A 107,829-nucleotide genomic window follows, 5' to 3' on the forward strand; every position below is an offset into this window, starting at 1 on the left:
TCGAGGTTACACGCAAATTTGAAAAGGCGTTTCAGAGTGCTGGTAAAGTGCTTTTCAAACTTTAAACGCGTTTTTCTCAAAATGGTGTTTTCAAAGCCGGTGACCAACATTACACGAAAACGGCTAAACCGATTGGTCTCAAATTTTAACACGAACTTCTTAAATATATTTTCTAGTGATTAATCGAAGATTTTTTCTCATCGATAAATATTTTTTTTTATAAACAATTTAAGGCCGAAATTTTGGTCAAAAATCGATTTTTTTTTTGAGAAACCGCCGTATTGTCAACAAAATTTATTTTGCTTATTCCTTCGATTAATTACTACATTTAACATTACTTTAACGAAATCTGTTCGGTTTTTTAATTTCCGAGGATCCAGTTCAGAGATATAGTGGTCACCGCCAAACGCCGTTTTTGAGAGGAGCTCCCGGAGATCGGTTGTAGCTCTTTTCCAAATAAATATATTTACTAACACTAAGTCTTAAAATACAGTTAAAAGATAAAAGTGTACAAATTTTTAGATCAATAAATTTAGAAGTTTTCTCAGAAAAAATTCTAGAAAATTCACTTTTTTTCGGCCTTCTAACTGTATATAACCCCTTAACACCAGGTAGCTTGACTGCATACTTTTTCAATTTTTGTGGTTTATAACACCAACAACTTAGTTAGCTGTATGTAAAACTTGAAAATTCTTACTGGTTTGCATTCATGTACTTCTCTTGATATTTTTCTCTTTGGGGCGGCATTCTCGGAAATTAAGTTACTGGTTAATTTTTACATGAACATACCTAATTTCTGTACGCTGTATCTAAACAAAATTGTTTTTCTGGTTTATGACGAAAATTGAAAAAAATGGGCGATATGTACGTACATACGCATTATATTTGGTGATAAATAGAGTACAAGTACATTTCATATAGCAATGGAATTAAAGTATAGTAAAGTTTTGTTTTTGTTTTTGTATTTACTCTATTAGGCACATAAGCGTTTTTACAACAATTAGTTAAGACAATCGAAAATATACTTCTTATTTTTCAGAAATGATTGAAGGAAAGGGACAGCTATGATGGCTCGACTTGCAATAGCGTTATTTACTTATTACATACATATACATACATGTTATGTTCTATGTTTTACATAATTTTTACATATATTTTATTTATGCATAGTTAGAAATTAATATACAAAAACATGCAACTTAAATAGATTTAACATAAATAAAATATTTTCATTGCAGAAATTTCACTTAAACAAATATGTAGGTATACAAAATGCATTTTACCAGTGTTTTTGTTTTGTTATTGCATGCCAATGTATTTGTTTTCCTTTTTTTGCGCTTAACGAAAAAAATTAACACTTCATTTTCTATGCTTTTCATAAACATTAACTCGCATTAACAATACCAACATTGCAAATACTGCATTACAATGTAGCTTTACTCACCGTGCCATGCCATGCCATGCTATGCTTTTTGGTTACATCAGCAAAGCAATAACAAACTAGCACAATACGATGCAGTACAATTATTTAATTTATACCCTAGGACAGTCTTCTTTATATTCATTTACCATAGTTTAGTGTATTAGTAGTTTTAGCAGTGCTTGCGGTGAAGTTGTTGTGTGTGCGCAAGCTTTTTGTGTTTAGCTATCGACTTAAAAAATTATGTAAATTCAATATAAACGTCATATCTGGCAAAGGCGTACAAAAAGGTTTTTGAAATTTTGTAGTAGCTTAAAAAAATTATATACAATCTGTATTTAGAGCATTTAACTGCAGTAACTCACCGAACATACATACACACTTACATATGGTACATCTGTTAAATATGTACAAAACAGTTAGTTTTGTTTCTCTTCTGGAAGTGCTAAGTGCATTGTTATTGCTACATGAATTTGCATGCATGCATTTTGCTATACAATCTGGCTGTGGATGCAGAGTTGTTTTTTGTTTTAATTCATTATTATATATATGTATGTATATGTACCTATGTATGTACAAAGAGAAGCAGAGAATTAAAATTTCATAACCTTGCATAACGCAACTAATAGTTTATTATAAATACAAGAGTAGTAATTTTCAGCCAATTAGCACATGCTTCCAGATAGTATCGGGTGTTTTTTCACGAACATGAGAACTTAAAAGGATAATGCATAATAGATATTATTTGGATTTTTTTAATTATAATCTTGTAGATAATTTCATGGCATTTATTTTTTGAGTATGATATCCGGCAAATATCTGCCGCGGCTACGAGTTATTCGATTAGTCCAATGTTTGTCAACTTTTTCTAATAAATCTAGCCGTATGGCGTCAATGGGGGCTTGAATATTGTAATAAATCGATTGTTAAAGAACGTTCCCATATGCGGTGATTAGCAATAAATAAACAAGAATGAATGTACCCATTCACATATGGCAGATTAGCTGCAAAATTTACAATCAAGACTGTTTTGACAGCGTTCCCACGACAGTCGGTTCTACGTAACCGGAACGACCCGGATTTATATCCGGCCAAGGACTGTCACTTCAGCAGCATTCCTCGTATATGCACGGGGAATGTTTATGCTGCTACAACAACAACAACAACTGTTTTGACAAGATTTTCTTCATAGAAATTGGTTTGATAGAATAATTTAGCATTTTTGGCTCGTTTATTTATTATTCATGGCATGAAGTAAAGGCAAAGAAAACCAATAGTTCATTTAATTGCGCATTTCGCTGCTGGTAATAGACAGCTGTGGTGAATCCAAGGCGAATCTATTAAAGGCGGTGTTGGTAAATTAGCTGATTTGTTTTTGTTTTTTCTTTCGCTGTGTCCATGTCAGCACAGAATAAGACAAGGTGAATTAATTTTTTGTTTTCTATTTTTAGAATACTTTGCCGTGACAATGAAACGTACAAAACATTGTTGTTGGTCTAGTGCCACCACCTTTAATAATTGCGCCTTGCGTAAATCCTTAAGCGACGTCTACTGAGGTTGCAAAAAATTATGGCAGCAATACGCATGCGAAATTTGAATTATTTTATTTTATTTCTATCTATATTTCTTTCTTTCAACTCGTATTGGAGTAAAGGATGTCTAAACTCAATATTACATTTTATAATAAGCAATAACACATGTCTACAAATTGTTGTTGTTGGAATCAAAAGTTTTGATGTTTAGCTGATGAATTTTTGGCAACTATTTTTGCCATTCTCAGCTGCCAGACCACAGTTATGGATATCGATAGTTCTCACGTAGCTAAAAAAACAAACACCTGATAGTAAGAGCAAATTGGAACAATAGTTTAATAAAAGATTTTATTTCTTCCTAATAACAATTTTCTAAAGCATTTTTGGAAAGAAAAGTTACCACATAATGCTGACAGTACCAGTTTGGAAGAATAAAGTTACAGTTCAACACATTTCAGTTTTGTTTAGTAGTGGAATTCTAGCGAGTATTTTACCAATTAGGAAAAAAACGCTTTTATTGATGTCTTGTTTTCGGTAGCCCATGTTGAAATTTTTTGACAAACATTTTCATTAAACACTTTATTCTCAAATTGAACTTTTTTGCATTTTTTCTAAAAAAGTGTCTCCTGTAAATACAGAAGCTACTGGCTTAGAATGTTAAAAAAAAAATAATAATAAAACCGCGCGAAATTCTACTATAAAACATTGACAATAATATTTCAATTAGAAATCGTAAATATGTCCTTTTACAAAATGGGAATTGCAAACAATGACAGCTGGAGATTTTGCAATGAACTAGAAGTGAGGGAACTTCTTAAACACCTTCTATGTTCCTGCCTGGCATTAGCTAGAACCCGAATGAAATGTTTTGGAGCTCTACAATATGAGAAGTTAGAATGTCTCTCGAGTTAGAGCTTGATAGCTTACTTAGGCTCGCAAAAGACGCAGGCTTATTAAAAGAGGCCTACTACAAGGAAACGTAAGGGTCAAACTCCATCTAGTAACACTAAGGACCCATAGGTCTATGTGACGGCTTTCAGCCCGTCAGATCAACCTAACCTAACCTAGTTTTCTAACACTCTTGACACTTATTGCGAAAGCTCACACTGCTTCGTACTTTATAACAAGTGAAGTGCAATAAGATTGCTAACAACTTGCGTTGACGTTTACGGATTGAAATCTAAAGTTATTCAAAATTCACAATCAAATATTTCCCTTATGCGTTTAAGAATTTATATGGGCCTAGAAGAGATTATTTTATTGTATTTTAGTGCGCTTTAAAAAGTTGTACATTAAATTTCTATTTTATTTAAATAATTATTTTGATTAAATTATAACAAATTATTGATACAAAACTAAATCTGCTTTTAAAATATAATTTCAATTTGACATACAAGCAATACTGTTTGAATCTACATGAAGGAAAATATTAAGGGGGAACACCACTATGATTTTTCAAAAAAATCGATTTTTTTTTGGATTTTCTTAAAGTAGATATATTCAAAAATATGTAAAAAAAATTAACTTAAAATCATGAAAATCGACGAAGTTATACCCAATACAATAAGTGCAGGTAGTGAGTTACGAAGGCCAATGAAAATTTTAAACGCGTTTTTCTCAAAACGACTTTTCTGAACACGGGGCCCTCGATTTCTCGAAGACTTATGAACCGATTTTAATTTTTTTTTTAATTTTTCTACATGTATTGGCTGGCTACAGTCGTACATAGCCTTTTTTTAATTCCAAATATTAATATTTTTTCAAACCTTTCGAAAACAAAAAAAAGGGTAAAAATACAATCTCTTTTTTTTAAACCTGCACCATTTTCTAAAAAATAAAAAAAAAACCGCCACGTACGACGATAGCCATTGATGTATAGATAAAGAATTTTTTTCGTTTTTTGCTTTCAAACGATTTTTCACCGCTGTATCGTAGCCACCAGGGTGCATCAATTTTGTATGACGTCCTTGCATTAATATTAATAACAATTGTAATTTTTAATATTTTTTAATAAAAATTTGTGTCAGTATAGTTGAATATATGTTGAATAAATTATAATTTGTCTGATCCTCAAATAATCATCCCTACTTATAAAAAAAAATTCATGTAAATCACTTAATTTTCACGCGTTCACAGTGGTGTTTCTCCTTAAGCAAACAGTCAAGTCATAATTTCGATTCAAACCACATACATGACTTTGTTGCGTGTGAGATTTTTTAAATTTAGTTAGCACAAAAAAATTGTAGTTGAGTTGCTCACAAAACACCACTCTTTGATTTTAGATTGTTTGATATTTTTGTGAAGACTTTTGACATTTACTTCAATTTAAATGATAGCTTAAACTGTAATTCCGCAATCATTAGCTATGACTTTCATTAAAGGCTCATTAAAGCAGCAAAACCAATTGGCATTCAAATTAAATAGGTAGATAATTCTCAACAGTCATAGTTACAACTTTCATAAAACCTAAAGCTAACTTTTAAAGTTCTTTCGTTATGGGTCGCTAAGCGGTCGCCCTCACATTTTCTTAATAAAGTGTTTGACGGTTCAAATATTAATCGTTGATTTGTAGTTGCTTTACAATAATAAAAACATACACGTTGATTGCTTGTTTAGTTGAAGCACCATCGTCTTATAGATTGGCCATTGCAGTTAAGAGACAATTAAATATCTTCACATAAAACTGATTGGGTGTACAAAAACATGCATACATACATATAACTTCGTTGTGTTTGTGTCGGTGCATTTTGGTTTGGTTTTGGTTTCTTGCCTTGTTGTTGTTCCATCGATTGATTTAATATATGCATATATATATTTCCTAGTTTATTTTTTGCTGATTTAATTTTTCATTATGACTTTGCTAATATATTTAATGTTACCACTACTTTCAAACTGTTGTGCAAATTTTCAGTTTTCACAGTTTTTAAGTATTTTTTATTTTTTTTTTTGCTTTTTTTGATGCATTGAATTGTGTAGGTGCTTTCAATGAGTGCATGATGCTGATTATCACTATGTGATTATGATAGCAAGTGGTGTAATCTATAACTGTGCTTTGAAATATTTAATTACTATTTAATAGCTGTGAATATGGTTTCTTTTTTTGTTTATGTTTTTTATTTTGTTTTGTTTGCTCGTTTGCTGCTTTTTAAATGCTATGCTCCAGGCTCGAATGTGCACAGGTTCTTGATAAATATACCTCAAATATGTTTATGTGGGTTCTCTGCTGCTGATTCTTTACCGTCTCATTGAGTATTCTATCAGGATATGTGGATTTTGTGATTACACTCTGTGCACTTTAGGCTTGTACAGGCCGCCTGCCACGCGGCTTTATGCTTTCTGATATTTGCCACATCTCTTCCTCTCCCAATTCATACTCAAAGTTATCAAAGAAGCGTATAATGCGTTCGTTGCGCTTGAAATTGTACTCACTGTGGGCAAAGAAGGAGAGGGGTAAGTAAGATTAAAAATAATGTGCGTATAAAAACAAAATAAAATTTCACTACGAACCATTTTTTGAAACGCTTCATATTTTCTATTAGATGGTATTGCTGCCAACGTTTGGAGAAATTAACCACACCTTCTTTCAAATAGTCTGGGTTGCCAACATGTACAAATGTTAAGTCCTGCAGCACCAATCCACTAAAATTAATAAAAAAAAAATAATATGACAATATGTATGTACGTATAATATCAGGAATGATAGAAAAAAGATTGCGCTCATCAGCGAGTGCGTGCCGTCACACTAGCCTAGGTGCCCCTTTGCGCTTCGCAATAAATTTAGTGCTTTTTTATATCAAAATTGTAAGTTAAAAAAAAAAAAATTATAATTAAAATAAAAAAAGTCTAAAAAAGGTCTCTCTGAGGAGAGAGTAGCACACTGAAAATTTGTTGATTCTTATAAAATTTAATGTTTTGAAAGTGCAAATCTCATTTTATGCCCCTTTTGAGGTTATGCAAGAATATTCGATCTACTTCTCTGAACTCTGCTCAACTTTTAAGATATTTTTATAAGTTTTAAGAAGCTTTTGAATTTACTGAATACGAATTAAAGCCATAGAGGTTAGGTTAGGTAGTGATGGTTGCCCAGAGAGTGGACCCTTTTGGACGAAAGAAGTTTGGTTCATCCTTTGTGATACCATTGCAGGAGGGTGTAATTATAGTAAAAGAAACACAAAGAGGTGTAATTATAGTAAAAGAAACACAAAAAAAAACCAAATAATACTGAAGAAACCATAACGACCTTTTCGAAAAAGGAGTACCTTGTCGTGTTACATAACCTCAAATATTCCTAACCATAATAGCATAACCTCAAAAGTGTTTTTAGGCCTTTTTTAAAGAGATTTCCTTAAGTTTTAAATGCAAGAATGAATTTTTAAAACTTGTTTTTTTTTTTGTACATAACCGTAACACATTTATTTAAAAAAAAACGCACACCACCGTAAAGACAATTTGTCACTCATACAAATTTCTTTAAGTAGTTTAAAATAAAAATTTGGTATTTTCTTTTTTTTATGAGAATATTAGTTATTTTTTATATTCAAAACTAGGCAACGCTCCAGTTGCGACAGAGAGCTTTAACTGCTCGAAGGAGAAGACAAAATTTGGAAAACAACTGTTTTTGCGGAGGATAAGCAGCCCAAAAACTGGACGCTCTCTTGAGAATATTGTTGTTATAGCGCAAAGTGTTGCTGAACAACCCTTCAACATCAATATTTCGACGAGAGAGCTCAGGGATGAGCTGATTGCCATTCTGAGCGACAGTTAGGCTGCATTCAAGGCCTTGCCATTCTTTGAGGACAAGCCCTCTATAATCGTTCAGTCCATAATAATAATAATAATAATTTGCGCTTACACTCCTTGTTGGGTGTTTCCACAAAATGGAAGAACCTACAGTTTTACGCCGCCTCCGAACGGAAAATGTTTTTATGCGTTTTTTTATGGAAGAAATATACTAGGAGTTTCGTGATTGCCTGCCGAGGGGCGACCGCTGTTAGAAAGTACTTTTTCTACCAACTGGTGTCTCGTGCCCGAGCTTTATTAGCTAGAGAGGTTACGTCTTCGAAACTTATAGGCTTTGAGCCCTTCCTTGGCATGGAACAACATAAGATCAAGCAAGAGCTTAGGAGCGAAGAGCTAAGGTTACGAGATGTAAACTGGCATCAAACTGTGGGGCTACGTCAGGTTAACTTCTTACTTGAAGGGTATAATTAAAAGAAATTTAAAAATCGCATAAACCTCCTTAAGGGCACATGGAGAATGTTTACTAACATTCTTACAGGTTACTGTAAAGTCCAATGACTTCTACCGTTTCTGCGATCTATCCCCAGAAACACCAGCACACTTGTTTCGCGTAAGCGATGGCATAGCGAGAAGGAGTGGACATCTCGTCCTTGTACAGCCAGCTCAACCCAGCTTTATACTAGGTTTACTGAGAGAACTGGGTTTGGCGATGTATTGCGATGAGTAGGGAACACCTTAAAGATACCTTAAAACCGAAGTGCGGTCCTCCTGGCCGTCGTGGGCGAAGGGGTTTGTGTGTGGCTGCAATTTAATAGGGCGCAGGCGCGAAACCCACTGATAGAACAAGTTTTCTTTCTAATAAACGTCGCTGCTTGGCAACCCTCTAGAATTGGACAAAAAGCTAAGCTAAAAAAAATTAAATTTAAAAATTAAAAAAAAAAATAATAAAAATAATAATAATCAAATAATAAAAAAAAAATTAATAAAAAATAAAAAAATAATAATAAACAAAATCATAAAAAATAATAATAATAAAATACTAAAAAAATAGAATTAAACAAAAAAATAATAAAAAAAAAAAATTTTTTTTAAATAATAATAATAAAATAAAAAAAATTATAATAATAAAAATAATAATAATAAAATAATAAAAAAAAAAATTAATAAAAAAAAAATTAAAAAAAAAAACATTCTTCAAACATTTATAAATGTAAGCTATTTGTGAAATTGTGTTTTAGTACAATTCATTCAAACTAAAGCATTCTTAGAAATACATTTAAAAAAAAAAATAAATAAATAAATAAAATAAAGATTTCCAAAGCCAACTATGCTCGCATCAATTCACCCTTTATACGAGTACTTACATGTACGGAATGCACGGCGGACTTGTTGCAGCCAATGTTGTTCGATACGCGCGAAAACTGGAACTGGAGTCAATCAGCAAACAGTATTCTTTTATGTCTTGAGTGATAGTCTTATGCCACTCCAGTCTAACAAAAGAAAACAGCAGCCCATTAAATTCTCAAATATTTTTTAGCAGACAAATTTCTACTTCTTTTCACCAACTCACCTTCGAATGGGCGCTGAATCGAGCGCTGACAACAATGCCAAATATGAATTGTAATTATTCATTTTACGCAAATGCTTCATAATTTTTATGAATTTAATAACATGCTTTTCACGTTCTTTGGCATCACATAAAGTAAGAATTTTCGAACGTGCCCAAAAGGACATATTATTGAAGTGCTCGGTAAACTTGTTCAAATTGGGCGACTTCTCTTCGCTCTGCTCTTTGGCAAAGAGCAATACCTCAGGTATTTCGATTTTCTGAAATAGATCAGCATCCAGCAGCGTCATTTGCTCGGCAATTTCCACTGATTTGAGATCGAGTAGACTGGGTTGATTGGTGACTGTGATGTGCATATCTGCTTTGGGTGGTGGCAAACGTTGTTCTCGGAACAAAGTCACCTGCAATTGAGTGAAATAAGTGGTAATTAGAGGTAAATAAGTGGTAACTATGGGCGAGGGTGATGCAGTGGCTTACCTTCTCCACAAATATGCTGCGCAATGTTTTTGCTAAATATAATTGGCCTGCGCATACCAATTGGTAATTGAATTCCACGATGAGCGACAGTAGCTGATCTGTCAGGTCCATGGACCTGATAATAAATAAAGAAAAAATTAATAAACTGACTTTTATTTTTTTTGCAATTTAATTCTTACGTCAAACCATCCACTACTCTCATTAGGAGCGAGAATGTCTCTCTGGCCACTCGTTGCTTTTGGTCATTTTGGCAACAAAAGAATATCGTATAGCGATGTGTTAGCTTCTCGATCACATCGATTGGCTGTATGAAGGTGCGGAACGTCGTGATGAAGGCATCAATGAAAGCTGTAAATATGTAAAATGAAATTTTATTGTTTAATTTCGTATAATATTTTAATCTTAATATGAAGTAGAGGATGTTTCAACTTGGCAACGAAACAGTAAAAAGATGCATTAAAATAAATGAGTTCAATAGGACTTGGACTCCCATAACAGAAGCTGTGGGGATTCGGGTGCATCTATTAACAACATCTCATTAGACATAAATGTGCCCTTTTTCTACATATTTAAAAACGCATAGTGCATTGAAAATTTTATATTCTGTTTCCTCGATTTTTTCTTGCACCCCTACGATTTCTTCTCATACACACTCCGTTAAAAATATATGAACACGCCACTATTTTTTTTATAAGCAAATAGTTCATACTGGAACAGAAACCATTTAACGCAAAGTTTCAAACTTTGCACACAATGTTTCAAAATTTCATAAAAACTCTCACATTTTAATTAGTTTTCATAATTTTTATGGGTATGCAGTTTTATATGGGCGGCCGCCATAACTGAATGGGATGGTGCGTGACTACCATTCGAGTGTACATAGGTCCGTGCATGCACACATTCTCCGTACAAGAAACACAAAACGATAGAAAAAAAGTTTTTCCTAAAAGCGGTCGCCACTCGGCAGGAACTGACAAATTTCCGAGTGCATTTTTGCCATGAAAAAGCTCCTCATAAAAACCAACTGCTGTTCGGAGGCGACAGTAAATTGTAAGTCTCTCCATTTGTGGCACAGCATCAAGACGCATGCCACAGGCACCTAACAGAAGTGTACGCGCCAATTATTTAATTTTTTTAACCAGGACCATTGAATTTTAAGTTTTAAGTGACTACAAAATACGGTTGATTTTTCACATTTTTTTTTTTTTGTCTGAGTTGTCACGTCTTGCCTTCCATACAAAGTATGCATGTTCATTTTATTTATATTGCCAAAATTTGCCCAATCGTAGGAGTACCAGTTAAAAATTTGACGTTTGACAAACATTGAGCAACATTTTTCTAACAAGAAACACTAATGTGATTTAAAGTAAAAAAAAAAAAATAATAATAATTGGCGCGTACACGAACCCATTCGGCTAGGGCGGCCGATTTTGAAAGCTCTCTCTCTCGGTCTCTCTCTTAGCTTCACAGTCTGTGGTGGACCATAGCTTCATCAACAATCCTTCTCCAATTCTGTCACTCTCTCTCTCTCTCTCTCAACAATTGGAGGAAGAAAGAGAGGCCGACCAAGAAAGAGATGGCTTGATGCCGTAGAAGCAGACTTAAAAGCGATGAACGTTTGTAATTGGAGAAATGAGACAAGAGAGAAACTGATTTTTTAAGTTATTAAACATTTATACCATTTTTTTTTAAATACTGACGCACCATTGTCATTCTGCACACGACTCGCATGCACGATCAATGCATCAACGTAACCGCCCTTCACTTCCGGCCCATCTTCGTCTTTTCTCTTCAGCACCAAATATTTGGTCACATCAATTTCCTCCAGCATTTTTGGCAGCTCCTCCTGTGAAACCGTTTGCAATTCACCACACTATAAGCAACAAATAAAATGATGTTGAAAATTGTTTGCCTTTTTTCACAAGCAACATTACATTTACCTTATCATCACCAAAGTTACTATGCTCTAGCAGCTGATCTTCTCCAGCGCTCTCAGATCTACAGCCGTGCGTACCTTCGTGTGTGTCTGCTCGACGCAGTGGTGAATGTCGACGACTCATATGGCTACCACAATTCTCGTTGGGCAACTGATGCGAGTGGCGCAGTGACGCCTGCTCTTCTTCGGTAAGATCACTAAGCTCTTCACAGACGGTTGACATCATTTCACTGCCTTGTGTGGCGGACAGCACACGCGCTGGCCGCCCATTCTCAGCATCTGCACTGGCGCTCAAATGTGCGGGTTTCGGACTAGGCGGTGGCGTAGTGATTATGGTGGGCGGTGTGGCGCTCGACTTGCGTTGCTGTTTGTAGTTCTTTGGTGGGAGTGCGGGCGGCATTTCCTGCTCCGACGGTGGCGATAAGTCCTTTGGTAGTGGCACAATGCTGTGAAATTTGGATGAACGAGAAGCGAGTAAGATTATCTCTAGCTGGCTGATGTATTAAATAAATGCAATACTAACTTCATTGTTTGGCTGTGTGAGATGTTCCCCGTCAAATCGTACATATGCATTGTATGGCGTCCAAGTGGCCGGTTGGGACCCTGACATAGCTCCATATACGCCCAAACTGCGGAAATGAAATAATTACAAATCAAGTCATATTGAAAGTAAATGCGTAATGAGAAATCGGAGGCAGTAATGGCGGATATGTAAACAGCTAACACTTAGTAGACAAATTGGATATTTATCAAGCGGGCAAATGGGTTTGGTGAATATGAAGAGAGACAGTGTGGTAAGCGACTAGGACACGCAGAATGGACTACAAATGAAATGAAAAGGGAAAATTAGTTTTTTTTTCATAGTCGCAAAACTGCTTTAATCGCTTTCGACAATTGGAGAAACGAACACAAAAAAAAAACACACAGTAAATTTTGGAAGCTTAAATATGGCTATTTAAATGCAACTTGCCAAGCGATCGGATTTCACTTTAAACTATTAATTAACAACTTAACGAATGAGTTAACATCAATTCCATGCGTTACGGCAGCCACTACAAATTGCACGCAGCGCTGCTTAACAATAAATGCAATAAATAGTAAAATCAAATATATAATACGAAATGCGAAAAGTTACCCAGAAATGACGAAATAGACTAAAATAATTAGAAGAAAATCAAGAATTGAAATTAATTAGAAAGGATGCATTTGCAACGATAAACGAGAGACGCCTGGTAAGTTCGCGGCCTAAGATTCTTCGCAATGACTTATCAGCTCATTATTGGTAACACTATTTAGGGCAATTGAGTAGTAAGTCCTCGCTCGACGAACAAAACTAACACATTACAAGGCTCTCATCATACCCGCCCTAACGCACGACGCTGCATCTTGGACGATGGCAATATCCCATGAGGAGTCTCTTACAGTGTTTGAGAGAAAGATTCTGTGCAAGATTTTTGGATCTTTGCACGTTGGCGACGGCGAATATGGCAGGCGACTTTACTACGAAATAGACATAGCACAGCGGATAAAGATCCTGCGGCTACGTTGGCTAGGTCATGTCGTCCGAATGGATAAAAACGCTCTGGCTCTGAAAATATTTGATGCGGTACCAGCTGGTGGTAGCAGAGGAAGAGGAAGGCCTTTTCTGCGTTGGAAAGTTTAGATGGAGAAGGACCTGGCTACACTTTCTGGCGCCGGTTGGCACGAGAAAGAAATGACTTACGCGCTTTGTTAAACTCAGCAAAATCGCGTAAGGGGTTATCGCACCAGTCAAGAAGAAGAAGAAGTTCCGATATGCAGGCGTTGGGCAAATATGTTTTTAAAACGTTCAACAAATTGAGAAATATATACTGCAATGCTGTAGAATTAAATTATTACAGATTTGTGGAGGACGAACTGATAAAAATTTACAACTGAAAAAAAAAAATGGTTTAATTGATCTATGGAAAGTTAGCGGACTTGTTCACACCTCTCGGACTTCATGGCAGGTGGGATTTTCAGAAATCGATCAGTCATCTTAAGCTTTTTATTTTTGAAAATTAAAATGAAAAAAAAAAAATCCAAAAATTTACCACCGCTGATGGGACGGAGCAGTCATAGATTCCCATTTTAAACCGCAAAATAAACGATATTTTTCCAATGATTTAATAGCATTTAGATACCAGAAAAACCACCCACAGCATCACAAGAATGACCTTAGATTGCCAGCCATAGTACATCTGGAAAAAATCCTTCCTGCATTGCTTATTCTCCATAAACACAAGCTGGGACAATGCTAAGATGATAGACATCTAATCGCCTACGTGGGAAAAACCTTATATATCCTATTCTGCTCAACGGAGTAATCAGGAGAAAAAAATAGCAGATATACAAAATTTTATCCCAATCGAGGGAGACTACATTGGAAAATAAAAAATATATATATATAACTGGTATTTTCTCTCCATAAATATCTTAGGCTGCGAACATATTATACACTCCTCGTATACACATACATATGTACTTTCATTAAAGGAATATAAACGCAAATGGAAATGTTGATTCAGGTTAATAAAATACAATAAATGGGTGCGAAAATTTGCAATCACGAAATATTTTTTCTACAAAGTTACAAAAAAAGGAGGAAAAAAAGTGAAAATCTCTCCTTTTTTTATGTTATCGCTTGCTCATTCACCATTTTAACCAAAAATAAAGAGTCTTTCAAAGCTGACGCCTAGAATTCAGTATTGAGTAATTTCTAGACGGTACCTTTTTTACGTCATCCTTGACAGTTTTCAAGTAGACAGATGTACAATTTTACCTGATAGACAACGCGTTAGAATTATTGGAACTTTTTATGAAAATGGTTGGTGGTCTTTAAGAACAACATAACGAAAAATTCGTAATTTTTTTTGTGGAAATAATCGCCCGAATGAGTTGACAATTCAAAGGTTCTGACTTATGGGCAGGGTGCCAAGAAAGCAGATGCAATAATAATGTCTTAACATTTAATTTTCAAAAGGCCTCCAGCAAATCGGACCGCTGTAGGCGCGCATGGAAATGGCGCGGTAAAATTGAAATTGATTGGTCAAACTAAGAAATAAAAGCTGTTGTTGAGACAGTGATGGCAAAAAATTTAGTAAGACATATATGTTTTAACAGTGAAATTCACGGTATCCAACTGAAATTTCTTTTTTAATAGAGCTTTTTTTAACATAATCTATAAAGACGACTGCCGTAACCGAATGGGTTGGAGCGTGACTATCATTCGGGAGTGCGTACGTTCGATTCTCCGTGCATCAAACGCTAAATAATGGAGAAAGTTTTTTCTAATAGCGGTCGCCTCTCGGCACGCAATGCCAAACCTCCGAGTGTATTTCTGCCATGAAAAAAGCTCCTCATATAAAAAAAACCTGTTGATGAAAGCCGGCTTAAAACTGTAGATCCCTCCATTTGTGGAACAACATTAAGACGCACGCCACAAATAAGAGGAGGGGCTCGGCCAAATACCTAACAGAAGTGTACGCGTCAATTATTTATATATTTTGCATAAAAGGTTATATTTGTGATCAAACGGAAAATCGCCAACAGGTGTTACTTTGAGCTCAGTAGGTCTCTCCCGAAGAACTAAATAGGCACTCTACAAAACGCTCATCATTCCCCTCCTAATATTATATAATATATGGTGCAGAAGCATGGACGATGTCAACAGCCTTCGAGAGAAAAATTCTACGTAAGATCTTTGGCCCCTTCCGCGTTAGTGAGGAGTACCGCGTACGGTGGAACAGGGAGTTGTATGAACTATATAGGGGCATGGACATAGTTAAGCGTGTAAAAATACAGCGGCTACGCTGGCTTGGCCATGTCACCCGTATGAAAGAAGACGCTCCAGCAAGGCGAATTTACGACACGGTACACCAAAAAGGAAGGTGTGGAAGAGGAAGACCACATCTCCGTAGGAAAGACCAAGTGCTGCAGGACCTGTCTTTAGTCGGGACTTCCAACTGGCACCAACGAGCGCAGGACAGAAACAGCTCGTGCGCCATTTTGCACCGGCACACGGTTGTAGCGCCACATAAGTAAGTAAGTAAGGTTATACAATACTTGCGCTTTATATATACATATATATAATTGGCGCGTACACCCTTTTTGGGTGTTTGGCCGAGCTCCTCCTCCTATTTGTGATGTGCGTCTTGATGTTGTTCCACAAATGGAGGGACCTACAGTTTCAAGCCGACTCTGAACGGCAGATATTTTTATGAGGAGCTTTTTCATGGCAGAAATACACTCGGAGGTTTGCCATTGCCTGCCGAGGGGTGACCGCTTTTAGAAAAATGTTTTTCTTAATTTTGATGTTTCGCCGAGATTTGAACCAACGTTCTCTCTGTGAATTCCGAGTGGTGGTCACGCACCAACCCATTCGGCTAGGCGGCCGAATATACTAAAATTTAATGGGCTATAAAGTTGCGTACCCAATTTTTTTATTCTAAAAAGTTTGAAATTTGCTATAGAAATATGCCAGAAATATTTTTTTATAAAAGTAATTCAAATTAAAACGGCGTATCGGTAATCAAAAACATTCAATACGCTTGAAACCCACATGAGCACCCATTATTTTAAACTGCTACAATGAAGAAAAGCAGATGCTGTGAGGAAGCAAATCGAAAGCGAACACACAAAATTAAACTGTTTTGAACTTGAAATCAAGCAATGAAAATGAATCAACACAAACACAAGTCCATTACTTAAAAATATCTTCAACTTGAACTGCAATCTTCAACATTCTTGATATGTAAAGCAATAATAAAAACAAACATTGCAAGCAATTGCCAACTGACAATTGCACTAAATGCAAAACAACAACTTGTTCGGTACTCTAAGAGTGGTGGAGTAGACAGGCAGACTTACCCGAGAAGGCCACACTTTGAAACACTAAATCGTTAGAACAATTCATTAGAGTTAGCGTTTTTCGCAAGACAATATTACATTTACTATTATCACTAGAATTATCATTTTCGTGAAAGTGTTTATTGGTTTCTGCTGTTGGTGTTGATGTACATGTTTTTGTTTTTGTTGTTGTCGTTTCGTCGGTTTCGGCAGTAGGTTGTGTATGTATTTGTTTGCTACTACCAAACAAGTCAATGTGGGAATTATTGTGGATTTTGTTGTACCGGTTGCGGCAGCTTTGTGCTTGAAACCCGTTACTATGTAGCGGAAGTGTAGTGGGAAATGCGGAAATAATGGGTGTAGTTGAACTGGTAAGCGTTTTCTGGTTTTCGTTTTGGTTTGTGCAAGTCGTAGTTGTTGTTGTTGTGGTTGTAGTTGTGGCTGTTGTTTTACGTATTTGTGTTCTGCGTCTGATATTAAATGCAAGAGACTTATGACGAAAACTATTTGCGAACAATTTCACAAAAACGAAATTTCAATTTACAACAAAAGTAAATGAAATCGTTAATTAAATGATTTAAATAAATAAATAAAAAAATTTCATTCAAATAATCAGTGTATTGCAATTAAATTGTTGTTTGTTGTTTTTTTTTTGTGTGAGTTCATTGCAGGGGACAGACATACAAACATTAACGTTTACAAATGAAGCAGAAATAAAAATATAATACATTTTATGCGAAGGTGAAAGTGAATGGACCGGCGCCATCGTAGCCAACCACAATCAAAAAATCAGTGAATCCGTTGACAAAAATACGAGTACGAGTACGTATTTGTTTATGTGGGGGCGTATGCAGAGGATAGGTAGATATGTTGACGTGTGTGTGTGTGTGTGTGTAAGTGTATGTTGTGTTTTCACAAAAGGTACACAAACAAATTGCACAAAACAATAAAAAACCAAACCCAATGGTGTATGACGTAAATATCAAATAAGTGAAAAAATAGAAAAAGAAAACAGAAGAGAAAAAAAAGAACGAAAATATAAATTAACTGTGTATGCCGTGTGATTGAACTTACTGTGCTTTTTCTTGATGGGTAGCGGCGGCGGTTGTTCCGCAGTGCCACCGCCACCGCCACTGCTACTGATATCGACACCAATACTTCCCATGGTCGTGCAACTGCTGACAAAACCGCCGCCCAGACGTCGTGAATCGATGAGACTTTGATGTTTCGTTTGCTGCCACTGCGACACGTGATGCTGATATTGATGATGATGATTATGATGTTGTTGCAGCGTGTGTTGATTATGCTGGCTATAGCTATTGCTGTTATAGTGATGGTGGGGACGAAGCTCGGCTAATTCGCTAAAATATAAATAAGAAAATTATTATCAATTGGATTTTTTTAAGAACTCGCCCATAGCTTTTTTTATTTTATTTATTTAACATAGTAACTAGGAATACATGTTTTAACTAACAAGCAATGTACAAGGGGGGTTCAATAAGTACGCGTGTTAGAAATTAAGACACCATTTTTTAATTTTTGTTTTTTATTTTTCAACATAGTCCCATTTTTGAAATATACACTTCTGCCAACGCTCCGGCCATTTTTTAACCCCTCCAAAAAATAGGATTTGTCGAACTCCCCAAAATACGCCTCTGCCTCTGCGATGATTTCCTCGTTTGAGCCATTTCTTCATGTTACAGAACAAGAAAAAGTAGCGGGGAGCGAGATTGGGTGAATATGGGGCGTGCGGCAGCAATTCATTACGCAATCCATGCATTTTGGCGGCGACAACTCTGGATGAATGTGCTGGTGCGTTATCTTGGTAAAACAGCACCGCCTTCTTCGCCAAATGCGGCCGTGTCTCCTTGAATTTTTTGTGAAAGCAGTCCACACAGTCTGTATGTTGTCCACTGATCGTTTTTTTTTTCTTTTTCTAAGAAATCCATTAGGACGACATCGTTCGCATGCCAAAAAATCGTCGCCATAACCTTTCCAGGCGATGAGACTGTCCTCGCCTTATTTGGAGCAAATTCACCGGGAGAAGTCCATTGTTTTGATTGTTGCTTAGTTTCTGGTGTGTAATGATTAATCCAGGCTTCATCAACGGTGACAACTCGACGCAAAATTCTAACACTAAACAAATTATTTTGGTGTTTTTTGTTTGTTCCTTTCAGTTGTGAGTTACAGGAGTTACAATAGAAGCCAAAAAAGAGAAAATTCGGTACATTTTACAGTTTTTTTCTTTGATAAAGGCGAAAATGCAAGCCAGGCGTCTTAAATTATGAATGGTGTTTATAGTGCCGATATTGTAACAGCAAATTACGTGCAATTTTGGTTTCGTCGATTCTGTTCAGGCATTTTTGATGTTGAAGATGCACCTCGCACAGGCAGGCCCGTCGTCGAAAATATCGATGACATCACAGATATAATCAAAGTTGAACGGCATGTTAGTCGTCATAGCATCGCCCAGGAGCTAAAGTTCGACCATAATAGTTTTAAACCATTTGCGCAAAAATTTTACGCTAAAATAATGGACTTATTTTTCCACAAACTAATATTTTATTGAATATATTGCGCATATTAAATATTATAGGCCGTTACAATCCAGTTTGTTAAAATGTAGTTGGTCAAAAATGTATGATGGTCTCGCTTCTATTAGGCTGACTGTATATATGTATGTAAATTCGTGTACAATTTTAAGGTTTCGTTTACATTTTACAATCAACGTCTCACAAAATTTTACCAGGGCGTCTTTTATAATTACATTTCACTTACCTATTGTTATCTTCGATTTCATCGAAATTGTCATATTGAGAAAATATGCGTGCATCCTTGCTACGACTCGTTTTGGGCGGCAATGCTGGCGGCACTAGATCACTATGCGAACCCATGCCACCATCCGAAGATGAAGTAGTGTCCAAGCTATTAGCCTTCACCAGCGACGAAAACGACGATTGCACATGACTAGCGCTGCTGGTGGTGTGAACTGAACGTTCCGTTACAAGTCCGCCGCTCTCATAGTGATCGGGACTCACGCTGCTCGTATTGCTAATTGAGCGCGCATCGTGCGCCAATGTGGACATATTATTCATGATGCTGTTCGACGTAGTCATCATTGTAGACGATATCGTGTTCGTCATGGATAAGCACGTCGTTTGCTGGTGGAACTCTTGTGTTTGCGTGTGAAATTCCCCACTACTCGACGATTCAATGGCATCAAAAGCGATTTCTGAGTTAGAACTAGACTTGGTAGATGACTGAAAACCACAATCTGATGAACGTTTCGAAACGCTCTGCGCTGAGGTGCGCACCGACGTCATGGAGACGAAGCCTACAAAGGATGATGAGAGGAGAATAAGAGTTAATTAATTGTCACTCCCTACACAAGTTGTGATATATTTGCAATGCAAACCATTACAATAGGAAACTGCAACAAATCTAAATATGTTCATAAATACTTTCTATAAAAAAAGAAGAAAAAAAAAATACACTAAATACGAACGTAGTTGGGCAGACAAATAAAACTCAAATTATAACGATAATCAAACAATAACAATTAACAAAACAGTTGTTATGAAGGGGAATCATGCAATTTACATTAAAAACAAAAACAATACAGAATACAAAATCGCATCGCATTTTAGTGACAACGGATATGATGGCAAATTATGAATGCAGCTAAAGCAACGGCGTAATTGATTTTGTTTAAGTACCCGATTCATTGGAATGACGATTGTTAATATTTTTGCGCATTTCCAGTTTATCCATAGCGCCTCCAGCGCCGCTATTGACATTGCCGGCTTGTGTGAAATCGCATTCATCTACGTCATCGCCAGTGCCGGCAGCACGTTTGGAATCTTCGAGGACAACGCTTTGTGCTTGTGTGTTGGTGGGCTCGCTACTAACGCCGCCACCACCAATAGTGCCAACTGTTTTGTTGCCAGCTACTTTATTGTTCAACGCAGCACGTTTGCCACCGCTTATAAGTGGTTCTGAATATAAGATTTTTTTTATTTTGTTTTTATTATTATAATTATTCGGTTAGTAATTTCTTATTCGTATAAGAGTTAAATATTGATCAAACTTACTGAACTCGTTCAGACGATTGGCTAACACCAATGACTTCAGCTCCTCCTCCTCGCGTGAATGATTCAATTCCGAATCGAGCGAACATTGACTAGAATTTTCGTCCGGTGAATGTGAACGCACCGAAAGATTGCTGTTAGTTGAAATGAGAATTTTGGTAACATTAATGAAGGATTGCTTTAAATGTTTGCAACTTACTAATCAACACCATAGTTTCCAAGCGAAATGTCAGAACTCCAATCCAAGTCCGAGTTGATGCTCTTATTATGTGAATTCTGTTGTTGTTGCTGTTGACTACGACGTTTGGGCGGCAGCGGTGGTGGTCTGAGATGAAAATAAATATGAGACATTGATTTTATGTAGGCACCGATATTAAAATGATATATTATCACAGTGAAATTGAATGCTTGAATCGTCTATATACATTAGGGTGGATCACTTTTGATGAAAAAAAAAATTAAATAACAAATAAATTAAATTAAAAAAAATTAAATAAAAAAAAATTAAATAAAAAAAAACCTTAAATAAAAAATAAATTAAATAAAAAAATAAATTAAATAAAAAATGAACTAAATAAAAAAAAAAAATTAAATAACAAATAAAAAAATAAATGAAATAAAAATATAAATTAAATAAAAAATAAACTAAATAAAAAAAATTAAATAAAAAAAAATTTAAATAACAAATAAATTAAATAAAAAATCAATTAAATAACAAATAAATTAAACAAAAAACCAATTAAATAACATATAAACTAAATAAAAAATCAATTAAATTAAAAAAAAAAAATTAAATAAAAATATAAGTTAAATAAAAAAGAAATTAAATAAAAAAAAATAAATTAAATAAAAAACAAATTAAATAACAAATAAACTAAATAAAAATTCAATTAAATAACAAATAAATTACATAAAAGATAAACTAATTATTTAAATTAAAAAAAAAAAAATTAATTAAATAAAAAATAAATTGGTATGGTTTACCTGCCGGAATTATAAAATATATCTATTACATTTTAATACTTTCGCTAAAATATTTCGGCAAAATATTAAGACTTACGTGAGCTGGATCAATTTGAAAGTGCTTTCGAAAACCTCATTATTTTGATAGAACGTTCATAAAATACTTAAACATTTTTAAGACCTTTTAAGCATACATTTTTTTATCAACTTAGACGATTTTTAGGAAATTAATTAAAAAACAAAAATTAAGAAAAAAAATTTCAAAGATTATTTATGAAAATACCGATTTTTGGTGATATTTTCAAATCGACCCAGCTCACGTAATATTAAATATTAATATTATTAGGATATATTTTAGTGGAAGTCTTAAAATAAAGGGTAGTTAAATTTCAAGGGCCGATGTTGAATGTGTACCACACGTAAACGTCAAGTTTTTTTCTGCATTTCATTTGACATTTTTCAATTTCAGACTAACTTAATTTGAACCATGAAAAGATACACAATCGAGCATTGCGTTAAAGTTATTCAGGCTTATTATGAAAACGGGCGTTCAAATCAAAATGCATATCGCGCACTTCGTGAAAAAAATCATCTTCAGTGATGCGGCCCCTTTTTAACCTCAGTGGATTCGTCAATAGGCAGAATTGCCGCATTTGGGCGAATGATAATCCAAGATTGATTGCCGAAAAACGAATGCACCCACAAAGAGTGACTGTTTGGTGCGGTTTATGGGCCGGCGGCATCATTGGGCCGCATTTTTTCCAAAATGAGGCCGGTCAGGCAGTTACTGTGAATAGTGTTCGCTATCGTGAGAAAAAAAAAGGATTTTTTTCCGGCCCAAATTGGAAGATATTAATATTTTTAGGATATATTTTAGCGGAAGTCTTAAAATATAATAAATTTTATTATTCTGATGGAAAAACGGTATCTTTTTTTGTGAGACACCCTAATGTACGGAGGTATATTTTTAAGTACTAGAAAATTTTTTTTTTCTTAGAGCTAGTATTGCTATCTGTTTGAACCGAAAAACATTCCATTATTTAAATTCACAAAAAATATATACATACATATATGCCCTAGTAGCCATTGGGCTAATTAGGGTAGGATTATATTATAACTATCTCCTACAAATAATAATATTATATATTAGTTAATTTCACTGTGAAAATATTTCATTTTAATGTCGGAACTTGCTCGAATCGGATATATGAGGCTCCTTACCTATTTGGTAGCGGCGGTTTAGGTGGTGGACTCGTATCGCGCAGAATACTCTCTGTACTGTGAGAAGCGCGTATGGGATTTGAGTTGGTTTTCTCCAAAATATCACGTTCTCTGGAATAATATTTTTTGTATATTCAATTTTAAAATTTTAATATTGAATGGAATTGTAAGTTCTATCTAATCTATCTATAACTTAAATAGTTGAACATATAAAGCATAAAACGTTGTTAGTAGAACTTCTATGGCAGGCCTAACTATAGAAAATATTAGCTAATATTAAAACCGTCAGTTGGGCACCCGGGACTGGCCTTTTTTCGTCCTGTTCGAGGCGCGTTTTTAAAAGGTTATAACCACAAATCGATAGGAAATTAAATTTTAGGAAGCTATCTGGCAGCTCAAGTCGTTAGCTATATCAGAAATATGTTAAATTCACGTCCAAAGTCGGAAAAGCCAGTCTGGCCAGACCCGGAGGAGGGTTCATTTTATCAAACGATAGTAAATATTTGACTTATTTCGAATTAACAGTCCCTTGTATATGTGGCTAGCTATAAAATTCTCACAACGCAACCACCGACAGCAATTCCAAATACACAGCACTATCACCTCTTCGTCTATTGCCCCACTCTATTGAAACAGCCTCTTTCCTGAATCATCCAATGACTGCACGGGCAGGGTTTTATGAATAATTACAATTACAATAACAACAACAACAAAGGTTCAAAGCTCTTTAATTGGAATTTGGAACCAGAGCGACTCAATTCGGTATGAGCTCGCTATACCAAGTGAAAAATTAATAGGTCAATTTTAGCGACAACAATAAAATGAACTGAACCGAGTTCTGTTCCCAAAAAAAACCTTAGGTGACCAAAAAAACACCTCAGTGATTTTTCTCTACATCCTTTCTTTTTTCTTTTATGCACCACCGAGCACTGCGAACAAAGCATGCCAAGAGAATTTGCTTCATTGATGACGCACCGCCCCATGCAGCTTGTTAACTAGACTTAGCTTCGTTGGATTACACCCTTTTTGGGTGTTTGGCCGAGCTACTCCTCTTATTTGTGGTGTGCTTTTGATGTTGTTCAAATGGACCTTACAGTTTTAAGCCGTCTCCGAACGGCAGATACTTTTTATGATAAGCTTTTTCGTGGCAGGAATACACTCAGAGGTTTGCCATTCTCTGCCGAGGGGCGACCGCTTTTAGAAAAAAACTTTTTCTATTAATTGATGTTCATGCACAGAGATTTGAATCTACGCACTCCCGAATGGTAATCACGCACCAACCCATTCGGCTACGGGGGTCGATTGGATTAATATATTGGACATGTCTTTATCGATCGGATATGTGAAGAGAAATGGCTAGGTGATTGGTTTTGCGCACAAGACAACACTTTTTAATGGTGAGGTATTGACACAGGTCGCCTCCATGTGTTACTCCGTGGCTAACGCCAAATGATCTGAGGTCTCAACGGCCTGATTGACCTAAACGGTGACGACCTGGGCCACTCTTTGGAACACGTTTTGGATCTCAGATCTCTAAGTTGGTGGCTGCGGTTTGCTGCTGACTCTGTATAAGGTGATAATCGGCCGATGTGGCGGGCAAAAATATAATCGGGAGTTCGTCATTGGCTGCAGAGGGGTGACCGCTGTTAGAAAAAAATGCCTAATGCTTCATTCCTGCAGTAAGATTTGAACCGGCGTATATTGCAAGCAAACGCACTCTACCACAGCACTCACCCATTTATGATTAACTTATGATAATGTAGCAAAAGGGGCTTTTTCACGAAACATTAATATCAAAATCTCTGAAGTGAATGCTTTTCTTATTAAGGAAACTAATTAATTTTTTCCTAATGGCAATCATATTCCCCAAACGCCTAGTATGAATTTATTTTATTAATGAGAAATCTGGGTTATAAATATGCATTTGCCATTTGCTAGACCTACTTCGGTGTTAGCGTTATGTCCGGCAGCGATGTACGTTGACCAGCAACTTCCACCGGCAGTCGCATTAGGTTATTGTGTGACACGGCAGCGTTGTTGGCCGTTGCAGCTGCGTCCGCATTGCTTGGTGCATACTTGAAAGCATTCTCCTCGCGCTCTTTCAGTTTTTGCTGCGCCAATGTCGCCAAATTCTATAAAACGAGTGCAAAAAAAGAATGTAAGAATATTTAGCAAAAAAGCACAAAATATTAAAATTAATTTGTTACAATTGAACTAAGCGGACAACGTTTTCAAGCGATAATTAGCAAAACAAAGGATTTTGATCTCATCTCTACATGACCCTGAACACTTTTATTAATTTTTTTGTTTGTTTTGTTTTTATACTTTTTGATATTTTTTTTTTTTTTTAGATTTGTACTCTTAATGTTTTGCGCTTTGCTTGCTTTCTCGTTTGTTTTCTTTGCGCGCTATTTTTATCGTTGAATCAGAGACAACAGCGCCGTCAGCGTCACAAGAGTACGCAGCAGCAAAATCTTTTAGCCTCAGGCCGCTGATTCATGACGAGTTTTTTTTTTTATATTTTTTCTTTTTTTAATTTGCGGCGACATTTTTGCGCACTGCACAGCTGAGAGATGAACAACGTGATCACCGATTAAGCTCATAAAACGCGCAAACGGGCAAACACACACACATGCATGTGTAGGTATGTAAATAAACACAAGTTCTTTATCGCACTTACTCGCACCGCATCACCCAGCAAATCAACAATCTCCTTCACATTTTCTTCACTGAGCAATGCCTTAAGTTGTTGATGCTCATCTTGCGCCTGATCTTCCCCGCCTTCGTCATCGCTTCGGCGCGCTGCATAGATAAGCATTACCTCGTCGCAGAGCTTCACCAATTTACCAAGCGACTGATACACTTGTTGTGTTGCCGACAAGAGGACGGTGCTATGTTTGTCCAATGCGTAGGACTGTATAACAGTGTACATGCTGGCGATGGTCTCAAGTATAACGGTTGCATTGCCCGGCAGAACCTCGAGCTTTGACTTGAGTATAACATCGCAGAAGTGCTTTAGAGCATTCGAAATATCCTTGACATGCATTTCCAGCGAACTGGCAGACTTGGCTACCTCTTCGGCGGTCGGTGGGGGTTTCATGGGCTTGCTGCGCGGACTATGTGGGGAATGGGATCTGTAATAAGAAATAATACAATAATAAAAAATAGAAGGGCATTATATAAATTTCATTTAAATTTCACGCAGTTACAACGCTTACCTTCCCAAAGTGTTGTTGGGTGTGCGAATCATGGAGATTTTCTCGATTAGATCGTCCTTAAAAGAGCGCGCTCTACGCGCTAACTTCGTACCCTTCAAACTGTTCTTATGTCCAGATGGTGAGACACCAAATCCGCTGCCAGGGGTTTGATATATCGCACTATTGCCGCTCAGCGGTGTATTGGCGGATTGTTGAGAAGTGGGTGTGGCAGGAGAGGGTGTATTTGGCGATGGTGTACCACCTCCACAAACAAGATTCGATTGTGAAGAAAGTGAGGAATTAGGTGTGGATGGAGAACTGATGGCACTGTCTGGAAAGAGAATAATAAAATATTAAGTAAGTTGATAATTGTAATATAAATATGTATGTATATCGATTGGTTAAGTGGTTAGGGGTAGTCAGAATTTAAAAAAGGCATTTTGTTGCATTTTCTTACAGTATAATATCTTAAAAATATTGTGTGAAAATTTGAAGTGAATCCGACAAATACTTTCCGAGTCATTCAACAACTAAAGGGCGCTCGCTCGGGCGCTCCGGCGCAAACTTTAAATGCGTTTTTCTCAAAACTATATTTTTTGAACGGGTGATCATTGTAACTCAAAAACCGCTTGGTAGATCTCAATAAAATTTATACTGCTTTTGAAAAACATAAAAAATTCATGCCTGAACGAAGGATTTTCTTTTCAAAAGTTTCGATTTTTTTTAACAATTAATTGTCGGGTTTTTTCTCGAAAATCTGAAAAATATTTCTTGAGGCCGCCATATAGTTAATTTTGCAAAAAAAGCTTGGATCAGGCACAAGATTATCTATTAATAACACTAATTTCTCTTGTTCGATTGAAGGTCGAAGACAAATGAATCTCCAAGTACTTGTGATGATCACCGCAAGAGACTTCTGGAGAAACGGGCTCCACACAAACAGCTATAACTTTTACAATTTTTTTGCTTTTGAAATTTTGCTAAAGTCAAGTTGAAATATGATGTATTAATTTTTTTTGTTTCCTTGTTCACTCCACTCGGGAGCATAGGCCCCGAAAAGACTCAGAGTTTTGCGTTGGTTTCGTTAATCTATTCTGCTTTGTATTAATACTATGTTTTTATCTTTTTAAAGTAAAGCAATTAACTAGCAAAAAAAAAAAAATTATTGAAAATCATCGTTTTTTCGGGCCTCTGACTACTCCGAACCCCTTAAGCAATTTTTGTCCGGTAATTATTCATAGAGGTGGTGAACGAGGACAAAACGAAGTACCTCCTGTTGACAGTTATAATTTTGAGGTTGTAAAGGACTTCGTATACTTAGGAATCAGCATTAACACCGATAACAATGTCAGCCTAGAAATCCAACAAAGAATCTCTCTTGCCAACAAGTGCTACTTTCGACTAAGTAGGCAACTGAGCAGTAAATTCCTCTCTCGACGAACAAAACTAACACTCTACAAGGCTCTCATCATGTCCGCCCTAACGTATGGCGCAGAAGCGTGGACGTTGACAACAACCGATGAAGCGACGCTTGGAGTGTTCGAGAGAAAGTTTCTGCGTAAGATTTTTGGACCTGTGCACGTTGGCAACGGCGAATATTGCAGACGATGGAACGATGAGCTTTATGACGACATAGACATAGCGCAGCTAATAAAGATCCAGCGGGTACGTTGGCTGGGTCATGTCGTCCGAATGGATACAAACGCTCTGGCTCTGAAAATATTTGATGCGGTACCAGCTGGTAGTAGGAGAGGAAGAGGAAGACTTCCTCTGCGTTGGAAAGATCAGGTGGAGAAGGACTTGGATTCACTTGGTGTGTCCAATTGGCGCCAGTTAGCACGAGAAAGAAACGACTGGCGCGCTTTGTTAAACTCGGCCAAAATTGCGTAAGCGGTTTTCGCGCCAATTAAGAAGAAGAAGAATTATTCATAGAGATCTATACATTTTAACGAATCATTAATTAAAAAAAATAAAAAATTTTAGTGGACGCCTTTGCGCTAAAGCAGTTAGGTGGCTTTCTTACGACACACCTAGAGGCCTCTTGTGATACCACCGGAACTATCCCATCATTACTCCCCTTCGCCCTCTTTAGACCACCCTGTGGACTTCATAAATCTAATTAGTCTATCTAATTTTTTATATGCAACAGCCGCGACGCTGTCCAGAAAACCGATTCCTAGCAAATTCAACCTTTTTCTTCACAGAGCCACGCACCCGCACCCATAAGGTGTTCAGCTGTCTCTTCTTCTTCTCTACATCATGGTAGCTTCTGTAAAAGCCAGGATATGATACCCAAATTCTACTGGCACGCCTTTCCTTTAAGACAATTTCCAGATAAACGTCCTATTAATATTCTTAAGTCTTTCTTATTAAATTTAAGTAGACTGCTAGTGCGAATGGAATATGGATTCTGGTCATGTTTGGCTACTAATGCTATAGGTGTGCAACTGTATCCAGCGATTAATGGCTATACTTAAGGTGTATCTATCTATTTGCAACTTACATTTGGTCAAGGGCATAGGTATTTCACTTTGTTTTGAGTAATTTGGAGCGTAGTGCGCAGTCTAGCTAACTCATCCTGTGGCCTCATTACTTTGGCCCCGCACCCAGAGTAGAGTTATAGAGAAAACCTGTGCGTGTGTTCTTAATTGTTCATAACGCTCTAACACTGTTTTCGAAGAATGTTTCCATAATTGAAGCGATGTCAGAGCTGCCTGACCATTGAAGTATACGTAGACATTTTTGACTATAGCTTTGCGTCTTTATTTAGCGCCTAAAGGCTGGCTTTAATCGCCAAAACTTCAGCTTGGAATACGTTGCAATGATCAGGTAAGCGGAAAGTTATGCTGACCTTGACTAACTTTCGGAAAATTAACTTAATAGCAGGTGAGTTCACACTGAACTCGTTGCTTTGTTACTCGTTACACGCTATTCGGTATTCCCTCCAACCCGAGTATTTGATTTTTTTTTTTAATATTTTGCTACCGGCTTACTAACTAAAAACAAAGTATCAAGTGGCAAGGTTTGAAATTTGTACGCTACTTCTGAAAACAAAAATCCTAGCGGGGCGTGTATGTTTGAACTCGATTCAATAAGTATTGTTGTGTTACTACTGTCTTATTTTATGGTCAGAACGAAATAAATTGCTTCAATTAACGCTAATTAAGAATGGGACTCCCTATTTAACATATCCTGAAGAAGAATTTGTATCTGTTCCGAAACCTTACAGGATTAAATTAAGACGGTTCGATCAACTATCCAGTAATTTTTTTTACCCATAAACGAAGTGCTGGAGAATAAAAAATGTACAAAAACTGGGGAGCTTCGTGAATAGCTGATTGACTTCTTGTTTGCATCCAAAAATGTTAAGTTGAAAGCACTATTAAAATGGATCATGCGGGCCAGGTTAATTTATTGGCAGAAACTTGACAGCAAAAATATTTATTATACTTATGTGTGTTCATGAGAACGGGTCAATTTGTTCTTCGAAAATATGTATAACCGACTTTGTTTCGGTGACTGAGGTATTCTACGGGAAATTCTGAACAAAAAAGGCAGTCCTCTAGCAGAAGGTTTTGAGAAAAATAAACATAAATATAGATTTTTTTTTTTTCAAAAAATGTAGCAAAATAAAAAAAAAAAAAATTGATTGGGAATTATTAATTAAAAATATTAGGTTCGAAATCCATTTTAGAGCTATGCTTTCAGGGACTTTTTTATTGCCAGAAGAGTATTTATAAAATATTGAAAATATGAATATTTATAATGTTAAATAAAAAATTGAAAATTTGAATATTTATAAAAAAATAGTGCATACTACAACAAAAACGATTTAACTCAACTGTATGCAAGAAGTAGGTCGCTTGAGTGAGTCCAACTCGTCGTTTATAGTAGTTATTTGAAACAAAAATACCACCGGTTCTCGGCTCGTCAACCACTTAGCGAGCTGCAAGATCCAATTGGCAGCACTGAATTATTTCCTTGACAGTTTGCACAGAAAAAGTGGTAAAGAAATTAAATGTAAAAAAAAAATGGAGAATGGACAGTTAAAATTGCTAAGCAAATTTAGATTTATTTGCAATAGAGCCAATGGATTCTCCGCAAAAGACAGAAAAATGCGTGTAATATTCCCATAGACTTAGAAGAGCTGATTTAAGGGGCAAGACCACCCTGAAATAAAAAAAAAATCGATTTTTCATTGTAAAAAACATATTCTTAAAAATATCTTAAGATGTTGCGAATTAAAATATTTTAATAATTAGAGCAGCTATGAGTATAAGATTGCAACGCTGCAACAGAACGCCGAAAGCATAATTATCTCGATTCATCTAGGTTAATTGAACCAATTCCACCGAAAAGTTGTCTGAGAGCAAATTCGCATGTTTATAGACGTTCGCATGTTATACAGCATTCTTTTTGCTTTTGTTTGCTGATCAGTAATGATAACGCTAGTCGTCTGTGACTGCACTAAGTGTGATTAAGTAATAAATCATTTGTGAGAAATTAAGAAAAGTAATTTTTAAAAATCTGCGGCAGTGTGGGCGGACAATTTTCTCAGCTGGCGACTTGAAATCTTGTGTAGACACTACTGGAATAAATATGATACGAATACTAGAGGAAAAAAGTGTTAAAGTTACAGCAAATAAAAATCGTCGCCGAAAGGTTAAACTTTTTTTTAAATATTTTTTTTTAAGTTTTATAAATCTTTTTTTATAAATTTTTTAATTTTTTTTCATCAATTTTTTTAATTTATAGAATAAATATAATGTGATTACTAGTGAAAAAAAGTGTCAGCACAAAGCAAATTTTTTTTAATAATTTTTTTTATACATTTTTTTATAAGTTTTTTATTTTTTAAGAAATAAACATAATACGATTACAAGTGTAAAGATAGTGTCAAGTCAAAGCAAATTCTAATCGTCGTCGAAAGGTTAATCATTTCTTTAATAATATCTTTTTTATAAATTCTTTTTTATAAATTCTTTTTCATAAATTTTATAATTGTTTTTTTTCATAAATTTTATAGTTTTCTTTTTAATTTTTGTTTTATAAATTTTATTAATTTTTTTCATTAATTTTGTTTCATAAATTGTATTATTATTTTTTTTTTTTTAATTTTATGATTTTTTTCATAAATTTTATTAATTTTCTTTTCATAAATTTCACAAAGTTTATACAGCGGCCGCCGTAGCCGAGTGGGTTGGTGCGTGATTACCATTCGGAATTCACAGAGAGGTCGTTGGTTCGAATCTCGATGAAAGCAAAATTAATAAAAACATTTTTCTAATAGCGGTCGCCCCTCGGCAGGCAATGGCAAACCTCCGAGTGTATTTCTGCCATGAAAAAGCTCCTCATAAAAATATCTGCCGTTCGGAGTCGGCTTGAAACTGTAGGTCCCTCCATTTGTGGAACAACATCAAGACGCACACCACAAATAGGAGGAGGAGCTCGGCCAAACACCTAACAGAAGTGTACGCGCCAATTATTTTTTTTTTTATACATCTTTTTTTATAAATTCTTTTTCATAAATTTTATAATTTTTTTTTATAAATTTTAAAGTTTTTTTTAATTTTTTTTTATATATTTTATTATTTTTTTTATAAATTTTATTAATTTTCTTTCATTAATTACACAAAGTTTATACATCTTTTTTCATTACTTTTATACATTTTTTTTTATAAATTTTTCAATTTTTGTTTACAAATTTTAATTGACGCATTTCAATTTAACCGGGGCTTCATGTAGAAACAATTGCAAAAACGTAGTTGAAAATTTTTTATTTTTCAAAAACAAAAAGTGCGAAGCAGGTGATTTACTTAAAACCATCTCTTTTTAGCTACTGGGCATTCAGCTCAATTGAAGTTTGAGGTGTCCTCTTGATTTGGAAAAAGCTAAAAAAAATACACTTTTTGAAATATTGAGTTTGGAAAAAATTTCGATTTTTTTTTTTGCAAAATAAAAAATTTTCAACTACGTTTTTGCAATTGTTTCTTCGCTCGTACAAGTAATTATGATCATTTTGAACCAAGAATCATTAAAATCGGTTAATTTTTGACTAAGTTATGGGCATTTAAACAAAAAATGTTCTTATATAATTAAAAAAAATCGATTTTGAGGCGAAAAACAAAATTGCCGATAAATCTTGAAAAAAAATTTTTCGGGCGAACAAAAAAATACGTGTCTCATTAAATTGACCAGAGAGCCACATATTTGAGTTACATCGAAATCGAAGAACATGTCCCGAATAGCCCGGTTGAATTGAAATGGAAAGCATCAATAATGATTTTTTTGTTTTTAACAAATTAAATTCTTTTCTGCTAAAAAAAAAAAAAAATAGTTCACACATATATAAATTCTTCTTTCATAAATTTAATACATTTTTTTAATTAACTTTATATGTTTTTTTATAAATATTATGTTTTTTTCATACATTTTTTTTTATAAATTGTCTACATTTTTTCATTAATTCTATGAATTTGTTTGTTTAAAATTTTTGATTGACGCATATAAAAGCGTAATTTTTCACGCACGGACACGTCACTGTAGGTAATATACTAAACTTAGCGTATTCATTTGATTTTTTGTGAAAATAGTAAGGGTTTTCCAATAACAAGTGTTATTTAAATATATAAAAGGCTATCTACAGATGATTAACGATTTTTTATGATTAAAAAATAGCATTTTTTTTTGAATATCAAAATAACACCTCTTATTGGAAAACCCTTTATATACTGATTTCTGTACCATTCATGATTTGCTTTGTTGTTTATTTTGGATTTTTTAACTGATTTTATATGTCGCATGTTTTTTTACGACTCGACCCTATATGACGGAACTGAAATTATAAAAATCCTAATAAGGAAAATTGTATAAAAATTTGTTTTGAAATGAAAGGTGGCACAAAAACGATCCATTGAGTGTCTATTTGTATACTACAGCCTTCCAGTTCACAAGTGTGAAATAAAATTTGACGCCACTGGCAAAAAATATAAATATTACGATTAATTTCGCGTCTCTTTGTATCAGCATACGATTATTTTAAAACGTAGAAGATTTCATGTGGTGTCTCACGAAAGGGCACAATAAAGCGTAATGTGAAACAAGTCCTGTTGTATGCTTTCATGAAAGGAAGGAAGCATTAGGTGTCGCTTAAAGTTTGCTTAATTTGTTACTTCCCCATACAAATACATACTTCGGCAAGCATGCCGAGATGGTGCATCAAATACAGCTACCTCTAGCCTTACCGCATTGATAACCTATTGGTGCCCACTTAAAGCCCTCCTCATTATCAAGAGCTGTGGCTCGGTAGGCCTGAGAAGTTCTCTCGCAAACTCTAGCCTTACCTCATTGATGACATATCGGTGCCCAGTTAAAGGCCTCCTCATTATCAAGAGCTGTGGCTCGGTTGGCCTGAGAAGTTCTCTCGCTTAAATCTTTCATTTGCGTATCGCTTTTCTTAACCGCGCTACGTAGTGAAAACAATGAATGACCAAACCGGCAAAACCAGATGAATGTTCCCCCTATACCATATATGTACATGGTTACGTATGAAGACGCGGAAAGCCAAAACAATTTGCAAATTTCACATTCCATTCGATTTGTTGTACAACGCAAATATCATCGAAACCAATTTAGAAGAAAAGCAAACACACAATCACACAAAACCATAAATAAACTGCTGTTAACGCCTTGAATTGAACTTACATTGCACGACATTTTTCACGACCACGCGCGGCCGATAGGGTGTATAAAAAAATTTTGGCGATTTAAGTTTGCGCCTCTGATAGAGTTTCATGCCACGATCCAGCGAATACGAGAATACATGCTGGCGCTCAGCGTAATCACAATCACTGACGAACGACTCATCGAAGTGCGGCATTGCATAACAAATAGGCAGCGGCGAGCAGCGGACAACAATGAAGTAATAAAACCAATGATAGGTGCAACTAATAAGTTTGCGTATATTTAGTACAATCACAGCCACATATGTACAGTAGAGAGGCAGTAGACACGAAACTGCCAAGCACCAAAATTTGGAAAGCTACATACATAGGTATATAGGAGCCATACTACCAAAAACACACAGAGTACCTTCGCCAAACTAAGTTCGTGAATGGTATGTGAAATGAAGTCAGTTAAAATTTAGGTTGAGTAGTTGAAGTATTTGAGAAGTTGGAGAGGCTGGCTGCACTGTTGACGCTAATTATTTGTGTTCCGCTGCCGCAGCACTGCAACGATGGAGCAGCGTTAATATGCTTTCGAGCTGATGTTAAATAACTAAGTTAACACGCGCGCTGGTTGAGTGGCTGGTTGATCTTTTGTTTCAGCTGATGCTGCTGAGCGACGTCGCAGATCGCTGCCGATGAGGTAAATGTAATTAGCAACACGTTATCAATGTGGCTAAAACGAGTGCTGATACTGCTTGCCGATTACTGGTATTCATATTTGTATAGACGTTTGAGTTATACGGATACACTTTTCAACGAACAAAGACTTTAAACCGTTTCACACGTTCTTTTATTTTTTTAAATATTTTTTAAGAAATTTTCAAGTTAACTCTGCTGATATTTGACTATATATTTTCAATTATATTCTTGACATTTTGTCCTTTTGTTAAAGTGATGCGCTGCACTGCACTGCACTACTTTCGTCCATCACGCCAAATAGACAACGAGAGACAAAGTACGTTTGCTCGTAAATGCAATAAATACGCGTCTGTTCCGTGGCCGTGCTGCGCGTGCTTGGCGGTGTTGCCTTCAAGTTAGGAAAGCGCACTGAGCTATGAAAATCAGCGCTGGCGGCTGTGAGCCACCAGATTCAACAATGATCGTGCACCAACAACAACTACGGCGCAAGTCAAGAGACGAAGACGGATATGTGAAACACTATATACATAGGTAAGTACCACCTCGCAGTGAGAGCCCAACAACCACGACAACAAAAGGCCAGCAGCAAGTCAGTTAAGCAGTCAGACAGCAGTGAACCTGCCAGCCAGTCAGCCTTACGTGAGCAGTCAGGCGGTCAATCAGTTAGCGCACCACTTTGCCTTTGTCAACAGCAGAGCAGCCGCCAAGCAATATTGTTGTTACGGCTCAGCGACCAATGGTCGCTGATACGAGGGTGGCTTAATAAGTGCCTGAAAAATAGAACAGATAGCGCGAATATCTCAAATCCAACATCAACAGTTTGCTTGTGAATAATCATCTTTTTGAGAACACGCCACAATTTTCTGAAGCATCTGTTTCGTTGTGTAAGTTATTTCGAATGGACACCTGCAAGCACTTTCGCAAAAACGGCAAAAAGTGTATTCATGTGCGCATTAAACTCAATTTTCGTATTAAAAAAAAATCAGACAACCCAACCCAAACAAAAGCTTTGCAATTCTTATGAAAACTCTCCACCACCGACGGGACCCAACCACCATGGGTTTACGCAATTTCGTTGCGTTCGTATCAGCACCCAACGGTCTGAGGGCGCCACAAAAGAAATGATCCACAAAATCCGCAGTGTGATATTGACCGATCGGCGAGTGAAGACGTGCATGCTCGCAGTTGACAGCAAACGCAAACGTTTGACAACTTCAGAGAAGTGTTTGGCGACTTTCAGTAGCAATTCGAAAGAGTTTTTGCGACGTTTTACAATCGTGGATGAAATGCAAATTTATCATAATACGTTAGAGATAAAGAAACAGTCGAGAGAGTGGATGGGATAAGGTACATTAGACAGGGCTAGTTTACTGGGGCGGCAGCCCTTGGTCGGGAAAAACCCGAGTCATTCCGGTAATGTAGAACCGGCTGCCATGGTAATGGGGAATCGAGAGAGTGGACTTCTCTCGTTCTGAACCCTACCAAGTTCATGGTGTGACTATTTTTGCAATGTGGATTGTGTCTACCATCGATTACCTTAAAAAGGTCCTTTACTGTGCAGAGCTGTTTAATCGGTTTCATGCAGAAACGAGCGGATTACTAGAACAATGCACCAGAGTACAAAGCTGTAGTCGTAATGGCAAAATTGCATCAATTAAGTTCCGAACTGGTACCTGCATGTCTCTCTAGATTTTAGTACGCTGCGGAAAATATAAAAAAAAGCTTAATGTTAAGAGATTTGGGTCAAATGAAGAGGTAATCGAAGAAACCAACGCCTATTTTGAAGGCCTCGAAAACTATCATTATTTGAAAGACTTTATAGGAACGTTGGGTGAAGTATGAAAAATATTTTCTTTTTATTAAATATTGCTCCTTATTTCATTTTTCACGTACTTATTACCCCACCCTAGTATCATCGACAAGAGCACCGCCAGCAGCAACAGCAGCAGCAGCACCTTCACGTCAATAGAGACAAATATCAACAGGCAATGCGCCCATATAAACAAAGGCAACAGCAATATCATCCATTACAACAATAAAAACAATGTAAGAAACAAAAATAATATTGCGCGTGGTTAACATTGAGTACATCACCATCTGCTGCTAACATTGGTTACTCGACTCGTCGGCAATGTGCGATTTATGCGTGTATGTGTGCATGTATATATAATAAGTATTGTACGAGTATGACTGCTCTCGGTCAACGGAGCGTAGCAGTCAGCGAAGTTAAACAGCGGACAAAACTTGAATGAAATTTCAATATGAAATACAAAAACAACAGCAACAACTGCAAAAAACAACATGCTGTCGAACCACGAAATGGACATAAAAATCTAAATAGGAAAATAGTTATAACAAAATAAAAACAAAAAATATGGGTGTAGGAAAAAAGTGAAATTCACTTTTTAGCCATTCGTTGGTGTAAAAACAGCAACAGCAACAATAAGCATCAACGTGTTCCGCATAGAGGCATCCACCATAAAGGAACACGCCAACCTGCTCAAGTTATTGCGCCAAAAGTGGTTAGTCGCTGGCATAAACAGGAAGGACAATGACTTTCTAGCAAAAAAAAAAGAAGAGGGGTAACATTTTTTTACTGTTAATAGAAGAATTAAAAAAATGTATTAATCACTAGTGCGGGTTTTGATTAAGTGGTAAACTTTACCACATTTTTGCGCCCAAAAATCTGCACTAATTTCGGTGGCTAATGGAAGCATACCATAATACGAAAATGTTTTTACTCGATATACTAAAGATATGTGAGTATGTCGTTTTACTCCTGGTACGGAATTGAACATACGCATTTATGCTGTTTAAATCAGCTGGTTTTACTCTCTCTTTTGCATATAGGAAACAAAGTTTACCCGAACGCAGGCAGGCAGTGATAAAATCAGGCTATGTCCTCACCCACCTTCCAAAGAACGTCTATTTAAAAAATAAAAAATCTCGGGACGATATCGAAGGAATAAAGATAAGTATTGAATATATTCGAAAAAATGGCCGTGGTACCAATCACTTCCAATGAAGTAACTAATGAAACAATATTTGTATATGGGGTGATCTCGAAGAAATAACGACAATTTTATAAATGGACATCGTATTGCTGTAACGTTGTAATTTAACCCTGGATTACTAAACATTCGTCTAAAAGAGATCTCATATTTATCTCGATCTCTCAAAGATACCTCATTTTAAACAGAGTATGGTGAAAATAATTCAAAAGGTTTAGCCAACATCAGACCGTTAACCGGCTTTCAGCGATTTTGAAGGAATCAGCTGATTCGCTGACGCAACTGGGGTTATGACAGCGGTTTGTTTACCACAGAGGTCGATGTTACAATGTTACCGGCTCAACAACGAATGATTGGACATGCATAAGAATATGTGTGAAATGAACGGGCACACGATGTACAGAATGCAGAGGTTTGGCTAACATCAGACTATTAACCGGCTCTCAGCGATTTTGAAGTACTCAACTGATTTGATGATGCATGGGGGGTTATAACAGCGGTTTTTACGAAATAACTGAGATTGTGTTGGTGATATACAAAAAAAAAAATCAACACATCCTTCGCTTATGTTACTTCGTTGCCATTTGAACAACGACTGATTGGACGAGTGTGTGAATACGCGTGAAATGCGCACGCAGAATTCTTTGCCGAGTACCTGGTGACGTGATGAAGTTACTCTTACACTTTTGCTTTGGATAGCCAAACCTAGTAATCTATCATCCTTGCGATTACGTGACAACCGACGTTACTTTCATTGCATTGGGTGGCCAAACCTGGTTTACCATCCTTGCTATGACTCGGCACTGGAATGCCATCTGATTCAAGAACACTACTTTAATATTTAAGATGGTTTTACTGATGAACACCTACAAGGTGAAGTCCAAAATAAACAAGACTGGCCTCGTAAAAATGTGTTTGCTCTTTTTAATGAGTTAGTGCGTTGAAAGTTACATCCCTAGCTGAGTTCCAGTGAAAACTTAGTGACATTCGGTTCAATGGAAGCGAAGTTATTGCGTCTAAAGTGTCAGAATGTTTGTGTAATCGGTACAAAAATGAGTTTCGAACACAGAGCTAATATCAAATATTGTTTTAAAATCGGTAAAACGATTACCGAAACATTTGAATTGATGAAAAAAGATTATGGCGATGATTGTCTATCTCGTGTCAGAGATCATGAGTGGTTTACATGTTTCAGAGATGGTTGTGAGGACATAAATGTCAAGACATACCGGTCGCCCAAAATAAGTAATCACTGAAAACTCCATCGAAATTGTTCGTAAATTTATCAAAAATGAATCGAAATCATCGTTGAAATTCATGGATTCGGAGTTCAATATCTCCAAAACATCGATTTATCGGATTTTAACTGATTATTTGGGCTTACAAAAGGTCTGTGAACGTTTCATTCCGCACAAGTTAACTGAGGACCAAAAGAACTCATTAAAGAAGCGAAGAAATACGACATTGTAACTGGTAATTAGACGTGGTGTTTAGAAACATGAACTTGAAACTAAGTGTCAAAGTGCCGAATGGAAGGTCCCAGACGAGCCACCACCGAAAAAATCGCGTTTGGAGAAGTCAAAAATCAAGTAGATGCTCATTTGTTTTTACGATTCCAAGGGAATTGCCCACAAGGAGTTCGTGCCAACGGGCCAAACCGTCAATGCAATTTTCTATCTTGGCGTTTTGAAGCGTTTGTTGCATCGCATTCGTTGAACTCGTCCTGAATACCGCGAAGGAGGAAGGTGGCGCTTATTGCATGACTTCTAGCTATTCGGAAAATTGCATTTGGTAATGAAAGGAAAACGTTTTGCGACCGTAGAGGCCATCCAAAAGGCTTGTACCGACATCCTGAAGGACATTCCGGTCAATGACCTGAAACACTTTTGCGTAGAACAGTGTATCGAGGCCAGAGGGCACTATTTTGAATAAATAAACTCGAAGTTATCAGAACAGAGCTCCTGTTGTTTCTATCTTAGCTCAGTCTTGTTTATTTGGACTTCACTTTGTATTAGGATTTCTGGGTGCATATTCGAGTATAGATTTTTCTGTGAAAATATTGCAGCGTACTTTATAATCTAGCCCATGGTTTGTGACATAAAGTCCTTAAAACGGAAAGAAAGTTGCTCTCTTAGATGAAAAATTCTGTTGTAGAAATAGTTCTCGCTTAAACAGTGATGGAGCTAATTAACTGGTGGCTGGTAAAAATTTAATTAGCCTTCTGGAGGAAGTCAAAAGTTTATCGTATCTGAGGGCATTTTGTAAATGTCACTTAAATGGTATATTAATTTCGTCGCAAGGAATGATCTCTGAAAGCTTTTGTTTTTTCTAAACAAAATCTCAGCACTTGATTAGCTTCTAAACCCACGACTCTAAAGCGACCATTCAGAGTCTTTTTTTATGCACCACTTTTTTGGAAACCTTAACTTTCTCCTCAGTCTACACTTTCGAAAGCAACTTTAATGAAGATACACATAACATCACATACTAATTGTGCATGCACTTGGAGTACATCAACAGTGAATCTTGAAATGAGGAAAACGTGATTTTTGCCAAGCGCGAAAATAGAGCAAAGCATCGGTAAAGCAAAATGAATCTAGAAAGGTATGAAAACGTGGATGTGTTTGAATGTAGTAAAGCAAAAAACACAAAAAAGAGTACGTACGTCATGTACAGCTAGGAATTTGTGGGCCAACAGAGAGGCGTTGTGAACGACGGAATGTCAACCTCATTGCATTTAAACTTTAACAACTAAAAGACACAAACAAAAAAAATATATATATAATCGACCAAATATCTAAACGCCATTCATTTGGAGGGGAGTTAAGAGTTGTGGCTGTAGTACCGAAAATAACAGAACTTAAGTTTTGTTGTGTGCTGTCGAGTGCGAGCAAATTGGACATGAGAAGCCTACTGATGACATAAACACACCTCGGCGACAGTAAATATGCGAGTAAGCGAAAAAGTTATAAATACTTGTGTAGAATACATATATGTATGTATGTATGTACGTATACAGCGAGATGTAGAGAATTGCAAAGATGACTGGCAGCTAGACTGACATGCTGACAGATAAGCGAAATGACAGGCATTACACTCACGCTTAAAAGTCGACAAACAATAGTTGTAATCAGCCCTTCCTAATTAATTGGCAAACAAGAATGTAAAGAAATAAATTTAATTTAAACAAATATACTGAATATTAATAACTGAAATAATTATCTTTTTGCAAACATTCAAACATTTACGAAACCTTGCTGTCCGTTAGCTGTCGGCGCGTCGCATTCCGCTATCGTTTTGTAGATATTCATGAAATACAGTATGCATGAGCTCACATTCCTCAAATATTTAACAAAAAAAAAACAATTAAAAAAAAAAAAAACTCGAGGCAATAAACATGAAATATGTGTACATACATACATAAAATGCATTTTCATGTACACTAGTAGGGTGGTTCATAATTTCTTCGACTATAAATTTTAATCTTCAAATAACAAAAAAAAATGTTGCAAAATCCTTAAGGGGATTATCAGTACATTATCAGTCGGCTTAAAAAATCGATTTTTTTTACTGCAATCGACAGATATATTATAGCGGAACTCAAAGTGATTTCGAAGTTACAGCCCTGTGTACCGTGAGTATGCTATCTACCTTCTGCAAACTTTGAAACACGTTTTCTCAAAACCATGTTTTTGAAAATGGCGTGCAAGATTAAAAAAAAAACGACGAGATTATCGTTTCATATCGATAATCTATGTAAAGATAATTAAAATGCGCAACTAATTAACTAACAAAATACAAAAAACAATTCATTTTTTAATGTTATTTAACACCTTTTTTGAAAAAAAAAAATCGAAAAAAGAACTTTTTTTCAATAATTAATTGTGTGTTCATTAGGCCGGGTCGATTTGTAGGGAGGCAAAAAAATCGCCCATTGCTCTGTGAAAATCATATTCTAGGGATCAAAATAAGAAACTTTGCCGAAGGAACCATACCTCTAAAACGAATTCTGATGTCCCCCAATTTGGGTCGAACTTTTTAGTTTTTTTTCTCATGTAAAGGCCAAAAATGGTGATATTTTGAAATGATTGTATGGGGAACCCCCTAGGGGAGTTCCAGGGGGTGTGCCACTGGCATGGGTGGATCGGCCGTCCAAAGTTAGTGGGGGTCGGTCATACATTTGGACTCGATTGGATCACTCTAAATGGGTCAAAGTGGGATTTTTCGTTCGACCCAAATTGGGGCTCATCAGAATTCGTTTTAGAGGTATGGTTCCTTCGGCAAAGTTTCTTATTTTGATCCCTAGAATACGATTTTCACAGAGCAATGAGCGATTTTTAAATCGACCCGCCCTAGTGTTCATTTTTTCATATTTTTATACAAGAGTAGTATATTATATGCGGGAAAGCCTTCTGAATAAGACAATATTTTTCTTTTGTGTTTCAGGTGAAAACTACGACCGCAATCTTACACGCTGTTTTACTAGCGCGCAACGAGAAGCTGTGCGAGATCTCTCATATGTCCGCCATTTTGTTTTCATATTTATGTTAAAAAATTGAGAAGAAACTCCTTTTTTTGAAGTCGCTGATAAGAGGCCCCCCTTAAAAGCAAATAACTCCACAATTTCCTACTTTTCCAATTTAACTTAATTACTGGAGTCCGACAAGGTGTGTCTTTTGCCCTCTGTTATTTATCGTTGTAGTGGACAGAATTTTCCAAATATTCGACTCTGTAAGTCATGGAATTAGGTGCCTGGAGAGTGAACACCAGTCTCAAAGATTTGGAGTATGCAGATGACGCTGTTTTACTCTTGCATTCGCATCAACATATCCAGATGAAATTAAGTGCGCAAACGCAGGACTCAAAATTAACATTAACCCTCCGTTGGGCACCAGGTCTTGGCCGATTGGCTTTTTCGACTTTGGACGTGAATTTAACATATTTCTATTATAGCTAACGACTTGGGCTTCCAGGTAGTTTCCTAAAATTTAATTTGGTATCGACTTATGGATATTACCTTTTAAAAACGATCCTCGAACAGTTAGTTCACTCCTCTCGGGAGCATAGGGCCTCGACAAGACTTGCCTTGCGTTGGTTTCGTTAATTTATTTGATTTCTTACAGGGTAGGTGATTAGCCTGTTGCTATGTCTTGCTGGCGCCACTGATGCAATGTGTAACTGTGTGTTTTTTGTTTGTTTTTGCTTGTTTTAGAAGCCACAATGCAAATAATGCGCTGACTATGGTACGGGAGTAAGGATGGAAAAGATAAGTTTTTGGGTTTGAGCAATGAGTTTTTTTGTTTTTTTTTTTTTGCAAAATAGTTAAATTTGGAAAAGTGCGAAGACCGTGCTTTACGTGGGAGAAAGAGTTAAACACTCGGATGTGTATCAAACTAACAACGCGGCGGTGTTGACAATTGGACAAGAAACCCCTGCTGACGTGGACAGTTTTTACTATTTGGGAAGTATCATCTCCACAGACGGCGGGGCAAATAGTGACATTTACAACCGAGTAAATAAAGCACGTAATGCATTTGCTAGGCTTCGAAATATATGGCGCTCCAATAACATCAGAGCTTGCACAAAGCTTAAAACTTTTAACGCGTGCGTAAAGTCCGTGCTGTTGTAGGGATCCGCAACTTGGCTTGTGACATCGACCACAAAATCAAAGCTGTAAGCGTTTATAAACAGGAGTCTGCGCAATATACCTAGTTCTGCCGTAAGTTCTGTTACAAGTTAAGTCCATCTTCACTGACGTCTCCAAGATGGATTCAGGAGTTGGAGCAGGGGTTTTCTCTAAATCAGACAATTTATCTATCTCCTTTAAACTGCCGAATACTGCTGGTATTTTTCAGGCAAAAGTCTTTGAGATCAGGCAGGCATGCAAAATGCTTAAGAAAAGTGGGAGCCAGGGAGATATTAACATTTTCTCCGATAGTCAAGCCGCGATCAAGGCTCTGACGACGCCATGGTGCAGAACGAAACTAGTAAACTCCTGTAAGGTGGAGGTAACATTTCTCTGTTCTGGATTCCAGGACATAGGAACATACAAAGAGGGAAATGAAATTGGTGATGAGCTTGTCAGGATTCCACGCCATTCAATTTCTAAACTTGTAGCTGCGTTTACCGGTCACTGAACGACTGGCACACACGCAGAAAAACTAGGGTTACCATTTAACCCCCATTGCAAAAGCTGTGAGCACCTTTCAGAGAAGGAGACTGTTGAGTTCTCTATAAATTACGGGTTTGGCAGCTAGACGATTAAGTTCACTGGGTGCTTCTTTCTTCAACAGCCTGTGGCAGTATGCCAACCTAAATCCCATCAATCTCCTCCATTATATCAACAGTTCTGGCTGGCTGTAGATATCTTCCTGTTGGACATCTCGGCGCTTTAGTGCTATTTGGGGAGTGTCAGAGTGGTACTTCAATCATTTCACCTACCTACCTACCAAAGTCCGTTATAGATATGAAAGCATAATACTTTTTTTTAATGAAGTTAGTTTTATTTAATCATGTAAATACTAGAAAAACAAACTTTTAATTTTCATTCGAAATTATCACCATTTGCTTTTACACAAGCCTTCAAACCATTAGGTCATTCAGCTATTGCAGCACGCACGGTTTCCATGGATATTTACGTCACTGCTCGAACCAAAGATTGTTTGAGACTCTACAAGTTTCTGTGATATCTTCGACAGGCCATCTTCTCCAATTCTGACCACAAACTCTAGTCCATTAGATTCAGATTTGATCTAGCGGACGGCCAATCTTCTGCGGCTATGAACCCAGGAATATTGTTTTAGCCACTGCTGAGTAGGCCTTATGGGCTGGAGCGGAATCTTGCTGGAAAATCCCACGCTCTCCATTGAAGAGAGTACTGCTCAACTGCTTCACCACCCCTTCTAAAACATACTTCTTTGCCAGGGGCTTAACCTCTTTTTCGCAGAAATGAAGAGATGTAACGTCTTTACGAGACACTTCCCACCAAACTATAACCATAATTTTTTGCAAATGGCGTTGTAGTTATGTCAATCATATTTGACAGTGGTCAACTAGATCACTGCAGTATACAAACAGACAAGCAATGGAGCGCGTAAAGGTCAAAACAAAGATTTCCAACGCTAAAAATAAATTTTTTTTGTACTTAGTAAAAAAATTATGCAAAAAAAAAAATTAAAAGAAAAAAATTTAATTTCAATAATTTAAGAAATGGCGCTGAAGTTGAAAACTTGGACCTGGACGGTGTTGTCCATTTTGGCTCTTCTATTTATCTGATTTGAATAAAAAAAAAGTTTGATAAAATGGTTCGATTTTGAATTTGACACTCTAAAAATCGGGTTTTTTCAGTATTTAATCAAAAAAATACGAAATAATTGAAATCATAGCTATTGATGTGGTGAGCATACTACATCAGACGTTCGGTTGAATAGTTTTTTTTTTTTGACCAAACCAGGCCGAAAAACGTAGTTTTTAGATAAATGAATTTAAAGTTTTGATCATTTAAATGCGACCATTGATGCCGCCGCGTGACGAATCTGACTCTACCTGCTAACACAGCTGTAGAATCGAAAATACTGAAAATATCCTTTCAAAAATTTTACAGTATATTCTTCAAAAGACCTAAAATATCGATTTTTGACCACCGGGATTTACTGTTTTATCTGGTTGATTTCTAGGTGGTGTAAGAAAATAAAGTTCTCTAACAAATGTGGACCACCCCAATGCGCACAATTAATAACACTCTTTACATAATCTAAGTAATATTTCTAAGACGCACGAGCTAAAATTATAATTTTTCGCTACAAAAACGGGCTACCCTAATATTATTAATATATACAATTATTTATATGTATGCACGTACTAACTACATCAGCTGGATCTCCGCTCTGTTAAAATTAACATTGGCTGCACTGAATGGAATAGACACAAACCAGGCTGGCATAGACCCAACCAAACATGCATGTACGGGTGGCTGTGCGACGGCGCCAGCGACAAATTCAAACGGCTTAACAAAAATAATGTAAAACCATACGAAATGTGTATAAAAATAATAAAAAGTGCAAACTCTATGAGCACCCAGCAGCATACCGGAATTTGGCGATACCCGCACCAACAGCAAAAGTTTGTATATATATGTGTGTGTGTATTAACTCGCTTCTGTAGTCGAACTCAGCGGCCGGACGATGGGCATGAAAAGCAAAAACAAAAAGCTCCCCCAAAAAAAAAGCAAGAAAAAAAAAAGAAATCAATTAAGACCCAAAAATAAAAAATTAAATAAATCCGCTGTGGGTGCGGGCGGTGACCGACGTTGGCAAAATTATTTTAGTGTTTCATTTTTTTTTTGGTTTTTTTTTTTTATTTTATTTGCGTTTAATGCTATGGAATGTCGGCGAGTAATATTCAATATTTTTAAACCGTTTCAAATTAGGTTAAAGAACATCTGCTGCTTAAGAAAGCTGGAGAATTACTTTACAGTTTTATAGTCTATGGATAGTCTATCGCGACTGCGATACTTAACTATTTTCCAAATACATAAATATAAGAACATAGTAAACTTAGATATTTGTAAAAGGCCTAAACAAGGCAATTAGTTGCCTTCAAGATAAGATAAGAAGAGAAGGTGGTGGTGCGTTGTCTTTTTCATTACAAGCAAAATCATTATTTCTATAATATTTTTCATTGGGATTAGAGCTCGATACTTTTTTACCAATTTAGCTGTCATATTTAAATAAAACTCGTGACGTCGTTTGGGAAGGAAGTATTTTTGTTTTGTGAAATTTAAGTAGTCAACTTCGCTGTTGTGTCAATAGTGGTAATATGAGACAAAAAAGCTAATGCGAGGTATTTTACTTCCTTGTTTTTGTTTTTTTTTGTTTTGCTTGTCTCAGATTAAAAACCCGTAGCCTTGAAACGCCGAAATTCATATTTGTCACTTAAATTTTGTACGTGTTTTAACCATTTAACGACCACGGGACACATGCCCCGTCTATTCCACCTACAAAACCAACACATTTTGATGCACCGTTTTGGCTTGTCCAACTTTGATCATAGTTTGAATTCATCACATTGATGGACAAATTTCATAAAGTCCATATATTTTTACTATTTGTATTTGGACTAGCTTGAGAGTTTGGCTCAACGTGAAAATCATTTACGAGCTTTTAATAGTAACGCTTCTTTTAGCCGGTAGATGTCATTGTAAGGCGTTCGTGACGAAAAATGAACGATACTTGAGGGTTCATAATAAATTCTACAATTTTCACAAAATTTTTTCCAGTTTGCGGCCATGGGCCAATCGCAAAAGCAACAAATTATAGAACAGATTAACCTTTAGTCTAGGAAAATACAAATGCGATATTCAGCAGTCATTAACGAAACAGTACGTATAATAATTCTTCTTAATTGGCGCTATAACCGCTTACGCGATTTTGGCCGAGTTTAACAAAGCGCGCTAGTCGTTTCTTTCTCGTGCTAACCGGCGCCAATTGGACACACCAAGAGAAGCCAAGTCCTTCTTCACCTGATCTTTCCAACGGCCTCTTCCTCTACTACCACCAGCTGGTACCGCATCGAATACTTTCAGAGCCGGAGCGTTTGTATCAAACGTAGCCGCTGGATCTTTGTTCGCTTCGCAATGTCTATGTCGTCGTAAAGCTCATACAGCTCATCGTTCCATCGTCCAAAAATCTTACGCAGGATCTTTCTCTCGAACACTCCAAGCGTCGCTTCATCGGATGTTGTCATCGTCCAAGCTTCTGCGCCATACGTTAGGACGGGCATGATGAGAGTCTTGTAGTGTTAGTTTTGATCGTCGAGAGAGGACTTTACTGCTCAGTTGCCTACTTAGTCCAAAGTAGCACTTGTTGGCAAGAGAGATTCTACGTTGGATTTCAAGGCTGACATTGTTATCGGTGTTAATGCTGGTTTCTAAGTATACGAAGTACTTTACAACCTCGAAATCATAACTGTTAACAGTGACATGGGTGCAGATACGCGAGTGCGCCGACTGTTTGTTGAAGACAGGAGGTACTTCGTTTTGTCCTCGTTCACCACCAGACCCATTCACTTTGCCTCTTTATCCAGTTTGGAGAAGGCAGAACTAACAGCGCGGTTGTTAAGGCCGATGATATCGATATCATAGGCATACGCCAAAAATTGTACACTCTTATAAAAAAGTGTACCTGAGCGATTAAGTTCTGCGGTTCGTACGATCATATCCAACATCAGGTTAAAGAAGTTACACGACAGCGAGTCACCCTGTCTGAACCTCGTTTGGTATCAAACGGCTCGGAGAAGTCCGTCCCAATTCTGACGGCGCTGCTGGTGTTGGGCAACGTCATCTTGCAAGCCGTATTAGTTTTGCGGGGATACCAAATTCAGACATCGCGACATATAGGTAATTCCTTCTCGTACTGTCGAATGCAGCTTTGAAGTCGACGAAAAGATGGTGTGTGTCGATTCTCCTTTCGTGGGTCTTTTCCAAGATTTGGCGTATTGTGAATATTTGGGCGGTGGTAGACTTTCCAGGTCTAAAGCCACACTGATAAGGTCCAATCAGTTGGTTGAGGCTTCAGCCTTTCACAAAATACGCTCGCTAGAACCTTATAGGCGATATATATAGAAGACTAATTGGCGACCGCCGTAGCCGAATGGGTTTGTGCGTGATTGCCATTCGGAATTTGCAGAGAGAACGTTGGTTCGAATCTCGGTGAAACACCAAATTAAGAAAAACATTTTTCTAATAGCGGTCGCCCCTCGGCAGGCAATGGCAAAGCTCCGAGTGTATTTCTGCCATGAAAAAGCTCCTCATAAAAAAAAAACATTTGCCGTTCGGAGTCGGCTTAAAATTATAGCTCTCTTCATATGTGGAACAAGATCAAGAGGCATGCCACAAATAGAAGGCAATACGCCTAACAGAAGCGTATGCACCTATTATATGTATATTAATTTTTTAATGTGAAGTTGCACTGAGAAAAATTGGATTGCCTCTAGACACTGCTGTAAACCGAGTATTACTTGGAATGTTGAAAATACTGTTGAAACCCAAAAATAAAGAAAAATTTTAAGTTGAACTTCGAACAGATCTCCCTATCCGCAAACTAGAGTTTAAGGGTCGTGCTGGGGCAATCATTCCAAATAGGCAAGTTTGGATCGTGGGGAAAATCTGCACCGAAGCTTGCGCCTTTGTCTTCACTGACGGTTCCGAGATGGAATCGGGAATCGGAGCAGGAGTTTCTCTAAATCAGCCACCTTATCTGTCTCCTTAAACTTTCAAGCAGAAGTCTTTGCGATCCTGCAAAAGCTTGCGCCTTTGTCTTCACTGACGGTTCCGAGATGGAATCGGGAATCGGAGCAGGAGTTTCTCTAAATCAGCCACCTTATCTGTCTCCTTAAACTTTCAAGCAGAAGTCTTTGCGATCCTGCAGGCATGAAAAGGCTTAGGAAATGCGGGAGTGAGGGAGATATTAACATTTTCTCCGATAGTGAAACCGCGATCAAGGCTCTGACGAAGCCATGCTGCAGAACGAGAGTAAGGAGATAAAATCGCTTGGGTGTGCAGGTAACATTTCTCTAACCTGGGCTCCAGGACATAGGAACATAAAGCGAAATGAAATTGCTGATGAGCTTACCAGGAAGGGGACTGAATTGGCCTCAGAAACCTCCTACCCAGTCATCAACTGCACAAATTATTTCTCAGGAAAGCGCACAAAAGATGGAGCTCCATTTCTTCATGGGCTATTCCGAAATCCCTTTGGCCCCACTACAATATGCGGAGGACACAGAAAGTCTTTTGGACTACTCGCCATTCAATTTCCAAACTCGTGTTTACCGGTCACAGGACGATCGGCACTCACGCGGAAAAGCCAGGGTTATCATTTAACGCCCATTGCAGAAGCTGTGGGGATCTTTCAGAGAGGGAGACTGTTGGGCACTTTCTCTGTAAATGTCCGGGTTTGGCAGCTAGACGATTAAGATCACTGGGTGCTCCTTTCTTCGACAGCTGGGGCAGTGCGCCAACCTAAATCCCATCAATCTTCTTCATTATATCTCTGGCTGGCTGTAAATATCTGCCTGTTGAAGGTCTCATAATGGTATCAAAACGGCGCCAGACTGACACTTCAACCATTTCACCAACCTACCGCAGCCTGATTTTGCACAATGCAGCATAGTTACATGTGACACGAGATATCTCTTCTTCCTCTTCATAAGTCTTAACGTTCCTCCAACATCTTCCGTAAGGTACACTCATCCTTTTCGCATCTCTCCCTGTTAGAGGACGACAGATCTCATTCTTAAGTTGTATAGCTTCTGCAGTATTTTGGGAAGGTAAGCAAAACCTTTCCGCATCACTTCCTGTTATCTGATGCCCTGTTAAAGTTTTAATGGCGCGGATTGTTTCCGAACATTTTTTGAACACATTTGCTTGGAGATCCGAAGAGTCGGGCTTTGACTCTTAATTCAATAGCATTAACAGTAAGTAGCAGTTGGTAAGTGACATAACAATGCCAGATACTTAATATATGAGTAAAAGGTTAAAAATATACCAAAGCTAGCCTATGATTTCCTGATGATTTTCCTCATACCAGTCGTGGACTGCCACAATTGTGGTTGAGGAAAACCTCGAAAAAGTTAAGAAATGTTACTCGAAAGTCATCGTCTGCGTCATAGGGAGATGGTAGCGAGATGACCTAATAACTATCGGAGTGATACTTCACAAATGGCCATGATTGAGAAAATAAAGGAGATTTCGCAGAATGAGCTGGGGCTAATTGCTAAAGTGATTTCAGGATGGGAAAAAGTTTTCTTTTAGTATTAGTCGATTCCTAAAGTGGATGCAGTATTGAAGAAGCTTTTACTTTGAAGGGAATAAAATAAATACCAATGAATAATTGATATTCATTTTCTTTTTATCGACAAATTCAAAGTATTTTTCAAACATAAGCTGTGTATGTGTGTATGTATGTACGTATGTATATGCCCCCGTTTAATCGAGTTAAATTTATAGCACGCCTAATTGGTGAAGACCTACTGAACTTTATGAATTTATGCATATAGGCAAAAACAATCCGAGTGAATGCATGCAACACACTCACGCTCACACATACACATTATATGCGCATATGAGCACACAAATGTGTTTACGCTTTGCCACAAAACATTACATAACTACATATTTGCGTGAGCAGTGGGCTGACGTGCGACCTACACTTCAAAGATGTGGATAAAAAGTGAGGAAAGTTCGATGAATTGTTGTATTGAAAGTAACAAGATGAAAATTACACAGAAACATATTAGAGGTCTGAAGCTATGAAAGGCGACTACTGTGATTATCCACACTTTGACTATCGCGAAACCACCGATAGTTTTCAATACCATCAGTAGTCTTTTTCATACTAGCTTAAAGCGATAAATATAACGCTCCGTTATTTAATCTAAATGTGATTTAAGTATCGGCCTCTGCCCAAGTTTCTGTAATATTCATTCGACGCTCTATTAAGTAACGAATCTGATGCTTCTATAGAAGAAGTACGCATACGCCAAACTGCATCGTCCAATCAGCACCAGCTGTTTAGTACCATGCTTTCTCTTTCGAATGCAGTGCCTCTCACTTTTGCGAACAATTTTGTGTAGCATACACATCGTTTCACAACAGATACAATCCGGTTCACTTGATTAGCGGAAATAATTTTTATGGAAGAAAATGGTTATTAAAGCAATCATATACATAGGTATATTTGATCTCCAAAGTAATCCAAAGTTTTCTGATAATTCAAGTGAAATCTGCATCAAAATATTATTCCATCTACCGGTATTTCGCTGTGGTAAAACTTCAGCAGCTGTAATACTGTGCTTGATTTATTGGTTCAGTTGAATAGACACTAAACATATACGAAAAAATAATAATAGATACCGGATTTTTTTTTATATTTATTATACTATTTAAAGCTTAATAGTTTGTACTGCCACCTTGTTTGTAAATTGCTTCTCTAAAACGTTGATGAATGGATTTGTATAAATTCTCCAGAGAGCCTAATAAAATTTTAGATCAGGCCGTTTTAATGATTCGAATTAAAACATTTTTGCCTTCAAATTGTTGCAGACTCTCATAAACCTTACAAGCAAGCCATCCCTATAGATTTTCTATGATGTGTACATCTGAGGAACACGGTGGCCATGCTAAAGCTCCAACGTTTTGGGCCGCAATCCAAGTTTCGACAACATTTGTGTACAGGTGCATCATCCTGTTGAAAGATCCAATTAATAGGTCTAAATGTTTCACCAATTTCGGGAAGCATGGTTCCAACAGAGCTTTATAGCTGTAGTCTGCAAAGTGAAGTCCAAAATAAACAAGACTGAGCTAAAATAGAAACGACAGGAACTTTGTTCTGAGAACTTCGAGTTTATTTATTTAAAATAGTCACCTCTGGCCTCGATACACTGTTTTGCGCGATCTAAAAGCTTTTCGAAAGAGTGTTTCAGGTCATTGACCGGAATGTCCATCAGGATGCCGATACAAGCCTTTTTGATGGCCTCTACAGACGCAAAACGTTTGCCTTTTATCGCCAAATGCAATTTCCCGAATAGGTAGAAGTCACAGAGAGCCATATCAGGCGAATACGGTGAGTGATTAATGGTTAAAATGCGATTTATAGTGAAAAAATCAGTCACACGAGTGGATCGATAAGATGTTGCGTTATCATGCAATAAACGCCAAATATGAATTAATTTTTTTTTATTTTATGGAATAAAGCGGATAAACATAAAGAAAAATTATATTAATATATGAAAATAAAACTTCCTCAGGATTAATAGGGCGTGAGCAAATGCCAAGTGTCTGTCGCATTTAGAGTTGTCTCAGTTGTCCTATCACACTGTCTCTGGCGTTGCATTCTTTGAGATCAGCGGGGAGATACCCGTCGGCCTCATGGTCCGGGACGCGTGGGTTCCCAAGAAGAAACACGTCATCACTACCGTCGCGGAACGGAGATGCCGAACCATGGTGCGGTGGCAAAGCCGATGGGACACTGAACCGAGTGGCATATGGACGGCGAAACTCATACCATCAAAAGGCAAATGGATCCAAAGGAACTTCGGGGAAGAGAATTACTTCGTAACTCAGTTCCTCTCGGGCCACGGAAACTTCCGGAGATACCTACACCGCATGGGCAAGTTAAGCGATCACAAGTGCATATATGTATGTACTGCGAAGCACCGAGCGATGACGCTGAACACAAGTTTTTGTGTTGTGATAGAGGGTTCGCGGAAAGAGATGCTCTGAGAGAGCAGATTAGCGACATCGCGCCGAGCAACATAATCAGCAAAATGCTCGAACGCGAGGACAGCTGGAATGCGGTAAAGAGATACATTGAGGACGTACCATGGGAATAAAATAAAAGCGGAGCCTCACAGGCAGAGCCACAAGCAGACAAACCTATAGCATGAACGCTGGCTACAAATACGTGAGTGAATAGAATTGGTCTTTTATGCATGCCGTTCTGGGCCTTCCCGAAAGTAATGTAGAAAGCAGTCCCGGTAAGGATGTCGCCCCAGAAGGAGGATTGTTTAGTCACCACGCCACTCAACGCAATAGACGACGACGGTTGCTGTAAGTGCAAAAGCATTTTGAACCCTACCTCACCCACCAAAAAAAAAAAGTTTCTGCAGTTAACTAATTACTCAATTTCTAAAAAAGCTATAGAAAATAATCTTTATTTTCTTTCATGCAATCGCTCCATTTTATTGTCGCACTGTTTTACTGCGGCCAACTGTAGCAATGCTTTCGAGTACAAAGTGTAAAATAAAAATGACTGGCTGGTTCTATATGGTTTCTATTTAATTACCCTTTTATCATTTGTTTACACCACTGAAAATTATCGATAGCTTACATTTAATTTGCTCGAAAACTTATCGGCCGCCACCGACGCTATGAAAAGCTGGAGTTGGGGAGAAGCCATCAGTACTCGACTTCAGCGAAAAACCTCAGTGAGTGTCAGATGTTATATTATTAATATAGTTGCATGAGAACTATCGATATCGATAACTATGGTTTGACTGCTAAGAATGGCAATTTGTGTTGACATTTCTGTTCAGTAAAGTTTAGCAAGTCATCATAATTGTTTAACGCCAGAACAGCGCTTCCAAATTGTGGAAATTTACTTTAAAGAAAAAACAATTATTTGTTCGTGCAATTCATGGAGCACTGGCGACGTCATCGGCCCTTATTTCTTTCCAAATGAGGATGGTGCAGCCGTTACGGCGTGTGGCGAGCGTTATCGAGCCATGCTGACTGAATTTTAGTTTCCAAAAATTAATCAGCTAAACATCGACGATATAGTCATTTCATTTTTGACAAACGCAACCTGTGTTTTTCCAATTTTAAGCCTAATAAGAAAAATCGGACTTATTTCTTTAGAAATTTCATACAGAGACTCAATGATGACATTACAACAAATCTACTGACTTAATTATTTTTTATCTTCAAAAATTCGGTTTGCAAGAGTGGTTTAGTAAAAATCATACCTACTAAACGGATAGACAAATTGTTTTCCGCGTAAGCGTTAACAAAATTATGACACAAACCAAATTAAGTATGTTAATGGAAAACCATCACACTTTACCCAGGAAGTCCCCTTTTTTTCTATTTCATCATCGGTTCCTGTTTCTCCCACTGGAGCATAGGGCCTCAGTAAAATACCTCCATCTGATTCTATTTTTTGCAAGAAGCTTGATTTCGTTCTAAGTTTTTCCTGACGTTTCAATTTCCTTCTGGACAGTTCTCATTCAAGATATTTTTGGACGGCCAACCTTGCAAGCACCTTGTGGACTCCAATCCAGTGCTTGACGACAGATTTCATTTGCGTTCTTGCATATCGTATTCCCAATCCACCTCCTCTTTCGCAGTTTTATAATGTGAGCTACCGGCTGGATTTTACACCTCTCGTATAGATCGTCGTTATTTATGGTGTTGGGCCACCAGACCTTCAATATTCTGTGTAAACATCTGTTCACACAGCTTTGAATTTTGTTTTCGATCCAATTATTTGTGAGCCAGGTTTCCGATCCATACAAGAGTACTGATAGTAGTCCATTTGCCTTAAAGATCCGTAATTTTAATCATCAATAACAATTAGAAATAATAAAGGAGACAGCAGGCAACCTTATCGTACGCCAGCACTGGTGGAAATGCTTTCCGACAGATTACCATTGTGCAAAATCCTGCCCATAAAGTTATTGTAGTGCGCGCGTACGAGAGATATTAGTTTCGCAGGGAGCCTTCGAACGTGTAACGCGTCCCATATGCTGTTACGAGAAACGCAATCAAAAGCTGTACGGTAATCTACAAAGGTTAGTTGGAGGATTGTCTGCCACTCTTGTACTTGCTCGAAAATGAGACGTATGGTGTTAATTTGATCTACACAGGAACTCTTGCTGTTTTTCCAGAGCGCTGTCTATAGTGGTTTTAATGCGATTTAACAGCACGCTGGACAGGATCTTAGACGCTACTGACAACAGCTTAATTCCTTTGCAGTTTTTTCAGAGCGATAGGTCACCTTTTTTCGGAGGGACGACTAAGTAACCAGTCATCGGGGAATTCTTATCGTCCCAGATTACATTGAAAATAGGCTGAAGAAGATTTGCAGACTGTTCTGGGTAAGCCTTAAACATTTCAGCTGGTAGATGGTCACAGCCGGCAGCTTTATTGTTTTTGAGGGCTTTTATTGCAGCGAGTACAGGGTTTGATTGAAAAGTAATGAGCCTTATTTTTTTAAGCAGCTTTATTAAACCTTTTGGCTTATACAACTAATATTCTTCAAAATAGGACCCTTCAGCGTCAATATACCGCTGGTAGCGGTCCTTCCACTGCAGGAAACATTTTTTAAATTCATCCGCCAGAATCGCGTTCAATTCGGCTGTCACAGTTTTTTGGATCGCCTCGATGGAGCGAGAACAAAAAGAAGTCCGGAGGGGACAGGTCTGGGCTGTAGGGAGGGTGGGGAAGCACCGGGACCGCCCTCTTGGCCAATGCAGAGGTGCAGAGGAAGGCGGTGTGCGCCGGCGCATTGTCGTGATGAAGGGTCCAATTGTTGACGAAGTCGGGCCGAGCACGGGCGACGCGGTTTTTCAGCCGAAGGAGCACTTCTTTGTAAAATGCCGCGTGTGCAGTACTTCCTGGAGGTACAAACTCCTTGTGGACGATGCCTCGAGAGTCGAAAAAGATGATCAGCATGGTTTTGACCTTGGATTTCGACATGCGCGCCTTCTTGGGCCGTGGCGACTGGCTCGTGTGCCACTGGGCACTGGACACAGATTGGTCCACGTAAGCCTCCTTGAGTAGCCCAATGGTTTCGGTACTCGTTTTGTTTAGCTTTGTGCAAAATTTGATCGAGTAAAGTTGCTCCAACGATCGCTGCATTTTCGCCACTGCAAAATCCTAACACACTTTTAAAACAGCTTTCACGCGCGGAGTGATGTTGACTGCACCGCTGTTGCCAGCGAACTGGGGCCAGTTTCTAGTGGAAGGGGAAGGTCTAACGGTCATTTTCCCCCACCAGCCGATTCGGTTGATCGCTTGGCAGACGCTCCGCGCGGGAAGGCTCATTACTTTTCAATCAAACCCTGTATCTCCTGTTTGGATGGTGTGGAAGAAGATATTTTCGCCGACCAGGAGGAATTATGGTTTAAAGATCCCAGCAGGGGACCATTTGAGTCATTTTGGTGATTAAGACATTTTTTTTCTATTTATTAAGTATTTTTTATATTTTCTCCGCCTAAAAGTAGTTCGCGTCCGCTCATAAGACGTTTTTGATTTTTTATGAAAAGAAATTTTAGTGTCCTCTGATAAGAAGTTCACGTCTGTTCAGTATGGGTTTATGTGCCAATTGCATGAAAACTAACTGGTTGTGAATGACGTAATGGTTTACCAAGGACTGTGATGCTAAGAAAACGAAGAACTGCCCGCGTCCGGCCAAGAGAGTCTGCTTGAAACCTCGTCTAGGAAAAAATGTCCGCCCAAGAGAGATGTCCGTTAGGAGAGATTTCATTGTGACTCGTAGCCGCGGCGGACATGATATTCAAAAATTTCATAAAATGTTAATATAATCCTTTAAGAATATGTCAAAACATTTTTAGAACGTAAATTTAAGTATTTCTTATATTATAGATCGTCAACCGTGACGACTCGATTTGTTGCGTTCGAGCGCTGGGAGAGGAATTTCATGTATTCATGTATTCAAACTTAATACGCGTTTTTCTCAAAACTATATTTTTCGAATTGGCGTACATGATAACTGGAAAAGTTATTGACCGATCTCCCTGAAATTTTGCACACATCTTTTTTATGGTATTACTTTCTAGGTGAATTTACAAGTTTTTGAAAATTTTTCGAAAAAATAATTTTTTCGAAGGAAAAATAGTAGGAAAATTCGCCCCCAAAATTCATTTTTTGAAAATCAGGGAAAGTAAGGCCGTTTACAGGTATCTGTCCCCTTAATGCCTTATCTACTAAATTATAATAAAAACAAATCCATTCAACAATATTTCTGTTTTGCATTATCATTTTGAGTGCTCAAGCTCTAAAAAAACAATCGATATAAATATTTAAAGAAAGAAAAAATTAAAATTCAATATTTCTATAATAGAAAGCACCTGTTTAATCATACCCTATTTGTATTAACTTATATTCTGAGTATCACTACTATAATAAAAGAAATTCAGCGTAACCAATGTATACGCACATGTCTATTTATGTAAATAACAAATATAGCAAGTGGTTGGTTGTGGTTTAGCTACAAAAATTAAGAGAGAAAAAAGTGCGGCTAGTAAAAATAGTACAACTTTCTCGAGCGCAGGCGTGTGTTGCAAATAACTACTTGCCCAATGACATTTATGTACATACAAACATGCATGCATTTATGTGTACATATGTATGTATGCCTCGCATGTGCATCGCCCACGTCACTAATTCATCTGAGTACTCATACGCCCCAGCGCCTTGCAACACCGTTGACATAATCACATTGCGCACGCGTGGACTCACTCACTTTTTATTACTATCATTTATTTTTACTATGCATGCAATACTTTGTTGCAATGCTTAAGTGCACACACGTACACACGTACATATGCACATAAATACATACCTACACATGCGCATATTTATATTTATGTGTGCAAAGTAAAGTATTTATCGTATCGCTGCCTTTTTAGGCAAACTAAATTTGTATTCGCTCATAATCACCTTACACATACCAACGCACCATTTATGCGGAAACAACAACAATAGCGTTGCTGCCATACGTCATAGATTGATTGCTAGCACAATAAACCGATTGACGCACCGCCAGTTCTGCAGCCATTGAAGTTCTCAAGAATTTTGTTTATACTGCAGACTAGTATACATACATACAAACATACATACATATGTACATTCACATGTAACGGGCAACTTGAAGTCGAGTTCTCTCACTGATAAGGTTATTCAATTATGTTTGTTGTTGTTTTTTTTTATCGGAAATTGCTGCTCTTGTGGCTATCGAATGTAACTTCGGGTGTTTGAATTTGTTTTTTATCTGCTAAGTGCGTCATTTTTTGACGGGAAAACCTAAGCTTTGAACCTTTGAAATGAAATATCCAAAACATAAATTCTCGTACATATGTATGTACGTCCGGTCGATGGTTGTAAATATAAAAGTCGAGTAATATAATTTAATAGCTCTTTGCATATGTATGTGTAATATTTATTACTACGGAAAATAATTCATTCCTCTAGCTTCCGAAACTCTTTATCTATCAATCGACCAACCTTTTCAGTCAGCAAATGTCGAAAAAATCGAAAAAAACGGAATTTCAATGGGCATCAAATTGAAAGTTAAAGGTCTTTTGTGCGCCCAATTATTGGGATTCTTATAAGAGCGAATTTTCTCAAAACGCGTCCGATAATCAACGCTAATAATAGCTGCACGAATAAGCTCGAGAACCACTCTGATCTTTTATGTAGCGAAAGTCGTGTCAACTCACAAACTAATATTGGGTAGTCGAAAAAGTCTTTTCGTATTTCTAATCAAGCTTCAACTAATTTTTTTATATTTATAATGAACTTTATTCAACCAAATATGTACCATTTTCGTCGACCACCTTTTGCCATTTTTCTTCTAGAGACATTATTCCATCAGTGTAAAACTTTTGTGGTTTCTCGGCGAAAAACTGCGACAAGTAATTTTCAAGGGGCTTCTCTTGAAGCCAACTTTACTCCATTAAGGGAGTTCTGCATTGACCGAAACAAATGGTAGTCCGATGGTGCAAGGTCAGGGCTATATGGTGAATGCATCAAAACTTCCCAGCCAAGCTCTCCCAGTTTTTGCCGAGTCATCAAAGATGTGTGTGGCCTAGCATTGTCCTGATGGAAGACGACGCCCTTTTTGCTGATCAGTTCTGGCCATTTTTTTTACGATTGCTTGCTTCAATCTCATCAGTTGTTGACAGTAAAGTGTAGAATCAATCGTTCGAGCAGGCTGGAGCAGCTCATAGTGGATGATTCCTTTCCAATCCCACCAAACACACATGTTACCATTCGCTTCAGAAATGGTTCGATTTCATTTCGTTTCAGCAAAGAATTGCAGATGTTAATTCGGTCCATTAAATTTTTCACAGACAATTCATGTGGTACCCAAACATCGAGCTTCTTTTTGTAACCAGCCTTTTCTAAATGGTTCAAAACCGTTTGATGGTGAATGTTCAGTGCCTTGGCGATGTCACGGCAGATTATGTGACGGTCCTGTCAATCTTTTCCATAATTTCATCGACTTTTTCAATGATAGGTCGACCGGAGCGAGGTACATCTTTCACATCGAAATTTCCAGAACGGAAGCGAGCGAACCATTGTTGTGCTACACGAACTGATACAGCATCGTTTCCGTAAACCTCACAAATTTCATTGGTGGCTTGCGTGGCATTCTTCCCTTTTTTATACAAAAATTTCAAAATATAGCGAATTTCTTCATTATTTTCACTCATTTTTGAACAGCTATAACTTTTTTTCAACTTCTCCGAATTTAATTTTTTTTTGGTTAAATGAAGCTTAAAATGTCACCTTTCTAACACCGTATGATATGACACAATGTGATTGGTAGCACTGGAGATAGATGACTCCAACGACATCTATTGACAAAATACGAAAAGACTTTTTCGACTACCCAATATGTACACCGAATGATTACTCCTTTATATGCGATAATATCTCAGAACCTACCATTCGTTGTTATTATTATGAGGAATTTAGCAACGTGCCGTGAAAGATCTATTGGCCCCCTTTTATGGTTGGACTGTTTCCCTCAGTCTTGGCTGATATTTTGGAAAGGTCACTCACTGACTGTACTCAATCGCTGGGCTGCCACTTGCGGCCTCTGAGTCAACTCTGACAAAACTGAACTGGTGCTATTTACCAGAAAATATAAAACTCCACCCTTTCGAAGAAGGCCAGTATGGCCTTCTACTCCTGCAAATCTATGTTCGGTAAAAAATGCGGACTCAAGCCACATTTCGTGCTGTGGATGTACAACGTAGTGGTTTTGCCAATTTTAACGTCTTCCGAGTCCATGCGTTACGCTATAATATCACTAAACAACAACTTAATAAGTCTGCCAAATTGCTTCATTCACATTAATGACAACTGAATTCTCAATACTTGACACACTGCACTGCACATAAATAAATTTGTACCTATTTTTGATATTTTTATTCCTGTATGCAACATAGGCCTTCAAAGAGAGACTAGCTGGTATAACCTACAAATGCACAGAGGAAATGCTGAAGCAAAGCCTGCCTGAGGGCGCAGCAGGCCGTACCAGCACGCAACTCGGGTGCGGTAGACCAATAACCTGCACGCCTTCAACTCAACTAGTAAGAATAAAAACCGGAAACTGATAAAGTTGACGAACTTTTGCATGAAATCAAGGACACGATTTGGAACCTGAAACATACGAACTGCAAATAAATATGAATGTGACATGGAATAAATCGAATGTACCATAAAAAATTAATAAAAGAAAGTATTTAATTAAAGAAAAAGTGTATTTATAAATTTTTCTTTCACTTTTATCTTTAACCATCCATAAGTGGACAAAAATTGTGGAATCATTTGCGTCCAGTTGTGGGAGGTTTCACTGTATTCGGTTTGCATTTGTGACATAATACTTCACATTACAACAAACTAATTCACTGTCACACTCAACACAACATTCCTAGGCAGATCGTAGATTACATACATACGAGCCCATACATACCTAAAAATGAAGTGATAATTTTATGCGTGTTTTTCTTCGCCTTTACTGCGCTTTTGTTATCGGTGCGCTTAGCATTTTTTATTAAATCATGTATGTATGCATGTATGCACAAACTTTTTAATGTTAATTAGCTATTCAAGGCCAACGAGCGGGAACAATAGCGGTAGTCAGTGCATGCATACTGTTACACAGACATACGTATGCATATGAAAACAACAATAAATGATAGTAAAGTGGCGAGAAAAAAAAACTTAACAATAAAACCGAAAGCTACAATTAAGTTGCAATCGAATTGCGGCATAGAAGAACGAACTAAGAAATAAAATTATTTCAAAACCAACACTCACAAACTCAGCCACAATGCAAAGAAGCCGAGTCGCAGTTGAGTCGTTTAGCAGCTTGGCATGCAAATGACTGCTGGCAACGAAATTAGCAAAGCCAAATTGGGGAATCCGCCGCATTTTTGCACCAACTATTGTACAATGACACCATTTTCGCTCCTTTTTTGGAGCGCACAGCTAACGCGAACGATGGAAATGGCAATACACTAAGCGGCACATACATGGCTGCATGGCTACATGTGTTAGCAGCTGCAAACATACATACATACGTACATGTGTTTGGTCGAATATTTACGTACGAATCGTAGGCGCTCTTTGGCTCGAGAAAAAAACCACTTACAATATTTCGCTGTTAAATTCACTTTTAGCGCTCATAAACCATAATTACAACTGAAACTGCGTGAGCTACTAAAAACAGTAGCATAAAAAGTATGCATACAAAACCAATAAAGTAAAAAATACGCGCATGAAGAGTATATTTGTATACGCTTAGGTCACATAATTTGTTGTAATTAAATGCGTCAAAATGTTGTAATTACTTACTGCACAGACAGACAGTAGAGGAAACTAGCGAAAAAAAACTCAGAAAAACGGGTATGAAATAGTGACGACATTGTGGCTGATGGAAAGGTGAAAGTCCAATATGCACCAAGAGCGCGAAATTAAGTAGTTAAGCGGCCTCGCGGGCTTAAAACAATTATGGTAGCAGGTTGCGTATTTTCGATTATCACTTTTGATTTCAAATTAACAGTAAATAATAATTATTTTTTGCTTATACAGCAGCGCACTCTCGCAATGGCAGATGAAATCGGAAGCAAATATATTATAATAATGGGCGAAGCAGCAGAAGCAAACAATATTTTTTCATAAGAGGATTACAGCTTTGAAAATGTGGGACTTTGGAAATTTGGGATGCAAAATTATTTACTTTGAAAATGTGGGACTTTGGAAATTTGTGATGCAAAATTATTTACTACACTACCTAACCAAAGTATAAATTCCTTAACTTATCAGCGCACGCGAAATTATAGAGTAATTTTTAAGTCTATTATCGTCCAGTGGCCGATATCAGTTGACCAATCAATCAAAACAGTGCTCGCAAATTGTCATGCTGCTAATGGGAATATAAATTAGTGAATATTTTCATGCACTTGCACAGTGGCGGTCAAAATAATAGCAGCGCGCCACATTACAAAAGCTTTACTATTTACTCATTTTTTTATATTTTTGAAGTGAAACATCGTAGGCGTCGATGGACGAGCGAGAATGGAGAGTAAAATTTCAAGGCCATGCTACGTTTTGGGCATTTTCGTTCCGCGAGAGAGAAAAAAGATATAACGTAGAGGAAAAGGAGAGAGAGAGAGAGCTATACCTTATACATATCTTAGATACACTTTAGGCTATTTTTCCTGAGGTTTTCCTTGTGGTTGCTAATTTCAAGTGAGAAATAACATTGCCTACTTTTTGGCGCTTGTTTGTTGGTGCAAACTTGTAGGAAATATATTTTTGGTGTGAGCCGTAAGCCCAGGCAGCTAGTGCTCCTTTTAATGTAAAATAATAATTTCTTGTTATTTTTCATATATTAAATAAATAAATAAAAATATTTTTGGTGCCTACTTATTGGCGTTATATTTCCTTTGTGCATACTGTTTGGGGCGTTTTTTGGTCCCGATAGTCAAGCTGCAATCAAGGCTCTGACGACGCCATGCTGCAGATCCAAATTAATCAACTCCTGAGGAGAAGATCAAATTTCTTGGGTGTGCAGGTAACATTTCTCTGATCAGGGTGCCAGGATATAACAGCATAGAAGGAAATGAAATTGCAGAATGAGCTTGCCAAGGATAGGAAGAGGACTGGCCTCAGAGACCTCCTACGCGATCATCGACATTCCCTGACTGTTGTTAGAGCGGAACTGCACAACTTATTTATCAGGAAAGCGCAGAAAAGGTGGAGCTTCATTTCTTCATGCGGTATTTTGAAAACTCTTTGGCCCCGGTACAATAGATGGAGAACTCAGAAAGTAATGGGGACTCGACGCCATTCAATTTCCAAACTCGTTTCTATGTTTAGCGGTCATTGGACCTTCGATACACACGCGTAAAAGCTAAATTTACAATTTAACTCTCATTGCAGAAGCTGTGGGAACCTTTCAGAAAAGGAGGCTTTTGAGCATTTTCTCTGTAAATGTCCAGGTTCATCAGATAGACGATTAAGGTCACTGGGTGCTCCATTCTTCGACAGCCTGGGGCAGTGCGCCAACCTAAATCCCATCAACCTGCTCCATTACATCAACAGCTCTGCCTGGCTGTAGATATCTGCCAATTGTAGGTCTCTTAATGGTATAAAAACGGCGCCATAGTGCTACTTGGGTGTGCCAGAGTGGTACTTCAACCATTTCACTTAACTACCTCTATGGAGAAACGATGATGATGATGATATGTTATATGAAAAAAATCACAAAAACCGTCAACAAATAAAAAAAAAAATTTTAAAAATCGATTTTTCATCCACTTAAAGTTTTCACTTATTTTACTAAAATTACATGATCCACTTTACTGCATACACAAAAATTTTCTAAAACTTCATATTAAAAAATGTAAAATTTAGATGAAAAGTTGTTGAATTTCGAACCTACGCACTCCCGAATGGTATTCACGCACCAAAAAAAAATATTTTCATTAAAATTGTATATTTCGAATTCTTCGAATAAGAATAATATTTCCAAAAACCAGTGCTTGGTTAAAAAATTCGAATCACATATTTCCAAAACAAATATCTGTGGTTGTAGATTTTCGGGGCTCAAAAATGGCAGCAAAGAAATGTCAAAGCAGTGGTACAAAAAATTTTATAAAAGTTTTACTTATGTTTTCATAAATATCACAAACCTGGAAACATCAGTAGTTTTCTATTTACAGTGAGTCAAACAAGTTTTGCCTCAGAGATCCTGCTTTTTTAAATATTCGCAATGTTGTATATACCATTTTTTTCGTTAATTTTACATAAAAATATAGATCACACTGCAACAAAAGCAACATATTTTAAAGTTTCAAGCTTTATACAACATTAAAAAAAATATCAAATTTCCAAAAAAAAACTTCCAACTTTACTCAGAATTTTTAATTTTTTTCGGTATGCGAATTTATAGCTTATTCCATTTTAGTGTAACAAAGTGCGAATTTGTGCTGGCTTTTTAATTTTTTTGTTTTGTTGCTGATGGTCCTGTACATATTATTCTAATGCTTGAACGCTTGCTACAACAAGAGCATCATAATCCAAAAAAATAGATTATTTTTTGTGGGGCTATGTTAAAGCTCATGTCTATTCAGACAAGCCTGCTTCAACTAACGCATTGGAAGGCAACATTAAAGCATTTATATGTGAGATACCGGCCGAGACATTGGAAAGAGTATGCCAAAATTGGACTAAGCGGATGGGCCATTTGAAGCGTAGTCGTTCAACATTTGCATGAAATAATCTTCAAACATTAAATTATATGGACTGTACTAACGATTTAAATAAAAATTTCATGCATTTTTCTGAATTTTACGTGTGTTTTTTTGAAAAACTTTCCTATAGCTCTTAAAAAATCACCCTCTATATGTTAAGGCTGTAGTAGCAGTTTACAAAACGCTGCCAAATGCAGTGAAGTCATCATCTAACTCATCTAACGGTAGGCCTAGGAAACAGGCTACTTCAACAGGGTGGGACCAGAGGTGAAGGGGCGTTAGATGAATGGGTGTGTGAAGAGGTGGTTAGCGATGTGTAAATACATGATATTATAAGATACTCAAGAGAGACTTCGAGAGACGGTAGAACGATTGCCGTTCGAATTCTAGGCTCCATTGCACATTTTACGTATGTATTTTATATGTATGCATGTGCCAAAACAGTCTAATTTTTACATATAACCGTTTTCAGCGCACACAGTTAATTATTTTATCAATAGGAAATGAATCATAATATTTCCGCTTAAGTTTCTCTGAATTGTCAAAAAATATTATATTTGCTGCTTTTTGACTCTTAATATTTCCACTTAAATTAAAAAAGAAATAATAATAATACTACTTGAGCGCATTTTCTTAATACTTTTCCATTACAACTTATTTTAGATAAGTCACCTAAAAGTAGAACTACGATTTATTTCTCTTTGACATCCGATGCCGATTTTAATAAATACAAGAACTTCCACAAATATTTGTTGTAAAAGCACATACTTTCAGTCTCTCAGTCAGAGTTGAGATTATCCACTGATCATTTACGCCTAATAACGGCTCACTGATGATCTACTTATATGCTGCTCACTTTATATTGAATATTTTTGATCACATTTGCATTCACCGTTATTACGATTGCTTTATTTACAACGCGTCTCAAGTCAAGTCCATTATGACACTAAAATGAAAAGCGTGCAAGAGCCAGAATAATACAAAAGTAAGCAAATACCAAACGCCCACAAAACTTAACGATACAAACGTCAACGTTCGTCATCATCGCCGTTCGCACCAATGTGCAAACACTCAAAACTCTCAAATTTGCTCGTGCATGTGTGTATGTATGTATGTATGTAAATTTGAGAAGCTGAACGCCGTCATCGTCGACACTTGAGTACGTTCATACGACGATTGTATGTATATTTGACAAAAGGGCGAAGTCTGTTACCATAGTTTTGAGCATTAAATATATTAAGCTGAGTTTGAAATGAGGCAAGCTTGAAGCGTGCTTATGGTCGCCGACGCTGCCAGCGCCTGGGCACTAGGCTTTATGTGATAAAACGGATATATGCATATGTTGTGTCGTATTGCATTGTATTGTTTTAAAATTTGTTTTGTCACTTTTGTTCAAGACGGAGACAGTTTCTAGTTTCTCATTCTTTGTTCTGTGGAACTTTGAAACCAAAAACCGTGACTATTCATGTTAGAGAAAACAAGTAAACGTCAGAGTGTGAGTTCTTTTTTTAATTTTTTATTATTTATTTTGCAAACTAACAGACCCGAACATAATTTTGTTCTCTGAAGGAGGTAAGCAGAATCACAAATGCAAGTTTTTAATTCGAAAGTCGAATTGAGTTTTTAAAAAAAGATCGGAGCTAATGCACCGCTTTATTGGACTCCAGTTTTAGACTGAAAATTTATTTTTACAATTCAATTAATTATACTAAGTTTTACAATATTAATGCAAGTATTGCATTTTTAATTCTTTGGAAAGAATTGCCCAATTAGTGCCTGCAGGTCAGTATTCTGTTACTTGCATTTCCGGCACGCTTAAGAAATAAATTGCTTACCTAATGTCTACAACTTGTTTGTCTTATTAAATTACAATTAAGTAAAGCAAAAGAAAAGGAAAAAGAGAAAATAAATGTAGCGCGTGTTAACTCCTCCGCATTTAAAAACGAACGTCCTCGTGCGTCTGAGTAGGATAATCTTCAGGATGTGGTTCGGGTTGTTGGAAATTTTTAACTGTTACCTCTTGTAATGGGGCCCTTTTGAAAAATTCGGAGACGTGTTTGGCCCCTTGCTTTGGGCCTTTCGTTGAAGTTAGTTTTAGTACCCCGATTGCCATTAGAGTTAAAGTTATACCAGATATCCCAAAATTGACTATTGGTGTTGTTAATCCTTTATTTTTTAGAGTCTCGATATAGTTTATGTTTTTTAGGTGAAGTTCTTTCATCATTTCCAGGCTTAGTAATTCTTCTTCGGCCGTAAGTGTTGCATTTGGTTGTAGAACTGCAGGAAGGGGTTTTCCGCTGGAGATTTCTTTAGACAGAAATGTTTGGTTGTTTATTATAATGGTGGAGTTGTGGTACTGGATGATCCAGTTAAGTTAATCTTCTCCTTGTCGATGTGAACGGTGTCGTTAAATCGATTTAAAAGTATTATTCCTGGGAGGACTTCTAGGACAGTGGGAATGTGTTGGTTGTTAATCGTAATGCAGCTAGGCGATCGGCTTTTGAGTAGATGAGGAATGCATGTGGAGTTACTGATGTCTACAATATTTTCCTTTGTACAAATTTTAATTTCATTATGTTCTTTACAGTTGCTTTTCTTTCCAAAGATTTTATTTTGACATCTTATAATTTTTTCAAATGGTATTTTATATAATCTATTACCTTTCTTTATTGCTTTTATTAATAGGGATTCACATAAATTGTTGTCAGTTATTGGGATTTCAATTAAGTATACAATCTTAGAATTACTAGAGGCTATCTTAACGTTACTGAATTCAAATGCCTCTTCTATATTAGTGAAGGGAATATTATTTTTCTCAATAATTTCTTTTATTAGTTTCATTTCAACGTTAGAAAATATATATGAATTTACAATGCCAACTTTGGCCCAATGTATTGCATAATTGATATTTATGATTTCATCTTTTATTAATTGTAGCTTAAATTTAATGTTTACAGCCATATCATGCTGAACATCTTCCTTATCTTTTAATATTTTAAATATTTTATTTGACACTTCCGTTATATTATTTATTCTTCCGCTCATTGCTCTATTTATTATTAATTGGTTATTGTTATTTTCAAGTAAATTGTTAATATGATTTTCTAACATAACGAGATCTTCGTGATCCGGGCTCCCTGTGAGCCATTTCCAGGCGGTACCAATTGCGTTTATGGATCTCTTGTTTACCTTTGGCTTTAATCTACTTAGGAAACTTTGTATTTCGGACATTTCATGGAGCAAGAAGGGGAGTAAGGAATTGTCGGGAGTTATTTTGTGTCTTATCGTGGAGTTGAGTTCGTTCAAAGTCCTTTGGTATTCGTCCGTGTCTATTGTATGTATAATTTTGTAGGTGCCATTTTGGATTTTGGTCCATCCTGTATTAAAGGTTGCAAGTTGTGAGTTTGTATAATCGAGGATACGGAACTCGCCTGTGGCGAGTGGTATTATTAATCTGAAAGCAATAGATGCGTTAAGTTCTAATATTACTCTTGTGTACGGTTCGGTCATTTTCTGTTATAACTACACTAGATTTGTCTTCCTTTACTATTTCCTTTTTGTATCTGTTAGTAAGTTTTGAGCCTAGTCTTTTATTTATTCGCACGTAAATAATGTCACCTGGCAAATATGTTTTCATTGGGGTCCTCTTCCGATTGTGCACTTCTAAGTCTTTTGCTTGTTTTTTCCTAAGTGCTTCGATATTTTCCTGCCGGGCCTTCTCGTACTGGTCAGGATTTGTAGAGACCCTGCGTCCAAAAAATATTTCTATCGGTTTCTTCCCTGTTGTCGAGTGGACTGTGCAATTGTACTCGTATACCGATCTGTCCAAAATTTCTAGGAATGTTCTATGGATTCGTTCCGCCTTTAGGCAGCGCGCAATTTCTGAGAGGGTTGAGTGGAATCGTTCCACCTGCCCGTTTACTGTGCTTGTGTAAGGAGGTGTCTTGTAGATTTCTATTCCAAGTTGATCCTCCAACATAAAACATAAGGAGGCTGAGTTTAATGCTTTTTCGTTGTCTACTACTATCATTTTTGGTACGCCGAATGCAAAAATTATCTGTCTCAGAGGTTCCCTAATATCTTCTGAAGCTCTGCTTTTTATTACTCTAGCTTGGGCATATTTGGAAAATTTGTCGACTGCAGTAAGAACTAGATTTTTCTCTGTATTATAAATGTCAATATGCACTATTTCACCGGGATATTTCGGAATGGGAGTTTCAAGCAGCTGTGGCTTATTTGGATGCCGGTCATATTTATTCTCTTTGCAAATTTTGCATTGTCTGACTAGAATTTCTATTTTAGCACTCATTTTTGGAAAGTAAAATTTTTGTAATAGTTGGATTTTATTTTCCTGTGCATTCCTATGGGCGCGTCTGTGTTCTTCTAGCATTTCTATTTCCTGTCTGGCTTCGTCTGTGAGGTCCTCGACTTTGGTTTGGGTAAAACGTATTCTGAATTTAGAAAAATGAAGGGGGTATAATCGTTGGATTCTTCCCATGATTGGCTCTGAGGTAAAAAGTCCGTTTATTACGGAGGGATTTAAATAACGTTTAAGAATTGAAATTAGATTTTGTTCGTCGTAATCTTGTTGATTAAAAATGTGTCTATGGTATGTGGGAAAGGGTATTTTGAATTGGTAACTATTTTCGTCGCCATTTAGGAGCCAAATTTGGTTCTTGAAAGCATTTATAGGTCCTTCTACTGCTGGGATAAGATTGTGCGCCGAACTTTCGTCGCTATGTTGCGTTCCTGTCAATGAATTGATTTGTGATACTTGTGGCGGTCTTGAGAGTGCGTCGGCCACAATATTGGTTTTTCCTGGTTTATAGATTAGCTCGTAGTCATACTCTTCTAATCTAGCCTTCCACCTTTTCATCTTACTGTTGTGGTTTCTGTTGCTTAGGGCGAAAGTCAGTGGCTGATGATCCGTAACGATTTTAACCTTCGCGGAACCGTAAAGGTAGTTTCTCAAGGAATTCAGCGCCCACACTATCGCTAGCATTTCTCTTTCGTTTGCTGCGTAATGCTCTTCGGCTTTAGAAAGAGTTCTAGAGATGAAAGTTATTGGCTTGTCGTTTTGCGATAGTACGGCTCCAATTGCGTAATTGGAGGCATCTGTTGTTAGCACAAATTCTTTAGAGTAGTCGGGGTATGCAAGCATTATGTCTTTACCAATGAGTGATCGTTTAAGTTTCTCGAAGGAATCTAAGGCGTCTTTGTTCAAGGTTACCATGACTTTCTTTGATTGATTCTTGGACACTCGTCCGCCTTCCCCCCTTAAGAGGACTGTAAGGGGTTTCGCGAGCTTCGCGTAGTCTTTGATGAAGCGGCGATAATACCCTGAAAGTCCTAAAAAGGATCGGAGTTCTTTTAGAGTTTTAGGTATTGGAAACTTTGCTATTGCGTCGGTTTTTTGTGGATTTGTTTTGAGGCCTTTTTCGGATATTATAAATCCTAAAAATTCCACTTCTGTTTTTAGGAATTGACATTTGTCAAGTTGTACTTTTAGATTTGCTTTTTCTAACGTATCGAAGATTTGTTGGATGTCATTAAAGTGGGTTTCCTGATCTTTACTAAATATTATGATGTCGTCGATGTACACGTAACATCTCTTTCCTATATGGTTCCTTAAGATGTCGTCAAGAGCTCTTTGAAAAATTGAAGGAGCGTTCTTGAGACCGAAAGGTAGCCGGGTAAATTCGTATTTACCGTGATTTACCGAAAAAGCTGTCTTCTCTATATCCGATTCCTTTAGAGGAATCTGGTGGAAACCGCTCTTTAAATCGAGTACTGAGAAGTATTTATTTCTTCCTAGATGTGCTAGTACTCCATTTATTTCGGGTATAGGATATCTGTCCGATATAGTTACTAGGTTCAATTTTCGATAGTCAATTACCATGCGAAATTTCTTCTCTCCTGAAGTGTCTGGTTTTTTTGGTACTATCCATACAGGTGAATTGTATGGAGACCTTGAAGGTCTTATTATACCATTTTGTAGCAAGTCTTTGATTTGTTTCTCTACTTCCACTTTCAGTGACATAGGGTACGGATAAAATTTGGTGTATATTGGTGTGTCCGTGGACGTCCTTATGCTTCCTTGTACTTTCGTAGTGTATGTCAGTCTTTCTTCAGGTTCGGTAAAAAGTTTGGGAAAATTCTTCGCAATTGCGTTAAGTGTGGTCTTCTGTCTGTCATTTAGGTGGTCGGTCTGTATGTCTATTGCGTTAATCGATTGTATGGTTTGCTGTTTTATTTTAATCCTGACTCTATCTTGTATTGTCATATAATTGTATTTTGTGTGGATTACCGCCGAAAGTTGCTTGAGGCTGTCATTGCCTAAGATGCCGTGGAATGACTTTAAGGAGGGTAACAAAAAAAATTTAATTTTTAGATCGGGTATTCCGAATAGACTAACGTTGGTGTGGTGCGTAATTTTTATTTTTCCAGCTATAGTGTTAGCAAAAAAGGGTTGGTCATTCGGGAGTGAATTGGGTACAATAGAGGGTTGCATATAATTGTTGTTTGAGCCCGTATCGATCAATATTTTTAAAATTCCTCCTTCCTTCGTTTTACATTCAAAATATGGAAGTGAGGAGTTCGCTAATCTAAAAAATGGATGTCCGAAAAATCCTCTGCAGCATTGTCGTCTGTACCGTACTGTTCGAGAGTTTCTCGCACGTTATAATTGTCTTGTCTAATTTCGTCGTGTTGGTTTGCATATTCCAAATCTTGTCGGTATGCAACGCTGTTGCATTGTTCCGCTTCTATGTTAAAGTTTCGTTGTCTTTTTTCCATATCTTGCTGGGGAGGTGCTGGTCTTTTCCCGTGAAATGCTAGGTTTTGTGGTGGCCTATTAATGTAATTGACCCTTCTCGTCTGCATGCTCTGGTCGATGTCCATTGGTTCAGGTCTTGGCATAGGCTTTGGTGCAAAAGGTCTAGGTGGTGGCAGGTGTCGAGGTTGAGAATTGAAGTTTTGTTGTTGTGGGAAAAAATTCTGGGGTCTTTGCCAGTGCCCTTGTTGTTGAGGTGGGATATAGGAGGGTGGGAGTGTTTGTCTCTGCATTGGTTGATTCCAATGGGCAAGGTGTGGGTAAAACGGTTTCGGTGCGGCGTGGGGCTGTGGGGGGAAATTCCTTCGTAGATTTATAGGTGGTTTCCTACTGACGATATTTGCTCGGTAGGTTTGATTCTCCAATTTGAGGCATAATTGCAGAGCCTCTGGAAGGTCTGTTGGTTCTCTTATCCCTAGGAGTCTCGGAAGGTCACCATTGAGACCTCTAACGAAGGTATCCAACGCTTTGTTTCTATACGTGTCTACAAGAAGTTTCCGGGGTTCTGATCCGGCTTCTAAACAAGAAATTTTGTTCAGGATCAGAGAAAGGTTTGAATAAACCTTCTGATAATATTCGTGTATGGTTAGATTTCCCTGAGTCAGTGAGGCCATTTGGTACTCTAAAGTACCTAGGTCTCGTTTGTCGCCGTAATGCGTTGTGAGACAACGTGAAATCGCGGTCCAATTTAAGGGTGTGCTGTAGGACTCCAGCACAATGTCCGCTTGGCCTGTAATTTTGTTTCGTATGGTGTTTAAGATACCAAAGTATTTATGTGAGCCTCGCATTGGCTCGTATAGTTGTAGAACTCTATCGACACTTTTCTTCCAGGATCCGAATTCACCTGGGTCCCCTGCAAATTCTCGCAAAGAACGCACAACATCAGGAATTTTGTCGAGTTCACTGATTCCTTGGGGTCCTATGTTAACAGGTTCGTCTACCTCTATAACGTTCCTAACTGCTAACCTGTCGTCTAGTATTCTATTGACCACTTCTGTTATTTGCCTAACTATGCCCCTATTTTCTTCGTTTTGGAGATTTGCACCCGGAGGGATTTGCCCTAGAACCGGTGGTCTTATCAGATTGCTTGGATTACTCATCTTCGCAATTGGACACGATTATTTACGCCTTATAATTTAAATAACGGAAATGTCAAAATTAACTTGTATTTAGATTTTGTCTTGATCCAGAATTGGATTTCTTTATCTTATTCCTAACTTTCAAATTATTTTTATTACGCTTTATTTTTTGTCGATTAAATATTTTCTATAGTTCAAATTAGAACACGCTTTTCGTACCTATGCGAAAAATTAGTTAAAATATATTGGAATACACAATGGATCACTTCTTATTTAATATCTCTAGTTATTAATTTTATTATTTTGTAAATTTAAAAAGGTTTAATTTCACTTAATGTAATAACTCACTTCTTATTTAATGTCTCAAGTTATTAATTTTATTATTTTGTAAATTTAAAAAGGTTTAATTTAACTTAATGTTTTTAGTTAAATACGCTAACTTACAGTAGGAGTAGCATTGAACTACTCTTCCCTCGCTGGCTGCACGGATGTATTCCTTTTTGGTCGGTTAGACCTACTGCGGCTCCTGCTGCAACACTTCTATGCGAGGTGGTCTCCGGACGAACACAAGAGAGCCTGAGTCTGCTGGAAATCCTGATGACCAGTCGGAAAGTAGGGTTGGTGCCGTTGGGAAGTCAACTTTTGATTTCTTCCTTTCACAGACACTTTTAAACACTTTACACTTTTTCGCGACTGGTCCCTGCTCGGGCGCCAGTTTTTAATTCGAAAGTCGAATTGAGTTTTTAAAAAAAGATCGGAGCTAATGCACCGCTTTATTGGACTCCAGTTTTAGACTGAAAATTTATTTTTACAATTCAATTAATTATACTAAGTTTTACAATATTAATGCAAGTATTGCATTTTTAATTCTTTGGAAAGAATTGCCCAATTAGTGCCTGCAGGTCAGTATTCTGTTACTTGCATTTCCGGCACGCTTAAGAAATAAATTGCTTACCTAATGTCTACAACTTGTTTGTCTTATTAAATTACAATTAAGTAAAGCAAAAGAAAAGGAAAAAGAGAAAATAAATGTAGCGCGTGTTAACTTGCACAACAAAAGTCATTATAACAGAAAATATGGAATTTTTATTATTCAAATCTTTAGACTTTTTTATGCACTTTATATGAATAGTTTTAAGACACAAAATTAACAAAATAATGCGGCTCGAATACGAACTTAAGAGAGTATTATCGTTTAAAAATCACAGATTAGCGCGTAGACAATGACCATTATTCCAAATATTTTCGCGTACAAAAAAGAACTGCGCAGGCTTTTTTCATTGTAGTTTTTTTTTTAATATTTTTCGAGGAAAGTAAATAAACCTACAGATCTGAATATTTTACCGTATATTTATCAATATTTGTAGATCAAAAAAAAATATTTAAAAAAAACACAGCCACGATAGGGACAGTTCAAATCATGTGAAATCAAAAAATTAAACCAAATTTCAATCAGAGAATTCGGGAGAACCGGATGAGCTAATATATGATCTTTTAAAAATATGTTTTCTAAATCGAAACTTTGGCACGCTTTTGATATATCTGTTGAATAGTTCCCGAGCTATGATGGCGGGAGTATTAGAAAATGCTGTTTCGAGAAAAAAACACGAGATTTCAGAGGGTGTGCCAACAACAGCTTTGTGTACTTTTGGTTTTATTGGCTTGTCTCATTTACTACAATTCTCAGTAAGTTTATGAAATGAAAAATTGACTCGGTGTGTGATGATTATAAACCATATCAGCTCCTCCCTAATCAAGAGTGTTTCAAAACCAAAACTAATGATTCCATGCAAATTTCTTAGCAACTCCTTATTTATTCTTTCCACAATCGATCCCAACTTCCCCAAGTTATGTTAATTAGAAGCAATTTTTATTCGAAAGTGCAATAATTAAAGCTTACTTTTATTGGAAAAAAAATTATGATGACCCTAGTAAATGATGCCTTCAATGGAATTCATATTAATTTAATATATCTGCTCTTTTGTCTCTTCAAAGTCGTAAAAATTCCTCAGCTGCGAATTGTCATCATCATTTTTTTTCTTCTCGTAAATTTTTTTTTACAAAATTAACTTTTAAAAATGCGAATATACACTGTCATATACATACAAATGCACTTATGTATACATACATATACGTATACTATATATAAAGGGTACTTGCTTTTAAAGGTATAAAATATTTTGTAAAGAGAACACAAAAAATTAAAGAATTGGTCTATGTTTATTATTATATCTTTATTAATGAATTCGAGCACAAGCCTACTTAGACTGACACTTTTTCCACTTTTTCTCCACATTTTCCACCATTACCGGGCTTACCTCGCTAATAACGCACCGAAATTTTCTTCCAAGTTGTTTATCATAACTGATTTATCAGCCTAGACGAATACTGAAAGTTTCACGCGCTGTTTAATTAGGGAAAGTGAGTGGCCGAGGTAGAGAGCAGGAAATTTTATTAGAGGTGATAGTACAACAAGTCCAGATAATGACATATTGAAGACATAGAGAATGAATGATGCGGCCCGTGTACCATTTGTAAATGGCTCTAGTCTGGAAAAGGTCTTTGCTTTTTTGGAAGCGCTTAATTCAATGGTCATGGTTTTATACAACATCATTTCATAGACTGCTTGAGAGGTACAGACATTTGTTAGTCGAAAGAAATGAAAATCCCATCGGTTGGCCGATGTTGTGTGCCGCAAATCCCACAGGGAGGTCAATCTATCGTTTGGAATTTGACGTATCGATTTTTTAACTACCACAGCCAAAATAACATCAATGATACGGCGCAAATTTAGTTTCTTGTTAGGCATTTACAAAATGGGCCGTTTACCGAAGTTGATAAATATTATATTAAAATCTACTACCGAAAATTGAATAATCAGCCGAAATGCTGCTGCGATTTGACCTTGTTAGACTTTTTGTGGGACGCCGTTAAACATAACTGTTATACCAAATGTCAAGACTTCAAACAAGAAATCGAAGTTGCCATTAATGGCATACCGTCAGCGTCAAAATAAAGTGTACACCACATATTGGATTTGGGAATTTCAATTACTTTTTTTTATAAAAAGACAGCGCATACTACAAGAACCATACAAAGCAATGTTTGGAACTTTCTATCAAATTTGTAAAATTTCGGCTAATTTTCATTCAAATTTCAAATTTTTTACTCAGAATTTTTAGAAAATTTTCGAGTATGCAGTTTTATAGATAATTGAAATTTGGTATAATAAAGTTTGAGTTTTTAGTGGTTTAGTCATTCGAGCTGTTGGTACAAGTTAGTGATGTGAAGAATAAAACCCCCGTGCACGTCGCTCAAGAACAGACGAAAATATTGCTGTTGTAGCCGAAAGTGTTGAAGAAAACCCAGGTTTGTCCATTTGTCCATTCCTCGTCGTTCCTTGGAATTAGGCATTCCACAAAGGTCCTTACACCGTATTTTGGATAAAGATTTGGGCCTTAAGGCTTATAAAGTCCAGTTAACACAAGAACTCAAGCCGGCCGATTATCAACAACGTCGTATCTTTGCTGATTGGGTCATTGAAATGCATGGAAATGATGCGGAATTTCATCGAAAAATCATCTTGAGTGATGAGGCCCATTTCCACCTCGGTGACTTCGTCAACAAGCAACATTGTCGGATCTGGGGCTAAGAAAATCCAAGAGTTATTATTGCAGAGCCACTCTATCCTCAACGTGTGACTGTTTGGTACGATTTATGGTTCGGCGGAGTCATTGGGCTTTACTTTTTCGAAAATGAAGCTGGAGCAACAGTTACGGTGAACGGAGTGCGCTATCGAGAGATGATTAACGATTTTTTATGGCCGGAATTGGATGGTATTGATCTGGACAACGTTTATTTTCAACAAGACGGCGCTACGTGCCACACAAGCAACGAAACATTTCTTTGAATATCAAAATAACTCCTCTTATTGGAAAACCCTATATACGAAAAATTTAGCCGACTATATTACTATTTTTTTTTTTTTTTTTTATATTACTATTCGCTACTGTTAAGCCAGTGGTGAAAGACATTTGAATGAAATTTTGTTATATTTTTAATGGCAATCTTTACTTTTGCTATGTAAAAAATGCATTAAAAAAATAAAAAATAAATAATTGGCGCTTACAATTATGTTAGGTGTTTTTCCGAGCTTTTCCTCCTGTGCATTAAATGCATTACATCTTTTATTTATAGCTGAATTAAATTAAATGCCTGAATCTAAATGGATCACCCTGTGTATGTCCAAACAAAAAAACAAAAAACCGATTTTTTTTTGGATGTGAGACACCACTTCCCGGCAGTTATAAGACTAATTATGTCACGCCCAACTAAGCGGTTTACAGTCTCTAACATAACATAAAAGACAATTCTGTTATTTTTTACAATACCTGCATTAATATTTTGATATTCTTCTATCTATTCTTAACGTGTGTGTGTGTGTATGGCGTTTCGCCAATTTCAATTCCTTTTCTCTACTTTTGTACTTGTGAATGCGGAAATTCTGTACAAAGCCTGCAAGAAATCGTATCAGCTGCTCAGTTTATGGCAAATTTTACGTAGCGAAATTTGACGAAAATTTACTAAAAAAATATGATAACTCTCGGTTGGATTTTTTCCCGAGGAAGGGCTACAAAAAAGGCACAACAGAAAAAACTCTACGAATTGCTTCATTTTCCTCGCAGGGCAGACTTAAAAATGCGTGAATTTCAATGTGAACAAGTACTTACATACAAACTAACATATAAAATAATGAACTGGTTATTGCAGTAGTGTTGTTGTAAAAACGAATAACAAGCTTGAATTAATATTTCATAGTTAAAGCACCTAGAATTACAGACTTACACACACATGCATGCATATATGAATATTTATGTGGTATATTCCTTGGCTCGTATACATGTGTGTATATACAATAACAACTTTGATGACTAATGACAAATATATGTATAATATTTGTTTTGTTTTTCATAAATCGAACCCTTTGTCAAGCGAATGAAAGGCGAAGATCATTTTTTAGTTTTACTATTTTATTTTTACAATACTTCTTTCTAATTATTATTTACATAATATTATATTTGCCTTTACCCCATTTTTCGCTAAGTATGAGAAGATATTATACTATATACATACAGTCAGTTAAAAAAGTTTTGGCACAGTTTCGTTTTTACAATATTTTCAATATTTTTCAAGCTAAATTTTTTTCGTTAGTTTTATATGCAAATATAGTTTTTTGTATAATAAAAACCGTATAAATCGAAATTTCAAACTTTGCCAAAAATCACAAAAACCCAACAAATTTTCAACAAAAGTTCGCACGTTTTACTCAGAATTTTAAAAGTTTTTTCTGATATTTAATTATATATCCCATTTATTTCAAGTGTAATAAAGTTCGATGCGGTACCAGCTGGTGGTAGCATAGAAAGAGGACAGTCTCCTCTACGTTGGAAAGATTAGGTGGAGAAGCACTCGGCTTCACTTGATGTGTCCAACTGCAGCCGGTTAGCACGAGAAAGAAACGGCTGGCGCATTTTGTTAAACTCCACCAAAATCGCGTAAGCGGTTGTCACGCTAAACAAGAAGAAGAAGAAAAATAACTTGAGATTGCTGTACATTTCCGTTGATTTTTAATGATTTTTTTTGCTAATGGTATCCACATTTTCTTCCCTTCAAGCGTTCATGAATTGTGTGGAAACTGTCAGCAAAAAAAATTTTGTCTTATGTTGATTGTATTAATTAAAAATTCTATGAAATTTTGTTGATATTTTTATGATTTTGTTTTTTTTTGAATGTTGTATAAAAGTTGAAACTTTCAAATATGTTGCTTTTGTTGCAGTATGAACTATATTTTTAAATAAAATTAACGAAAAAATTGGCATGAAAAACATTGTAAAAAACTCACTGTGCCAAAACTGTTTTCACTCACTGTGCCAAAACTTTTTTTACTCACTGTGTCAAAACTTTTTCACTCACTGTATGTAAACTTTGTTCATGCCATTTTATTCCATGTTTAAATTAGAAAAATCAACTAGCGGTTCAAACAGTGAGATCTTTTGTTTTGCGGGTGAATTAGAACATGCCCAGTCAACCGGTGAATCGGAGCCAATCAGTCATGGCCAATTCAGTTATTTAGGTGCAGCAATGTGCGTCATTTATGTGCGTGCACTGCTAATTTTTCTAAGCCAACGCCGTGGAATGGGAGTTGTTCCAAGAGAACTGCCCTTTGCCTTTAATATTTCGTTTGCTTAGTTAACGTCTGTGATTCTCAACATACTTATGTAATATTTTTTATATAGGCCTATCTTTCTTAGTATATATAGACTTAGCAAGAGCTGTCTGATTGGTCTAACAACTAGCCCGAGCTACCCTGTAGTAATGGCTGTGGTATTTTGAGACCACACTGTTGTATAGTAACAGAAATACACTCGGTCACCTCCGAGCTCATACATATCGCACTTGTTACGTTAAAGCGTAACAACTCAAAATCTGAACATTTTCAGTAGAGACGAAAAACTGTTTCCGTAAATATTAATAATATAGGTATTACAAGGAAAAAAATATGTAATTGCACGAAAATATCATTAAAAACAATATAACGGTTGTTTCATTCTTATTTGTTTAGTAGTTGCGCTAAAATAACAAATTTTTGAGTTGTTACTCTTTTCCTTTTATTTTTGAGTTGTTACGCTTTAACGTAACAAGTGCGATATATATATAATTGGCGCGTACAACCTTTTTGCGTGTTTGGCCGAGCTCCCCTCCTATTTGTGGTGTGCGTCTTGGTCTCCCACAAATGAGGGACCTACAGTTTCAAGCCGCCTCCGAACGGCAGATATTTTTATGAGGGTCTTTTTCATGGCAGAAATACACTCGGAGGTTTGCCATTGCCTGCCGAGGGGCGACCGCTATTAGAAAAAACTTTTCCTTCATTTTTGTCTTTCACCGAGATTAAAACCTACGTTTTCCCTCAATTCCGAATGGGCGTGGCTACCAACCCATTCGGCTACGACGGCCGAAAAAATTACATTCTTCAAATATGCGCCACAGCTGCGCTTTGCGAGACGAATGCAAATCCGACAGTCTAATTTTCAATGGCTCGCCTACATAGAACCGGTTAAATTTGAGGAATGGTTTGGGTCCTATTGAGGGCATCCGGCCATTGCGGCCTATTGACATAGACCTTCAGAAAAACTCGCAAGGAAAAGTCTAGCGGAGTCAGATCGCAAGATCGTGGTGGCCAATTCTCCTCACATCGGCGAGAGATAATCATATCGTTACATCGCTTATAATAAATTTGTATCTCTTGTACGAGCACCTTGACATGGTGATTTAACAACAGTAACTGCATAAAAGCAACAGATTTAATAGACGCCGCCAAAACAACATAACCAACCGCCACAACCTGCTAACATCGGCCGGTTTCTAGTGGAAAATCTAGAAATGCGTGCAGACGTCGTTTCTTCTACGAGGGTAAGCCTCTATTCTGACTCAGCACACTACCCATCTTCAGCAGACATACCCATCTGGCATATCTGCAACATACATATGTTATGTACATATGTGGAAATATCGGGATTCTGGCCGAGGTAGTTTTCAACACTCTGGACATTCTCTTCCTCACTACGGTATAAATCGTTGGATGAGAAGCACAGCCTCTCACCAAATTTTCTCACCAGAAATTATGCTGTTATTATACCAACTACCACGCTGATGGAGGAAGGATCAAAAAGTATAAGCGAACCCAAGTTGCTTTTTCTTTTTTTATCGACTTTAGGCTAAATTTGCCTTGCTATCTGACAGTAAAGTCCCAACTGCTATTTGCCTTTTCGAATAAAATCGAACCGATTCAGCATTTACGAGAAGTTAGTGGGATGCTTATACTTTGAACAGAATTTACTACGAATATTTCTGATCCTTTCTCGCTAGTTCGTTCGCGGTGCAATGCCCATAGGCATCCTTGGGCCCAAGAATCCATAATAGGCTTGTGGTACAATACAAAACCAGTTGGTTCATGACTATTCCAACTTTCCATTCCACAGCTATCTTCGAAGTACTTGATTGTAGATATTGAATAGCAACTTGGCTTTTAGAGTAAAGTGAGTCAAGGGCGGAAGAGATTATGAACGAAAGGGCGGCCTATTTAACGGCTATTAGTTAGTATGAAACTCTCTGCAGTCGCTAAATCGCTAACCGAGCGATTGGGTGTAATGAGAGATTGATGAAGAGAAATCTATTACATGAAGTGCTGTTACGCTTGAAAGTTGATTGTGTCAGCAAAATTTTGTTTTATTTTTTCCTTTACTACAAAATAGCATTCTGACTTTTAGCCACTTCCTGATTTGGTTTGGGGTGTATTTTTTACGTTTGCTGAAAATGCATTTGACGATAAAAGGAACGCAAAACCGAAACCATCTAAACGGCTTTTACCGAAATTCTGGAGCGCTTAACGGCTTCTAGCCTATACAAATCTTTGTATTGAGCCAGAAGGGGAATATTGAAAACAGGCGTAAAACTGACTTTTGGTCTTCGATAGCTCTTCTATTTTTAATTAAGGGGGGAGCCTGGTTTATGAGGTCTAAAAATTGCATCTCTTTGCGATTTTTTTTTTTTTGAAGGAAAAAATTAATTTAGCACTGCAAAGTTTTTTCTATCTTTTAATGAACATTTAAAAAGTATAACAAATTTTTGTACTGGTCAAAATAAGTTGAAAAAAATGTTTAAGATAGAAATTAGTAGAGCGCTGCAACGCTGGAGTTTCCAACTGGCGTACAAGATACAGCTCGTAATTATTATCTAAAGCAAAAAATTCAAATGGATTTCTAATTATCATGATTTTTTATTCTAGATGAACTAAGAAAACTGAGAGAAATTCCAAAATTTGAACTTTTTGGAGGTTTTAAAGAAAAAAATGCCTTTCAATAAAAAAAAATTCACTTCAATTTGGTATAAAAATCTTGAAAATTTTTTTTTTATCTATTTTGTTAGTTCAAATAGAAGAGAATTTAATACCGAAGGGAACAAGCTATGATTCATTTCAAAAGGTTCATTAGTTTTTTTTCATTCATGTACGCCAATTCAAAGAAATCATAAAAATGAAAAGTCGAGAAAAGAAGATAAAGTTTGTACTATAGCTGTCCGGTTACAGCGTAACTACCTAACGCTCGCCTACCTTTGGCTTTGTATATACGGAAATATTGAGAATTAGGCTCTGTAACTTTGTGTGAATATTCTGAAATATATTAGGAATCGCTTGGCCTTATAAACCAGGCTCCCCCCTTAACGCTTTTAGAATCAGCATAAAAATTTCTATCGAACTCCTTTTATTTGTTTTCTTTTCTAACGAAACGGCGCCCATTCTTACTTATACCCAATATTTTGACTAAAATGATTCGGGTTCGCCACAAAACGTTTTTATTGTTCTCTTTTTTACTTTGTTCTCCCTGTTCACTATGGAGTCCACCTTATATGTACACGTAAATATGTATGTATAATATGGATCATATTGTTCAACAACGAAACTTCGTTCACGCATGTACTTAGCCCACGCCCGGCATCTTTATAACTTCATATTTGGCGAGCTACAACAGCTCCTTATCAGCCATGACGACAGCAATGACAAATGCTCTCTACATACAAACAAACCCAAACACATACTTGTACAAAATCATCAACACTTTCGCATACGCACCTCTGCTAAACGAACCACCCGCACCACCGCCATCTGCATCGTCGAAGGCTTGATTTACACTGCAGCGACTGTCACCGACGGTGGCGTCAGCACTCGCCGCACGCATGAATGGACGCGGCTTGCGATTTTTAACGCGTAAACGTAATTCGGTGCTTAAAATACGCATCGCTGCGGTCTAACAAGAACACAAAACAAAACAAAAGACAGTAGATAGGCACTGACAATAAAATACAAATAAAAAAAAAATCCACTTAGAATGTTGGTGCACTTGGTGATTTTCGAGTACGCGCATACACACACATACATACGCTCGCGAGTCTACGATTAGATAGCACTGTAAATTTAGTTTTCTTTATCAAATTAAACTTATTTTTCAATTATTTCACACTTAACACTTTTATCTGCCTTTTCTTATGCACGTACTACGCACACAAACTGCATGCTGCATGCAACAAAAGCGAAAGTGTAGTCAAATTCACGCGCACAAACTCCAGTAGCACTGCACTTAAATATTCGGCATCATCACCACAACCACCACCAAATCTTAATTTTGGTTCCTGTTAAGGCCCGACACAAATGCCATGACGACGCGGCATATGACGCAGCTGCCTGAAGGGTTGGTTGATTGCAATGACGACAGCACAATCGGAATGCTGGTATACCGAAAATACCGAAACTGAATGATCTGTGATAGATAGACAGTGAGTGGTGTTGTTCATATAGCAACCGTCTCTACAGCTGTCGAATGCCAACTGCTGCAACTATCGGCGTTAACTTAACAGTGAACTGTGACTGTTGCTGCTGGTGCTGCTGGTGATGGTGGTGCTGTTTGTGTTTCTGATGCGGCTGCGGCTAGTTGTTGGTCCGATGAAAGTATACAATTTTAAATATGGTATGTATGTGTGTTTGTATTGTTGTAAATTGTTCAATTCAGTTCGGCAGTCATTTACTCCACCGATTATTCATTCATGGAATTGAATCAAAAATTAAATTCGATCACAACACAATTCGAATGAACAGAAAGTGAGTTGTGGCTGCGCGACGAACCGAGGCTTTGGCGAGCTGAGTTGATTTGAGTTCATTTGTTGGATGGTGTTTTGCTTTTCTATTAGTTTCTACTAGCTTTTATTGATCTTGTTGTTGTTGTTGTCGTCGTTGTTGTAGTTATTGCTGTTGTCGCTGCTACTGTACGGCACGTAATTCGCTATTACAAAAAATTTATTATTACACATGCACTAATGTACATACATATTTATTATTACACACGCGCATTTATGTACATACACACATATGCGCACACACTCTTGTATACTTGTGTGCATATGTACTTACATATATTATATGCATAATTGAATGTTAATACATAGAGAAGTGTAGCGAATTTCTTTCTTAATTTGAGTATTTATTTTGCTTATGTACATACATATATACAGACATGTGTATAATTTTGCTATACTTCACTCGCATCACCAGTTGAACACACTGCCGCCTCAGCGGATACCTCACTTCATTTATAATGTTTTTTGTTTTTGTTTTTTTTTTCATTCAGTTCAATGTATTGTATCGCCACAATTTCGATTTCATCGATTTTCTTGTACTATTCGACATGGAGTTTCTATTTACCTTACAAGTATATTTTTTTAATAATTTTTCTTCTTTTCTTTACATGGAAATCTTTGAATGATCGAGTTTTGCGGTTACGAATGTACCTATTTTCCCGCAACGTCTATAGTTACTCCTACTTAGTCAGTCAGTTTGCTCGCAATCCAATCGGATACTAAATGCTTTTGCTATCGCCGATGTTAGTCGTGCTAAAAGCCAGCAAATCGTGTCTTATCAAATGCGAAGCAATAAATTCAAATGTACATACACATACAACTGTCCACTCCATGTACACATACACGTACGTACTCACATGCATAGGAGAGTAAGTACATTCATCAGGCGGACCCATTGGGGTGGGGTGTCGTTGGAAATACAGACGACAATAGGTTTTTGCTATGACTACAGCGCCGGCGACGTCTTTGAGAAACGTTCAAAGATAATGGCAATGGCATAAGAAGCTCTAAGGTTGCCAGCAAATGTTGGCTGTGCTATTTTTTAGAAAATTAAATATTATATATTTGTTAGCTTACGAATCTGATGGTAACTTTATTAGGGGAATCAAACAGGGCCAATGTTAAAGAAAATTATGCAAAGGTTACTGGAAATTAGTTGACAGTAACTTTGATATCCATATTATAAAAGAAAAATATCTTTGCAACATATCTCGTCAACAAACTCTTTCTCTTAGCTTCACAGTCCGTGATGGAACATAGCTTCATCAACAATCCTGCTCCCATTCAGTCTCTCTCTTGCCTCATTTCTCCAATAACGAACATTCATTGCGTTTAAGTCTGCTTCTACGTCATGAAGTCATCTATTTCTTGGTCGGCCTCTCTTCCTTCCTCCAATTGGACGCAAAGTAAACACCCTTTTTTGGATTCTTATCTTGGGATCACCTTTGGGATCTTATGATGTGTGGCCAATCCATCTAATAGGTCTATTTATAAGTTCGTTTCGGTTTTACAACAGATGGCGTAACTTGATTATTATTCCATCGATCCACATTTCCAAACATTCATTGGAGAGCTACTGTCGTAAGGCACAAACGTCAGTATAAGTTTTTTATTTGAAGCGTAAACAACAATATTTTTACCACACTTGAAAATGTCGAATTTCGTGCCAAATAATGTGTTTTTGCGGGGAATTCTTCTTCATTATTTTAATATGAAGAAAAAAGCAGCCGAAAGTCATCGTATCTTGGTGGAAGTTTATGGTGAGCATGCTCTATCTGAGCGAACGTGCCAGAAGTGGTTTGCACGCTTTAAAAGTGGTGATTTTGGCTTGGAAGACGAAGAACGCGAGGGTGCGCCGCCAAAGTTCATGGATACCGAATTGGAGGAATTGCTCGATCAAGATCCGGCTCAAACGCAAGAAGAGGTTGCAAAAACTTTGGGAGTTGATCAATCAACCATTTCCAAACGTTTAAAAGCCATGGGAATGATCCGAAAGGTAGGCCATTGGGTGCCGTATGAATTGAAGCCAAGAGACGTTGAACGCCGTTTTATGGCATGCGAACAACTGCTTCAACGGCACAAAAGAAAGGGTTTTTTGCATCGAATTGTGACTGGCGATGAAAAGTGGGTCCATTACGACAATCCAAAACGTCGGGCAACGTATGGATACCCTGGCCATGCTTCAGCATCGACGTCGGCGCAGAATATTCATGGCCTGAAGGTTATGCTGTGTATCTGGTGGGACCAGCTGGGTGTTGTGTATTATGAGCTACTGAAACCGAATGAAACGATTACGGGGGATGTCTACCGACGACAATTGATGCGTTTGAGCCGAGCACTGCGAGAAAAACGGCCGCAATACGCCGATAGACACGACAAAGTTATTTTGCAACATGACAATGCTCGGCCACATGTTGCACAAGTGGTCAAAACATACTTAGAAACGCTCAAATGGGATGTCCTACCCCACCCGCTGTATAGTCCAGACCTTGCGCCATCCGATTACTATCTCTTCCGATCGATGCAACATGGCCTGGCTGACCAGCACTTCCGTAATTACGATGAAGTCAAAAAATGGATCGATTCGTGGATTGCGGCAAAACCGACCGAATTTTTCACAAAGGGAATCCGTGAATTGCGATGGGCAATATTTTGAATATTAAATTTGTAACCATTTTACGTCAATAAAGTTTCAAATTTCAAAAAAAAACCGCACGAACTTATTCATAGTCCTATTAATTCGCAGCGCTTTAATAAAACGTATTACATTTTCACTACCAATAAGGTTTTCAATTTCGTTGTTATAACGGATGCGATACGTGCCATTTTCAAGCCGAATAGGACCGTAGAATTTTCTCTTTATGGATCTTTCAAATCGCAATAGCTGGTTTATATCATTAGCTTTCAGTGTCCAGATTTCAGCACCATAAGTAAGAACCGGACGTATCAAAGTTTTGTACATCTTAATTTTCTGCATTCGTGATAAAACCTTTGATTTGAACAATTTTATATCTATTTGCATAGTACATCTTATTAGCTGCACTCCATCAACAAACTGATTGGGCAATATCAGTGTGGTTTCAGGCCTGGTAAATTTACCATCGATGAGATATTCACATTACGCCATATCCTGGAGAAGACCGAAAAGAAGCAGATCGACACCCACCACCTTTTCGTCGATTACAAAGCTACATTCGATAAGGGATCACCTGTACGTCGCCATGTATGAATGACCCTAACAAATACCACCAGCGCAGTGAAAATTGGCAAAGATCCTTCCGAGCCATTTGAAAAAGCCTTGTGAATAATTACGACAGCTACGTGGTATATAAAGAACACTAACATTCACAGAGACATTTGCATACCTCGTGTAGCCGATGAAATAGTACGGTTGAGCAAAAAATACATACAAAAGCTAGAAGACCATCCCAATAAACTAACCCTAAATCTACTTCTAAATGAAGGTCACGCGCGATTGAGAAAAAAGACATCTTAATTATCTCATCTCGCACGAGAGTCCGTCCACGAAAGCAACGGAATCACGAACATCACGGCGTTCAGTACGGCTGGGATCGGATAAATCTGAATCGTCGTGAGGAACAACGGAGGCTTTAAGGGAGACTGGGAACTAGGCCTTTCCAGCTCCCAGCTACGATTATTAGTTTCTTATCCAAAAAAGGTTCAATAAATAAAGATGAAAAGAAATAATAAAAATTTTAAACGAAGTGTGGTTTCAGACACGGCGATTCCTTATCATGCGATTTTCTTGACTTGATGACAGAGAAAATTTGTCGCGCAGCCAATATCGACATCTCCGGCACTATTTTCTATAAAAGTGTCATGCTGCGAGCTTACGCTGATGATATCGACATTCTTGGTATTAGTCGTCAGCGGGCAGCCAGTGCAACTTTCTTCAGTCTTAAAATATAATACCGTCGGGTGGGTCTTGCAAAAACAACAACCTCAGCCAAGAGATACAGCGAAGAATAACTCTTGCCCACAGGTGCTACTTTGGGCTGGGTTGTCAATTGCCTAGAGTCTTCTCTCGACGCTCAAAAAAAGTGCTCTATAAATCAATTATCCTCCCGCTCTTACTGTATGACGCTGAGTCCTGGACATTGACGAACACCGATGGGCGGTTATTAGAAGCTTTCAAGAGAAAAAATATTCACAAGACAACAATGATCGCAATGGTCCAATTTGTGTGAATGATGGCATAGCGAATAAGCTGGAACCACGAGCTGTACGCCAACATCGACGTAGTGAAGCTCATTCAAATTCAGCGGCTACACTGGCTAGGTTACGCTGAGCGAATGGACAATAACGCTCCAGCAAAGAAGGTGCTCTCTTCGAAATATTATATACTGGTGGAACTCGCAAAACAGAACGTCCTCACCTACGTTGGAAAGATCAAATCGTCGTCGACCTGATCGACCTTCGTGTGTCGAACTGGCGCAATGATGAGCCGATTGGCGCCACATTTTGGTAGCGCCAAAGACCGACCATCGGTTGTAGGGGCCAGCAGTAAGTAAGCTAAAGGTGTATTCTGATATTAGGAAGTATTCATTTTCCATTCATACCGAGCAAATTTTTTTGCTTCAACTTTGCAAATTCTCTTTAGGTGTAGCTATTGTACAAAATTACAAAAATACTCTTCTTCCTCCTCTTTTTTGACAGTCACCTAGGTGAATGATGGTGTAAGGGATTAGTTTTTTCGTAAGAGAGCGTATTAGCGAGAATTTTTATGGTTACATTAAAATCAATAGAATATCGACAAAAAAAAATATATTTGGTTCGAGAAATTTACAATAAGAAATATTTTTAATGTATTTCTTAGTTGTTATAACAAAGGTTTTTTTTTAATATTATAATTTTTTTTTTTTTTTTTTGTATTAACAAATATCTGAATTTGTAAGTTTTTTAGACTTTTCGATGCGATTTTCTGTGAAATTTAATCACTTTTTATCCAATTTATGTGGACAATTTTTGACGACCAGCTGAGAGGTTTTTACTTAAGGATCTGTACAATGGGTGTTGCCCGTCGTGTTCACATACCTTGCAAATGTTAGTTTTAGGTCTACAGCCAACAACAACCTCGAGAAGAACGAGAACACAAAGGGCGTTGACAGAGCATAAGCATCACAAATAACGAATTGAAGCAGCCAACCAATATTTGCCTGTATTAATGCGGTCTCACTAATACTATGTCCCTTCTATTCACCATTTCTCCGCTCGCTGTCCTATGCTCGATTAACTTGACGAATAACAACAAAGTTATCGAGTTATAGCTCCTGATGACGCTCAAGCATGCATGTCCTGCAGCTTATATGTGTGCGTGTCGGGTGACACATGAACTTGCTTCGTATCACACATACTTGCTGTCGGCTTTTGCATGATGAAAATCAAAAATTTTAGATATTAGCGTCATGCACCCGACACGCACACATATAAGCTGCAGGACAGCTTGAGCGTCACCAGGAGCTATACGATTCGCCACTAGCTCATTAGACTGGTATAACGCACTGCCTTACCAACACATGTAATTTAAGGCCAGCGTTGGCAAGATACATATGTTCATTTATACCAGTTGCATCAAAGGCGCCTTTAATAAATTGGTCTGTTCCCTTATACCCCCCTGACGAACTGAAAAAATAGCAAAATTACTATCTCAAGTGAGAGTAACGGAAGATTAGCCAAAACCAAGGCGAGTAACAACATCATTTTTAATATCAGGCATATTTTCGTTGAACGGACGGATTAAAAAGCAATATAGTCCGTTTTATGCCACCGAAAACCCTTAACTAATTGAAGAACAGCCTCTTTACAACGAAAAAGTTGCAATTTGCGTTGATATAATCATCAGACTGTATTTTTTTCCTTGAAGACGATGATGGGCCTAGTGTAAACGCAAGTAAAAAACGGATTGAGATGCCTATTACAAGAGTGCACCGTCACGATGTACGGAATGCAGAGATGTGGCCAAAATCAGCGATTTTGAAGTAATCAGCTGATTTGCTGACATAACCAGGGTCATGAAAGCAAACAACTGGGATTGTGTGATTATCTGATGATATATGAAAAAAGTCAACGCAGCCTTTTCTCAGGTCACTTTGTTGCCGTCTGAACAACGACTGGTGGGATAAGTGTATGAATACGTTAAAAATGAGCGTGCATAATTCTGTTACTGAGACCCCAATGACGTGTCAGCCAAAGTTACGCTCACAATTTTGCTTCGGATGGCTAAATCTGGTAATCTATCTTCCAAAGTGTGCACCGTGTGTCACACAGTTCAACGATCAATCAATTTAGTGCGACCATTACTGAGCAGCAGAGCGACTGATATCGAGAAATTGCGGTTTTGACTGGCCACGCACATCATCCTATTGAACAACAGCGGACTTTTACTTGCAGGGTTATTCAATTAAAAGCCAAAATACCACTTGAAAGCGCAGCCACATTGGCCGACACATTGACCATCGGAAAAGAAAACACCGAAAATTAAGGCATTTTGGCCGTCAAGGCCAACAAAAGATATCTGTTTTAATGTTGTTTATTTTGTGCCAGAAATGCTTTCACTTTAAAAAAAAGAAGATGAAGAAGAAATTGTGTTGTTACAACCTCTTCTGTGAATGTTCTGCACTTCAAAGAAGCCGTGCCATATATCTTGACGATTATTTCTTTGAAGACCTGGGAAATTTGCAAAATGTCTTACTGGAGGGACTAGTTACTTTCTGAAAAAGATCTAAGCGGTTCAAGCATTTTTGTTAGGGAATAGAAATCAAATGCATGTATACCAATGGGCCGTAGAGCCACCGAGTGTCTTCTCTTAGACAAGCAACCTGGCTAACCTAACCTAACCGACAAGGCACTAGAAGTGTAACCATCTTTAGACCGCTCGCGCAGCTGATGCACTGGCATCTGCTGTATGTTAGTTGGCTAAATGGCAGTCCAGAGTATTGTTTACAAGCGCTCGGAAGCATAATGCGGAGAGTAAACGCGAAAAAAGAAAATCTGTAATGGATTCCAAACTTAATAGTGTGATTGCAAAATATTTGGCTGGAAAATCGCAAACAGCGATTGTTCGTGAACTCGCGCACCGTAAAGTAAATAAAGATTTTGTTTACAAAGATACTGGTAGCATCGCGAAACGTCATGGAGGTGGCCATCAAAAGACTGCAACGTCACGTGAAATGGCTCAAAAAGTGAAGAAGCGATTTCAGGGATATCCCCGACGAAGTGCCCATCAAATGGCGAAAGAACTGAAAATATCTGACCGTAGCATCCGCCGCATACTGAAAAATGATCTCAAAGTCAAGCATTACAAGATCCAAAAGGCGCTTGATCTCGCACCAAAGCAGCAACAAGTCAGACTTGAGAGAACGAAGGAGTTGCTTCGCTTGGCCGAAAGTGATAAATTTCCGAACATTATGTTTTCTGACGAGAAAATTTTTCAAATAGAGCAATTCGCAAACTGCAAAAGTGATAGGGTTTATTTGACCCACCCTTCATTCGAGAATTTGAGTCATCGATTGGCCATCAGGAGGCAGCACACGCCACAGGTAATGGTTTAGGCCGCTGTAAGCGCAGATGGGCGATCTCCAATCGTTTTTATAGAGCTTGGCGAATTATTATCGGGAGAGAGATATAATAATTTCTGTTATTTGAAGTTGTGAAAGATAAAGTAGCGCGCACCCTAACGAAGCTGAAGGTACCGAGAAGAACACTTATTCGAAGAATAAAAAATTCGCATCAAGCGTTGTTGAGATAGAAGAGGGCTGCATATTAAAAGTGAAAATGAGTAAATATGTATGAAATAAATTGTTTGACATCGCCAGTCTCGTTATTTAACAGTCACACCTCGCATACTGACATACCACCTACAATAACTGTGAGTGTAGAAATAAGGTCTCACATTTTTTGAAGCGGTTTTCTCTTACTGTAACTAACTAAAAATTTTTTGTGAAAATCCTTTGCAGTGGCAGTCATGAAAACAAAGAGTTTCGTTATTGCAGATCCGAATAGAGCCCACTTTGACTTCAACATACTTATACAGGTATATAGGGAAACAAAAAGTATTATTAACCCCCCCAAAAGCTTGGGAGATTCATGAATGAAATAAAAACTAAAAATCACTTGGCAAATCTTAATGATTGCCCTTATATCTATATGGCTTACCAATCGAAATTGTCGATTTTCATATAAACTTACAGCTGGTAACCTCGCATTATGCAATTTATACATACATATGTACATAAATGCTTGTATTTTATTCGTCGTAGCCGCCAACAAAGTCGTAATCAAGAGTCATTCGGCAAATTGATAGTCATGTGCGTATTTTAGGAAACTTACCGCCCAACCACCCAACCACCCACCCATAAATAGTGTCTGAAAAATCATAAGACAACACAAACCGAAATGAAAACATATGTATACACATGCATACAAATAGACACGTGAAGAGTCAGTCGACGGATGAGTGCAAATGCGAAAATGAGCTTTTAATTATTCAAACTTAGCTAACAGCTGGAAAACAACTCTCACATTAGCTCATTCAGTTTCTATGTTGCTCTCAGCTTTGATATTTATTACTTGGATTTGCATGTATGTATGTAGGCAGTCAAACACTACCGACAGGTAATCACTTGCATTTGAAACTTTAAATGCATCGTACAACCCTTTTATACCCTTTACGTTATTTGACGTGTAAATGATTTTACTTCAATCCTGACATTTCAAAAAAATAAATCTCAAAAAGTTTTATGCTCGAACGCTTATAAAAAAAAGTTATTTTGTTAAAATAATTATTATAGAACTGTATACTCCCAGCTGAAATGCTGGTTGCTATTTTTATTTTGCTAGTTTTCACTTTTTTATTCTTAATTGACGTAGTCGCGCTCATACAAAAGGTCAATGGTTGAGTAGTAATTTTGTAAGGAAGGCATAACTGGTGGGTCGACAATTTATGAATTTTATATTTGCTGGTCTATTATAATTGTGACCTGTGACATTACATTTCTTATGTAAAATTTCCCCTGAATCCGAATATGAAGTTAGATATTAAGAGGGTAGAAAAGTGATCGAGACATATGTAGATAAATTTTAATTCCCAATTTGTTTTACATCAATCACTTTTTACTGAAACAGGCGTAAATAGATCTTTAAAATCTATTTCATGCGCTCCCACTTGGATTTCTCCAATAAAAATCTAGGCGATGAACACGGTGAAATTTTCCTTCAAAATTTGTTGTTGTTGTTGTTGTAGCAGTCTGTCAAGCTCTGTCAGGGATAGTGGAGTCACCGGTCGTCGTCATCTATGTTGTTGTTGTAGAAGCATAAACATTCCCCATACACATTTGGGGAATGCTGTTGGAGCGACAGTCCTTGAATGGGTATAAGTCAGAGTGGTTCCGGTAACCGACTGTCGTTGGAACGTCCCCGTCGGTCTCATCTAACGGTAGGTCAAATAAACATGTTGTTTCGACGAGGTGGGCCCAATGGGAGAGAGGTGTTAGGTGAGTGGGTTTAAGGGCGTAAAAGAATAAGATGGTGCGGGTCGGGCACATACATATCGGGATCAATTCTAGAATTTAACCTAATGCAATATCCTGAACGCAACTGTGCCAAGATAACGCAGGTCTGAAGCTCTTCGTCAGCGATGGATGGTGGTTAGACACTGATGACTGCATTCGGGTGGCAGGAGTTTAAAAAAGTGGTAAAAAACTCCTGATGAATGTCGTTTATTGCCTGTAAAGTCCTGGATGTCACTAGTTAAGTCGAAGAGATGCCTCCTGACGAGCCTGGGGGAAATGGCTCAGCCTCCCGCTAGTGCCTATAGGAATTGCTTGCTGAGCATTCTTCTATGCTTCCTAACTGGGAAATGTTGCAGAGAGAACATCAGGAGACATCCCGTGGCTGCCCTCGTAACAGTATTTGGCAGGTTTGGATTTTCATCTACAACGTGTCATTAGTACCAGACGACCAAATATACTCGTATATATAATTGGCGCGTACACCCTTTTTGGGTATTTGGCCGAGCTCCTCCTCCTACAAATTTGCGGCGTGTGCACAGTGCGGCCGATTCCCGAAAAGCTGGCCAAAACTCAAAAAATTAAGTAATTGATTCAAAATTTCTTACTCGGGGGTTATCGGGGTCGCTGATTACGAATTTGATCTTAAAATTTTGAAAATCCACCCCCTTCCACCCCTATTGGCCACCCCCTCACGTGAAATAGCGTATATTCAAGAACATAATCAAGATGCATGTAAATTTATATGTTTTCGGGGTCGCAAGGTAGCAAGTGGTAGCAGCTGAATCTTGTTTTATTCAGTAACCATTACTTTTTTGATTAACCTTTAATAGGTTTCAAAGCAGCATATGACGGCGTTGTATTACTATACAGTTTGAAAACTCAAATTTTATAAAAAAAATTGCCATTGCCTGCCGGGAGGCGACCGCTATTAGAAAAAACTGTTTCTTCATTTTTGGTCATTAATCGAGAATCGAACCTTCGTTCTCTCTGGATTCCGAATGATAGTCACGCACCAACCCATTCGGCTACTGTAGCCGCACAGAAGACCAAATGGGCCAGCAACATTTTTTTTGTCTTTGCTCCAAGTGCTACGTGCCTGCGATTTGAGGATATTGTTTTTGGATTTTAGTGAGAATTGCGGTTGTATGCACCGTGAAGGAGATCAAACTATTAAAGGTAGAACTCAGTAGCTTGGCATTATTGACAGTCGGTATTTATATGTCATCCACTTTGAACTCGCTCTCTTGGTTGACGAAACTTCAAAACATAGGAGTTGATAACCAATAGAGAAAGGCCACCACGCTGTAGCACTCCTTGCTTCAACCTCATGTTTGGAATTATGATATCGAAATGTTACTGACGAGTGTCGACCACATAGGTAATTTGATTGATTGTTCAATATCATCTAGTAGCGTGGAATAGTTACGCTCCCCCAACAGTTGATTCTACGTTACCGGAACGACTCGGATTTATTATATATCCGGCCAAGGACTGTCATTCCAGCAGTACACCCCGTACATGGGTGGGAAATGTTTTTGCTGCTACAACAACAAGAGCTAACTCAAAAACTTAATATTTTAACGTCAAAGCACACATACCACTCACTTTGCGCGTTTTTTGTGCCACTTTCGGATGAGGGAAAAAAATTTCCGAAAAGCAACGAGAACTTTGAGCCGCATCAAACTTGTCCGGAAAACTTTGAAGGGGATCAAATATGTAGTATATTTTTTGTATGTATTTTGCCCCCTTTAAAGTATTCAAACTCAGATATAATACACGATTTCTGACCAGAAAGCGCTTTGGTATGACCTGCGCTCTTCTAACAATGCGGATTTTATCTTCATAATAATGACAAATGTAAGTCTTTTCAAAAGTATTTTCTGATTTGCGAAGAAGACAAAGTCGCAAGAGACCAAGTCCGGCTGTTATGGTGATTGAAGGAAGACTACGGATAGCAAGATCCTGATAGCAGCAATTCGCCGAGCACACCAAAACTCGTCTAACCTTTGTGTATGTCAGAAATACATCGAATATACGACGCCCGCAAAATTTGAAGTCACCTTACTTTTTGAACATCCCTCGTACCGTTAATGGTGGCCGCCGTAGACGAGTGATGTCCGTGACTACCAATATGGGGTTCGGATTTAAAACCCCTTGCGGACATGACACACCAAAACATAGAAAAAGATCTAGACAGAGCTTCGCAAGCTGCTTCAATAAAATGATGATTGGTACACGCATTTTTTCACTCACATCAATAATAGAATCTTGGCGGACATAGAATAGGTTCGAAATTTGATTGTGCCATAAAAAATTCTATATTTGACAAAAAAACATGTGCAACTGAGGGTTTCATAGGAATAATACATGGGCTAAAAAGTCCCGGGCCTTTTCCAGTTAATACTAACCTTAAAGAGACAGCTGTTAAAACCTCATGATATTCTATTCATTAGTTCGTAAGTTATTGTTCTAAGAGTGACGCTACTTTGGTGACGCCATGTGACAATGGATGAAATATGGACCCATCACTTCACTCCGCAATCAAAGGGATCGCCATCTGAGTGGACAGCAATTGCTGGGCCTCGTCCAAAGCGCACGAAAGCACAACAATCGGCTGGAAAGTTTATGGTCTCAGTATTTTGGGATATGCGTGGTAAAATATTCATCGAGTATCTTGAGAAGGGAAATACCATTAACAGTGATTATTATATCGCAAACAAACGTTCGCATATGGCAAAGAAATAAATTGTGTTTCAACAAGACAACGCGCCGCGTCACAAGTCCATCAAAACAATAACAGAACTACATGAATTGACCTTAGAATTGCCCCCACATCCAGCGTATTCGCCAGATTTGGCTCCAAGCGACTACTGGATGTCGGCAGACCTAAAAAAACAAACTGCTCTCCGGTAAGAAATTTCGTTCGAATGAAGTTGAATAAGGTTATCGCTGAAACTAGGGCCTATTTTGAGGTAAAAGATAAATCGTTCTAAAAAAGGTTGTTGTTGTTGTTGTTGAAGTGGTTGAATATTTCTACTGAAATACTCCTAATTAGTGACCAGCACCGTTTTACTACCACTGTCTCGTGTTATGATGTCTTTTTTTTTTGTTTCCAAGTCAGATCCATTTAAAGAGGTCCAAGTATAACAGCAAATCCTTTATCTCGATGTCTGAGATCTCCTTAATTTGCTGTAAGAAAGGCTTACCGCAGGAGCGGCGTCGTGCCCTGGCTAGCCCCGGACATTCACATAAATAGTGGAAAAGACTTTCCTTCGCCCCTTCGGCTTGACAGCTTCTGCAGATAGGATTGAATGGTAGATTGAGTCTAGCTGCATGATCCCCTACTTTTCAATGACCTGTAAGGGTTGCAACGATGCGTGAAATGTTTGGTCGAGAACATCCTAACAGGTCATTCGTCCTTTGGATTTTGTATGACGGACATGTGTTTTTTGTTGTAATACATATATATTAGTTATTTGCTTCCATCTTTTTTCGGCTAAAGCAAGATAGTGTGAAGCAATGGATGCTTGTAATGTGTTCAGTGGGGTGGAGATTGCCACCGCCTCTGCTAAGTCAGTGTATGGGGTATGGAAATGTTAGATTGCATTGGTGGAAATTACTTGTATGAATAAAGCTAAGTTTGGGCAAAATAAAACATGTTTTATTCGGAATTCTGAGAGAACAATGGTTAGAATCTCGGTGAAAGACCAAAATGAAGAAAAAACATGTATAATAACGGTCGCCCCTCGGCAGACAATGGCAAGCCAATGCCATGAAAGAGCTCCTCATAAAAAAATACCTACCGTTCGGAGTTGCCTTGAAACTGTAGGTCCCTCCATTTGTCAAGACGCCACAAATAAGAGGAGGAGCTCGGCCAAACAACGCGCCAATTATATATATGTATATATATATAATGTATCATCAGACTGGGTTAACCATTCTGCCTCTGTATGTATCTAAATCCGGATGTCTAGGCTCAGAAAGCGTATCGCGTGCTTTCACACCATTTTTGAGTTAGCCAATCAGCTGGCCACATTATTCGATTCAATGTGCCTCATATTGCTATAAAAGTCTACGCAAATGGATAGCTATCAAATGTACGTAAATAAAAAGCTAGTTAACGGCATTTTTTTTTTTTAGAAATATTTTGCATCATTTAAACTTGTGGTGGAAACCGAGTAATATGACTTGTACTTGCACTTAGTGCTATGCTCCAGCAACTGCATAACGGTCACACGGGGCAAAGGCAGCGATGCGTTCAGAGGAAGTACGCCGCAGCAACGTCTGCTGCTTTTTCTTCGTACGACTTGGTGATCTATGGTTATACAAACCTGCAGCCGCAACGCAAAGACGACTTTGCACACCAAAGCGGATACATACAGCAGTGTGCAGCGTTGTTGGAAACGAATGCAATGCCACAGAGGAATTTGGGTAGAGTGAGGCGCCTATTTGCCGAGGATGGTGGTGTTCACTATTGCAGCTAAGACGAATATATACAATACTTTCCTACTCTGTGAGTATGCGGGCGGATGCTCGCAGCAAATAGCTTTCTTGAGCTGCACGCGAATGGGGCAACAAGCATAGCAAATCATTAGAGTGTACACACACAATCATTTTACACCTCCCGAATGTTAAAAATAAACTTGTTGATAAAAATACACACTCGAAAGAGAATCCAATGGGAAAATATTCCATATGCGTAAAACGTGCAGATTTCGATGCTACAAACGCATCAGCAAGCCACATTTGTGATAGTCGAAACCTTTTACGATGATTCACGTTCCGAGCAGGGCGCTGGTCTGTGGTTGACTTAAACTGCAACGAAAACTTTTTTGGAGAACTGACAATGGATATGATGTGTATTGAATGCCATTAGGTGCGGGTGCTATGGGTTTTTCGACATTTACATTTACATATGTCCACTCTCCGCATATTTTGGTCGTTAACTTTACAATAGTAATTCCAGCTAGGAGCATAAATGTATTTTGCACAAGCTGCACAATGTTTCAGGAACATATTTATGTATTTCACATCATTCGCAGTCTCTACTTACCGACTTTTTGCAGGGCATTCATGTTCATTTTCCTTTCCAAACCTCTTTGCAAAGGAACTTTGCTGACACTGCTACTCGTCTGCTTGGCTATTTCACTTATTTTTAGTTTCACCAAATTCCTTCTGTTTATGCTTTACATATTAAGGAATATATAATACTGCTTTTGTTTAAACTTTTATATCACTTTTCTTATTGCAATTGCACATTTTTCAATACACACGCGCGATTTTTTTTCTCCAAATTTACGTTCAGCGTATTTTTTAACTTTGAACACACTTTGACTTCTTTGCATTTCTTTAGGGACTCACTCACTTTTCTCAGGCAATTGCACTGCGGGCTGCTTCAACTGCTGCTTCTGCCGCTGTCGCTGCTATTGTGTGTGCGTAGCTAAATTGTTCACAGCGAATGTGTGTGTTGGATTGTTGCTGCTTCCCCTTGTTTTGCGAGAGCGCCGGCTGCTCTCTTTGTCTTCCTCCGTTTGTGTGATATTTTTGCCACTAGATGTCAGCACTGGTGTTTTGACGTTTTCAACATTCCTAGATTCGTAAACAAACGTTCTCTGGTTAATCAAGATTCGCGACATTTATCTTCCCTGGAAAAAGTCTATATTCTGTGAAGTGGGCGCTCTAATTCAATTCTGTTGAGTGGAAACATATTTATATACACAAATCTGTTGTTGTTTTTAATTAAAATTCCTTCTAAATACGCTATAAAAGCGCTAGGCAAAACAACCCCAATTTTTTTTGCTTGCATTCGCGTGCCTTGGAGCACCTACCGTGTTTTTGATAAATCACAAAAATGTTATCGATAGGACAAGATATTCGATTAAAGAACATTGGGTAATGTATTGGAGTAACGGTTCGCCTACATACAACATTAAGTTATGATCACGCGCCACGTAACTCGCTCTCTACTCTAAGTAATTCGCGAATTATGTGGCTCACACTCACCAACGTAAACCTGCGGCCCGTGTCAGCTGACACGAACAAACTAGCCCCATGTAAATGAAAAATCACCATCGTTGCGTTACGTGGGTATTGTGGATCGTGTACTTGGTTAAATGCAACATTTTGAATGTTCCGTAAAAGTATGCATGTATGGATGTGTGTAAAAGTATGCATGCAAAAATGCAATGGCAACATTGGGGCGATATAACAAAACACAAACCGATGTTTTATGTAAGTATGTAACCGAGCGAAAGCAGCTGTTTTCTACGGGCACAAGTTTTGCTCGGTTTTGTGTATCTCACGGGCAACAAACAGGGGCTACAATATCACCGGTGAATGTGGGCACCATTACGCTGTTTCCATGGCGCATCCGTAAATCACTTTGGCAGCTCTCCTTACAGTTATTTTTCTTCTATTTTAATTGTTATTATATGCTGTGAATATCGGTTATGGATAAAGAAGTAAACTGAAACTAATATTTTACTTTATTTTACAATTAGTTTATTTTTAAAACAAACCTCATCAACGTGCGGGCAGTATGAGTTCGATCCTAAAATATTTGTAATAAAATATTTCTTTTTTAACATTCACAAGTTCCTATAAACTTTTCAAATGTCTAACTTTCTTCCAGGGTAAACTTTCAAAAGTAAATGATAACTTGACAGTTCCTAGAACACAGTTGCGTCATTAGCGGCAACTACTCTTCATGAAGTTGGAACAGCTCCTTAGAAAACAATTTGGTCTCTCTCACAATTCTTGAGGGGTTCAGCGTCCTCCTATACGTAATAATTTTTCGCTATATCATTTTTACTTGTATTATTAAAATTTAAAACTTTTCCTGGTTATTATTCAACGTTTGAAATTTCGTTTTGCTTTGTCAATAACTTTCCGATAAAAATTATAAAGAAATAACTATCTGATTCAGTCTCAATTACCTTGCGAAGCACGAAAAAATAGAAGCATGCAAATGGAGTAATTCGCTCTTAAAATTTGATATGGCCAATTACATGATTTGAAAGATTTGTTAGTTGAGATGACGCCAGTGAAATAGCTCTCATAGGCAATTATTCGGTTGCGTCATAGCTCTGATTGTAGCATTTTTTTTTTGCGCCGGCATTTACATTGTACTTGGTCAGGGAAATGTGCCAGGGCTTAAATATAATTCAAACTCAAATGGCTGATTGGTTCTAATAACTCAAAAATACTCTCATGGGCAAAACCAAAACAAGCCGTACCAAATATCTTACCGATTATTTTTTTTTTGAGACCTCCAAAATTTTCAAAATGTCTCACTGGAGGGATAAGTTACCCTCTAAGAAAGATTTAAGTGGTTTAAGCCACTAAGTTAGGGGATGGAAATCAAATGCAGGTATGACAAGGGCTTAGAGCCCCCGTGGGCTTGTTTAGACAAGCAACTTGTCTAACCTAACCTAAAATTCTGATATCAACGAATGGTAAATTTGCACATTCGAAGAAGAATTAGTGATATCGACCAACGCGGTTTATTAGGTCCCAAAGATTACAATGGTATGGACACGTTTTGAGAACCAGCAGCAAAATAACGGCCAAAAAGTATTGGAAGCAAACCCTGAAGGAACTAAAAGGAGAGATCGGTCAAGGTGATGATGGTTGCAAGACGTAGAAGACGGTATACGAAAGATGAGAATCTCACAACATAGCGCGAAAGCGAACTGTCGAGAGGAATATAGAGGTATTGTAGAGGAGGCATTAATCCACCCCGGACTGTACGGCCAAGATGATGCTGACCACTAAATTTTTTTTTAATTAGTTATTTTTTGTTAACTATTTAAATCTTTTCTTACGCATTTCATTATTTCATTCAATCATCTCTAACAAATTATTTTATGAACTATTCCGCTGGTGAACAGCTACGACTGAGTGTATTTTATTTTAATAAGTGGTTCTTACACCGAGCTCGTTGAAGTTGTATTCGTTATTTGTTAACTACTGCGGTGTATTTACTTTTACTAAACTTTCTGATTTACCGAGGTAGCAGCTCTAATAATGTTGTAAAGAATATTTTCAACGAAATTCATTAACACTGTCGCTGATTTCTGATTTCCATATCTATGAAGTGTTCATTCGGATTTAGACAAAAAATATTGGCAATAATACGTTTACATATAAGCAGATGATTTACTTTTTCGCGCTTTACTCAAAATCCGTGATTTCTCTCCCAAAATCTCAGATTATAAAATAATCCTAGATAATAACGATACTTATTGACATACAACCCTGTGTTTTCTGTGTTATCGATCATTATTATTACGAATGTAAGGAAAAACATCAAAGTAAAAACTAAATTAAATGGATGCCGGCGAAGAAAACAGGTCTTTAAACATAATTCTAATAAAATGTTTGTTAAATATTATTAATTACGGATTCATTTTACAGAAAAAAAACGTGTGTCCATAAACATTTTGTCCTCCTTTTACTTATTATAAAATGTAATATAGAATTTCCGATGAGTATTACTGCCATAATTTGTTGCAACCTCAGTAAACGTCGCATACGGATTTCCTCCTAGTTATTCCTTCTCCTTGTATTTTCTTCATATCATTAATAATAATTAAAGAAACCAAAAACACCGAAGTATTCCACCAAAATAATTTCTATTGACAGCTGATTGTAGATGTTGCAGGTAATCTGACATATGTTAACGGGAAGATTAATTTGGTGGATTTATAGGTGATTAATGCAATGCCAACGTATTATAAAAAATGTATGTGAATACCTGTTATACATAAGAAGTTATCGATATTCGAATTATGCTAATCGATTTATGACTTTGTCATTACCAACTGTTTACTTCAACAATTTCAATTTCATTGGCGCTTTTTCAATTCTTTCAAGTTGTTTATTTTGCACAGATGGATTCAGAAAATAAGCTTGTACAATGTCGTAATGCTCTAATTGCTTTAGTGATCAATAATGTGGAAAATAAAATACCTATCAAAGAAGAAGATATGCTCGAAATACTGGGTAAAGACAAAGCGTTGTTCAAGCAAAGTCTTCCACTTGTGATTGAATCCTTAAAAAAGGTAAACAAAAGTTTTGAATAAATTTGTTTACAATATAATAGAATTTTGGAATGGACAGGTGTATGGCATCATTTTGCAGAAGGTACCGGGCACGAGAAAGTATATTTGCTACTCCGAGCTGACCTCATCTTCTACGGCAGAGTATGATGAAGAACAGTGTTGTCATTTAACCCTGTTATTTATTATACTGTCTTATCTGCTAATGAAAGATTGTCGCGTAGATGAAGGTTGGTAAATTAACTAAAATCATCAATGCTTGCTAAGTAAAATGATATAAGCTAGATAATTAAAGAACATTTCTACTCTGCAGAGCAGCTGTTCGATTTCCTTAAGGGCCTGCGTATTGATGTTGATGAAGAGCACTCGTATTTTCAAGGAAATCTAAAGAAACTTATAGGTGACACTTTTGTTAAGCAATTGTATCTAAAGCGCGAAAAATCTGATGCCGATACAGATTTGGAGACAAGGTCCGAATAATAATATTTGTAATTTAATTTGTAGTGTCTACAGAAATTTTTCGTCCATATTTGTAGGTACCTTTATTCTTGGGGTTATCGCGCAACTGTCGAATTCCCTGCGAAAGCGGTTTTAGAACATACTGCTGAGGTAGAAATTTTAAATTGTTCGTTAAACAAATGTGTTAAAACATTTCAAATTTTATTTTTCAGATTCTTGGAAAAGAGGCTCGAGAATTTGTTGCGGTGTATAACAAATGCTGCTGCGATGATAATGATGAGGAAACTATGGTTGTTGGCTAAAATTAAAAATCATTATGTTAAGATAAGCTTGTTAAGTTGTAAACTTTGTACATGAGGTAGTTATAAAATTTTCCTCGATTTTTAGTACATTAAATTTCTTATCGTTAGTTACAATTAAATTCCAAACGGTTTTTCAAAATATTAATTAATTTCGTTGCATATAATTTAGTTCAATAAGTCTACGTAGGTTTTGTTCAAATAGTTATTTTGGTTTTAAATCAACGAGGCATCAAGTAAAATTTTTCTTGCTTCTATATTACAATTCACATAGCATATTTGTTTATTCCAAACAAACACATCCCTGCATTGTCCTCTTAAATTCCGAAAGGCGAAAGAAGGACAATGCAGGAATGAACAACAGCACCAACATCCATATAAAACTTTCAGTTTTTTAACTAACAACATATGAAGAACAAGGTAGACCACCCGAAGGAGATAAAATTCCAGCTATACCGCCAAGAAGGAAATAAAAATCCAATCACTAATTAAACAGGTCATTATACATATTATTTTGAATATAATTAATACTCAAACACACACACATGTATATACCATATAAACCCAATTTATAATAAATTGAATTATAACGAATTAAACACACCCTATTTTTCATTTATACGGAATCGGCCACATATCGTCGATATACCCCGACATATTTTTATTTATGCTCATTTAAAGAAGTAAATCCGAATTGGATCATTGTAATATATCGGATATTTTAAGCTGATTAGCGTACATTCAACTCTGTGTAAGGGAATTGGACCGGGGCAATACAACTAGTGAAGCGTAAAACTCACAAATATCAATACTTGTAATATGGCAATCGTGATAAGGTCTACAGTTCAAAAAGAACATATTCCAGCTTGAAGCGTAGAGTGACGTCAATAATAGCTTAAGAGTATAGGGATCTGTGAAATTGGAGCTAAAACGGACACGTAGAAAAGAAAGCACGGAATGCGACTTGGAAATGGTGTAGCTTAGATGAGTATTAAATGAAAATCTTGAGTCGAAAATCACATCAAAGTCAGTTATCTCATAAAGAGCGGATAATCGAGTGCCGTCAGTGCAATAAGGAATAAGGAGAGCTACACGTGCTTTGGAGAATGATAAGTGAAAACACCTGGTTAGATTTAGCTGTATACCATTGGTTCAAAACCAGATACATTATCCAGCTCTGCTGGGATCTTCAGGGAGTTTGAAGTGGTTGAAAACATTTTGAAATCATCTGCATATAAAATAAATTTTGAGTTAGTAAAATAAGTCGATTTTATCAGCGACATAATAACAAATAGCAAGGGGCTTAAGATGCTGTCTTGTGGAACCCCGCGCGCCGCTATGAAGGCATTGGGGTACAAGTTGGTAGGATTTTATTCAATATAAAATTTTTGAATCGCAATCCAAACTTACTTGTTTTGTAATCAAAATGGCTTTATCAATCAGTAAATTCAGAATCGACTTGAAGACGTTTGTTGGAAACCAACATACGAAAATCAGAAAAACGCAACATTTGACACACACTAGACATGGAACCATACTGATTGTCGGAAATTAAACGCTACTATGTATCTTCTGGCTTGATAAATGAAGGGATTAAAAATTTGCAAATTTGAACAGAGCGATAGATTTTAAGCACGGAAGAAAAACCGAATGAAAGCCAATACTGCAACACAGCAGTTCAAGTAACAAATTGTGTTACATTGTCGAGCCCCTTCCAGAAATCAACTTTAAACACGCTTTCAAACTCCGAGACACAATATTCTGAAAAAATCGCTAAATTGGTAACTGTGGAACCACTGTAAATGAAGCCGTGTTGATGGAGGTCCTATATGATTTTACCCGCAAATGAAAGCTAATTTCACGAACTACTACTTTTTCAAAATTTAGTGCAGATTGTTAAATAGCAGCCTGTAGTTAGAGACATCAAATCTGCATATAGAAGTGAGGGAAGCCACCTTCCAACGATTGATAAATTAGCCAGAAGAAAGAGTAAAAATGGTAATCCTCTGAGAGTAATCCCCTAAGAATTATTTGCCGCTGCACTACCCTATATTGATAATTTACAAGGCGAATGGCCGTCCTGTACTTGATAGTACTGCTTTCATTTCTAAGAGGGGGAATTGTAGAGCGCAACGCACTTAGCCAATAAAAAAAACTTTCGAAATGCCGCTGATATCGTCGAGCTCCTTACTCTCCTACGATTCTCTTCTCGCGTAAAAGTTGGAATTAACTCGTGAAAATTTTCCTCCGTTGATTTATTACGATTTTCAACGGGGATTATCGAGATGGGAGTGCATTAATCAACTTACTTCGACTCTTGGCGTTGAAGCACCACACTTAGCCACAGTGAAACGCTGGTGCAACGAGTTCCAACGTTGCTGTCAACCCTTGCCCGATGAATTTCGTGAAGGCCGTCCAAAAACGGTGGTTGTGCCAGATACAATCGATGCTGTGCGTCAATTGATAACGCAAGATCGTCATGTGATATATCACGCGATAGAGGCATCCTCGGGTACTAGTGGGATCAGCTTGCATTCAATAGAGCATGAAGATTTGGTTGTCAAAAATATTTGTTCTCGTTGGATACCGCATAATTGAACAATTGCTCAAAAAACGATATCGTGTCGATTGGTGTAAAGAATTGGAGAAGAAATTCAACAGTGACACGTAACAAGTGACGAATCTTGGAGCTACGTATATGACCCAGCAAAAAACAAAGAGCAATCGATTTTATGGAAATGGGTGTTCTGAGACAGGCTTAATCGGACAAAAGTTGTCCTCCGAAGAAGCACCTCAAAGCAACGCGTTGCCGCTTCTCTCAGAAAATCTAGTCATATTGCAACCAGTAGAAAAACTTAAAGCAGTCAATTCTGAATGGTACACAACCATTCGGAACCACAAGTTTTCAGAATATTAAGGAAAACCAACTGCCGAAGACGAATCATCCTTCACCAAGACAATGCGAGTTTGCGCGTATAGGCTCCCACAAAATATCGAATTAATGGGTCATCCGCCTTACAGCCTTGATTTTGTTTCCGAACATCAGAAATATAATTCGAAGTCAACGTTTTTCAATGCCTGCAGAAGCTGGCTTTGTAGGTGTCCACTTCGGAGTGGCAAAAGTGCTTTGAAAATTGGTTCAAGCGAATGCAGAAGTGTATTGACTTCCAAGGAGAATAAGAAACGCTCGTAACTGGCTTAAATAATAAGTTATCCTGTGAGTTTGAATTCGATCGGAGATCAACTGTAGGTAGCCAATTGGCTAATGATCGTATTTTATAGTATGAACTGTTGCAGGAATGATATCCGGTTGTTTGACGAAATTAAATGCACCAGGTGGATATGCCGTACACAATATTATGTTCAATTTGTCCACTACAAAAGGATGATAGATTACAAAGCAAAATTGTGAGAGTAACTTCAGTATTATGCGCGCTCATTTCCTATGTACACAGTCCGGATCCAGTAAATAAAGTTTTCGTTACAATGATACTGGTAGCATCGCGAAACGTCATGGAGGTAGTCATCAAAAGACTGCAACGTTACATGAAATGGTTCAAAAGTGAAGAGGCGACTTGAGGGAAATCCCCGACGAAGTGCCAATCAAATGGCAAAAGAACTGAAAATATCTGACCGTAGCATCCGCCGCATACTGAAAAATTATTTCAAAGTCAAGCCTTACAAGATCCAAAAGGCGCATGATCTCACACCAAAGCAGTAACAAGTCAGACTTGAGAGAGCGAAGAAGTTGCTTCGCTTGGCCGAAAGTGGTCAATTTCCCAACATTGTGTTTTCTGACGAGAATTTTTTTTAAATTGAGCAATTCGTAAACTGCCAAAGTGATAGGGTTTATTTGACCCACCCTTCATACGAGAATTTGAGTAATCGACTGGCCACCAAGAGGCAGCATCCGCCACAGGTAATGGTTTGGGCCGCTGTAAGCGCAGATGGGCGCTCTCCAATCGTTTTCATCTAGCCTGGGGTCAAAGTAAACGCGAAATTTTATCGGGAAAGTATTTTGAAGGTTGCTTTTCTGTATACTTCTTGCATTTCGCATAGGCATTCCGATAAGGCAGCGTCAAATCTTTAGTACTGTTTTTACTATTTCCACTATATAATTCCACCATGGGTTCTACCCTACTATGATTGTATCATGGTAAGAATCATTGCAAACAGACTGAAATAAAAAAATAATGAAAGAAAAGAGAATAGAACCAAAAAAGTTGCATTAAGCACTAAAATATAAAGTTCAACATTTGATTTTGTATTATCTCAACTGTTTCCTCTACCTAAATGTAGCAAAACGTGTCTTTGTTGAAAAGCTAAAAATAATTGGATCCAAACTTCGATCATTACATTAAAATTATAGAACAATGGTTTTTCCATAGAGATCGTCACTGAATATGTAGACAATGTCATCATACAGCTTTTCGCTCGAAAATCGTAGAAACGAATATTAAGTGGTTATATACAGTTAGAATTTTCAAAAAATCGATTTCCGTTTTATATATTTAAGAGTACACACAGAAAATTTAATATCGTTCCGGTGAATATTTTCGAAGTTACACGCAAATTTGAAAAGGCGTTTCAGAGTAAAGTACAGTGTTTTTCAAACTTAAAACGTGTTTTTCTCTAAATGGCGTTTCAAAGTCGGTGACCAACATTACACGAAAACGGCTAAACCGATTAGTCACAAATTTTAGCACGAGCTTCTTAAATATATTTTTTGGTAATATAGTATGGTAATAACGAAGACTTTTTCTCACCGATAAATATTTTTAACAATTTAGGCCGAAATTTTAATCAAAAAACGATTTTTTTAGAGAAGCCGCCATTTTGTCGAAAAAATGTATTTTGCTTATTCCTTCGATTAATTACTAGATTTAACATTACTTTGAGGAAATCTGTTTGGTTTTTTAATTGCAGAGGATCCAGAGCAGAGCTATAGTGGTCACCGCAGAACGTCTTTTTTGAGAGGAGCTCCCGGAGATCGGCTGTAGCTCCTTTCCAAAATAATATATTCACGGACACTAAGTCTTAAAATACAGTTTAAAGATAACATAATATGTGTACAAATTTTTAGAGTTTAAGAGTAAAGTTTTCCCAGAAAAAATGCTGAAAAATTCGCTTTTTTCGGTCTTCTAACTGTATATAACCCCTTAACAGGGAACAACTAAGATACACCACCCGAATTGGTAAAAAACCTCAGTCTAAACATCAGTAAAAGACTGACGAGCCTCGTTTGAATAATACTTATCGCTAAAATTCAATTAATTGAGAAATAATTTATAGATTTTGTTCAATTCTCTTCATGCCATTTGCAAACTTTGGCTTAAAACTCTACTTGGTAGGGTATAAAGACATACAATTAT

General features: G+C 37.3%; 2 protein-coding genes across 6 annotated transcripts; one reads left to right on the plus strand and one right to left on the minus strand.

Annotated features, from left to right (window-relative positions):
• Positions 1–539: 539 nt before the first annotated feature.
• LOC128857994 (guanine nucleotide-releasing factor 2) lies at positions 540–98,053 on the minus strand. 5 transcript variants are annotated; one of them, XM_054093877.1, is made up of 20 exons: positions 83,509–83,867; positions 82,053–83,256; positions 26,029–26,338; positions 25,491–25,944; positions 24,755–24,942; positions 22,811–22,921; positions 20,826–20,951; positions 20,630–20,760; positions 20,255–20,533; positions 19,317–19,872; positions 17,613–17,899; positions 12,196–12,301; positions 11,677–12,118; positions 11,441–11,609; positions 9,916–10,084; positions 9,737–9,851; positions 9,263–9,660; positions 9,057–9,182; positions 6,460–6,591; positions 540–6,380 (listed from the first exon to the last, which is right to left on the minus strand). In XM_054093877.1, the coding sequence occupies exons 2-20, from the start codon at positions 82,216–82,218 to the stop codon at positions 6,248–6,250; spliced, it is 4,398 nt and encodes a 1,465-aa protein (XP_053949852.1). In that variant the 5' UTR covers positions 82,219–83,256; positions 83,509–83,867; the 3' UTR covers positions 540–6,247. The 5 variants fall into 5 exon arrangements, with proteins under 5 accessions (XP_053949852.1, XP_053949853.1, XP_053949851.1 ...); XM_054093878.1 differs by lacking the exons at positions 82,053–83,256; positions 83,509–83,867 and adding an exon at positions 97,694–98,053; XM_054093876.1 differs by lacking the exon at positions 83,509–83,867 and having other exon boundaries at positions 82,053–83,343.
• A 3,391-nt stretch (positions 98,054–101,444) lies between these two features.
• Positions 101,445–102,599, plus strand: LOC128856458 (melanoma-associated antigen D4). Its single transcript, XM_054091761.1, has 5 exons — positions 101,445–101,702; positions 101,761–101,929; positions 102,013–102,169; positions 102,236–102,308; positions 102,371–102,599. Exons 1-5 carry the CDS (start codon positions 101,532–101,534, stop codon positions 102,458–102,460), a joined length of 660 nt encoding a protein of 219 aa, XP_053947736.1. The 5' UTR covers positions 101,445–101,531; the 3' UTR covers positions 102,461–102,599.
• The last annotated feature ends 5,230 nt before the right edge of the window (positions 102,600–107,829 follow it).

Source organism: Anastrepha ludens, chromosome 3 (genome assembly GCF_028408465.1).
Source record: "Anastrepha ludens isolate Willacy chromosome 3, idAnaLude1.1, whole genome shotgun sequence".
NCBI classification, from domain to species: domain Eukaryota; kingdom Metazoa; phylum Arthropoda; class Insecta; order Diptera; family Tephritidae; genus Anastrepha; species Anastrepha ludens.

Bases quoted from the DNA above. Each gene is read 5' to 3' on its own strand.
- LOC128857994 (XM_054093875.1), bottom strand. From the start codon at position 33,886: ATGCCGCACTTCGATGAGTCGTTCGTCAGTGATTGTGATTACGCTGAG. The intron at 26,339-33,711 runs GTAAGTTCAATT...TTCTCTTTCCAG, and splicing joins CGTGAAAAATGTCGTGCAAT to ACAGTGCCATCAGTTCTCCA. The intron at 19,873-20,254 runs GTACTTAAACAA...CATCCTTTGTAG, and splicing joins TCGTCATTCCAATGAATCGG to GCTTCGTCTCCATGACGTCG.
- LOC128856458 (XM_054091761.1), top strand. From the start codon at position 101,532: ATGGATTCAGAAAATAAGCTTGTACAATGTCGTAATGCTCTAATTGCT. The intron at 101,930-102,012 runs GTTGGTAAATTA...TCTACTCTGCAG, and splicing joins AGATTGTCGCGTAGATGAAG to AGCAGCTGTTCGATTTCCTT. The intron at 102,170-102,235 runs GTCCGAATAATA...CCATATTTGTAG, and splicing joins GATACAGATTTGGAGACAAG to GTACCTTTATTCTTGGGGTT.